This window comes from Halichoerus grypus, chromosome 12 (assembly GCF_964656455.1).
Source record: "Halichoerus grypus chromosome 12, mHalGry1.hap1.1, whole genome shotgun sequence".
Taxonomy (NCBI): Eukaryota; Metazoa; Chordata; class Mammalia; order Carnivora; family Phocidae; genus Halichoerus; species Halichoerus grypus.
In genome coordinates, this window is record NC_135723.1 from 58,651,560 (window position 1) to 58,788,266 (window position 136,707).

Consider the following 136,707-nt stretch of genomic DNA (forward strand, 5'->3'; position numbering starts at 1 on the left):
ACTGATTGGTTCCTAAATAGGCATATGACCTAAATCAGGCCAATCCTGGCTACGGAGGTTAAGGTCTTAGACTTCTCTCTGTGCTTTGGGAAAGTGAACTCTTTTTGCCACTGCTTTTGTAATTGGGTTGATGTGTTCTTGTCGTTGCTTGAAGCCATCTTCTATAGCTTGACAATGAATTGGAATACAGCAGGAAGTAGCCATATATCCACTGAAGGTGAAAGGAAGACAGGTTCAAGGTGCCTGGGTGGCTCAGTCGGTCAAGCGCCTGCCTTTGGCTCAGATCATGGTCCCAGGGTCCTGGGATCGAGTTCCACAACTGGTTCCATGTCCAGCGGGGAGCCTGCTTCTCCCTCTCCCTTTGTCTGTCGCTGCCCCTGCTAGTGCATGTGCTCGCTCTCTCAAATAAATGAAAATCTTTCTAAAAAATTCTTAAAAATTAAAAAAAAAAAAAAAAGAAAGGAAGGAAGACAGGTTCTAATGACATCTTGTGAGCTCTGACCAGATGCCCCTGGCCTTTCATTGTGAGTCAAGAAGTTACCTGAAGAGCTCTAACTAACACATAGTGTAATTGCCCCCTTTTGTAATTAAGCCACACTGTATAACCAGATGGCTTGACAGCATAGCACTTTGTAAAGTCTACACTCCAAAGGAAGATGCGTGAACTTAAGGCATAATTCTTACTTACCAAAATATACAAATGAGTTCTAAAAATGTGGCACTGTGGCCATCAAATTCCATGATTAATTCAACCAGATTAATTCAACCAATATTGCATACCTACTCTGTGACTGTGCTAGGTGCCAATTCCAGCAAGGTCAGGGTAGCTCAGCAATAGGAAATAAATACAGTCCCTAAATGTTTCTATTTACTCAGTGACATATTTGGCTCTGTTTGAGATTTTTATAACAAAAAAATGTAAGAGCATTTCAGTACATAACTGTTACTGGCCTAACTCCCTCCTGGATGATTGGGGGTCCAAATGACACACCCAAGCTGGGGTAAGAGATGGGCATTTGCTTAAGGCTTCCTCTGGCCCCTGAGCCTAGAACAAGGAAGATCCCAACAACAGCTTCCAGAAAGAAAGCTGAGGCCAAAAAACCCCATCCCACCAAAGCAATAATGTGAGGGGAATGGGCACAGAGTGAGACAAAAACAAGCGGGAGCCAAAGGAGAGATCAGGAGCAACTGGTTGGAACACAAGATAGAAGAAGACGTGGAATCTCTGAGACCCAGGTTAGTACATCTTCAATCAAAACCTGGGAAAGGGCTATGAAGTTGCCAAGCTATTTCAGACAAACCATAAAAAAATAATGTGGAATCATCATTATTTTTATTACTTTTGTGGAAATAATTCACTTGTCTAAATGAAAACCAAAGGGCATCCGGAAGAGAAAGAGAACCCAAGGATTTCCTATGCTGTGACACGTTTTTGCTTGTTTAGGCTACGAGATGGAAATGGTAAATCAGCAATCAGCATCCACTGCAACTTCCCGAGTGTGCCTTCCAGTACTGCAGAGACTAGAAAGCTAAAAACAAACAAACAAAAAAAAAACCCCATAGTTCCCTACATTCCCTTGCAGCAAGAATTCTGGAATTAGGACCCACCAAGTAGATGCAGTCACGGGAGATCTGGAAGGTGCAAAGGAGGTGGGAGGAATCGCCCTGTTGTTCTTTCTCTTGCTGCTGGCAAGTAGGGCTGGGAAATGAGAGAGTAGATTTTTCTGCAGTTAGGTTCCAGTGTCCAGTCACCAGTTTTGTGAGGCTACTGAGGTGAGCTTTTGAATTCTGCTGTTCCATGACAGCCTCCTAATTTCCCACGATCAAGTAGCAACTAAAATTTCAGGCTAGTTCAGCAGTACAGTTCTGGGAGTCACTTCTGTAGACCCAGCACTGAGTTCACAACTCCGATTGTATAAGGACAAAATTCTCTATATTTAAATCTCTTCTTAAAAGAGCTAGGATGGTCTCTGCTTCCTGAAACTGAACCATGAAACATTCTACTTCCTAAAGCATTAAAAATTTGTGATGATAAACAAGTCAAGCCAGGGGCGCCTGGGTGGCTCAGTCGGTTAAGCCGCTGCCTTCGGCCTAGGTCATGATCCCAGGATCCTGGAACCAAGCCCCGCATTGGGCTCCTTGCTCAGCAGGGAGCCTGCTTTTCCTTCTCCTCCCTACTCATGTTCTCTTTCACTCTCTCGCTGTCTCTCTCTCTCTCAAATAAATAAAATCTTTAAAAAAAAAAAAAAAACAAGTCAAGCCAAAGATGAATCCCACTTACAGAGAGGTGTCATCTGGGCACAAAAGATAGTCCTTAGAAAATAAACAGCATTGGGGTGTATGCAAATGAGCAGAGCGGCTGAAACATATAAATCTCTGCAGCAGCCAATAGCAAGATGGCGTCTGACTATCTTTGTCCTCAGGTAGAAGGGTTTCCACGGGGCAAACTTCCATAATGCCAAGCCATCCGTTTAACGGTATTAGCCAAGTTAATGAGGTCACCAGTACTCACTTGTTGTCATTTCTCCATTGTAGGCACTTAGGCCCAATGTGAAACATTAATAAATTGCATAGGTCACCAAATACAGTGCTCTGGTCAAGATGGAGCTGTTTGTAAAAGGTTATGAATCAGATTAAAATCCTCATTTGTCACAGAACCAGGGAAGTAATACTCTTCCCTGAGCCACAGATCCCTCCACACTTTTCACAGAACTATTATATAAACCCAGATTACAATATTATTAGAAAGCATTACCAATTAGAGTATGCACATCACTACCTGTTTCTCTCATTAAAAACACAGCAAGGAATAATAACCATGAAATGCCATCCTGGGAAAAGCATGGGCCTGAGAGTAAATGCAGCAGTTGAATTTGGCATCTTGTAATGACCCTGGAGGGGAGGTGGTGATTCGGCTAAAATTTGGTATTTGTGAAGATTTGATTCAAAACTTCTACTATTTTTCAGCACTGCAATTAGGAGGCGGAGGGCTCCCCACTCCCACCCCACTCCCAGGCAATGGAGGTCAGGGTGGGAGCTCCAGCTCTGCTCTTGTGTTTGGCACTGCCTCAGGGTCACAGACCCCACAAAGACCTGTGAGTGCAGTTCCTGTGGTGCTGCCCCGGGAACTTCCAAAGTGATTCTGGCAAATTCCAAATGCAGGATTTACTTGCAAGCTGCAGTGGTCTTTGAAAAACTGAAAATCGGAGAGGGTTCAGAGAAACAGAAGATTATTACGTTTATTTATTGTTTGCAAATAATTTTTTAAATGCATTTTACAGGTGGAGGAAATTGTACAGATATCATCCCAGCTGCATTTTCCCTGATTGATAGGTAAACATTTTAGTCATTCTGCATATGCTAATAACACAAATAATTTAATTTACGTCTTTTTTAAAAGCTGAGTGTATCCACTTTTCATTCATGAGAATCCTAGGAAAAGAAGTGTTACGAAAGAGAAACTCTCCACTGTAGTCACCGAAAGCTGGTGAGGTAGCCTGCATTCCTATTCCTTAGCTCCTCCAAATGTCTATCCCCTTATTAACAACTGGGCTTTATTACAATAACTGTTTCACATAGCATATCTGTAACAAGGGAGCATGGCAATGAGCCTAAGTCCATATTCTGCAGCTCTGTATGTGTGATTCCCCCAAAACTATCATTACCGACCAAGTTATAAAGATTTAAGCAAGAAATTTAAAATGTAAGCAAGACTTAGGGATAAAGAGCTACCAAAAACAAAACAAAGGGTACATTTTATCATAAAACGCCATGGGTTATTTTAAGCACTTTAGAATATATTGTTCCATTGCTATAAAATTAATTCTTGATGAGTGTATGTGCAAAATGTGTATACACATAGTACCAATATGTGTAGACCTGCATGGTCAAATTAGAATATTTTAAATAATATAAAAACTTGATAATGGTTCTTTTATGAATCTTAACAAGTCTACAAAGGAGGGAGCAGCTGTAATGAACATTAAACATGCATAATTCTGTCTATTTTGTTGAAAGAGCATGGAGTTGGCATCACTGCTTGTCACCTATCCGTATATCAGACCTTGCAAGTGATTCTGCAGTTGCCACACAGTGAGGGCCTCTAGGCCTGTTAGATATCTGATTCCTGCGCTCTGCAACATATCGAACTCCTGCAGCCAGCAGAGCTCAGGGTCATTCTTAGGTCATGGTGGTTAAAGATGGCTGTCAATTCACTACTTGGGCTGGGTTTCGAAACTCCTTTATCTCTGTTATATTGATAATTCCTAGTGATAGGTTAGGAAATTAACCACACCATCCATAAGCATCTTAATGGTGTGTTGTGTAGCACCAAACTGACTGTATTAAAAGCTCAGTGTGCTGTATTTGAAACAGTCTGTCACCCTTTGAAAGCTAAGAACTGGAACAAATATACTTTTATCTGAATAAACAGTTATGGCTGTATGCTGCCTTGCAAATTTTGAAAAGGGGGGTTGTAATAAAACAAGTTGAAACTAGCTGATCCTGCCTTTTCTCAGTGCAAAAGTAATTATTATTCAGTCAAAAAATATGCAGTGAAAAAGAGTAATTGCATAAGAAGATATTATAATCCTGAGACTATCCACCTGGTGTTTTTATTCTGATGAATACCCTTTTGGATCCCTATGCCTGTGCAATTTAATGTTTGTCACAATTCTCTATGGCTAAGGAGAAAGACAAGCCTTAATTGTAAATTTGCACATGCTTTATTGCCAATGCAATGGCATGAACACATTTAACAGGACTGCCATTCCATTTAATTACTCTGATTTTGACATGGACCTACCACAGATAAAATTGATGGCATGAATTACAAGCACCATAAAAAATCACTGCTTTCTCTTTAAGGGGTGAGTGTTAAGGTACTCTTCCATATTCTCTATAGCTACCTGCATTAGGTGAAGAAAAAATAAAGCATGGTAATAGGATAGCCATCCTCAAATTGCTTTCTTCTAAGCTGAGTTATGCTGGTGACATGACAATGATGCATGGTCATTTTTTTTTTAGCTTACCTGGGTAAGATCTATGACATCTAAAGAAAAATAAGCAAATATATAAGTAGGCAAGTGGACAAAAATAGAGAAAACCTTCTGCCAAATTAATCCTGTGTTTCATCTCTATTACATTTGCTATTTCTTCACCTTTTCTCAGTGATATTTGATGGTACTCATTACACTTTTGCTTGAGACAAGTGAAAAAAAGCTCAGGAACAGGACACTAAGCTCAAGATCTGTGCAGCTGGACAGGGGGTATGGCAGGGTTATGGTAATACTCATTGCCAGAAATCTAAAACTGTCAGTAAGAGGAAGTCGGCAGCTAGTTCCATTCAAGTGAGAGAGTGGTGGTGTGGCAGCCGGCATCCCGGTGTGTGGAGTGAAATGGAAAGGAGCCAGTTATTGGCTGGACGACCATAAAGTGCTGGCTTTCTCTTCTACAAGTTGAGGGAAGAGCTTTAGCAACACAACATCAATGTTTTATGTAGTCACATTAAACTGTCTGCTACTTGAGTTCATTTTCTACATTCTTGTTTATGACTCACTAAAAAAAGAAGTTAGTATCTCCTTAAAATGTTTCCAGAAGCCTCCTTCTCCTGCCCCTGGAAAAAAAATCTAAATTTCTAAATACATCTATAAATCGATTACCCACATAGATGATGAATCAAAGCATCTCCTTTTTTCATCTTTTAAACTTGAAACTGTCACTGAAAATAAGTTCATATTTATTTGGCTATTGATCAAGTAGAAATCTTAAATAAAAATATTCTGCCATGTGGTTTCATCCAAGCTTCCTTTGTCTTTCAATTAAGAAATGGTTTTATGCTATACAAATAGGGTGAGATATTCAGAGGATTAAATCAATAGACTATAAATTATGAGTAAAAGAAAACATCAGGTCACTGCCCTGACACAACAGATTTATTATTAAAGTAGGTAACTCCAAGGCAATTCACTACATTAGTTTTTATAAAGTAAGAGACAGGGAGAGATCAATGATAACTTTGGCTCACTGTTGCTTTTAATGGTTCATTTATAATAGCTACTTATCTCCTATTATTTTAGCTTGCTATAATAATGTCAAGCCAAGAAAAAAAGATAATCACCATTATGGGAATATATATTTAATTCAAGTCTGACTGACTATTCTTTAATCTGATTCATGTATTTGTAGAGTGGCCAGAAATATTCTAGAATGCATAGTGATTCTTAGATACACATAAAACTCCATTATACAGTCTACATTAGGTATAGAGTACAAAAAAATCTGACAGTTTTAGCTGTATTTTCACAGGCATGTTATCAGATGAACAACCACATTGCAAGGCCCACCCATAGCCCACCAACTCAAACCTGCCCAGTGCTATCAACATAAAGAATAACAGCTGAATCCTAAATGAATGCTTTAGCCTCACTGTGTTTCTTGGAAACTACTATCTTTGCAAATATGAAGCCTATTTTTGCTCTAGACACACACACAGACCCACACCCCATTCATGGATTCTCTGCAACTAACTACCTTGCGGTTCTTGAATATTTATTACCCAGATTTCATTGGAGGTTTGATACTGGCTTCCAAAGTCCATCTCAAACGAAGAGGGATAAACTCACCTATTTCTTTTGATAAGGCCAAAGTAGGGGTTCCTTACCAATCAACCCCTAGATATTTCCTTCCAGGGAAACTGGAATTCAATAAATATTAAAGGGGAGGTGAGGTAACTGAATCAGGGAGGAAAGGCTCCCCACCACCACCACCACTATTTCTTAGTGAGATAGATATGATACATTTTTTTTTTCACTTGGGTCTTTTCGGTAACAAAAGGTGGCTCTACCACTATTTGCCCCTGGTGGTTGTCTTGTCACTAATCACTCCTGATTTTCCACAACTCTGAATTGCACTATTGGTTTTGGTGTTGCACATGCAATTTTACTCTATTTAAAAGTAGTGTTGGCGCCTGGGTGGCTCAGTTGGTTAAGCAACTGCCTTCGGCTCAGGTCATGATCCTGGAGTCCCGGGATTGAGTTCTGCATCGGGCTCCCTGCTCAGCGGGGAGTCTGCTTCTCCCTCTGACCCTCCCCCCCTCATGCTCTCTCTCTCTCTCATTCTCTCTCTCTCTCTCTCAAATAAATAAATAAAAACTGATCTATAATTTAAAAAAATAAAATAAAATAAAATAAAAGTAGTGTTTAGGGGCACCTGGGTGGCTCAGTAGGGTAAGCATCTGCCTTTGGCTCAAGTCATGATCCCAGGGTACTGGGATTGAGCCCCGCATCAGGCTCCCTGCTCAGCAGGAAGCCTACTTCTCCCTCTCCCATTCCCCCTGCTTGTGTTCCCTCTCTCACTGTGTCTCTCTCTGTCAAATAAATAAATAAAATCATTAAAATAAATAAATAAATAAATAAATAAAAGTAGTGTTTATTAATATCCAGAATATAGAGAGAACTCTTAACACTCAACAACAACAACAACAACAACAAAATAGCCCAGTTTAAAAATAGGCAAAGGACTTGAATAGACATTTCTCCAAAAAAGATATACAAATGGCCAATAAGCACATGAAAAGATGCTCAATATCACGAAGCATCAGGGAAATGCAAATCAAAACTACAATGGGATATCACTGCATACCCATTAGGGTGACTACTATCAAAAAAACCCAGAAAATAACAAATGTTGGCAGGATATGGAGAAATTGGAACCTTTGTATGCTATTGGTAGGAATATAAAATGGTACAGCCATTGTGAAAAACAGTATGGTGGTTCCTCAAAAAATTAAAAATAGAATTACCATATGATCCAGCAAATCCACTTCTGAGTATTTACCCAAAAGAAGTGAAAGTAGGGTCTCAAAGAGATAGTTGTACACCCATGTTCGTAGCAACATTATTGATAATAGTTAAAACATGGAAGGAACCCAAGTGTCTGCTATTGAATGAGCGGATAAGCAAGATGTGAATATTTTTTAGCCTTAAAAAGGAAGGAAATTCTGCAACCTTGTTACAACATGGATAAACCTTGAGGGCATTATGCTAAGTGAAATAAGCCAATCACAAAAAGACAACTACTGTATGATTCTACTTATATGAGGTACTTAGGATAGTCAAATTCATAGAGACAGAAAGTAGAATGGTGGTTGCCAGAGGCTGGAAGAAAGAGGGGAAAGGGGACTTATTGTTTAATAGGTATAGAGTTTCAGTTTTACAAAATGAAGAATTCTAGAGATGGATGGTGGTGATGGTTGCACAATGTTATGAATGTATTTAATACCACTGAACTGTACATTTATAAACTGTTATGATAATAAATTTCATGTATGTGTATTTTACCACAATAAAAAAAAGTGGGGAAAAAAAATAGTGGTAACTCTACAACTGTCCAGAGAGGTTAAAACATGACTGGTAATACCAAGTATTGACAAGGCTGTGGGGTAACTAGAACTCTCATACAGTGAGAGGATAAATTGGTACAACAACTTCAAAAAACCATTGAGCGGCATGTATTAAACATATGTCTTGTCTATAATCCAGCAATTCCACTCTTAGGAATATATCCAAGAGATATGAATGCATATTTTCAAAAGAATGTTGTCAAAAGACATCAGTAAGAATGTTCATGACAGCTTCACTCAAAATAGTCAAATATTAGAAACAACCCAAATTCTATCAGTAGAATGGATAAATGAAATGTGTATATTCATACAATGGAATGCCACACAATGATTTTTTTAAAAGAACAAACTATTATTACTAGCTATTACATGAAGGAATCTTACAGATATTACATGAAGAGGAAAAAGCCATATAGTACCTACTGTATGATTCTATTTATCTGAAACACAAAATAGATAAGACTAATAAAATGGTAGAGGTCTGAAGAGTGGCAGGAGTTTATTGACTGGAAAAGGACATGAGAGAACATTTTGGGTGCCAGAAAAGCACTATATCTTGATCTAGGTAGCAATTATATGGGTATGTGATGAATCTTTAAAAGATTATGGGAAAAAAGTCAGACTTAAAAGTCTACATATGGTACAATTTCATTTACATGACACTTTGGAAAAGGCAAAACTATAGGGATAGAAAACAGATCAGTGGTTGCCAGGAGCTTGGGGTAGGAGGGGATTGACTATAAAGGGCCACAACAGAATTTTTTGGGATGATAGAAATCATCTATAGCTCGATTTTGGTGGTGTTACATGATACTGTATATTACAGTTACCAAAACTCGTTGAACTATATATTTAAAAAGGCTGAATCCTGTGATAGCTAAATTACAACTTGATACCTACTTTAAAAATACTCAGCAATCTGTTTACTTAAGATTAGTGCACTTTATGCACTTACCATGTATATGCTATATTTCAATTAAAAAAGTTTAAAAAGTAAAACAAAAGTAGAGGTTAAATGGGTTTTAAGACATGTGTTCCAGTCCAAACTGTGCTACTGGTTTGCTGTGCCAAATGCTCTAATTTTTTGCAATGAAGTACTAACACAGAATGCCTTAGGTCTGGAATGAACCCTAAGGTATATAGAGTCTCATCTCCACCCAGAGAGGAGAAGTGATCTGTGATACGTTACATAGCTACTCAAAGTGGAGCCAGAAACAAACCTAGGGCATCTGACTCACAAACTAATACTCTAGCACTCTAGCTCAATTCCAGTTCAAGGAAGATTTTTTTAAAAAAGTCAAACTGATAATTTGGCATTGCATCAACAGCAAATTTTAAACCAATTGTGTAGCCCTGGACCTCTGTTTGCACATATTTGCTCTCTGCTTCCAAAGGTACTGAGAGAACTAACTGGAAGTTTGAAAAGTGCCTTGAGCTATTTAAGCAGCTCTATCTGTAAAATCTGAGGTATCAGAGATCCTCTGATAACATGAAACATAGATTAGGGCAGTCCGCCCTGTTCCAGGCTCCAACTCAAAATCAAATCTTGGCATAACTTCTAACCTTTCCTCTCCAGGCCCATCTCTGATATCAACTAGTCAGTCATGCAATGTACCCAAACTGTTCTACTACCAGCAGAGATATTTTAGGGTACAGTCTGGGTTATATAACCCTTAATTAACTCTTCTGAAAATGTAGATCCTCTGCAACAAAGTCAACTTTTTTTAAGTGCACACATGCATAAACACCAAATCATAACAAATCCTATACAGCGGTGTTTGTGCGCCATAAAGTTCCCAACACCGTTCTCACAAAACTGCAAACATGAGCACATTGTACCATACCTCTCCCTAAAATGGAGACATCGAGGAAGTGCTAAATCAATGGCCCCTAGTTCCCCTTTCTATTCTGTTTCTACCTACATGACCCTTTGACCTCCCATCCTCTTCCACCCCCACTAAGACCCAAGCGCCAACTTTTTTCTGACCTCCACCCCCCTGTCAAAACAAAAAAGACTCTAAGTATCAGTTATTTACACTTTCTGATTGACTGCTGGGTTACCCTTTAGTTTCATTGAGCTTTAGTCAGTATGATAATTCAAACAACATTTACATTTAAACCATTTTACACCTCATTCCATAATGAAAGATCAATTCTCCATTAAAGAATTTTGAACTTCGATTTAACATCAGTAAGCAAGTAAAACAAAAAACAAAAAACCCACAACATTTTGGAAGTACTTGGAATCACACTTTATGTTCCTAAGCCTTGGGAATCGTGAGCATATTAGAACAGCTGAGAAGCTAAAAGAACCCAAAGCATTGTCCCCTCACTCACTCACTCACTCATGCATTCAACAAACATTTATCAACTGCCTACCACGTGCCAGGTATCATACAAGGCAGAGAGAATCAATGATTAAGATGTGGTGTCTATCCTGGAAAAATTTACAAAGAAGAGGCACCAACAGAAGAATTTCAGCTCCAAAAGTGCTAAGTGCTCTGACAAGTAGAAAATGCTAAGGGAGGACAGCAGAGCAGGAATTCCCTTTCCTTGTAGCAGGTTTCACAGAGGACAGACCCATGAGCTCAGCTCACGGAGTTTGACAGGGCAAAGGGCAGAGAGAGGGGCAAAATGGGTTTCCTCATCTTTTGGCCAAATATAAGGGGAGATGGGAGGGGAATGGTTAGCTTTTTCGTGCTGAGGGAATTTAAGGAAGGAGGGACTAATGCCAAGCCCAGTGTCTCCTGCAACCACAGACATGACGACAACTCGGGCTGTGGCAGCAGCTGGGCCACCAGCTCTCATCTGCCCTGATGTGGTCAGGCCAGCTGATGATAAGCCTTGCCAAGATGCCCTCAGCTCCTTAGAGGGGAGGGCAGGTGCAAAGCATTGTCATACAATTCCATACTCAGCCTACACTCATTAAAATGGTATTTTTGTATCAGGATATACCAGTAGAAAATAAATTTTATCCACATCCTTTAAAATAGTTACTATTTGGTTTCGCTGTTTTTGGCCTAAAATTTTAAAGCCTTTGTTAGTGTCAAATTTAGGATAACAAAGAGAAACGGTAAGTAGTCAAGTAATGTCTTTGCCTCAAAATAGCTTCTTCCCTGCCAGGGGAGGATTGGAGGGAAGCTAGTCTTACTAGCTAAGGGCTTGTTTCTGGAAGCTTGCTGAAGGCAGAGATTTTATATCCAAATTCTAACAAAGCCAGGTATGTACTCACAATACCCAGAGCTGCCCTGCACATGCTTTGCTCAATTTCTTGATCCTTAACCCTTCCTTGCCCCCAAATTTGCAGGTGAACAGGTTGTGTCATTGAGCATATTTGATGCTATCTTAGTCAGTGTCTAATATTTTTTTATCACATCCCTATTTTTTGAAGTTCTAAAACAGAGCCCTCAAACCCCTATATTTTTCCAACCTCTGATAATATAAGAATGAATATTCATTCTTTCAACAAGCATTGACCCAACAATAGGGCAGATGGTTAGTTAATCCCCAATTCTCATTCTCTCCTTCTTCCGTTTTAGACAGCTCATGGCTACCCGCCCAGAGACTGCATTTGCTGGTATTATTTACAAGTAGGTGTGTCCATCTGACTAAGTTTATCACAACAAAATGTGAATGGAAGTGAGGTGTGCTACTTACAAGTCACTTGCTTTATAGGAAATTGCTTGCCCTCCACTTTCATTCTATACTCTTCCTACAAACAGAATGAGAATGTGGAGGTGGCCCAGATTTGACCATGCGGACAAGACCTAAGGAATACTAGAGCAGCGCAGTAGAAGAAACTCAGACTGGGAATGACCTTGTGGTGCTAAGGCACCCCACCAGTCTGGGCTCTCACCTTCCTCTGAAATTTTACATACAAGAGATTTAACCTTCAGCCATATTTAAGTTATTGTATATATTTTATTATTTTTTTTTAGAGAGAGAGAGAGTGAGCAGGGGCAGGTGGGAGAGGGAGAGAGAATCTTAAGCAGGTTCCGTGCCCAGCGTGGAGCCCCAGGTGGATATCACGACCCTGAGATCATGACCTGAACCGAAATCAAGAGTTGGATGCTTAAGTGACTGAGCCAAATAGGTGCCCCTAAGCCACTGTATTTTTAGATTTCTTTGTTATACCAGCCTAGCCAGACCCTCATTAATATAAACATTGATTCAATGTCTATTTAGCAGTTACTAACAGGAACTGTATGGAGGGGCGGAGTATTGAATAGACAGAAAAGCTCTCAGGATATAGGTTGAGAAGGAGAGACAAAAAATATAAAACTACATTTGCAAATTGTGGTACATGTGTAAAGGAAACAAAGAGGGTACGAAGTTAAGGCCTCTCTGAGGAAGCATCATTTAGCTAAGGCCTCAAGGTCTTAGGAAAAAATGGAGAGGGGGGATTCATCCCAGGTCTCAAACTCCCTGGGGAAGAAAGAGTATGGTTCTTTGGAGGGATTTCAAGAAGGCAGGTGAACAAGCTGAGCAGTGTGGCATCAGGAGGAAAGGCTCTTCCTAAAGAGATATATATGCATGTACATGTATAATTGCACAGACATATTAAATTATGGATAAGTTATCTTTGCTTTTACAGTAGTTCCTAACTCTGTTTTCCTTTCTAAAACTAAACCATAGTTGGGGTTTTTTGTTTGTCTGTCTGTTTTGTTTTGTTTTTTTAATTTCTTCACCTCTCACATATTCCAACACTGGATCTAGAAAAACTGATCACCTTGAAACCATAAGAATTCTGTCTGACTTGGTAGCATCCTTAGACTCCATCTGCAGAATTTACCCAAAATTAGATTCCTTTTGTCCTGAGCATACGATCTCCCCAGGGTCATTTCCCTCTATCTTATCCTCCTTTTTCAGCCTTTTTGACTCACAAATATTTGAAAAGCCCTAAGTTCCTATAATTCTTATTCTCTTCTCTTTCCATTCCCTTTCCTTTCACAGTCAAACTGGGGGCACATAGTTTATGTTAAGATTTACCAGACACCTTGTCTTCTCCAGCAAATGTCATCATAAAACCTTAGCATTCGACCCAAATCACACATTCATCACTGCCCCAACCAGAACTAAAGACTTATTCTCAAGTTACACATTTTGGAGGGAAAGAAGTGTCACCTTCAATTGTTCTGTAGGACTTTTTAAAAAAATTATTTATTTATTTTAAGTAATCTCTACACCCAATGTGGGGCTCAAACTCACGACCCTGAGATCCAGAGTCCCATGCTCTTCCAACTGAGCCATCCAGGTGCCCCCATTCTATAGGACTTTCATAATAAAATCCTAAAAGCTTAAATGCCTAACTAAATTATAATAAAAATATTAATACATAATGTAATATAACATAAATTAGGTAATAGGTTATATGCTTCATAATGCTTTATAAACTCCTTGAAAAGGGGTGGTACCTTCTCTCTCTAAAATTTTACATCATCCCTGAATAAATGTCTTAACTAACGAAGGAGCAAAGTCATGAGGCAGAAGTTCCATGTGGAGGGGAGGGGGAAGAGGGATAGTGGAGGTCAGGAAAAGGTGAAACCAGAAGGAATTCGTAGGGCCAGAAGAGTAAACCTATAGTTGCCTCTCAAGGGCATCTGCAGCTGATAGATATGGAATCAGTCCCCTCACCCAGTTACAGAGCTCAATTAAGGACTGGACTGGATGCTTTCAAGTCATCCTCAATTAAGAAAGAAAAAACTAGGGAGAGAGAGAATGAGAAAGAGGGAAGGTAAGAAAAAGAAAAGTTGGATCAGTCAAATGACTTTGGGGGAAAAGTATATACAATGTTTTGAAGAATGAGTGCTCAGAAGCCAGACTGCTAGGTTTAAGAGTGAGCCTTGCCATTTTCTGAGTGACCTCTCCTCTTAGTTTCCTCTTCTAATAGTACCTACCTACACCTCATAGTGTAGAGGATTGAAAGCAGCTAATCCACAAAAGTGCTTAGCATAGTGCCTCGCACTATGTAAGTTATCAACAAGTGTCAGCCCCTGTTGTACATAAAGCGTCAGCTTCAGAAGAATAACTACTCAAGATGATAAGATAGGAAAGCTGTGAAATAAAACAGAAAATAAGCTGTGTTCTACAACTCAATTAGATAATTTGCATTTTCTTATTGAGCACAGGGCCATCTTTGGCTTTTTAAATACATTTGTTCAGGGTTTTTATTTTTTAAAGATTTATTTATTTATTTTAAGGGGGGAGGGGCAGAGACTCTCAAGCAGACTCCCTGTGGAGCACTGAGTCAGGAGCCAGATGTGGGGCCCCATCTCACAACCCTGAGATCATGACCTGAGCCAAAATCAAGAGTTGGGCACTTAATCGACTGATCCACCCAGGCACCCCAATATATTTGTTTGGGTTTAACAAAGCAAAAAGGATGTGCATTAAAAGAGCCCAGGGGTGCCTGGCTGGCTTAGTCAGAGGAGTATGTGACTTCTGATCTTGGGGTCAGGAGTTCGAGCCCCACATTGGGTGTAGAGATTACTTAAATAAGTGAAACTTAAAAAAAAAAAAAAAAAAAAAGAGCCCAGAGTTGGGGAAGAAGAGAAAATAGAATTTGAAGAAGCTGCTATCTGGCTCATCTTATACATATAGATACTTTCCACATTACAGAGTCCAGCTTCCCTCCTACAATTCCCTGCCACAGCCCACTGGCCTTAAAAAATTTCAAAGCACCTTGGGGCACCTGGCTGCCTCAGTCAGTAGAGTATGTGACTCTTGATCTCAGGGCTGTGGGTTCGAGCCCCACACTGGAAGTGGAGACTACTTAAAAATAAAGTCTTTTAAGAAAAGAGATTTCAAAGCACCGTCATTTGGTATACCACATGGTACATGAATCAGGATTCTTAGTTGTAAGCAACAGAAATGGACTATTGGTGATTTAACTGGAAAAGGAACATACAGGTGGCTCAGAAAATTGCTAGGAAGACTGAAAGTCAGGCGAGAGCAATGGAAAGCTTAGTATGTCTGGCGAGACAGCTGCCTCTGCCCCGAACCCTGATGGTGCCAACTACACTGCCAAAGCACTAGACCCGATACTGCCGTCTCTAGCACCTTTACTAGGGCTGTGCTAAAACAGATGGCTCTTCCAAGAAAGCAATGATGTGGCCTTCTCTGACTCACAGTGAGAAATTCCCTAACACCTAAAATACAAACATTTTAAAGCTGAAGTTAAATTTAAGGTTAGTCTGAATTACATCACTCTCCCATTTTATTTTTTAGCTTGAAATGGAAAAAATTTTATCTCACATTCTTAAGATATGAAGTTCCAACATGTGAGGATTAACTGTAAGAGGCTGCAAATTTAACTTTATTAACTACTCATTATGTAATGGTGAGAAACTTACAGAACTTCCCTAAGCCTCAGTTTCTCCATCTGTAAATAGGGATAATAAAACCCACATCATAAGGCTACCGTGAAGAAAAACTGAGATCATTCACTAAGACTCCTAGCTCAACATCTGGTACAAAGAAAGCTATCAATAAATGTTAACATAAAAAATAAGTTGTCACAACTTGGTAAAGTCTGGATCTCTCTAGTAGAGGTATTATTTTTTATATACATAATGAATTGCAAATTAAGTCCTTAGGGTCCATAGGGAACATATCAGTGTAGCCAGGATGCCCTCAAGTTCCAAGGTGCCTGAATCAGGCAGGAACCAGGGAGCTAACATGCTATCTGAGTGGCTTGGTCAGGACAATTAAGAAGCTTGGTTTTCGGGGCGCCTGGGTGGCTCAGTCGGTTAAGCGGCTGCCTTCGGCTCAGGTCATGATCCTGGGGTCCTGGGATTGAGCCCCACGTCTGGCTCCCTGCTCAGCGGAGAGCCTGCTTCTCCCTCTCCCTCTGCCTGCCACTCTGCCTACTTGTGCTCTCTCTCTATCTCTCTGTCAAATAAATAAATAAAATCTTAAAAAAAAAAAAAAAAAAAAGAAGCTTGGTTTTCTTCTTGATTTTGTCTCTGCCTCATCTGTCAAACCATACAAAGAATTTCTGAAATGGAAGAAATAAAATGGATCATCCCGTTTCTCTTTAACCATGGGATAAGAGGGATGTGCACAACCACCCTTTCTGTAGGATTCATGTAGGTAAGTAGGAAGGAAGAAACCCTCTGGCCATATATCTAGTTGTTCAAATCTGCCTATTCTTAGTAACATTTAGATCTTCAGTATTTAATTATTAGTGTAATTAATTACTGTAATTACTATACTTAATATAGTAATTAATTATTGATGTTATTAATATATCTATCCTGAGATTAATTTTGCCTGCCATTTTTAATATCCACTTAAGTGCATATTAAAGATATAAGCAAATATTTTTTCTTACCACTATTGCTGCTAGCACCTCTCTGGGCCTCAGTTTCTTCACCTATAATAGAAAGACCAGATTAGATGATCTGTGATTCTATAACTAAATAATATTAGTAACATTATAATGTTTGTAATAATGGCAAGTCCTTGTTCACTTATGAAAGTTAGTAAAGTAGGAAGGAGAAAAGTATGTTCTTCTCCATACAACTCAATCTCACTTCCTGTAATAGAGTACTAGGAATAATTGGCTTTTAAAAACTGGCTCTCTTTAGGCCTCATAATATATTCCTTCAAGTTGTTGAACCTGATTCCTCTGGTTATTCTCAGTCAAGAAATGCTAAGTTGTTGTTTTTAAGTTTTATTTACTTAAATAATCTCTACACCCAACGTGGGGCTTGAACTCACCACCCCGAGATCAAGAGTCCCATGCTCCTCTAACTGAGCCAGCCGGGTGCCCCAGGAGGTGCTAAGTTGTAAACTCTGAGTGAAGGTAAATTTTTCTCTTTTTCTTTAAATGTGAATTGTGACTGGATTTGCAGTATATAAAATGACCAAATGAAAACTGAGAGATGGAATATTGTGTATTCAAATGTTTCCAATCCTGTGGATGCTAGCTTTCATAGAGACAAAACATCTGTATTTCATATTGAATATTTCCATTTTCGTCCACATGTTAGGCATGTCACAGACATAACTTGTGAATATAAAAGGTATCTTTCTTCTCCCTGCAAATTGTTCTCTTAATCAGTTAGTGTCAGATATGAAAAAAAGTCTCTTACTGTTAAATTAGTCTTCTCATTGACTTTATTGTGAAATTTGATCTCTCTCTTTAGCTTTGTTTTCATTCAAGTATTTGTCATTTGCTTATCTTCCCAAGAATGTGTAGCTACAGTTTGCATACATGTCTGATATTAAAATCAGTTTCTCCAGCTCTCTAATTCTTTACCAATGAGCAATTACCCACTATAGTGCCTGGGTCAAACAAAGATAGCCTGATAACTCTCTGTAAAGGATGTATGTGGTTGGCCCCGTGGAGAAGCACTACAGTTCAGTGGATAAGAGTCTGGGCTCTGGATTCAGTGGACAAGTTACTTAACATCTTGGACCCCTCCATTTCCTTAGCTGTAAAATCAAAATAATAAAAATATCTCTTTCTTGGGGCTGAGTAAGAATTAAATGAGTTAATGTATGTATAGTATTTGACATAGGGTTTGGCTCAGAGTAATCCTAAATAAATACCAGATTTTCAGGATACTGAAAAACCACATAAATTTTAGAGAATTACTTAAAAGCCAATAAAAACAATCACCTTATTTTATAACTTAAGGATATGAAAGTATAGAAAGGTTAAGAGTTCTGCCCAAACCCATACTGTGAATGAGGAAAGACTGAACACAGGTGTCCTGAATTCCTGTCCAGCGCTCTTTCTAAAGGGACCGTCTCTTCAGGTTGCCGGAAGTCGTCGAGGGCCCTGCCCTCAGGAAGCTTAAGATCCATTTGGGGAGCCAAGACCAACACAAATGGATAGTCTAGTTCACAATCCCAGTTAGGTGCTGTGGAACAAAGCTTGCTGTGTAAAAGGTGTTTTGACGAGGGGCTCAGCTCAAAGAGTGGGAAGCAGGGCAGGAAACTTTCTAGAAAGAAGTGAGACTTGAGGCAGCAAGGCGCCCGTTTGCCTCTGCAACTGAAAGGAGGAGAGGACATTTGAGAAGCAAGGAGTTCCCTTGACTAGAGAAGCACTAGTCGCTCTGGGAACATCCAGTGTTTAGAAACTTCTCATCACCCCTGCAATCCCCACCTCGACCCTTCAAAACATCTAACTTGAACTAGAAGGAGAATGAGTATGTTACTCAATTAAATATATTTTGGAAATAGCTGGGAGGAGGAAGCCAGCAGGATGTAAAATCTCCCTCCCCCTTTCACATCTTAAAAGATGAACTAGGGGGACCAGGCTTCCGACCTGGGTTTCTCCTCCTGGGGAAGAGATGTTCTGTCCCTCATCCCGGGCTCTGGGAATGGAAGCCCGGAGCCCCCCACCAGGAGGAGTCAGGCCGCCGCCTGGGGCATCTGAGGCCGCACCTCTCAGCTCCGGCCGCGTCCCGGAGCACCTGGAAGCAAGGCGATGCTGGCGGGGAAAGAACGACGGAACGGGAGGCCTAGTGGCCCCCTGAGACAAAGCGGGGCTCTTCGCAGCCTCCCGGGAGGTGCCCCGACCCACGCTCGGTTCACAGCCAGCCCGCCCCCAGCCGCGGCCGGGAAGCGCGCAGGCCCCAGGCCGGCCGGGCCGCGCCGCCCGCACACCCGCGAAGGGCCCGGATGCTACTTCCGCCCGGCTCTGCGTGGGGCCCGCGCGGGACGGGAAGGGAGCGGCGGCGTTTGCCGAAGAATTCGGAGACAGGAGGCGGGAAGCTAAGGAAGGCAAAAGCCGTCTTCTCCTAGGTGGCGGGGCCCCGCTCCAGCGCTGCGGGGCGCCGAGGAGCCGGCGGCCTCTCCCCGCGGCAGGAGCCCCCGTGGGCGCCCGGGACGACGCAGCGCTGCCCCGCGAGCGATCGCGGGAGCCGAGCGTCCGGCAGCTGCCCCGGCGCGTCCTGAGGAGAGGACGTCATTTGTTCCTCAGAATGGGCAGATTCCCGGAACCGTATCGCCGATATTTGGCGGGGAGGGAGGAGGGTCCCTGCTCGTCTAAATCGTGGCTTTCTGCATTCTCGCTGTGGTTCTGCGGCGATTTTTCTTTCAAAAGGAAGCAGGCTTAAATGTCCAGGGCGGCTAAAAAGTATCCCAGTTTAAAAAGAAAAAAAGAAAAAAAATCAATAAATTTTTGCTTTTTTTTCGGTGGCAAGCCGTCGCGTATTTTTCCCCTGAACGCCCAAGCCTGAAATGAAAACGCAAAAACAATATGATTTCTATGGATTAGGCTTGTGACTGGACGTTTTCCACCACATTTTTTGATAGGAAAAAAAATTTAATGGGCTGTTTAAAAAAATGGAGACACATATTTTTGTTGTGTCTGGAAATGTTGAGAAAAAGAAACGCCGGTCTTTTCATTTGTTTCCAATAAACCCAAAATGCAGTCTTTCCAGACTATTTTACAGGGCGTAATTGGGGTTTGAGATTGGGTGGGGGGAGGTTCATAGGCTAGGCTCTCCCAGAATTGTTTGATTGATATTTGCTTTGCTGTTCTGCAATCGAAGTTTAGCTGCATTTGAAGGCTCTAAAACGCTGGGGATTCCACTGACAGCCATAGGTGTCCCTTTGGGCAGCAGGTTCTGCTGAGATCAGTAGGACCCCACCAAGGAAGGAAAATGTGGAAAGTTGTGTTGCAAGGAAATTTTGTTATATTGTATGTGTATTTGGTACAGGAGTGAGTCGTGAAGAAAACTGAGAAATATGGACCAGAACAGTTCCGGAGGCTATGCTATGTCATAAACCAAACAGAAACAAACACAGAAAAAGATTTAGGATTAAGACACCTCCTGGTATGTTCCTTGCATCTCTAAGCCCTTTTTAGCTGCTCTCTAAGCCCTTTCTAGCTGATACTGACAATTTAATGGAGCTTGAACTTGGGCGCAGGCAACTCCTCTTGCATTTATTCTTCCCTAGTCTAGGTTCAAAAACAACAACAACAAATAAAATATGTGTGTTGAATTTTACCTGTTGTATTTTTATATTTTAAGAACGTTTGTCTTTAACAGCAAGCAGCCCAATATTTTAACCTTCAAGCAAGATGGCAGAAACATTCAACTGGAAGGTTATTTCAAAGATTCAAGTAATCTTGATGGCTTCCAAATCAAGGACTTAGTGGATGGCTAGTAAACCAGAAGTGGAAAACTGTGAACTATATCTAGCCTGAAACAAATCACATAGAATAAATGGGAAGGGGCAAAATCAAATCAGGAATTTTGAATCAAGAAGTACACTGGCCTCAGAATATAAACTACCCTGATTTTTATTTAGGAAGTAAGGGTAATAATAGTCAAATCAGTCTACCTCTGGGCGCCTTATCTTTCTGATTCATAAAATGAGGGGTTGGGTACATGGGTCCCTTTCAGTTTTGATCATCTAGGCACAAGAAGTCCTAAGACAGAACTTTTGTGTGCTATCAGAAATGCAGGCAAAAGTAGGCTTATCTGGAGCAGAAGGTCACCAAAGTTAGCCATCTAATGAGTAGCTTCTCTGATAAGGACGAACTAACTTGTATTCTTATGTGTATTGAAAAAAATCATAGCATTTCTAAGAGTGAGAGAGTTATTTTACAATCCCATCCAAAATTAAGATGTTGTCCATGCATTGATTTCAAAATTTTAAAAACAGAAGGGTATCCTGTCATTCAAAACAGTAAATTAAAGACCCAGACTCCAAGAGCTTCTACTGCTAGAATGATTATTCTTCGGGAAGAAGCACAAACAGCAGTGACCGTTGTTTTTTTTTTTTTTTTTTTCCGCAGACGTGCTCAGCCATCAGAAAAGCTTAATAAATCCCTATTTAGTATGCATTTATGCAGTGATTACATGAACTTTGACCTCTGAAGAGCTGTAGCAATTAGCTTCAGTGGCCAGCATCTTCTCCCATCATTCCCAACTGGCTTCCTTGGGTCTTCCTTTCTCATCTCAATAGTCTATGCACTAGGAGAGTATAAAATTTTAAAGTTGACTTTCTATCTGAGGTACTTGCTTTTGCACGAGCGAATTACCCCTTCCTCCTCTCACCTCCTGTCTAAAAAGTCATCTCAGATGGATATTGGGGCTCTGATTGTCGGTATTACTCAAACGCAAATGGATTTCAATTCAATCTTGCCCTGTACTTTCGCAAGGAAGATAAGCTCTAACAGCCCGAAGAGCCTCATTTCATAGCTCTTGGCATCTGAAATAAATCGGATCTCTTGTCAGGCTAATTTAACATTTTAAAAATATTCAATGTAATTTATTTTAAGTCAAATGAAACCTAGTGGATTGGCAGAAAGCTAGAGAAGGAGAGAGGCTGGGGAAGGGCAGCTGGAAGCTCCTCTCTCCACCTCCAAAAAAAAAAAAAAAAAAAGCCAGGAAGGGAGAGGAAAGTGTTTTAAGTTTCTGGTAAACACTGTTTAGCAAAAGAATAATAGGAAAGTTGCCCCTTTCCCAAAGAGGGATGGAACTATAATTGTTGCCTTTAGCAGAGAGCTCAGATAAACCGCTGGGACTCATTCTAAAGTGACCCATCACTGCATTCATCTCTTCTTGAACTTTCAGTGAACCTGAGATTAAACAGGGGTGAGCAGCTAAGCAGTTTGTTGTTAGCAGCCTTTTCAACAACCCTTTCAGACTGAGTAAATATTGATCGGTTTGAATCTGATTGCCCCAGAGGAAAACACCATGGCATCTGAATAGCCTCCAAAAGTAAACTTTCAAAGGTGAAGCCAAGAGCAGACTTCAGAGCAAGATCTCAACTCATCCTTAGGTTGGGGACACCCTGAATTTCAGGAGTACTTTGAATGAGTGTGAAGGAAGTGAGGAGAAAGCGTTTGAAAACTGGAATTTTGTATTATAATTATCCCAAGTCCCTAATTGAGGCTCTTGTCCTTTTGAAATTTATCAATAAAATGCTATTTTCTGTTTTCCATCTTTTGTTGTTTCAGTCACCATTGCTGTCATTTTCAGGGAGCTAACCATGCTCCTCAGGGACCAAAACGGAAAAAGAGAGACCTAGAAATAGGATGTGGTAAGTGCCTCTGATTTAATCGATTGGGGCAACTAAAAAGATACAAATGTTTTCCTTGTTGAAAGGTATATTAATGTTTCCTAAATGCATTGCTTGTTAACTGATTTATTCCACGACCTAGAGAAGGCTTTGGATGTTTAGCCATAATTAATTGTTCTCCTCTCTCTCAGCTACATTAAAACCAGCACCTTGAAGACTGGAATCTCCAGGATTCCAGCGGGTCCGGCCCTGCTTTTAGATATTGAAATTACGGCAGTGGTATGCAAATGACACTTTAACACATTAAAGAATTTGGAAACCAGCCATCTGTTTTGCTGTGTGGCCTTACACTAATAAACAAAAGATACTGTATAAGGTCAGGGTGGGAAATGAAAGAAAGAGTTGGCCGACTTTGAAGTTCTCCTCCATCCACTTGAGTCTTTTAGAGGCAATCCCGGAGCCCAGGATCCCAGAGCCAAGGGGAGGGCAGCGGGTGCCCTTGATATGGCCGCAGCAACTGTGCCTGCAAAGTCCAGGCTTGCCCCCTTTGACAGGGAAGTACAGGAAATCTCCTGGGTGCTCTAGGAGGCCTGCAAATTCCAAGTTTTTGTAGGATTTCTCCTCCCACTGCCAGCCCATCCTTTGTAAAACACCCTTTGGAGAGGAAGGAAGTCATATGCCTCTATTTGTGATGCTGTATTTCTCCTCTACCCTTGGGGCTAAATTAAAGCCTCTGAAAATGTGCGAAGGTAAAGGAAAAGTGGTAAGAGGTCTGGGGGGAGAGCCATTTTGAACACTTTGATTTGCTGGCTTCCTCTGTTCGAGAGCAGACACTTGCCTCGGTTGGAAGCAACTTGAATATCGAAAGACTTCAGGGCAGCTTTCAAAAGGTCACCTGGAAGAATCTGTTGAGCCCAGAGAAGAAAATAAAAACTTTTTTTCTGGGTTAGGGGATTAGAACTGGGTCATGGATTAGAGCAGACCCATGACAGCCATGCTGGCTATGAAATCAAAGCTGAATCTGATGGGAATGAGATGTGTAACCCAGAGGGGGTGGGCAGGAGAACGTGTAGAGAGTGGCAGGAAGGGACGGACACTGACAGGAGGGATGGGAGGAGAGACACAGCGGGTTTACTGAAAATAGACCATACTCAGTTTAAAGGGTGGACTATACTGGAACACTGCTTGACAAGCCAAAAAAGAAGGGTGAGGTGGAGGTCTTGTCCTCAAACAGCTTTATACTGGAGCTCATTAAATGTGAATCTCTTAGCTCTTGGTTCACTGATGTGAGGAAAGACGGACTGAAGAGTTTGGGCTTTTGAAGGGGGTTCTGTTTATATATACGTCAACATTCAGTTGGAGGTGAAAAGGTTAGCACTTGACCCAGGAAGTATCCATGTTTGTTTCAAAAATAGATCTGCTTCATAAATTTCTTCACCATTCATTTTTTTCCATTATGAACTTGGATTATAATAAAGGAGCTATTGTTATTTTAAAGAAAATCAACCTATTAAATAGGCAGCAGCTAAGTGCTATGACACTCATAGGGGAAGTTTCAGCTACATAATGGAAAGCATTTACTTTTTCCAAGAAAAGGCCCACCTCTGAAAGTACACATCACCCTTCCCCCCTCCCCACGTGAAATAAGCCAACAAATTGTAGCCAAGCCAAATACAGGGATGCTTAAGCTTATGTGAAACTTGAATATATTTATTACAGACATCTTAAGACCCGTAAACTCTGCTCTGGATCACATTACTCCAGGATCTCAGAGCTGTTCATGATTGTACAGGAAAGGGGGAATATCATAGGCTCACAAAGAATAACTGATATAACTCAGTGTGGTACTTCAGGGACATCAAAACATTGTGCGACATGCAAAAGACTATTCACGAATCACACAAAATATACATTCATTGTGCCATCCATCACATTAACAATTGAGCTGAAAATACATCATATCCAGCTAAGATAACTGTGGAAGGAAGAAGCTGGTTTGAATAATACCTTTAGGTTCTGAATAATCCAGCATAAATTTCAAATACAGTGTGGCCAGTGAAACAATAAACGGGTGGGGATGGGGAGAGACTTAGCACAGGAAGCAAGGTTTTGAACCTTGTGTTCTGCAGGCCTTCTTAACTCATTGAAAGAACAAATGCAGGCTACCCTCTGAGGCATCTGACTGAGTTTAAGTGAGCAATTTTATTCTTTAACCCATAATCACATATAAAATTGTACCAGTTTGAGTTACCCACCCTGTTTTAGTCACTTAATCTAAACATTTCTAGAAAATCTGTATAAAGATAAATCTCTCAGGACAAAGTATTTACAACCAGCAAACACACACATGAAATTGAATTAAATTAAGGGATGATTTAATTGTGTAAACACGCTCATAGTGCATCTCTTCTTTATGAGCTCCTGGACTCTCCTTTCTCTCTATCCCACTTTAAGGGCAAAGTAGGGGAGAACTGTAAATACACAGATAGGTAAAGGATAGGCCTCCCTCTGACATGTTTCTGCTGGCAAAGGAGACTATATTCCAAAGGACATCTGAAAGGAACAGATTCTGTGGAAATCTCCTAAAAGTAGGGAGGGGTGTTGGTGGCCATCAAAAAATTGGTTATGGCACCTAATCTGCATCAAGGAGTTAGCACACACACACCAGTCAAGCCTCTAATCTAGAATTCTCTGGAAACACCTCATCCTGGCCAGGAGCTCCCCAGATAGGATCAGAAAGGAAGAGAGAGACTGTAAATGGAAAGGAAGATAAGCTAAGAATGTGCTTTGGGTAGGAAGTCCCCAGCCCTCAGAGTAGCCTGGGCTGCGGAGTCTTGGGGCTGGGTGGGCCTCAGTGGGAGGTAGCCAGAGTGTCTGAGGTAGAAGACCCCGGGGAAGGAATGCAGGGCGAAGAGCTGGACTTCTCTGAAGATTCCTCGGCCTTCTCCTCACTTCCTGGCGGGGTGGCAGGAGAGATGGGCAAGAGGCCCTCCTTCTCTCGTTTCTTCTGCTTCATCCGGCGGTTCTGGAACCAGATCTTCACCTGGGTCTCATTGAGCTGCAGGGATGCGGCAATCTCCACCCTGCGGGCGCGCGTCAAGTACTTATTGAAGTGGAACTCCTTTTCCAGCTCAGTGAGCTGCTTTGTGGTGAAGTTGGTGCGCACTGCATTGGGTTGACCCACGTAGCCATACTCTCCAACTTTCCCTGGGGGCATGGTGGGGAGCGATGAGAGAGAAAGATAAAAAATTTTACAATCCATATGAGAGCCCCTACACGCTTCAGAGCAACATTCAGGTAGAGGGGAGGGGAGATCAAGAATTTCTCAACAGAAACTAGGCTGGGAAAGGTGACTGATGAGGTGTAAAGTGTTAATCTGAAGTCAACCATTAGAATGGTCAGACCGGTGATTAATGGAGCCTGGAGATATTAACAGAACCACCCCACCACACACACACACACACACACACACACACACACACACACACACACACAACCCTACCCACTTCCTATTCCAGAACCTCTAAAACTCAGCCCTTTGGAAAACACAACAGTCCCATATGCTCCTTTGCCCGACACACCTGGACAATCTCTCCACACTCAACAACACCGGTGGGAAGCAAGAACTTTAAAAAAAAAAAAGTATTAATTTTCCTTGGCAACTAAGCAAACAAGCTCCTTCCAGAACCATCAAGGAACATCCAAGGAATGGCAAGACTGACCTGTTTTGGGAGGGTTTCTTTTGACTTTCATCCAGTCAAAGGTCTGCGCTGGAGAAGACGTCTCTGATGTAGGGGAGCGACAGGCTTCTTGGTGGCTGGCGTGGAGAGGGGACAAGGAGTTATTATACGTGGCCAGGGCCAGGCTCTGGTGCTCTTGTCCATATGAGTGGTGAATGTACTGAGGCGAGCCCACCGCGCCCCCAGCATAACCCTGGTGGTGGTGGTGATGCTGGACCATGGGAGATGAGAGATTTCCAGAGTAAACTGCGGGAGCGCACGAGGGGTACCCACCACTTACTTCTGCTTCCTGATTTAACGCGTAAGGGCTGTAAGGCGCGCCGAAGTTCTGCGCGCCATAGCTTGGACCACAACTCGAATGGGAGTAGGACACCCCCAGGTTCCCGGGAGTCTGGTACGTGGCCGGTTGGGGGTGGTGATGGTGGTGGTGGTGGGGTGGGCTGATCTGCACCCCCCTGCCCACTAGGAAGCGGTCGTCGCCGCCACAGCTGTTAGCACTGACCGCGCACGACTGGAAAGTTGTAATTCCATGGTCGGAAGGGTAGGCTCGCGCTGAGCAGGTCCCTGAGTCGCCACCGCTGAGGATGGGGTATTCCAGGAAGGAGTTCATTCTTGCATTGTCCATCTGTCACTGAGGGACCGGGTCCTGCGAAGCCCTGGGTGACCGTGCCAACTTTCTCACTTCCTCCATGGGGCCGGAGAAGAAAAATGATATGAATGTACAGTGCGAAAGAGGGGGGGCGCGAGGGCGGAGGACGCCGGGGGAGGGGCACGTGACTATGTCAGCCAATGGCGGAGCCTCCTGCGAAAGTTTGCTGGCTCCCGCGGTGATGGATCACCGTTTCAGTGGCATTTAAATCCCCGGCGCTCCTCAGTCTAGGTGACGCGCAGTCGCCCCCCCAGGCAGCCCAGGCGGCGGCAGCAGCTGCGGCGGCTGCAAGGGCAGATTCGGAGCGCTGGGCCGAAGGGGAGCAGAAGCCACCTTCTGCGCGCGCCGACTCCGCTCTCCCCCCCTCCGGGAGGTGGGGGCTGGGAGGCATCCCCGTCTCCGCCCCTTCCCCACCGTGCACAGAAAGATGAACTGGCAAGAGGTGAGAATGGAAGAGGGCTCCGTCTCTCTTGGGTCGGGAATCAGTGGGCCAGAGCTCCCCGGCCTGCCACTAGATCAGGGGCCGAGCCCGTAGTGCGCGGAGTAGGAAGGGTAGCTCCCCGGGCGCTTTTACTACACAGTCCCTGCGGTGGGGTCGGGGCAGTGAGGAGCGCAGGGGATAGTGGCGTAGGACGAGGCCAGGCCACCAGCTCTCCAAGCTCCGAAGGGAGAGGGAAGTGCGCAGAGGATTGGCCTGGAGGACTCCGGGTGGGCGTGGAGGGGACAAGAGCAAGGAAAAAAAAAAACTTCCCTTCTCCAAGGAGGGTCTCCGAACCCTACTCCCTCCACCCCAACTGATTATTAGCAAGGCAATGAGGAGCTTCTGTAATTCGACGCCCGGGTGCGGGTGATTGGTAGTAGTTAAGCTTGCCGGAAAAGGCCAGGGGTGGCCGGGCTCTTCGCCCTCCCTCTCTCCTCGCTCTCCGCCCCTTTCTCCTCCCCACTCAGCTTTGCTCCGGGAGCCCTACGGGATCCGGAGCAGCTCGGCTGCTGGATTTTGAAGGGTAGGAGGCGGGGGAGAAAGATGACGCTAGCGGACGTGGCCAGCGTGGGGGCCGGGCGGTGCGCTGCAGGCCATCTGCCGGCTCCCCGGGACCCAGGAGTCTGCGCGCTCCGGCAGGGGCCTCAAAGGGCGAGACCACAGCGCCAGCAAAATACGCTGGACTCCCCCCGCAATGGTGCTCGTTTTCTGGAGGGGGATGTTAGGAGTGGTAGGCTTCCTTTATCTACTAGCCCCCCCCCCCCCGCCATTCTACTGCACGTCTGAAGTGGGTAGGGGCTGGCAGGTGGGAGGGGCGGTGGACAGATGGCTGATGGTGGACGGGATATTTTCTTCTTCCCCAACAACACCTCCTCCCCTTTGTAACTGACTGTGTAGTTCCTTGTGTGAACCTTCAAGTCTTTCCCTAGAGAGACACGTGCAAATCTGAGCGTCATCCCAGGCCAGGGGTCCTGTTCTCCATCACCCTCATCCTACCCTGATGCTGACGGGGTCGTTAATTGCTGTTTACTATTAGGTTTCGTGTCAACCCTTGGCTTGTAGAGAGAAAAATGCCAAACTGAGACCGAGAATTGATGCATTCTTAGGTAAAAGAAATCCAGAGATCATCTAAGAAGCTTTTGCAGCCAGTGCAGTATAGATTTTTCCCTGACCCTGTTTACCACACCGGAATCGGACAGATAAAATTTATCTGAGGATGGGGTTCCCACTCCCCCTAGCTTTCCCTCCCCAGTTAGAAGAAGGAAGTTTTGCTTGAGGCAGGCACATTTCAAATGTGTTAGTCAACCTTTCAGGTTTCTGCATTCTGTTCTCCACATATAGAAGTTTCCCTCCCCCCCCAACCTGCCCCCTCCCCCCCCCATGAGGGGCAACTCTTGCAGACAGTTGACTACGGATTCCCTCAGTAGCAAAGAAACATTTTCCCCCAAACATTTTCTTTTGAAATGGTATTTTTCTGTGACCTTTGACCCATCCCCAACCGCGGTTAAGAGAGAGCACAGACAGGAAAAGTCACTCCTGCCCCAATTTCAGCACCTGGGGACGTTCATCTTCGAGAAGGGAAAAGGAAAGGCGGCCCTCCTGGAGGCGGCTTCCTTAGGAGCTCCAGGCTTCCAACGATGGGGAGAGAAGGGGCTCCTGTCGGGGAGGAGGCAGGACGTGAGAAGGTCCGGGCTGGCATTGCGGACGGTCTGCTTTCCCCTGGTCTCATTCCTGTCCCTTTGTTGGCTTCTTCAGCCCGGGTTTGCGCAAGCCCCTTGGCCGCAGGGCTTGAGCCACAAAGCCGCCGCGGGCCGCAACCGCTCTCCTTCCTCCGCTAGTTCTCGGCCTCCGCGCTCCACTCCTTCCACTTGTCTTCCTCCCTCCGGGCCTCATTCCAGAGCCAGCACGGGTGGGGGTGTTTTTCTTGGGACCACATGGATGCACTTGCACTTAAGCCCGCAAGCACTCGGGCCGGCGACCGACCCACCTCCGCGCACCGCTCCCGGCTCCCGGCAGGCCGGACGCTCGCAGCCGAGCCTGCTCCGCCCCGGCTGGCCGCCCAGAGCGCTGCTCTCCCGGTGTTGCTTGCAAAGGCAGTCTCCTCTGGCCTCGAGCCCGTAAGGCTTCCGTAGCTCCGTTCTTTCCCCACCCCCACGAAATCCTGGGGCTCGTTCCGTTGTGTAGAAGACCCTGGTTTTCTGAGCGTGTAGGCCAGCGCCCCAGGGCTCGAGCTAAAGTCTCTTTAAATGCCCTGGGAGAGTGGGCGAAAGGAGAGCTTGGTCACTAGTTAAATGATGGCCTGCAAGCGACTTGCTGGGCTCAAAACGCCTCTTTCAGGGCTCTTCTACTAGAAAGGGAAGGAGCAAGGAGGAGACAAAACGCCGCGGAGGCCCGGAGCTGTTCATGGCATCCGCGGCTCAGCCAAGCTGTTGTTTTAAAAGAGCAATAAAAATGAATTATGACTAAACGCCTTCTAACTTAATGCTTTCGGACGGGGATCCCCGGCAAATACGTAAGAGGATTTTTATTTGTGCATGTGTTCCTGCAATTGATCTCTTTGATGACATTCTCATTCATAGAAAGCGTTTGATTTATGAGCGTAGGACAAATCGCAAACAGCAGCGGCTCAGCCCTGGCTGCGGCCGGGCGGCCCTGCTCAGCTCTGCGCCTGGGGCTGGAGACCCGCCGGGGTCCTCACACGCCTCCGCCGCTGCCAGGATTTCGGGGGCAAAAGGGTGGAGGAAGGTAGGGTGCAAACCCATGGAGAAAGATCGCGATTTCATTGTAACTTCCAAGCCTTAGCTTTTAAGAGCCGGGTTCCTAAATCAACCCGCCCCCCACACATGTTGCTTACACGCTGCGTTTTCTCACGGTAAGTAAGTAGCAGAGCTCAGTAAGGGAAATATCAGCATGGGGAGATGGAAGAAGGGGGGAAAAAAACCAGAACAACCCAGTAACGTGCCCTGGATCACATTTTATTGGTATTGCATTTAAAGTGCTTTTTCTCTTTCTCTCTCTAGAAACTGGGTTAATTTATAACCTAGGGCGCACAAACTCTCCAATTTAAGTCTCAACTTGGTAACCTGACTTCACAGCTTTAATGATCCATTATTTGCCATGTAAACAGATTTAAGAATGAAATATTGATTTTTCTGACCCTGAAAAAAGAATCCTAGAATGACTGAACCAGAGGATTGGAAAGAACCCTTTCTGAAGTGCATTTTCCAGCTAGTAACCATTGTTTTGTTTTGTTTTTGTTTTTCTCTACCTTTTAGGTCTGTTTGCCTCGACCCATCAACAGCTGGGAGACTAATCGACCACACTGAAAATGTTTCCGGGATTGTGGGGGAGGGGTTGGAATGTAGATGTTTGAAACAAATGTGTATAAATAAATGAATTGTTGATAACTTAGTTATTGACCCGAAGACTGGTAGCTTGTTAAAGAAACTCCATGTTCCTCCTTCCTGGAGTTGGGGGTTTCTGTAGGCACTTTATTTCTCCACTTTCAAAAGCTTGGGCTTGGCCCAACTCTGAGGCTGCCCAATCCTGTTTCTATTACCAATTTAAATCTATGGCTTGAACCTCTACACTGAAAAACCAAATCCATTCCCTTTAAAAGGAAAGAAAGAAAGAAAAAAAAAAAAAGAACACTTCTCAGAAGTCCTAACCATTTTCTGGCTTTCTTTTTTGTTGTTGTCTATTTGAAGACTTTGAACATGCCCCCTTAATAAATATATTAAAATTGAAAAAGAAGATGAATTGTGACCAGAATTTTATTTACCAAATTAGACTAAAAGAGGGAAAAGAAACCGTTATGAGCCTTGAGAAAGAGGGGGGAGAAAAAAAATAAGAAAGCTACTTATAGCAAAGGAGAATTTATTCTACCAAAAATACTCATGACAATGCATCCTAATGTAATACAAAAATAAAAAGAAAGTGAAGATACAATTATATGATCACTTTCTTGCAGGCCTCCTATATTGCTCAGGAAATCACATAGAGGGTCGTTGGATTCGATTCAGAACAACTAAAACTCCAAAATAATCTGGAAAAGATGGCTCTGAAACTGGATCAGGAGAACCACTAAACAGAAAATCTTCCACATTTAGAGGAGAGACAGGGTAGGTCAAGAAGAAAAGAAAAGAAAAATCAACTCTCGGAATAAAAGAAGGCCAAACCACCTGGTCAAAGGGGTTTTTGTTTTGTGATGCTTTGTTTTGCTTTAATGTTTTTAGTAATTCAGATGCTGCAAGTCGATTGTGGTGAGTGTGTCTGTAAAAAAGTCAAAGCTGTCAGCTGAAATATCTACGGGGCTGTCGAGGGACCCTGGCAAACTGGGCGAGACTGCGTCTGAAAGCTGCAGGCAGGAATCTGTGCAAAAGACGTTAAAGTCCTGCAAAGAGGGGACCTCGAGGGCCTCGGGACTGTCATTGTTTAGGCCAGAGCCACAGTTCTGGCCCATTGTTGGCAAGCAGTTAGAAACAGTGGGTGACTGGTGCTGAAAATGTTTCAGATTTTTCTCATTGCTGGTTAAAGGCGAAACTGGGAAACTTTGGGAGTCGCCATTGTGTCCATTGGGAGCCTGCTGCTGAGAGAGGGCATTTTGCTGAAAAGTGTAACCTTCCCTCTCCAGAAGGGCCCCGGAGACGCTGAGGGCTTGCTCAAAGAGCGACTTCTCTTCCTCGTCCTCCTCCACTTTCTCAGAGTCTTCGAGGCTTTTAAATTTCCCTTCGCTGTTTTGGTTCTCCTTGCACTGGGTCTGCCTCTTGTGCTTCATCCTCCGGTTCTGAAACCACACTTTCACTTGTCTCTCAGTCAAATCCAGCAGCGCTGCAATTTCCACCCTTCGGGGTCTGCAAAGGTACTTGTTGAAATGAAATTCTTTTTCCAGCTCTAAAAGCTGCGTGTTGGTGTAAGCAGTTCTCAGGCGCCGCGAGCCCCCGCCGCTGCCATCGGCGATTTCCAGGGATTCTGCGGAAAGGGAAACCAACAAGAGACACACGCACAGTTGGAGGTGGAGGGGTCCGAGCGGGGTTATTCCACTGGAGAATAAATATAGCAGAAAAGATCAACTGCAACAAAATGGCCGCCCCTGGATGCAGTAGAGCTATTGTGCCTTTCCTGGGAGCCCAGCCCGGGGAGACCCCATCTCTTCCACCTCCATCAAATTGCTGCCTGTGGCTCCCCCCAACCTCTTCATCCGGGAGCAAACTTTATATTAGCCACACCACAATTTATAATTAATGCATCAGCTGCTTAGCTGAGCAAGAGCGATCTATCACTCTTCATTACTGTCAAAAAGCCAAACTCTAGGACAACTAGACAAGAGGAGGTCAGTTCCAACTCAAATAAATCATCCCACATTACACAAGTTAGGGAAAGTTTCCCCCCCCTTCTTAAAAATATATATGTGTCTCATTGTGCAGCGCAGGATCCCTTTTCTCTCCAGCAGACCCACTCCTGAGCCCACAGGGGAAGGGAAAGCAGCCAAGCATCTCTCCCTCTCTCCCCCTTCTCTCCCAGCCCACGCTCCCCTCCCCCCATAGCCGCTCCCCGGGCAGCCCAGAAGGGGGAAAAGGGTCCCGGGACCTGGGGCCAAGTCTTTGGACTGACCTTTGTGGCCGAGGCAGGCAGGGCCGGTGGCGGCGGCGGCGGCGGCGGCGGCAGAGGCAGGCGGCAGCGCGGTTTTCTTGGCCGCCTTCTTCTCCTTCATCCAGGGGTACTCGGGCGGCTGCAGGGCGCCGGCGGGCACTGGGCTGCCGCGGCTGCCCGCGGGGCTCGGCTTGGGGCGGCCGCCAGCGCCGTGGCGAGGGTGACTGCCCGGGTTCAGGCTGGGAATGGTCTGCTCAAAAGGAGGAGGAATCAGTGTCGAGTGTGAAAGCGTCGAGGTCTTGATTGATGAACTTTGAAATGTATCAGCGACAGGGGGAAAAGATGTCAGGCACTCAGCGAGCGACGGCTGGCTATTGATAAAACCAATCTCTCGCTCAAATTCGTAATTCATGGCCTTCTCCTTGGAGCCCCCTCGGAGAAAAAGTTCCCTCTTCTGGAGGGGCTTTGGGGGGGCAAGGCCCAGGAAAAAGGCGAGAGCAGAGGAAAAAAAAATCTATCATAGAAGATCGCTGCTGGGGTGTTTTTTTTCTAATTCACTGATTACAGCCGTATGGGGACCGCGCTACTATTAAACTATTGAATTCATGGAGACAAGGTTGAAATTGGACCGAATTGGCTGTCACATGATTGCTTCTGCCCAATGACAATTTGGGCTTTAATCAAAAGAAGCCACTGTCTGTTTGATTGATCCAAAAAAGTCGGGAAGGAACGCCTCATTGGGGGCCAGCGAGGCTTTATTTACACTTTTTTCATGGCAAAAATACATATATGTGGGTGTGGGTGGGGATGCCCGGGAGTGCGTGGGGGCGAGGGTGCCTGCCTGCCTCCTGATCAGCATAGATCTGCTGTGTGTGCGCCCGGGAGTGTGTGGAGTGCGAGTGTGTGCGAGTGTGAGCCCTGCTGCCGGGCCCGCCGGCGGCTGCCCTCTGCCTCCCCCGCACACTCCGCGCATTGTTTGGGACTGTCGGGAAGACGCCTCGCACCTCACAAATCATTTAAGCACCTCAGTCTGACGCCTGCAGTCATTAACAAAGTAATCCATTAATCTTCAAAGTTTTGACACCCGAGAGCCCCGCATCCCAGCCACATAAGTTCTGCTAAGGCTGGAGGAAGGAGCAGAGGGAGAGGGGAGGTGAGACAGGGAGAAGAAAGAGAGAGGGAAGGAGGGAGGGAGGGAGAGGGGGAGAGAGAGAGAGAAAGAGAGAGAGAGGGAGAAAGAGAGAGAAGGAGAAGGAGAGAGAGGAGACACAGAAAAGAAAGGATTCATTTTGGGGTCTCCCCTCTTGTATTTCCCCTTTCCTCCTCCGCCTTTTCTAAAACCAGTTCCTGGATCTCAGAAGTGATCCCTGTTTTCCTTCCTCTCTGTCTTTCCCTCTTTTCCTCTTTTTCCCTCTTCTCCCCTCTCCCCTTCCCTTTCACTTCTATCCTCCTCTCCTTCGCCAAACCCCTCCTGCATGCCCTCGCCCCCCTCCCAAAGCCCAGCTCGGAGTGCGCGCCCCTCGGACCCGGACCCCGGCCCATTGTTAGCCGGCTTTTCCAAGGCAGCTATGCATCTGGCTCCAGAGGGAAGCGGAAGACGGGAGGCGGCTCTCGAAGCTTCCCAACCTTCCTGTGCCATCAACTTTTCAAGAGTGGCTGGAGAAAGATAGATGCATGTGCCAAGCAAGACAACAACCCCAGGTCCATGTGTCCAAATCCCTGTAGCCAGGGCGGCGGCCAGCCAAAGCAATGCCACCCCGAGCAGGCTCCTGCGGCTCCTGGCATTCTGGGTTTCATACCCTTAGGGCTCGGGTGCGGTGAGTATTTCTGATTTCCAGGAAGTCTGTTGGAAGTTAGCAGCAGGGAGGGAGAAGGTGCTTGTTCCTTTCTTTTTTTTTTTTTTTTCTGTCTCTTTTCCTCTCCTTTTTCTCCTGGTCCTTGTCGCTCCGACTGGGGGCTTGTGGGTTCAGAGGCAACGCGTGCTCCCTGGCAGCCCCAATTGTCTCCCGCACCTTTCTGCTCCTTGGCCACCAGGGATGTTTGCACTCAGGTTCTGCTGTGGGAAACAAGCACCGCAGGTGAGAGAGGGCAACCTCAGGAGGAATTGTAAAGGTTCTCTTTTCTCGCTCTCTTTTTTTTTCCAATTCGGAGACTTGAGACTGAGGGCATCTTGGACTGTGCTGGAGGGTTCAAAAGATAACACCTTTAGGTACCAAACAATAACTTTTAAAAAATCCACCAAGCCAGAAAGAGGGGAGGAGGCTGAGAGAGAAATCTGAAGGTATCTCTTTTCCCTCAAACCCTGAGGATGATGATTCGCTTTTGCTTCCTTTGAAATGGACCAAGTGATCAGACTCCCCCAGGCCGGCAGGCATCCGTGGCAGGAAAATAAATCATTCTGATGGCCAGGGAGAGAGAGGTTGGTGGGGGAGAAAAATCTACGTAGAAAACAAGAAAGGCTGACCACGGCACAAGGCTAGGACTCCATTTCTGAGGCCGGTATCAAAGGGGGCTTGGGTGGAAATTAGATATAAAGTGGCCTCCATCATTGACTAGCCCAGAGCATCGCCTTACAGATAGAGATGCTATTTTGGAAAATGTGAGGTTTTTCAGTTTTCTTGCTTTTATTCCAAACAAAGCTCTGAAGGAAGTCTGGGTGCGATCAATCTTGCTCACCAAAAGCCTTGACAGCTTCTGGCCCTTAAGAACACATTTCAGCTTCGAGCTCTTTCCAAGATCAAATGTGGCCGAGCAAAGAGGAGAGCAGGAAACGCAAGTAAACAAGGAAAACTAGTCTTTTTAAAGATATCGTTTTGGCAGCAGGAAGAGTTATAAGGCTGCTTTTAGGAAAGGTGCTTTTGCACATTCTGGGATAGTGACTTTTGGCATTTGCTTTTACCAGAAATAATACTGAGGGGTTAAGGGGAGGGGGAGTTATGGTGAGGGAGAAGCGCTGCCCCCATATCGCTGAGGCTTTGTCAGGGGCTGCGTGGGTGAGAGCTTTCTGCTCGCCTCAGCGGCCTTAATTCAAATACCATCTGGAAGCAAACCCTTTTCTTTGGCCATTCAACATTGAAATCTTCCCCAAATCTATTACTTTAACTCAGGAATATTTTAATAAGGACTAATTTTTAATATCTTTGAAGCTGGAGGTGAGACCAATATTTTCTCTTTGAAACCTAAAATGAATGTTTGACTGCCAAGATATGGGGAATCGTATTGGAATCTCATTTAAAAATCTGTGCCCTGAGGGAAGGAGGATGCCTCCAAACCAGTCCCCTCTCAGCTAAACAGCAGATTTTAGAAATGGGTTCAAATAGTGGTATCTCTGAAAGATTTTCATCTGTGAATGGATAGCGCTCACTCGCTCGCTCTCGCTCTCTCTCTTGCACTCTCTCTCCAGTCTCCCTTATTTTACAAGGTAATTTTATATACTTCTGTAAAATTATTACTCATAAGAACACTTCTGTGGTTGTTTAGCCTGTTCAGTTCAGATCTGAACAACCAAAGAGCGGAAGCTCCAGTCCTCACAAAGACTGGTTTTCCAGACTCCGCATTTCTGAAGTGCGCCATATTTCGGCAGGGAGGTTGGAGTGGGGTGGGGAGCAAATCTACTCCTTCCATAGCCCAAACTCTTTTAAAATAAAAATATATATATGTGTGTATCAAGAGCCCCAGAACAGATGTGGGAGAAGCATCTCTGGCTGTGAGATAAACACCCAGATCTCTATAGCTGCCTGGCTTTGCATCTTCCAAGCCTTTTTCTTTTTCTTAAAATGTGAGAAGGTTCCCTAAAAGCAGCTCCTGTGAACCCAGGAGATACCCCAAAATGGCTCCAGTGCCTATTTCTAAAGATCATCTGAGGGAGCTTCTCAGGGGAAAGATAGAGGCCATGATGATGGATATTTGGGATCGCAAACAAAATGGCGACATTTTTCACCTCCGTCTCTGAAAGATACAACCCAGGGAGAAGAAGGATTTATTTCTCACATCAGATGCTTCTGATCCCGAGACGCAGGTGGTTTCTCACTTCCAATTTAGAAAGGGGATGTTGATGGGGATACAGTTCTGAGGTTTTCACTTTCTGAATTTGGTTCCTTCTCCAAGCAATTCTTTAATTTGAAAATAAAAATATTTCCCTTTCCTGTGCCTGCTTTTGCATCTGCCAGCCAGTCAGTAGGCAGCCCTATCTTAAATCCAGGAGTAGAAATGTAATGTTTAGCTCCTGCAGCATCAAATGAAAGAAGTACTTATAAAATTGCATTTTTATTAGAAAGATACCAATCTCCTTTCTCTCTCCTCCTCCCCCTGGGGCCATAAAAGGAGAGTGAGGAGGGATGAAGGAGAGGAAATAAATCCAGGGGATGCCAAATCCTAAATTCCGGGATGAAGACGAAGCTGGGACTCCAGCAGTCCAGGGAAGGGCGCGGGGAGGCTCCTGGGAGTTCAGCCTTTCTTTTGCTGGAGACCTGGGTGAAGCTGTGTCTCCTTCGAGCTGCCTAGCTCCCAGGGGCGATTTTAGGAGTCCTTCTCTCCTCCTGGAGAGATCAGGGACCGAAGAGCATCCACAGAGAGTCCGGAAATGCTCGGCATCCTCCGCGCGGCTGATGATTCCCAAGGTTAAAGCACTGGCTGGTCCGCTTTGACCTGGAGGAAGATCTTGGAGAAGACAGCCCTGCCTTACTCCCCAGCGGGGCCTCTCGGGCACCTGTGAGTCCCCGCCGCGCTTCGGGCTGGCTGCCTTTTGTTTCTCCCGCACTCAGCAGTCCGCAGCCCCTGCGCCCGCGCAGGCCCCTCCTTGGCAGCTGGGAATCAGGCAGCCCAGCGGGCTGGCGCTCGGCGTTTCCAGAGCTGCTCGCCTCCAAGAGCTCCTGCAGCCTTCCCAAGAATCCGCCGTGCTCCCAGGCGAGCCGCCTGGCCAGGCCCCACTCCGGAGCTGGAAGGCTTGCCGTGGCCTGCTCAGCCAGTTCGCCTCTGCCTGAATTCCACGCAGACCCCCATCTTCGGCCAAAGAACCCCTTCTGAACACGGATATTATTCAGAATAAAAACTTTATTTATTTATTTTTTTGTTTAGTTTCTCAGAATGTGAGCAGCAAGGAATGTAGAACTCTCAAAACAAATCTAGCATTTTTCACGTTTACAGATTTTTTTTTTTCAGTTTCGCCGGATGTTACAAACCTAAATCACTGTTTTCAAAAGCTGGATCCTCTCTGGTATTATTGCATCATTACCGTTTTTATAAAGGAATTATATTTCCCTTTCAAATAAAAATTTTTCTATGTACGCCAATACACTATTGAACAAAAGGCCCAAGAAACCTTCTGAACAATCAGGGTACAGAATTTCTTTAATATAAATACGAACGGATGGGGATAAATAATATTTAAAACTTAGATTATTCAATGCTTGCAAAAAAAATATAAATAAATCTGACTGTTCACCAGCATACACACACGGAAAGACGTACACTTAGTCATCCTTGCACAGGGAGCCCCTGTTTCAAAGCGCCTTTGATTTTTTTCTCGCTCTTTACAAGAAGTGCAATTAAAAAAAAAAAAAAACCTAAAAATAAAAAAAAAGTAATTGCTTCCCCTCGGGAGCCATAATGTACGAACAAATTCACATTGAAGAACTCGGCTAGAAAATTTGTTCATATACCCTGTTTCTGATCAAAGAGTAGAGAAGGTAAAGGATGCAGGGCCAGCGGCCGAGCGAGGGGTGGGAGGAGATAAACATCGCTACCGATACTGACGGCCATTCCAGCAACCAAGATTGCTACGTCACATAAACTATAAAAACGCGTTACCAAAGAAAACAAAACGGGGTGGGGGGAAGGTAGAGGGGGCGGGGGAGAAAAAAGGGAGGGCAGGAAGAACCTTAAAACAAAACAAAACAAAAAGTAAACGGTAGAAGAAAGGTGGGGGCGGGGGGACTCTCCTGGCGCGCAGCCCCGAGCCCACCATCACAGGTGGGTGAGCTTGGGGGCTTCCTGAATTCTTCCCTGAGAAGGATGGTGGGCGGTAAGGTCCGTGTAGGTGGGGTGCGGCTCCCCTGGCCCGGGCCCGTGATGGTGGCCGCTGCCCAGCGGCCCAGCACCCCCGTAGTCCATGGCTGCCGAGGCGGCGTGGGGGAGGTGAGTTAGGCCAAAGAGGGCAGGCCCAGAGTTGCTCATGGGCTCCACATAGCTGCCCCCCACGAAGACGGGGCTTCCCTGTAAGTGTGGGGTCCCATAGCTGCCGTTGCCCTGCAGGCCATGCGCGTGCGGGTCATAGTCGGGTGTACCCCCCGCCCCCGCCGCGGTGTAGCGCTTCGGTGGGGGCGGTGGGGGCGCGCAGCTTGGCAGGGGTGCGGGGTAGGAGGCGGGGGGCAGCCCATAGGCGCCCTGTGGAGGCTTGGAGAAAGGCGGGGGCGACTGGGGCTCATATGGGACGCTGTTGACCAGCGAATGCATAGAGTTCAGATAGCCGCCCGCGCCGGGGGGCACGGGGCTGCGACTTGGGGACTGGCCCCCTGATGACGTCAGCATGCCCTTGCCCTTCTGATCCTTCTTGTACTTCATGCGGCGATTCTGGAACCAGATCTTGATCTGGCGCTCGGTGAGGTTCAGCAGGTTGGCCATCTCCACCCGGCGCGGCCGGCACAGGTAGCGGTTGAAGTGGAACTCCTTCTCCAGCTCCACCAGCTGCGCGCTCGTGTAGGCGGTGCGCGCCCGTTTGGACGACGCCTGCCCAGGCGGGCTCTTGTCGCCAGCGCAGCTCTCCCCTGCGAGGACAGAGGAGAGAGCAAAGGAGAGAGGAAGGGAGCCATCAGGGGCTGCCCCAAGCCCCGCCTAACCCCTGACCCCGCCAGGCCCCTCCTTGCTCCAGGCCCCAAGATCCCTCTGTCAGGGCCCAGAAAAGAGGATGAGGAACTAGGTGCTGCCCTCTCTCCTGGTGGGGAAATAGTGCCAGTAGCTGGGTAGCTAGCCCCTCCATTCAGTCAAGTTGCAAGTCATAAGCTTCCCCAAGGGGGGAGAGGTAAGGACAGAAAAGCAGAACCCCCAGTTTGCCTTCCTGGTCTGTATTTCTGTCCTGGAACTATTCACTTTCTGAATCATTTACTGATCCTTCAGGCCTATCAGACTATAAGCTCCCTGTGGGCAGGTCGCCCATCTTCATTCCCTTCGCAGTAACTGGAATGTGGGGCACCTAATATACACTCAATAAACCTTTCCCTCTTTCACTGACTGAACGTTTGGACAGTTGCCTCAACTGGCCACTTATTTAGTCTACCCAGTGGAGAAGGGTAGAGTGGAAACCCCAATCTGGAAGGCCTTCTGTGCCCAAAGGAAGAGATCCCATTGAAAGTACCAATTTCTGGTGGGGTGACCCAGGCCCCTGATGCTGGGTCCTATTAATTAGGGTTCTTCATTTAATCAAGCAGCCTCCCCATTTTCATCCACTAATCTTGCGCCCTCCTATCCTCCCCCCCTCCCAAATCTTGACTCTGGAGGATCCCAGATGCTTAGGCTCAGAGCAGAGTACTGGCAACTGGAGAAGGCAGGAGAAAAGGTAACCAAGATGCTGGGAAGCCCAAGACCCAGGGCCTGTGCTCCAGTCTAGTTCCTGGAGACCCATGTGGTTCCTATTAGCATGACAAGTCCAAATCCCCTCCCCCAGGAGATCTCTGGCTGCCTTCACTGTTCTAAGTCTGAGTAGGGCCTTCCCAGAGGTAAAGCAGCCACTCCATCTACTGGAGCAAAAATTAAAAATAGGCTCTGCTTATAAGCAAAGCGTTGATTCTCACTTGGATGGTGACTAGGCCTGCTTTTATTCTGCCACATTTCAGTGTGGAGTGGATGTCATGGTTTCATTATAAATGAGTTGTGCTAAAAAGAAAGAGTTGAGTTCAGGTTTGTTGTCCCCAAAGGTCCTAACTCCAAGAGTGGAATAAGAAGGGATTCCAAACTCACTAGGCCCCACTTGCTCCTGGAGAAGTCAAGAGAGACTCCCATCAGGTCTCTCTCTGGGGTTTCCTGGTCACACAGAGTCCTGTCACCCCCCTAGTTGAAGGGGGGGCTCAGTGAATTCTTGAAAATGTTCCAGTGTGCCAGACCGTGCTGGCTGTGGCTGGAGATGGCTTGGGGGTGGGGGTGGGGGGGAGCCAGGCCAGAGGACCCTCCTCCAGAAGGCACTGCTTTACCTGAGCTGGAGCCGCTGGTTTTCTGCTTTGTGTTTTGCCGAGACTCTTTCATCCAGGGGAAGATTTGTTTGGCCACGGTGGGTGAGTTGAGTAGGGGGCTCTTGGCTGCGCTGGCGGGGGTGGGGTTGCTGCTGGCATTCTGAGGTGGGGAAACTGAAGAGGGGGGAGGCGGTGCGGCAGGAGCGGGTGCTGGGGGCTGCGGCGGGGGTTGAGGCTGCTGTGGAGCTGGAGGCGCGGCCTGGGGCGGCGGGGCCAGGGGTGGCTCGCCCAGGCCTGGAGGTTGGCTGGGCGGGCCGCTTAGGGTGCGCAGACACGCTTCGCTCAGCTCGTGCGCCTTGGGGTGGCCCCCGGCGCTGGCAGGCGACTGGAGTGAACAGGCGGGTCGGTGGTACTCGCCATCAGCGCCCAGTGCGGCGGAGGCCGGGTACGGCTGCTGACTGGCATTATAAGCGAACCCGTTGGCTGCCTGGTAGGGGTAGCCACCGTAGATCGCGGAGCTGTCGTAGTAGGTCGCTTTTTGCATCGCGTTGTTTCACAATCTTGATCGCACACTCTGACAGGGGCTTGACACCCGTGAGGGCGCACATTGGCACGCCCCCGCGGTCACGTGACGCTCCGCCGCCAATGGCCGCCCCGCGCAGACCTGGGGGGCGAGAATCGCAGCGCGGTGAGGGCTCCGCGCAAATCCATCTTACTCTCAATAGCTAAGTGACATGAAAGCCATAAAAGAAAAAGTGGTCAGCAATATTTAGCAGCACGACTTGGCCCCGGGCGCAGAGAGCCGCGCTATAAAAAGCCGCTGGAATTTACTGGCAGCTACAAATATTTGCTTAACTTGCGTCTGGAGTTGGGGGTTTTTCCGGGGAGAGAGGAGAAGAGTAAGCGAGGGCTGGAAGCCGGGTCTCCAAAGCTGGAGTCCAAAAGAAGAAAGGCTGATGGGCTAGAAAGAAATAGGGCTGGGATCCTTCGTTTCCAGGGAAGGAGAAACTGGGGGTGTCCCTTCATCTCCGTTCTTTGGCCTCGTCCAGCGAGACCCGCGACTCCCTGCCTCTGAGAATCTTGGGGAAGGGGCAAGGGGGCAAAGGGGAGCGTAGGTTGCCAATTTGTTCTCCAATCCTCCCTTTAGGACTGATATTTGGCAAAAGAGCCCTGACGCGGGGTGACTTCCCATCCAGCCCCGTCTTGGATCTTCCAGCACCCAACAGAGGTATGCACAAAAAATTTTCAGGCAATTGCCCTACTCTACCCCGGATGGATTTGAGAAGCTGAGCTTGTTAGGCAGTTAATCTACCCTTGTGCTGGGATGTGACCTACCTCTTCCAAATGAGCCCCTTGTGGCCAAGAAGGGGAGAGAAAAAACTTAAGAAGAAACATCCTGTGTGGGAAGGGACCAACAACACTTCGCTCCAGCAAGTCAAACTCAAATCCTGGACAGTTCTTTACTCCTTTCCTCTCCTTATTTCTCAGGCATGACCCAGCAAGCCACTCCCACCTCTTTTCCCTTGTTACAAAAGGTCCCCAGACCCTCCTGCCTTGGACTTTCCGAGGTGCTGTTATTCAGGGCAACTATCAAATTCTACCTGTTAAAACATGATGGATTAGAGAAAAAAAACAACCCACCAGGAACCTGAAAAACCAGCGTTCATCTCCATGACCACGGCTTGAACTCTCCTTCCAACTTAACGATAATAGGTTCTGTCTTAGAAACTGCTATGTAATTTGATGTATGGGGGTCATTTGGCTCCGGACGAGGGATGGAAGCACAAGCCATAAAATCCTGCCAGAGTTCAGAGTTCCCTGATCTTTGTGTGCTGTTGTTGTTGATATTTGTTACTTGGCCTATTTACCTGCTTCAGAAACACCAAGTAAAGGTCAACCCTGGAAATCTTAAAAGCAATGAAAGCCTTCTCAACCCCTTTTTAAAATTTATTACTTAGAAAGCAGTTTGCAGAAGTCAAATCTATGTTTTAGTTTTGTTTTCAACCTTTGCATGGTCAATCTCTTGTTCTCAGCTGAGAAAAGTTCCATGTGAGTTCATACACACACACACACACACACACACACACACAGGATGACAGTCTATTTAAGAAAAAAATACAATGACAAATTCATGAAGAAAATGGTTTAGTTCATGCCCCAACTATGTATATTTGAGTCCTGGAGTCATTCAAGTTCTCTAGGAATAGCAGACACTTTGTTAACTAGAAAACACCATCCACCAATGATGATTATAATTTTTTTAATAATGGGCTTCTTTGGATTTCATTATTAAACCAACAATCTCACCAACATCTGGAAAACAAGCACAATTAATTTTCCAGAACCTCAATTAAAAATTACAGCTTCCCTTACCCGAAGTTACTATGTGTGATCTTGAGCCCTGGAGTATTGTTTCTATTTTGGAAATAGATAGGAAGCTACAGATACCATGATCGAAAATAAACGAAGAATAAAATAAAATTTAAAACTGAATAGCAATTGAATGTCTCAGTTTCCTGTTCTTTCACTGAAAATAGGTCCTATTACATTTGGCAGTGTTAATGTCTGCCATTATAAATTTTTAAGATACTAGGCTTGTGTAAAATGTCAGGTTAAGAAAATTACTCCAGACACTTGAACAGCAAGGTATTAGATACAACAAAATTAAGGTGATTTTGAACGTGCAACATTTCAAGCGACTTGCTAATCCATTATCACAAGCTATATTGGCCTGCTACTTAAGTCTTTTCATCAAGTTGTGCATTGTCTTGCAAATAACAAAAATACCATGAAAAACCAAAGAGCATACAACAGCCCCCATAAACTTAAAATATGAATTCACCTCGGAGATCCCACCAAAGTCCTTCCTATTGTTTGAGGTCAGCAGACAACCACAGTGAGGCCCACACATTTCCCCCCTCCCGCCCCCACCCCAGCCCCCAAAGTTTGCAACCTAGTAAAGAAGTTGGAGATCTGCCAGTCTGGAAACTTGCTTTGCACCACCCCCCCCTCGCCCCGCCAAGCCAACCAAGGGCTTGGGGTTGGGAGGAGATTCCTCCGAAAAGATGTTTCTGGACAATAACCCCCAGGTGCAAGAGCTGAGAGTTGAGGAGGCTAAATTGAGTGCAGAAAACAAGCCCTATTGTCTTTCTGGAAGATCTGCCCAAATTCAACCTCCTTCCTTCAGACACCGCTCCCTCTTCCCACTCCCGCCCCTTCCTCAGCCTGCCCTCACCCCGAGTTTAAGCGGGAATATCGGGTAAGAGCCCCCGTGTCCCCTTGCCCACCCCTCCTACCCTCCCCAACCCAGAAAAGTTGGGGCTGGGCTAGGGGTAGAGGGAAGAGGTGGGGGCGGGGATGGGAAAGCGGCCTGAACTCGAAGTGTAAGGGTATCAGTCACTGCCGGGAAGGAAGCTCCGGCTTGTGAACTCTTCTTGAACCGAGATTTAAGTCTGCAGCCATAAATCACCGAGACGTAAACTCCGCCATTCAGCGCTGAGAGCGGCCGGTTGTGGCCCTGCTTACCTTAACTTCTGACGAGCGCCGCGAGCGCAGGCTCGCGCTCGGGCTCGGGCTCCGGCCCCCGGCCCGGCTCGGCCGCCCGGCCGGCTCCCCTAGGCGCGGGATGGGCACCGACCCTCAGCATCAGCCGAGACGGCGGGCGGGAGGGAGACCCCAAGGCCCGGACGCCGCGGCGCAGAGCGTGGTGGCTTCGCTGCTCCGGCACGGCTCGCCCAGGGCGGACTGGGGCGGCTTGGACCCCCCCCTCCCACCCACCCCACCCACCCACCCCTCCCCCACACCCCCGCCCCCTGCCCTTCCCGAGGGCAGCAGCCGCGGCCCGGAGATAAGCGCTAGCGCGGCGCAGGGCTCTGCCTGGGCTAGTGGCACCGACTTGGGTATGTTTCTTATGAATATTACACGCGGAGCAGCGTCTGGTCGGGGGGTGCGGTGGGGGGTGCTGGGGGCGGGCGGGAGGGGAGGCCGAGGCGGCTGGGGAAGCGCGGGGCGGCGTGGGGGATGGGGCTGAGGCGAGGGGAGGGACAGGAGCGAGAGGGGGAACTCGGCGGCGGCGGCGGCGGGAGGAGGGCAGCCTCCCCCCAACCCCCACCGCCCTCCCTCTCCTCGCTTCTCGGCGTCACTAAAGTCCAGGAAAATTATGTTAATGAGGACAAACGGCTCTCACAAAGGGGCTCTCTAGCCGGGCTCTATTTCTTAGGAATCCATTTGAGAAACCATGTAACCCCTGCCCTGGACACTTCCAGTTGGGATGCAAGGGGAAAGAGAACCAGGAGGAGAGTTGCCCAGACTTTGGGCACTTTACCACATCTGTCACCCCCAATCTGAGAACCTCAAAGCCAATCTTTGGGGGGCAGAGGTAGGGCTTCCTTTCTCAAGAGACCTCCCCAAGATCCAACTGGGCTGTCTTTGGTTATATTTTTAGGCAGAAACCCTTAAAATCCTGGCAGCCAGGAGGGAAGGAGCCTGGGCGAAATGGACAAAGTCCAGGCAGTGAAATGGGATGCTCTGGGCTCAGGTACACACTAGAGTGCCTAGAAACCTGGGTCTCCAGCTTTCCGGTGCCCACTTCCCAGTACAGACAGGCAGCTCACTCACAGAGAACGACAGATAAAACTCTGACCCCAACGCCAACGATGTCTATGTTTTCCCCGCTAATTAGTGGTATGCAGGGACGCTAAGCAGAGGAAAGGCCCGAGTGTGCCCGGTAGTATTGCCACAACTTGAAGGAGGGTGGTCTTCCTCCCTTCTAATGCCTCCCTCAACTCTCCAGATTCAGAAGTGAATTCTGCAAGGGTATGTGTGTGGCAAAGAGAGAAACGGAGCTTTCGTGCAATTCCAAGGTGTCAACGGCCAGTCCTTCTCAAAGGAAGGTGTTAAAAATATAAGTAGTATGTTTAAACTGTCAGGGAGCCAAAGTGTCACCTTAAAGCAAAAACAAAGCCAAGGGAAAAGGGAGAAATCAAAAAGCACTCCTGGCCAGGATGGCCTCATGCATACCAATGGTTTTTGTCATTTATGGCTGGGCAAGATTTATGACTCGGCGCCCCAAAGCTGTAAACAGAGCACAAAACAGCAAACACTTGCTCCTTATGGCATATCGTGGCAGCGCAACTTGAAAGGGGGAGCCGGGCGGCGTAGGAGGTGAGAGCCGCCGCAAAAATCCGCTCGGCTGCATTTTCTCTTCAGACCGGCCGGGTCGGATGTGGCATTTGAAGAAAGAAGGCGTGGGTCAATAATCAACCCGCACTTTCTCCTCCAAACTGCTGACACGACTCTCACCGCCTTCTCAGCTAAGCCAGCTGCAGGGAAGGCCAGCTTTCCGTGAGAACCTGCCAGGGGAGGGGACCTCCTGGGCCAAGAGGGCCGAGGGCGCCGAGGTGAGGGCTGGGGCATCCGGGGCGCATACCTTTTCAACGGCGCCAAGACCGTGCCGGGCAAAATGCTGGGACTGGACCCGAGGAGCCCCGGGAGCCGAGGGAAAGCTGGGGCCGGAGGTCCGGACAGGGTCCCTGCCGGTCCCAGATTAGGTGGCTTCTGGGTGGCTGGCTGCAGCAAGCAGAAACGGGGCTCTGACCTCAAGTCTAGGGTCTGCCGCCCTGGCATGTAGACCTCCGGGGTTTGGGCCTCTCTGCTGAAATCCACAGGACTGACTTTTGGAGCATGGCAGGCGAGGTGATTAAAAATAGTAATTTATGATTGCTGAAGGTTTTTTATTTGTTCTTGTTTTCTAAGAGAAAAATACCGCCTGTCGATTTCCACTGCCAGAAATTACCCACCGCTGCCTCTGTGGTGCCCTTTCTAGGCAGATCCCACAGCCATTCACCCTGCTCGGCCAAAACCACTGAGGTTTTCTTTGTGGAGAGGACCCCTTGGCTCCTCCAAACCAGCCCCCTCCAGTCCCTGTGCTGCCTGATGTCTTACGCATGGGGACTAGAAGGAAACATTTTTTCGGCACTACGAAAATATCTGGAAGAGCGAAGGTGTGTTTGTTCCTCTCTACCCTCCACAGGGGCTTCCTTGAGAACATGCCTGGGAGGGCCTGGGGTCGATCTGAGGCTGTCTGTGCAGCCAGGGAGAAAGGTGAGGCAAAAAGAGGCATCGGAATCCGGGAATGGGGAAGAAAATTAATGAGGACATACACTTGCCTGTGAGGGTGAGGCTGGCATTTTGAGGGTAAAAGCCTTTTTTAAATAGCTATAGCTATAGTTCAGCTATAACGGAACGCCTTCAGCTCTTTCCATGAAGGAAAAACCAACTGGCGCTCTATAAACTGGACTATTGGTTTCTTCTCACTGTGCACACTTTTATACAGAACCAGTTTGAGAGTCCATCCCTAGATATTTATTCTGCTTGCTGGCACTGAAGTGACAATAAAAAGATGCTTTTAACAAACCTCTATTCCCTCTCTCATTCTTTCTAACGAAACTATATTATTTATGAGTCTTTAACTGGGTCAAAAATGCGCCAGAACTGGGTCATAAATCATATGAAATGCTGACAAGTAATTGAACAGCAATTAAAGCTTACATTTTATTTCCAAGGGGTGTTTTAGAGCACTTGAAACGGCCTCAGTTAAACACGGTTAGCGTGGAGGCCGGCAGCGGGGGAGGGTAGAAGCAGCCCTTCCGTTCTGGGGATGTAAATCCCACTCAAGTAGGAGAAGCTTGATTTGATTTTTTTTTTCCAAGTACGGAAAGAAATAAGATTTTTTTTTTTTTTAAAGTCACGGGCAAATCTGATTCCTGACTCCTTGTAGGCACCCCTTTCCTCCACTCCAAGATCTCCAAGAGCAGAGGAAAGCGAAGTTTCCTTCACCTTTTCAGGGAGTTTTCATCCTTCCCAGGAGCGCTGGGTCTCCAAAGGGCAATTACCGCGGGCTTTCCCAGTGATCTGGAAGCACAGTTTAACTCTCATCTGCCTCTATCCTGGCTACAGCACTGTTTCTGAGGTCTGAAGCCCGAGATATGTCTGCCTCTGCTTTCTGCGGACTCTGCCTCTGGAATTCTCTCTAGCCGAGGGCGCACTAGCCAGTCCTTAAAACTCTGCAAGCCCGCTGGGTGTGTTACAATGGGGTGTCCAGGCCATGCACAATATGAAGCCCAAACCCAGGTCTGGCTCCCTCCTTCTCTCTGAAATTTAGACTAACAGAGCTTCTGGGCGTCCGGCACGCTTACCCCCACCCTAAGCGTCTCCTAAGTCTGAGCTGTCCTTCATCACCCCTACCCGGGTAGAGAGGGTGCTGAGGAAACAATGGCGTGTCCTCCGGGTCTGGCACCTTTGGTCCCGAGTGTGGGAAAGCGCGTCCTACAACCCAGCACTGAACAAAGTGGCCCGAAGCATCATCAATAAAATGGCAGCGCATCTGCACATTCATTGATTTCCCTCTCCCAGCTGCTCCGGCTGCCCAGGTCAGCCCTACCTCTCCATCCCCGGCCGCCCGCAAACGCGACCAACCCGGAGCGATTCCCTTCCCACCCAGCCAGCCCCCACCCCCTCCAGGCAGTCTTGCCCGAGCGAGCGCCGCGCGGGCCACCTCGGCCTGAGCCAGCACTTCGGGACCCTCCCTCCGCCTGGGGCTCAGCTCCTGGGACTCAAACCCGCTGCAGTGGACAAAGCCGCCTGAGCGCTGGAGGCCACCGGGCTTACCTAGTAGCCCCCAAGTGCCCTTCCCTTTATACCCCCCAACACTTTCCAGGGAATTCAACTCCATCTGAGGCGCTACTGGGGATCTTTCAAACGGTTTCGGTTCTACGAGAGAAACAAAGGAAGAGGGGCTGAGGGTCCTGTCGGTGAACCAGGGTCTCCTCGCCTGACCTTTGTCTCTCACAGCCATAACTCACTCTAGATATGAACAATCAGCGGAAATACCTTAAAATAAATTCCATCCTCCTGGTGTGGCCTCGAGTCCCATCGGCTAGCTCGCCCAGAACCGCTCCATGAGCGCTGAAAACTGCAACCCGGTAGGAAAGCGCTCTCCGGAGAAGGGGAAGGAGAAGGAGGAGGTGGGTGCGTGGGGGTGGGGGAAAAAAGCTCTCGCTCTGTAGAGAATCTAGAAAACGTAATCACAGGCGAAGCCCGCCCGGGTCTCCGCTCCAAATGCCACAATAATGCGCTGTATTATGTGCTCACGTGGTCATACGTCAACTTAAATCCTTTTATTTGAAATAGGGAATCACTGAAGGGACTAGGTTTCCAAGCAGAACATTCAGCTTTGGGGGAGGGGAAGTGGGGAACCTTGGTCAGCAGTGGGGAAGAGTTTCCATCTAGGGCAGTAGGACAATGGGGGCATCCCCCCTCAACATGTGCCACACTAGGCCACTTATCTCCACTTACATTTCTTTACAAATGATCCAAACAGAAGGGAACGGCAATGCTATCCCCATTCTTAGAGTTCATGTAACTTTCTATAGTCTTCCACTCACAGACAAGCTGAAGCCTGCACACCCAAGTACTCTAGTCTCCTCTGGCCCACTAGCCAGTGCATCAAAAGGCAAAGCCCAGGCCTTGTTTCCAGAAGAAAACCCAGTAATGACTGGCTTAGTTGGTGGACTCCCTCATGGCCTGCCATTGTATGGAGTTTGCTAACACCCACACCATACACCACACCAATGGAGAAACCTAAAAGGCCCCAAATTACCTGACAAAAGGCTAAAGCACCTCCCCAAGTCCAGTTGATTTTGTTCAATGGGAGCCCTCTAGGAAAGAGATGCTTAGCTCTAGAGTGGTGGGTCAGGGTTTTGCAAAATATGGAGGGACCCAGTGCCCTGGCTAAACCTACACTGGTGCATTTCCTCAGTGCATAGCGGGAGTGATACATGAAATTGCAGGCTTCTAACAATGGAAAATATAAGGTGAAATGATCTACTTGACTCTGCAAGAGAAAAAAGAAATACATATATATATACAACCAACCTTTACTGGCATCACTTGAATTAACCTACAAGATAACCTGGGACCTTCCTTGCACATGGGTCTGTCCACCCACCCCTAAGACAAGTCTGTCCGCCAGCAGAAAATGAACTGGACCAACTCTGCTCTGGATGAACCTGGCTGAAACAAATAAGCCCCATGTTCTACTCCTGAGATCTGCTTGGTGACATTGTCCACTGATTTTAACACTTCACCCTCTCACGGGCTGGCTGCCTAAAAAGTTCCTCTTTTCAGGTCTTAGTTTCCAAACTTTGGGAGTGCTCTTGCAAGTGGTGAGATCCTCATGCCTTATTCTTTCCTTTCTTTAGAGTGGATCTTCAGCTAGCTGGCTAGGCCTCTCTAAGTGTGAGGACTCACTTATAGCAGCTGCAGGAGGCTGAGCATGATTCCGCCCCTCCCCTCCTCCCCTGCAGGGACCTGGTGAGAATGTAAGGCCCTCAGTAAGGGGGCCTGGTCAAGGGGGTGTCCAAATCAGAAGGGCAATAAAAGAGGAGGAGACCTAATCCCTTGGAAGTGAGCCCTGGCCTATCCTGGTGGCAGTATTCCAACAAAGTTCTGTCTGTGGTAGAGCTGGGAGAGAACCTCTCTGTGAACTGTCCCAACTCTGACCTAAGCCACAAGCTGGAAAGTGAGAACCCAAAGTGAAAACCTGCTTCTCTTAGGTATGGGGGTGGGAGATAGGACCAAAAGCTGGTACCCAAAAAGCACTCTCCAGTCCCCCAAGGATTCAGACCACTAATACATTGTCCTCTGCTCCCCTTACACACAGCCTCCCACCCCACCAGTGCCAACTATTTCACACTGAACTCTCCTGATAGCCCAGAAAAGGACCTGGAAGTATTGCCAAATTGCTGGCAAACTACCCTCTCCTCCAACCAAAGTTTCTGCAGAGACTTCAACTCAAAGATGAGAAGGGGCCCCCTTCAGAACTCTCAGAATAGTCTGGAGCAAATCGAAACTCTGAGGCCATAAATCAATGGGAGAAGTATTTGGTACTGCTTCAGAGAAATGCCTTAACGCCAGCAAGGCCCAATGGCAGCATCTCAGCTCTAGCCAGGAGCCTCCATGCCGCTATTAACAGCTCAGTTAATGCTCCAACCGCTGTTTAACAATTAACATTAACGACTTGGGTTGGAGTGGGGTGATTTGGTGGGATGTGAAGGGAAAAAATCCGAGGAAGTCAAAGGAAATTTAACTTTTGAGGTGAAAACGGCTTCCCTAAGAGAGACCTTGGTCTGGGCAGGCCACCAGGGAACCAGAAGCTGAGAGTCCTCCCTCACCACTCTGAAATCCACTTTCCTTGAGTAAGGCTATGGGCCTTTTAAAGTTCCCTTCCAGAGAACAAGAATTTAGATGCTCAAGTATGTAGGCCCAGGCTGGGGAACCAATCCCTTTCCACTTACTCCTCCAGGCCCCAACCTGACCAGTGCTGGGTACACATGCCCTGGATCCACTTCACCAGAGCCAAAATAGGTGGAAAGTTGTCTTGGAAGAAGCAGGTGAGCAAGGATACAGAGCTTTAGTCAATATTTGCAAGGCTGTTGGCAGATTAGATATATCTGTATTCAAACACTGCAATCTGATTTCTCTGTCAAAAATACACTTAACATTTTTCTCCCTTTAGTTAACTGTAGTGGTTTTGCTACTTAGCATCAGGTAAGACCCACTTAGCCCACCTTTTTTTTTTTTTTTTTTTTTTGGTGGAGATTATAGATCATTATTTAACATGAGATATTTCGGGTGGGTGCAGCTGCAGTACAAATGGGCTCCAAATTCTCTGGATATATATGGATGTGTGTATCATTTTATACACATGGTCTAAAACTCCTGCAACTATGTATACATGCAATGGTTCTGTTGTGCACAGAGATGCAAATCCTACCTACACCCTGAGTTGCAAATTCCTGAAATACTCCACCTATACTTGATATAAATGGTCATACAGTCGCTGAGAAAGTAACCTAGCTTTACTATTACCCTGTTTACTTTCCATCTGATAAAATAATAATTGTGTCCAGAACACCATATAAGCCTTAGAGTGTTGATGAATAGCATGCTGCAATTAATTAACAACCTGATATCTATTTGGGGAGCAAATTTGGGGGAAGACAGAGGCCTAGGGAATACAAAACAAAACCTCAGAAAACTTTTTTAAAATAAATAACTCCTGAAAGAACAAAGCAAACCCATTCCTTCCTACCAAGCTTCCGAAAGCTATTCCAGCAGCCCTTCCCCCAAATAGGCACGAAATTTATGGATCTTTTACAAGGTAATAAACCACAGTAATTACCTCCCTGCATCCCCAAACTAAGAGAACAAATTAAGCCAGAACTTGAAAAGAATTTTAAAGAGTTTTCTCTTGTTTCCCGTAGGAAAAGAAAACGCAGAGACCTGGAAGACCCGTGCTTTTCCTGTTGGAAGAACGGAGGATCAGCCCGGCTCAAGGAACGGGGAAGACCCGTTGCCTGCGACGGTCTACACATTTGAAAGGCAGTAACTTCCCTCTTGCCAAGGAAAGGCAGAAGCATAGGAGAAACTGCAAGGCGGCGAGACAAGTTTCCTCCACGCAGATCCGTGCCTGACGACCATTCCCGAACTCACAAGTCTCCGCAGGCGCTGCAAACAGTCGACAAGGCGAGCGGCCCACGCAGCGGCCGCCGCGCCCATGGCCTCTACTTGCTTCCGCCCCGCTGCTCGGTGTAGTGGTCTGTTTGGAGCTTACCCGAAGAAAGAAACACACCCCGTTGACATCCCCCACCCCCACGCACACACATCTTTGGTTGGGCAACCGCCCCTCCTGCACAACGCCAGGCGGCTTTCCGGGCAGCTTTCGGGGCCGACTCTTTGTCTGCCTGAAGCCCCGCATTCGCGGGGAGTGCAGCTGACGGGAACCCAGCTCCAAAATGCCTTCGAAGTTAAATATTGACCAGAACCTCTTTCAGAGGGCTGCAGCTCCCTGGAGGAGTAAACTCCCTCCAAAGGCCCGTGCAAAGCCCGGCGGAGTGAGGAGTCAGCGCCGCGCTTACCTCGAAAGATCTTGAAGACTGATCCGGTGATTGTCTCCGACCCCTGGCACTCAGGGAATCGCCTTTTCCGGTGTCCTGGCGCTCTGCGGACAAATAAACAGCAGAGGGTAAACGGTGGCTGCGAAGGAAGGGAGTTGGAGAGCCGGAGTTGGAAGTGCGGCCGGCGCGGGCGCCGGGGTGGCCCCCGGGGTGACGCGGCCGCGGAGGAGTCGCCAGGGCACTCGTCCATGAGGCGCACTCGTTGCTTGTAAGGGTCCAGTCTAAGAATGGCCCGACCATGGTGATTTATTTTTGTAAAGTAAATACATACTCCATCTCCGCACCCACATTCTCCTCTTTCTTTTTACGGGGGGGTGCGGTGAGGGAAGGGGGTCGGGGGGAGAAAACGGACAGGCGGAGGAAGATGGGAAGGTGGGAGACGCTTTGCCATTGGGGCCAGCTCTGCTCCGAGAGCTCCTCACGCACCTCAACTTGGGGAATGTGAATGCACGCTTTATTTTCTTTCGCTAACAAAGGGAAGCCCTGTCTGGGAGCATTCAATCACCGACTCTCTTGAAACCTCACTAATAGTGTTCATTTCTGTGTGGCGCGAAATTAGACCCCGGCTCAGTCCTTGGGCCGGGGGGGGGGGGGGGGGGCAGTCTTGAGAGGTTTTGTCTTCTGGTTCATTCAAGCCCTGGATGCGCCACTTCTCGGTCGCAGTGGTTCGGCGGGACTACCGCTCAGAACAGGCCAACCATGGCTGTTGGAAATAGGGGGGAAATGGCAAGGATGCAGACATCGGACAATACCCGGTCTGGGGGCCCTATCCAGCCTGGCCTTACGCAGCAGCGACAAGCCAACCGATGCCCTATTTCCGCTGCCAACTCATCCCTCAAGATATTTGCAACCCCCTCTTGCTCTCTAGCAAATGGTCAGTCAACTTTCCGGGGATGGAGAGAAGACGTTGGGAAAGGGAGGAAAGTATCATCCTCCGTGCTGAACTCGGGCTTGGAGAAGTTCTCCGCTGGCTGGGACTCTGTTGGGCGGGTTGCTCCCACAACCCTATCCCCCACTACCCTTTCACCCACGCCTGGGTAGCCTCCCCACACGCCAGCCTGCCCCAAACCAGCCCTCCAAGTCTGTCTCCAGCCCATGCAATCCCGCTGAGAGCCTGAGAGGCTACCAAATAGCTGACAAGCCCCCTGACCCTCAGGCTTCAGGGCCCCCCAGCACATTGAACAAGTGGCCACAAACCAGCAACTAGTTGCCCTCTGCCACCACCTCGACCTGCAGCCCCCACCCCTCCATCAGGCACTTGGGACTCAGAGTCCATGTTCAGAGTCCCCTTTCTCTTGTTCAAACTCGCCCTCTTTATCCCCAAAGGGAGTGCCCCCGGCCTTGGAGCTCCTGGAGTGACTCTGAGCAAGGTGGGGCTTAGCTACCCTTCTCGGTGCTATTCAACTTCGCTCCAGAAAGATCCGCTATGCCACCATCCGCCACCCCCTCCTCCGCCCCCAACGACGCTTAGGAGTATTGTAATTATTATGGTTATTATTGTTGTTGCTATTTCCTTATCCCCAAGTCAAATATTCATGGCTGCTGTTCCCCATAAATCGTTCAGACTAATGAGTCACAAAGAGATGCTGCCCAGGTCTCTCCCTCTGCAATGGCCACCGCCGCCGCCGCGTGGCCTCTCTCTCGGCGTTTTTGGCGCTCGCTTGCTCCCTCGCTCGCCCGGCGCGGGTGATTTATGAACACCGGGAAAATTGAACAAAGCCGCGCGCCGGTCCTGTGGTATCTCTGCAGCCTTCCCCAGTGTGAATCAGAACATTACCAACTGTCTGCGCATCCGTCCCACTTCATCACTAAAGCCAGGATGTGACCGTAGAAAACCCAGCCCAAACTCACGTTTCCCCGGACACGGCGCGCTCCCCGGACTTGCAGAAACCCTGAAGAAGAAGCCCCAAGACCCAGCGTGGGCCCGCCAGCTCCGGTCCTCCCCGCCGAAGGGCTCTCTTCAGCCCCCTTGAAGGAGTTAAAAGCCTTTGGAGATAAATCTGAGGGGGTGTGTTTTTTAAAAATCAAATAGGAAGTTGGGGGTCTCACTTCTGAGAGATTCATTCCTAGTGAGGCCCTGACGACTCCGATCCATTCCTGACGATCCGCATTAATTATTTAATGAGTCACGTGACCTCAAAAGATTACAATTTCAATATCTCCCTCGAACTGGCGCTAACACCTTTATCCGCAGCAACCACCGTCCTTGTTTGGCTCTTTTAGTTCCCAGGCCTCCGGAAGCAGACCCCTTGCTCCTTGCTCAACTCCGAGGCCAGCGACTGCCATGAAAATCCCAGGGCCAGCAGAGTAGAAGTAGTCATTCTGGAACTGTAAGCATTGTGGACAGTGGGGTGCCCACCCCTCTCCCAGGCACCATGGCGTCTATTCCCTCCTGAGCCCAGAGGAGAGCCCACTTGTCTCAGCGTCTTGGCTAAGGCGCTTTGGTTACATAATCTCCTGGGGCGCTTTGCCGGTGCATCAGGCAAGAACCCAGCCTTCTTCCCTGTCCGCGGCACACCTGTGGCCATCCATGTCAAGCGTAAGCCCAGATGCCCACGTCCATTCCAGGCAGAATAGGCTTCCGCAGAGGAAAGATGGCTGTGCACTTACCCCTCTCCAAGGTGAGACCAAAGGCTCTATCCAACCTACACATTCATCAACATGAACATGGGGGGGGGGGGACTTTGAGCTGCCTTAGTTAGTTTCCTCATGGGTAAACTGAGAAGACTGAACCAAAATGGCCTCCAAATCTTTCAGACATTCTTTCAAACAGGGAACTCTTTTAGCCCCAGAAATCAAGTCCAGAGAGAGGGGAGCTGGCCTGAGTGGGTGGGGGGAGTTACTCCATCAGTTTGGGGCCTTGAGAAGAAGAGAGCCAGAATTCCAAGACAGAAGGTTCAGGCTAGAATGTTTCATAACAGTCCCAGCAGCCTCCCTGATGCTATCAAGAAGTTAGAACCCACATCCTTTCTTCCTCCTATTTTTCCCAGCCCATAGCCTTTTGAGAGAGGAAGCAGAGTTATTCTTGGGCCCATGGTGTACAATATAGAGAAGGAGCAATAGGAACAGCCCTTGGGAAGGGTGAGCCTATGTTCTTCAATATACGACCCAGGCTAGGGATGCAGACCAACAGCCCCACGGCTTGCACAGAAGTCCCATCCATTCAGATGGGAAGCCTCAGGTTTCTGTTTGCTTCGTTGATTCTTTGGGGTCTTTCTTTCCTTTCATTCTAAAGAGTCCTTGATCAGTTTCTATGTTGAAACTGCTGGAGAGAAGGCAGTGGTGAGAAGAGCAGCACAGTTTGGATGCTTAGGAGAGCAAGGAGACAGAGTGGAGATGGTGATCCCCACCCCATGGGGAGGAAGCTGAGAGATGGGGGGAATGTGGGCACCCGGGTATAGCTGAGTATAGAGTTAGAGATGCTGTGCAGAGGGCCCACTCCCTATATATCTAGGTAATCTTCCCATGAGCTCCATCCTGGGTATTAAGTACTCTACTATGCCTGTCACAGTTGAATTCCCGCTGTAATAAAACACCGGGTATATCGTAGATTTCAGCAAAACTAGGAAAGAGAGCCTGCAAAGTGCCATTTTTCTTCAGGGGGGAGAGTGTTAAGTACTTAATTCAAACTGTGACCATTAAAGTGTCTCCCATCCGATTTAGGTTGATTTCAGATGTTGAAAAACTTTTATCTCCAGAGTCATGCACAGCTTGGCTCTGTGACTAAAGCAAGGGAGTATGTGTTAGAGGGAAGGAGGGAGAAAGAGAAAAAGAAGAGGAGAGCATGTGTAAGGGTCATTTTGGTAGGAGAATTATAGAGCTTACACAAAATACTGTCTTTAAAGGTCAAGGGTTTGAGGGGCCACTAGGGTTCGCTTTAAAAAAAAAAAAAACAATTAATGAGATAGAAAATTTGTCCTCTGGGTGAACTCTTATGGTTGCCCTAGCAAAGGGAAGACAATGCATGATTTTAAAGCCCAAAGTGGGATTTTCTAAGCTGTTATAACAAGCTCCCTTAAAGAGCAAATCTAAAACAGGCAAAACACTGTAAAGAAATGATACAATTGTTTGGGTCATTTTGGATAATTTTGGCTTTGCAAAACTTACCGATACCTTCATAATCAAGACAGTTTGGACAAAAATGCCATTTTCTCCTGGTAAATTAGAAAAACAATCTTTCGATCCTTTCTCTTCCTTTCCTGGATAGACTATAAGAGTAAGTGAAAGAAAGTTATCCCTTTCATCCCCATATAACTGCCTCCAGTAGGAAGCTAATGAATGCCCCTATACCCTCCTTCCCTACAGAGGAGAAATACAAGAATTTACCTTACATGATGATAATCTGCCATTTGAGGTTTTGCAGCTCGACACTCAATTTCCACCAAGAGTCTAGGCATTTTTTGAGCAGACAGCCAAGATGCTGCATCTTTGCCCGAGACCATATTATTTGCAAGAAGATCCCTCGCTTCTCCACAGACTTTTCCCAGAGAATGCCTTTCAGAATTGCTGTTGAATTACAAAGAAGTATTTATTGTATGAGGTGATTAATGATTCCTGGGAAAATTGCTATTTTCAGCGTGATTTAATTTCGTTTTACAAGTGCGTGTTGTAGGGGGAGGGTTAATAAGTTTCAGCACAGTTGCAGTGCTTCCAGAAATCCCTGGCACCCGTTCACACCGGATAAAATGCACTTTATGCCAGTTTTGGCCTGACTTGGGAAGGCGTGTATTCGTTTGCCCCTGAATTTTCTTGGAGAGAGGTGGAAACCCCTCAGAGACTGGTGTCCACCACTCTCCTCCTAGATGTGGCTTGTTCATAGGTAGGGAACTGATCACCCTTGCCAGTATCACACATAGGGCAACAGCGGCAAAAGGAGGAACAGCACTGGCCGCTGGCTAAGGGTTTGCCCCTGATGGGAAAATGTGTTTAAATTTCCTCTGGTATAGCAAAGGTAGGTGAGCGCCCCCTCCCATCTCTGCTAAAATTATAACATGAATTAAATACTGCACCCATTCATGGCCAGGTGACAGTTATATTCTGGGGCTGCTGTGTGTTGGTTTTCTGCATCGTGTTGCAGAATCCTCCCTTCAGTGACAACCAAGTCTAAATCCTCTTTACTGTTTTGTAAATTAGTAAATAAATACTAGAGTTACAGAGATTGAGATGTGGGCTTTGATTTTCAACCTTTGAATCTAGCTCTTTAGGTTGGGCAGAAAGATCCAGGAGCATTTGAGGAAAGTGACCCTAGCTCAGAATTTGGCTTTTTTCCAGCACTGAATACTCCCAGGTCTACCTTGCTTGGGGTACATTTTGGGAGTGTCATTATGCTTTTTCTTTCCTCAGAGAAACTTTGGAGGGTCTACCGGGAAAATTCAGTTTATTTTGAAAGCTCTTGCTTCTGAAAGAAAGAAAGAGAGAAAGAAAGAAAGAAAGAGAAACAAAAATCCCCAAGCTGTAGTTAGTGAAGAGAACCTTAAAAATAGCCAAGAAACAAAAAGCAATCTCAACTCTCTGCACAAACTATTTTTTTTATCTCCAGGGAAACAGGCAGATTAAGTGTGAAGGTGCAATAAATACCAAAGGGACCACTTCTTTCCAAGTGTGCTCAGAGTTCAGCGTGTAGAACAGCTGCAGAAACCCCTGGGCCCTCAGCATTGCGTGGTTTCACCTTTCATTGCAGGGAAGGACACGTTTCTATGCCTTACAGAGACTTGAAGCCTGAAAGCCTGGCCAAGTTTGGGAAGAAGAGGAGCCCTCTCAGAGCTCAAGAGCCTCCCTGCTCTTTGGAACTTTTCCCACAGTGGGTCAAACTTGACAAAAGTTCAGCTCAAGTTGAACACACTCACACAAATTACGTGAGCAGTGAGAATCCAAGTGAACATAACTCAAGCCATCTATAGGATTTTTACATGCAAGGTTAAACATCTCAATCCAGAGAATTTTGGGGTTTTTTTTAATTAAAAGTAGGAAACACACAAATGTGTCTTAGAACTTTAATGGTTTTTTAAACAGAATTTATTCTTAGCACATGGCTTTTTTATATAGCCACACCACAATTTGTACAGTTGCACATGGGTCTAAATGCACTCCCCTCTCCCCCGAGATTTTGCCTCAGAATAAGACAACAACTCTACAACAATATTTTAAATAAATGCAAGGAAAGGAAACTAACATGTGTCACATCTACCATCAAGGTCTATACATTTTGAGAATTAAATAATCTTGTGAGGTCCACAATGTCTACTCATTTATTCAGTTCAATACAAGCTTGTATGAGCTGCCTTAATGTGGAAGGGGGAGGTAGGGAAGGTGGGAAAAGGGTCTGTTTTCTTCTGCTTGCAACAAATATACATGTATATGTCCCCAGTCAGCATGGGCTGTCCAGCTGACTTTAGCCATCTCAAAAGTATTTGTTGCCAAGTGGTCCTTCTCAGGTACCCAAACCTGGCAGCCTTATTCAGGCCAGCGGGTTGTTCCATCAGCCAGCATCCTGGCTATTGTCCTCTCTTTGGTGGCAACCAGCACACACTCTTACCGGGATAATGTCTTCTTTTTTATTATCCTTTTCACCAAGTTGGGTTTTGTTTTGGGGTCTGTTATGGTCCAGACAGGTAGGAGTATGGGGAAAAGGGCAGAAGAAGGGGGGAAAGCAGGTGGGGGAATGAAACTGGTCTAGATCTCTAGAAGATTATATGGAGGAGGGAATGGGTGTGGAGGCACCCTGGTGGGGGTGGGGATGCAGGTGCGGGCTCTGAGTTTGTGCTTTCCCTGGCGGGCCTGCTGAGGCCGAGGCCGAGTTGGAGGATCGCATCTTAGTGTTGGGCAATTTGTGATCTTTCTTCCACTTCATCCTCCGGTTCTGAAACCAGATCTTGACCTGGCGCTCGGACAAGCAGAGCGTGTGGGCGATCTCGATGCGGCGCCGCCGGGTCAGGTAGCGGTTAAAGTGGAACTCCTTCTCCAGCTCCAAGACCTGCTGTCGGGTGTATGCGGTTCGAGAGCGCTTGGGCTCCCCTCCGTTATAACTGGGGTTGACTGAACGCCCATAACCCCGAAGGAGAAGGCCAAGGAGGAGGGAGTGGAAGAGAGGGAAAGGAGGAGGAGAGAGAAGGTGGGGTGGGGAAGAGCAATTGGACATCATCATTATATAATAACCTGACACCAAGTTCACGCAAGATACATAAAACGGCAAAGAAAATGTTTCACAGGCTATTGACAACGGGAAACACCCGAGAGCCATAAAGAATGGTGCTGGGCATTGGGGCTGAAGAAAAGCTTCAAAGACACATGGCCTGAAGCCTCTGCCAGGGCAATTAAATTTATGGGGGCTATAATTACTGCCCTAACAGTTTGGCGTCTCGTAAATCTCTCGATAAAGGGACCCCGGGTACAAAAGGGTTCTCACGTTAGGATCAGGCGGCTGGCTGGCGCGCACACACCCACATCCCACTGTAGCTCGGGCCAGATGGGGGCTCCCCTCCAGAGGCCCCCTTCCCCTCAGCCTCTTCTTCTGACCCTCGCCCCGACCCCCGAACCCCGGCCCGGCCCCAGCCCACCCTCCCGCGCCTCCCCAGCGGCGCCACGTACCGGCGCTGACATGGATCTTCTTCATCCAGGGGTACACCACAGGCTCTTTGCCCTTCAGGCCCGGCGGGCTCTTGTCGGCCAGGAGCAGCGGGCACGCGGGGGCGCTGCCCCCTGCCGGGACGCCCGGGGTGGCTGGAGCCGCCTCGCAACGCCGCGGGGGTGCCGGGGGCGCCGCGCGATGCTGCGGGGGAGGCGGCGGCGGGGGCTGCCGCCCGGGCGGCAGGACGTGGCTCGCGTGCAGGCCGTGCACGGGACCCTTGGCTCGCGCCGGGGGCTGCTCGGGCTGTGGCTGCCGCCCCGGGCTGGCGCCACCGCGGTAGCCATAGGGGTAGGCGGCGTCGGCGGCACCGTGCGCGGGGTAGAGCGCGGCCGCAGGGTAGGAGGGCTCGCGGGCAGCCCGTGGCGCGTAGTAGGAGGCGGGGGGCTCGCGGCTGTTGCCCGCGTGGGGGAGCTGGGGCTGCTGCGCCGGCAGGTGCTGGGCCGCGGGCGCTGGAGGCTGCTGGTAGCTGGGGCCCCCGCCTGGGCCGCCGTCTCCGCCGCCCGGGCCGCTGTGCTGCGCGTACTCCTCAAAGGGAGGGAACTTGGGCTCGATGTAGTTGGAGTTTATCAAAAACGAGCTCATGGTCATTAATTTGTGAAGTGCAAAAATACTAATTTTTCTCGCGTTGTCGTTTTTCTGGGCTCGCCGAGGCCCCTCCCCCTCCTGCCTCGCTTCCCATCCCCCCTTTCCTCTGCTCCCTTCCCCTCCCCCGCTGTCAAGCGCCCACCCCTCCCCCTCCCGCCGCCGCCAACGCCACCAAAGTTCGCGCCGCTCCTCCCCCCCCGCCCGCTCGCGCGCGCGCTCGTCTCGGTCTCGCGCGCGCCCCCGCCCAGTACCCACCACGTGACCAGCCCCTGCCAATGGGCGCGCCGCGCGCGCGGACCCGGATCAGGAAGCGCGCGGGTGGGTGATGAATGCCGCTGTCTGGCCTCCGGTGGAGGGAGGGAGCTGGAGCTTTGGTCCCCCCAACCCCCCAACTTTGAGTCCTGCTGGGAATCGGGGCCCGCCAGTGCTTCTGGTCCTCTTGGACGCCCAGGCCGGGCCCTTTTCGTGCCATACTCCTGGCGTAGGCCTCGGGGCAGCCGCGTGACAGCGGCCCAGCGCTGACCTCGGGCCCAGCCTAGCCTGGCCTGGCGTTTTCCAGGGTTCGAGGCCGGCGGGGGAAGGGAATGGCGTCGAGACCTTGGAGGTATCCTAGTTTTAATCCTGGCCCCGGAATAAAACGAATAAGGCCAACAGACCCATTTTTTTCACCAGCTGACCCTCTTCCCCACATCGTGCGCCAGATATACCCTGCTTTGAGAAGCCCGGCAGGAGCCGCAAAGGGTGGGTGGGTGAATAGCTGAGAGAAATCGGCCCGAGGATGTAAAGCAAGGCCATTCCAATATAACCGGATGGGCACTTTTCATTTTTTCTTCCTTTTAGAGACAGAATCTATTCGATTATTTCCTAAGAAAAATCAAAACCTTTCTAATAGCATCTCGTTTGATGGAGGTGTCGATGTGAGAGTTAAACACGCTTGCATTTACTAGGTGCGACTGTGAGAGAAAAGGTAGCCCAAGGGTGGGAATAGGTAGCAGCGACGCCTCCACAAAATCGAGCTTTGAAACCAACAACTTCCTATTTCAAAACAATCCCCAAACAAAAACAAGCTAAGGACGGAATAGGCACTGTGCCCAGTCTGATCTCTGACGGGTCTTTTCGCGCTAACAATTCTATATTTTGTCCTTTGGATGCTGCTTTCTCAGGCTGTATTTGAGGCTAAAGTTATATTTACAGGATAGTCTATAATTTCTGAATTGCTGAAAATTAGCATATTAACGATATCAGCAGCTCTGGAAAGTGGGGAGAGAGGACTGTTGCCTGCCATTTGGTAATTGAAATTTGATGGGTAAACTAATTACGCCATTATTAACAAATAAATTACATATTAATTCCACCTAATGTTGATCTTTGAAGTAAATACTGATGCTTTACTCATAGTAGTGTGTACTTTCCCTTTCATTTTCTGAGTAACAGACACACCTGGATCCTCTATACTTTTCAGCCTAGATGAAAGCAGAGCAAACTAGCATAGTCGCCATGCTAAAAATACTTTCATATTGGCATGCAAAGCAAGGATTTTTCAGCTGGTGCACCTTAGTTGAATTTTCAAAGAGCAGTATAAACAGCCTTCTCACAACTGAGTCTGGACTGCAGACAAGCAAAGTTATAGCCTAAGCCTGGAGACACTTCAAAAGGAATGTCAATTCTATCTTCATTTATATCGCTTACTCATATGAGTTACTAAATGCTGGAATATATCCATTTGATGGATAGTCATTTAATGCTTAGCCACATAAAGCCTATTATATGGGACTAATCTTTAAACTAATTTAGGAAAAGAGGTTAAAAAAGGGATCATGTTAGCTTTCCAACTGGAATCACCCTGAAGTAGTACAAAGAGGCTTTCCACATTGGAAGTGTGTCTCTGAAGAGTGCCGTCCATCGACACGGGGCACCCTGAATTTTTTTTTAATGAAATCTGATCCACAGACAGAAATCAACGCTGAGTGTAATCTTTAGACATCCTCTCTAGAGTTGGGGGGAAATCTAGCCTGTGATACAGCTACCTAAACCAGTATTTCTCTACAGCAAGAAAAAATAATATATACATATTTTATATACTATTTTATATGAACAATATATACATACATAATGTAATTTACAAAACGTGGCTTTCTAAGCTTCAGGGGGAGAAAAAAACATGACAAGGAAATTTTGCCCTCACGTCAGCCTTAAGTACTAGGGTCTTAACTACATCTGTTTAATATTATTTACAGACACTAAAACACAAAATTCATGTTGTTTAGCCTCAGAACCTTCTACCGAGTTTCTATTTTAAAGTATTAACGAGGCACAGGCACTGTTTTGTATATGGTTAACCTAAACGAGTTAACTGTGCCTGTGTTTCATGTGGTTCTATTACTTTAGGAAGATGGGCTTACACAGAATCCCCCAAGGCCTGTAACTTGTCTTTGTGGTTCCTATCATAAACACAAACGGAGCCAGGACCACCAAGTGTTATCTCACACACCGACATTTTGACATTTTACTGCAAGATTTATGGCTGTAATAAACAATCTCAGTACCTTTTCTGATCCTTCCACAATCTCTCTTTGCAAGCCATAGCATCATTCCATTGAATCAAATAATCTTTTGAAAAATGCTTAAAAAAAAAACAACCCCAAAACCTCTTGCCTTTACATAAGATCCAACACACCAAAGTAAAGCCAGGAAGAGACTAACTCAATTAATAAATAAGCTGAAGTTTACCAGCAGCATCTCGCCCGAGAAAAGATGGGATGCCCTGAAATCGAGCAGAGAGGGAGCGTGCTAATCTTCGCACACCAACTGGCTCCAGTCCCTAGCAGGGTGAAAGCGTTATCCTTTTCTTGGGAAACTGGTGAGCGCATTTGCTCATTTCCACGTGCAGAGATAACATATATTCCCAACAAAAGCTTTCTTAAAATCCCATTAAGTGAAATAACTTTTCATCATGTCCTCGAATCCCAGATGGAAAAGGAGAGCGAAGGGAGTCTAAGGGAGAGGGAGGGCGAGAGAGAGGCAGTGTTTGCAGCCTCGTTTGAATCTGATTTGAATCATTTTGAATATATTTGGAACAGCCTCCCCTCTTGAATGCAACCCTGTCCCAAGTTTCAAAGTGACCGAACAGTGACACCGTGCGCATTTTGTTTCTTATTAATCTTACACATTGACAGTCTTTGTTAAATCACAAGGCGCGCCCTTCACTAGCCGACATTTTCATATTTGTTAGACGCGCTGACCTGAAGTTCACCTCGGCCTTGGACTTTGCGCTTCTAAAAGGTCTATACAGTGTCTTTTAGAGAGCAGGGTGCTTTGCCCAGGTCACTCCTTCTCAGGGAAAACCAAGGGGCAAAGCCAAGGAAATGTAAACGTTATGGAATGTATTGACTGTATTTGTCCTTTGTTCTTTAGAGCGAGAGAGTTCTCCAGACTGTTCTCTGTCTGAAGCAAGTCTCTGGAGCGCACACGGGAATAGCTGAATTTCAAAATGCCTGATGGTGGCATTTGAGGACTTCCCCAATACCTACACGAGGCATATGATTTTAGAGAAGCAATACTGTTTCAGCCATTCGGCCAAGGAGCAGTTTCCTTGTAGTAGTTTATAATAGTGCACACAACCCACACATAAGGATTGAAACGTGTATCTGGATTAAACATGAATTTTAACCTGAATTGTGTGAGAGGCCTAAAGATAAAAATCCTCCAAATAAAAAAGTAGGTACTCTAAAAGCAATAACTTCTGCAGGTACTTTTTTTTCCTTTTAACTTTAAAACTGGCTCAGGGGTGTCTATGCTTATTGAAGTTGATATGCTTCTAAGGTGTGGCACGCTTTTAACCAATAATACGATAACAAGGTTTTCTTGAAGAGACACATAATTGTCTTGGTGAGTAATAGAGGGGGTTTCAGTTTTCTTCATTTCACTAGCCCAGATGTGGTGAAGTGTTCATTGCCATAACAGCAATCACCACGGTTGTTTCCTTTCGTCTGTTTTCATCTGGCACACCCCCATTTGGCTTCAAGCTCTTGGCCAGAGTGAAAACTTTACACATTGCACAGTAGAAGCAATCTGATTACTTCCATGAAGGCGGTGCTTAGGAAATATTTACTTTACCACTAAATGTACCTGGCACCAGCAAATCCAATCAACCAGAATATATTGGGATGATCTTAAATATCCCTGCAAGAGTCCACTTTCTGAGTAGTTGAATTAACTCATCTCTAAAGTTAAAAGGGAAAACGTAGGAAAAAAATTCATTTTTCTCTTCTGTTTTCCTCCTCTGATTACTTGAAGATCAATACATAGAAGAGGACAATAGAAAACAGAAAACAGATTCTAATGGCACCAACATTTACAGCTAACATAGGTGCATGAAAAATAAAATATTGTTTAGTTCTCCAGTTGCAACTCACACATGAGGCATGGTTCCAGTTGACTTCCTCAACACACTATTCCCTTTCTTTTCTACTCTCCCACCCTTCCTCCTGAACTTGCTTCCCCTCTCCTTAGCTTTTATTCCAAATGTATTTTTAAAGAGTATTTTCTGGAGAAGAGAAGTTCCTCACGGTGGTCTTAACGAAATGGTCTGGCATATGTGGATTCCATTTTCCTGTTCAAATGGCATATTCTTTTCAGTTTAGTTATCCACTTACAGATTGTAGCATTTCTCTTACATTCGGTTTTGGGTTAACAACAAACATAATGAAAATTTTCCAACAACAGGAACATTTTCATGGTACCAATAAGCATTTTGTCCCTGGTGGAGTGTGGAAGAATCCTGCCCTTGAGGGAGCATTTCCACTTCCTTCCTTCCCTTCCCAGCTCTGAGAACTCTTTGGATTTAGTGGGTGGAGGTTGCAGAAAAACCATTCTGTGTTTGAAAATTGCAAAGAATATATTTTGTGAGAAGTGCCTGTGCCTGCCCTTGTTCTCACAAACTCGAGGGATCATTATATGTGTGAAAAAGAAAAAGAAACTGTCCAATCAAAATAACAATTTTCAACTAAAGGAAGTGTCCTGCCCGGTTCTCTTGCCTCTGAAGATATGATGAAACCTTGAAAACTTGCTACATTATTTCTTAAAGGTCCACTGATGAGTTTTGAGCTTCTTAATTTTGTGACAAACCCACAGACTCCTGGTTCTCCAACATCTAAGGTGTTGGTGTTTCAGTAATCTATGCCTATTTACCTGCTGCTATTCCCCCAGAATGGGAGCGATAATTCAAGATGAAATACAGCATGTATTACTCTTGAAAAGAGGAATTTTCTATCCTTTCCTCCGTAATTGAGGTCATTCAACCACTAGGGTTCACCTGGAGTCCATACCATGATACACGCGTCACTCCGAGCCATTTTATCTTTTGTGCTGATAGTCAAGATCGCAGCTCTAACATTGACATCAAACTCTGTCTGGGCAGATGACTAAGAGTGCTGTACAACATAAACTTTTGACCCTCAACTTTCTGACCCGCAGTTGCAACGCACTAGCCACAAAGATACACAAAGCTGTGCCTCTTCTTTCAGGGGGAAGGGGCCCCCCAGGATCTCAGGGACACCCTGCTTCTGCCACTGCCTTTTGGATTAAGAGGGTGAATTGGATATTCTTGGGTGTTTGTGACGGTATTTCCTGTCAAACCAGCCTCCTACCTCTTTTTGTCAGCACTTAAATAGGAGGGAGATTATTTTTAAAATCACTCATCATCACATTTACAGGGAAAATCTGGAATAGGAAGGGTGGAATCTCAAAAAAAAAAAAAAGTGACAGAAAAAAGAAGACAGGGAGAAAGCAGGCAGTGGGAGTTGGAGACATTTTTTTTTTTTCTTTATTTAAAAATAAAGATGCAGCCCTAATCGTTGGGAGAGCTGGCCCAGGCAGGCGAGTTGACTGTGAACTTGTACTAAAGCGTGCTCTGCTGGCGATTCCTAGGGTGTGCAGATTTATCTTCTCTGCATTTACTTAACCCGGCAGTGAACTGCACGGGCGTCATTTGTTAGGCGATGACAGACTTCACCTCCAGCAAGGGCTGCTTCACAAAATCGCAATAATTACCCAATAACCTTCATAACAAATATTATTATTGAAAAGACCGGTTTGTGGGGAGGGGACCTGGTGGAAGAAGGACAGCTTTCTTTGTGAAAACCACCAAACAAAACAGACCTAGGCAGACCTTCCAGTTCTGGGGTTTACAATGGCCAGGACTGTGCTTCCCCTCTCCTATGTGGGTGGGAACCTCGGCTGACCCCCTCAGCCTTGTCTGGAAGCCCCGTTTATAGTTTTGTCATTGACTAGAAAGAAATTCTGCCTTAGAAGCCAAAGGGATGGAGCCCACAACATTCTGCACTCTCCATGGTGGGCAAACCTCAGACAGACTCCCGAGCTAAGGCAGGGGAAAGGCTTTGAAGGGCATCTTTTAAGCTAAAAGGATTGTTTTCCTCTTTAATAGCCCATCTTTCAGGATGTAATTTGCTCTCCCCTCACTAATTGCTTGGATATAATACTCTTCACATCTCAACAAACGAACATGACTCTATTTCTGGTAGAGAATTCTGTCCTGCTCTCCCAGAGCCGCCAACAATGAAGCAGGGGAAAGAGCAGGAGAAAAGGAATCTCAGCATAATGTTGTGAAATTAGACCATGGAAACCCTAACAAACCCCTAAGTAATTGTGACTAGAAGCTTCCTATTATATTTATAGTTCAGGAAATATTGTCTCTTCAGCTTGTAGAAACAAACGAGGCCCTGCACATACTGGACACCTTCTCCTTTTACAACATGAGGAGCACAGACAGACACTCCTGCCACCGGCTGAGGCTGGATGTCTTCATAAAGCCCTTAATGACAGAGATTTTTTTCTAAGTAAGTTCCTTTGCAAAAACACCACCAAAGAATGCACAAGAAGAAATAACTTACCTACAAAATGAGCAGATAACCAGCCATCCTCTTTACTATGCTTCCTATGAAAATAGGAAGAAAAAAATGTCTCCAATAACGCTCACATAGGTCTGACTGGATGCTGTATTTTTAAAAAGTCATTTAACTCCTTGTGAGTTAACCTGCTCTCTTAGGAACTCTGAACTTTCATGAAGATTACAACAGACAGAAATAAGCAAGCTGATAATATATATAGCCTGTATTATTATTATTATTTTTTTTTAGTTCATGGAAAAGATTCTCTACATTGGGTAATGCTGGATATCGGTCCAACAGCCTTTCTGCCCATTCCCACACCCAGGGTGAGATGTGGCCATGGACGTGGTGTGGACGCTTCCTCCGGGCAAGTTACTCAAGTGAACCTGCCAGAAGCCCTATCGCTCTTTTTTTCCCTGCTACTAATTTTAGTCACCAAGAAATCACTAAAGCAAGATCACCAAACGAGTAACTAAAATAAAACCTTAACCCAATATTTTCCAGTAAAGAACTCAAAAGTCAGAGCAGCAAAACAGACTCCAGAATTCTCACAGACACACAAAATGACAAAAGAGAACCCAAATAGAGTTTATATTCTGGTTCCCACTAAGATGCGGACACATCTTCCTGAGTGCTGAAATATCAGTACTTTAATAGGTCACGCAGGATGACTTCAGGGATTTGCCTTGCCACTATTTCAGAGAAGTGGGACTTGTGGGAGGGTTTTGATTTTTCAAAAAACTTCCCAGGTTTGTTTTTTGGACCTCTGACTTTGGGGACAACTGTTGGACCTATGCTGAGTTTAAGTGGCCTCTGCACAATAAAGTTTGTTGAAATTCCAAAACTATACCTTAATTTTTTTTTTTTTTCACTTTAAGCACTCAGTAAATATCTTTACCAATGAGCACTTGCAGAATACTATCTAGCTCCTAAGGAGAAAAGCATTTGGAGACAGAAGGTCCTATTTTTTTTTATTTCATTTCTGAGCTGGAGAATTTGGTCTAATTCTTCAGAGGGAGTGGTGGGAAATCTGCTAGGTCCCTTGTGGGTACCCATCCAGAAAAAGACCCCTGGACAGGCCACAGCATCCCCAGTCACTTTGCCACTGAAGAATGTGAGGGTTTGGGGCCAGAGGGGGTGGTGGCTGAGGCCAAGTTGGAATTGTACCCAGGAAAAATTTATTTCACCTTACTTCACTGTAGGTGCAATATTGGGAACTGTTTTGGAAATCATAGATTATGTAAATTTCCTGGGATCAAACAGAAAGAGCAGCTAACAAAAGAAAGGCGGAAATCTCCTACTGACAAACGACCAATTTCTTCCCTAAACTATCCTTTATGACGTGTCAGGAAAAACAACCTAATGGCTCTGGGGACTTTTAAGTTGGGCATTGAAGACACCTCGACTTCCCCCCAAACTTTAGGGCACAGTTTGGAAGACAGAATTTGCCTGTATGTTGAGGGGGAGTAAATGTCTCTAATCTTTAGTGTTACCTAAGGGGATCCCTAAGTTACCTTTTGAGCGTCCTGTGCCTGCAGGTCTTAATTCTACAAAGGAGGAGAGGAAAAGGAAAGAAGAGAGGGAGAAGAAAGGGAAGGCGGAAGAAAAGAAAGCGCTTTAACTCCTTTCATTTAGCCTGGGGATTCAAAGACTAAAGTTAAATCCGGCCATAAAGTTTATTGCTTCAGACTCACAGGCGGGTGAGAACAGTCCCACCGAAATAAAAAGAACGTGCAGGCAAACAAGGTTCAGGGCCTGGTCCCGGGTGCGGGGGGAGGGGATGGTGAGCCCTCCCCCCAGGTGGGGACCCGCAGTCCCCACAGTCCTGGGCTCGGCCTGGCAACCCAGGGGCCCAGCCTGGAGGTGCGGCCCGCGCCTCGCCGGCCTCTGCCACCCTCCGGCTCTCTCACCAGCCAGCCTGAAACTCGGCCCCGAAGGCAGCCGTCTCAATTCAGTGCTGCCAAATGACCCCGGCCCGCGAAGACATATTGCCACAGCCCCGTAAGGAATCCCGCCAGAGTCCGCCTCGGCCCTGCCTGGGCCTTTCTTTCAAACTCCAAGCACTCCTCAGCGCAGCGCGGCCCTCGGCGCCCGTGGCCGGCGCCCCACAGTCTCCCAGCCCCCACCCTAGGGCTCCGCTACCCCTCGACGAGCCAGCCGAGCCAGCCCCGCCAGCCCCGGAATGGGGGGCGGCCTTGCCAAGTCTCCGCACACAGGCCCATTCGAACACAAAAATCATCTTTTGCACGCCGGCGAGAGCAGCGGAAGTCATTAACATTCGCGGTTGTGCAGCAATTAAAGTTAGGCCTGGGGACGCGGCGGCCACAGGCGCTTTTCACCGGGGTGCCTCCGCAGAGCTGGCTCCTGGCGCTGCTAATGTGGGCAGAGGAAAAGTTGGCTCTGCCCTTTTGAATTCAGAGGCAACCTCAGAGTTATTGAACGAGAGAGAGAGAGAGAGAGAGAGAGAGATCGAGGAAGAAAGTTTTCAGAGTACAAATAAACTTGAAAGCGCTCAGGAGGCGAGCTTACCTTAACTCGGAGGGAGCCATTTTTCAGAGAGTTTTGAGAACTTGTGGTTTGGACACTTCTGGACCTAAAATTGACAATTTGAATGACCAGGCGGCACACGTAGCCTGCAAAAGAGTCAAATGGAGTCCAGCGTCAGTGAGATTATATGTTATGTGGTATATAATGTTGGATGTCAACTCCCCAAAACCATAAAACTTACTTTAATGGCCCCACGTGACGTTTTATAGCCAGTGAGCCGATCTGTCTGTGCTATGGATGATTTTACGATCTAATTCATAGACAAAACCCTATTCATTTGGCACCCAAATGTCATATAGCCGGAACTGGGGCTTATAAAGTTTACTGTTTTATAACTTTTAAAAGGAAAGACGGCATCAGTGTAAGCAGTCGGTAAATGTGCAAATCTCTAGTTGCGCTTTAGCTGCTCTGAGGAGTTTCCCAATCGAGCTAGGATGGGGTAAGTACCTTCCATTTGTAGCAAATTAATTGTAGCAAAAGAAGCCAACTGGGCTCAGGGTGAGGAATGGGAAGGGGTGCCTGGGTGGGTTAGGGGAAGAGGGTTTGGGAGCCACAACCTGGCGCAGCAGCCTCTTCAGCAAGTGGAGGCCTAGGATGACCTTAGGAAAGAGGCAGCATCTGTGTGGGCCCTGAGGGCTGCTAACAAAGCCCTGTGCTTTTGCTCCTTTCTCTCTCTTCCTCTTTTTTTTTTTTTTGTACCCAGCAAGTTATCTTGGTTTCCTCAGAGATGGGCAGGTTGGACTCAGGCTTTGGAACCACCTACAGCTTTTCCACCTTCTGCCCTGAACTCTGATGGGTCAGAGTTAGGGAGGTCGCGGGTCAGGGTGTTGGTCTGAGGTCTCCTTGCACAGGCAGGCTGCTCAGGTAGCCTCAGACTCACTGCCTTCCAGCACTGGACAGACAGAAGAGCAGAAAGAGCCGCTTGCTATTTTGGCACAAACCAGACCAAGAGAACTTACAATAGAAAGTTTATTTTTTTGTTTCCAGTCAGTATTTTTTCCTTAAAAACAAATACAAAAAAAAAAAAAAAAAAAAAAGCTGATCACAGTTTGCTTAAACAGCCAGACTCGGACAATATTTGTAACTTTGTTCACAAAAACATACATCACTGAAGCTGCGCTTATGAGAGCCACTTCCAGAGTTCGTGCAAAGGGTCCTACAAAGGCACGCAGGGACACACCGCTCGGAGTCACAGTTTTCGTCACAGAGCCACTAGTCACTACACGTCAAACAAGTTAAGTTGTGTCTCATCAAGTCACCTCTACAACAGCATTAATTACACAAGGAATATAGGTAGTTTGAATAAAAATATCTTTAACAGCTTGGAGCTATTGAGACAGGAACACTTCCACTCACATGCACAGTTAAACAACTGGAGTGCAACACACAACATTGGCACTAAACGAGGTTGAAGGGGGAGATTTTTGTGTGTTTTTTTCTCTTTTTTGTTATAGTTACTTCAAGTAACACAGCTTGCTTCATATAAATAAGTTAAAACATCTATTTTTTTTTTTCAAGACAAAGCCATTCAGGACAAAGAGATGAACAGAAAGCAGATCTACTTATACAGGCGCTATAATGGCAATAAACAGGCTCATGATTAAAAGATGAATTAGGGCAACGAGAACAGGGCTTCTTCACAGAAGGAACACAAGGGAGTTTCAGAAAGTCACCTTAGTACTGACACTACGCGGGATCCGCTAATACTGCTCAGTACTTTAAACGCTCAAATACTCAGGGGCGGAAGGCCCCTCCCGCCGCCGCCATGCTCATGCTTTTCAGCTTATTATCTTTTTTCCACTTCATTCTCCGGTTTTGGAACCAGATTTTAATTTGTCTCTCGGAGAGGCAAAGAGCATGTGCTATTTCAATCCTTCTTCGGCGGGTCAGGTAGCGGTTGAAGTGGAACTCCTTCTCCAGCTCCAGGGTCTGGTAGCGCGTGTAGGCCGTCCGGGCCCTTTTGCCTTCCGGGCCGCCTATGTTGTCTGCAACAGAAAAGTCGGCGATTTAGCCACCAACTCCTCAGTCCCTGGTTACCCAAGTCGAGCTAGGGTCCTGAGCAGGGAACAGGGGAGAAAAGCTCAACAAGTCCTCTCTCCTCGCCCGCCCACCCCTCCAGAATTTCCTTCCCTCTTCCTTTCTAGAGAGAAAACAATACAATTTGGACTCTGGGAACAATCGGCCCATCTGAGGCTGGAGCCGCGCGTCCCGGAGGATCGCCCCGCTTTCCTTCACCCCTCTCCTGCCCTCTGGCCCTGCCCCTGGCGTCCTGAGGCGGGGCACAGCCCTCCCAGGCAGCCCACCTCTCAGAAACCCACGGAAGCAAGGCCCTTTCCTGAGCGCCCAAGTGGCCTCCAGGTCACCCTCCCTTAAAGTTCCAGCCCCGCGAGCCGCCTTCTGTTCCAGCCTGCACGCTTGGGGCGCCTGCTTTCTTTTTCTTCCCTTTCCTGCTGTCCCTTCTGCTCCCAAACTTCAGAATCCCGCCGGCTCTCGCCTCGATTATTCCCCCCCAAGCCCCTTTTCGGGGACTCTAATTAGTAACGCTGTTTCCCCAGCGTAGCCCTCCTCATAAATTATCCGCCCTGACAAGCCCGATTCACGGCCCCTACTGCCATCCTCTACCTCTCTGCGCCCTGCTCGGCTGGCCTGACCCGGGAGCGCGTTCCGAGGCGCTGGGGTTCGATATGGGATTTTTCCTTTTCCCCCGGTTTCAACATCTAAACTTGCCTGGCCAGCGGCCCTTCTCCTCCCCCCTTCTCCCATTTGCGAGCGTTGGGCACTGCAGACACGAGAAGGTGAAAGGAGGAAGGCAGGGGAAGGAGAACGGCGGGGAGAGACTCCACAGGGCTGGGAGAGGCGAGACCAGGAGAGAGATGGGGAGAGAGGGCGGTAAAGAAGAGAAGGGGGACCGAGAGCCGCGCCCCCCGCAGCCGCGTGGATTTAGAGAAAGGCTGGCTTTACCATGACTTATGTGCAGCTTGCGCATCCAGGGGTAGATCTGGGGTTGGGCGGGCGGCGCCGGGCTCGGCTCGCTCTGCGCGCTCGCCTGCTCGCTGCTGGCGGGGGCGTCCTCCTCGGCTCCGGACGCCGTGCCAACCCCCTCTCTGCTGCTGATGTGGGTGCTGCCGGCGTTGGCCGAGGCGCCGCTGGAGTTGCCCAGGGAGTTTTTCCCGCCGTGGTGGCTGTCGCTGCCGGGCGAGGGGGCCACGGCGGAGCAGGGCAGCGGGTCGGGCGGAGGCGAGTGCGTGGACGTGGCCGGCTGGCTGTACCTGGGCTCGGCAGGCGCCGCGCTGGCGCCGGCCGCGTAGCTGCGGGCGCGCTCCCCGGAGCCAAAGTGGCCGGAGCCTGAGCGGCCGACGCTGAGATCCATGCCATTGTAGCCGTAGCCGTACCTGCCGGAGTGCATGCTCGCCGAGTCCCTGAATTGCTCGCTCACGGAACTATGATCTCCATAATTATGCAACTGGTAGTCCGGGCCATTTGGATAGCGACCGCAAAATGAGTTTACAAAATAAGAGCTCATTTGTTTTTTGATATGTGTGCTTGATTTGTGGCTCGCGGTCGTTTGTGCGTCTATAGCACCCTTGCACAATTTATGATGAATTATGGAAATGACTGGGACATGTACTTGGTTCCCTCCTACGTAGGCACCCAAATATGGGGTACGACTTCGAATCACGTGCTTTTGTTGTCCAGTCGTAAATCCTGCCTGATGACCTCTAGAGGTAAACTCGTGCACTAATGGGGGAGTTGGGTGGAGGCGAGAGGGGTGGCGCGCGCGCCCTAGGCGCGTGCCCGCCACCCGCCGCCGCCGTTCAGTCGGACTCGAGCGCCACCCGCTGGAGGCAGGGCGCATCGCTCCGCTTCCGACCCAGGGCTGCAAGGGCCGGGGTCGAATTGAGGTTACAGCCCATTATGGCAAAATTATTGCATTTCCCTCGCAGTTCCATTAGGATGTACCAATTGTGAGGCCGTCAGCTGCCGATCGCGCGCCCGGCGAGGATGCAGAGGATTGGGGGGAGATGGTGACTTGGATTTTATTTACAACAACTTTATTTCCCCGCTGTGCAGCCCCTCTTATTTTTGTGTCGAGGTTGGGGTCGGTTCTGCCCGTCGTGCCGGCAGCTCTGAAATTTGAAAATACAGATATCACCTTCGGGGAAGGGGGGAGGCCGTTTAGCCAATTGGAGAAATAAATCCTGCCCGCAGCAGCAGCTACAATTACGGCTCTGTTTTTCTGTGAGTGCATGAGGGACAGTGTCCCTGCCGCTCTTAAATGACAGGCGTCTATTAAAGATAGCTTTTGTGTAGTGTTTCTCCGAGGCGAGGTCAAATTCCATACACTTTTATAACCGGAGTCGATTTTTCTTTCGTGTAAATATGGTTTTCGTGTCATTAGTTCGCTATTTGATTTGCTTTAAGTATCCAGTCTGGAGAATCTTCACCACCAGGTCCCTTTCCTCGAGGCAGCCGGGCCCCAAGTCGAAGGGTTCTCCGTGAACCCAGCGAGTGGGCCCAGACTCCCCGCAGCCACAGAAGCTGCTTGGAGCCTGAGGATCCTTGGGCCGAATTATTAGGGTCTTGCTTAGACCTCCAGGAGCAAAATGAGGGTGCTAATGGAAGCATTTCGTGGCAGTGCCTAGTATCTTCGTAGTTATTTTCCTGGGTCCTGAAAGACGAAAGTAAATCACAAATAAAGCCGAAAGGCATGAGGGGTACTTCCCGCTGGAGGCTGAGCGTTCCAGGCACCCCTGGCACATTTGGAAACCAGGACTCTTGCCGTTCCCATGGCCCTGAGCCCCCTCCTTAGGTCCTGAAAGCTACTCTGGTAGCAGCGCAGGCATTATCGGAGGCGGGGATCCGGGATCCGGGATCCGGAGCTGGAGTCTTCGGGAGCCCAGTCTCTCCGGGGGCTGTGAAGTTCCACCCGCGCCCAGGTTGGGTCGGCTCGGCTCAGGCTGCTTCTCTTCCACGGACGGTTGCGTGCGGGGCCGAGAGACTGGGCTGTCTCAGGGCCCCCTTTGTTCCTCACGCTTCTTCCTGTCTAGGAGCGGCCTGGGATGCCACCGCAGTGCTGGGGCCCCAGCCTTTAGGCCCCCTCTTTCCAGTGGCCTGAGTCGATTTGGTGGTGACGTCCGGGACTTGGTGGCGAGGGAAAGGGGCGAAAACGCCCAGACACCAAAAGGGGCTCGACCCAGGTTCTTTCCTCTCCAGCACCCCCGCGTCCCGAGCTCAGGCGCACGCAAAGGCGCTAGCACAAGAGCCGGGGACGAATTCGGGGCGCGCCCTGGGATCCGGAGCCGGCTAGGGCAGCCTTGGAGAGCGGGACTGTATGTGCAGTGCGCCCCGCTCCACCGCTGGGATTGGCTGTGTGTAGGATTTTTTTTTTTTTTTTTTTTTGGTAAGAAATAAATGCTCAGGCGTTTGCAAAGCTCCCGGCTCCCCTGAAGCTGCAGAGGCCCCCCGGATGGGAGCAGGCGGGGGAGAAAAGTTGGGGAGCAGGCGAAGGCAAGGGGGCAAAGCCGAGGGAGGTTGCGGCGCTGGCCTGGTCCCTGCCCAGGCGTCTACTCGCCCGCCTTTGCCTCAGCCTCCTCCCCGCTGGGCTGTGTGGAATTGATGAGTTTATTTTCCTTTTTCCACTTCATGCGGCGGTTCTGGAACCAGATCTTGATCTGGCGCTCGGTGAGGCAGAGCGCGTTGGCGATCTCGATGCGGCGGCGCCGCGTCAGGTAGCGGTTGAAGTGGAACTCCTTCTCCAGCTCCAGCGTCTGGTAGCGCGTGTAGGTCTGGCGGCCTCGGCGCCCGTGACTCCCATACACAGCACCTGCGGGTAGAAATGGCCGGGCGCCGGTGAGCCAGGATCCCGGCAGCCGAACCAGTCAGACCCGCGCCCGGCTCCCCTGGCCTCTAAACTGGAAAACCACCCGCCTCCACTCCAGCCTCTTTCGCTATGTCTAAGGCCAAAAGCCGGCAGGATGGGAGAAGATTGTTTCATACCAAGCGAGATGTTTTCCACCTAAAACAACTTGGAGTGAGAAGTTACTGTTTTTGAAAAATCTGCTCTGTAAGAAAACCATTACAAGCAAAAGAATAGAATGAGCATTCTTAATTCGGGGTACCTGAGTCGTGTTTTTGTGGGAGTGTAGGGTGTGTGTCTGGAAGTGATGGGTGTGGAAGCCTGTGAGTAGGGTGGACACTCGGAATTCACACACGGATCTCTGTGAAGGTGTTACTGTGGCCAGACATGACAGGACTCAACATGGTTTTCTTTTTTCTTTTAAAGATGAAAAATGGTCAGCCCTCTCAAATCTTTGCAAACTCCCCTCCCCCAAAATTGTATGGTCCTTCTGAGAAAAGCAGAGCTCCCTTGAAAAAACAAGTGGATCTTAAAGCAAAACACTATCAGTTTAAAAATCTGCATTAGGTTCTGCCCTGCTCCAAGGATTCTCTGTCGAATTTTTGGAAACCAGAGGCAAAGGGATGGAGCTATGGGCCATCTGGGGTCTCTGGAAATGTAGGACTGTGATGGGCTATCTGTTCTGGTGCCAAAGGAGCCCATGAGTGGGGGGCTCCCCCCAAGCTGGGTGTGTGAGACTCAGGCAGGGCCTCAAAAGGAGGCAGAAGTTGGCTAAGAGTGAGCAGTTGAGTGGAAGGGGGAGGAGGGAAGGGAGGAGAAAGAAAAAATCCTGAGGCTGGGGATGTGGCCCTCCAAGGCTTTAGGGAGACACTAGGAGAGGCCAAATGAGAGCCTCTATCTATATAGGTTTCTGAAAGGCAGAAAGGAGAGGGGTTGGGGAGTAAAGGGGAGTTACCAGTGATGGTTGCAGAAGGCCATCTCTGCTTGGGGATCTGAGCAGAGTGTTACCAGGGGGAAGTGTGGGGAGGCACTCCCTCCCATCCAGCCTAGCTGTGTGTTCAGGTTGCCCCTGTCACAGAGGCTCACATAGAGTGGTAGTGACCCCTCTCGATCCCCTAAGGTGTCACCTTACATGGATACTAGTGCCTTCACTCTGCCACAGCTTGATTGCCTCACTGGGAATGGGCTGGTTTTTGTTTTTGTTTTTTAATCTCTTAAAAAAGCCAAAGAAACTTTGTTCATTCTCTCCTCCTTGCTTTCTATTTCCTCTTTCTACTTTCTCTGTCTCCTCCTTCCTTCCTCCTTTCCCTGCCCCTTTCCCCCTCTCCCCCTACTCTCTTGGGGGGGCTGCAGGGAAATGCCTTACCCGCGCAGGAGTTCATCCGCTGCATCCAGGGGTAAACAGGGCTCGTGTACTTCCGGTCGGTGCCTTCGTCATGGAGGGCTTTGCCCGGCACGCTGCTGCTGTCGGGTTTGTACTGCTGCTCGGGAGAAAAGTGCAGGTAGTCCCCGGGGCCCCTCTGCTTGCCACTGCCCGAGGGCGAGGCGCCACTGAGGTCCTTATCAGAATAGAAACACGAGGCCCCGTACTCGTAGGACGCCCGGTTGCAGGCCAGGACCGAGTTGGACTGTTGGTAGAAACAAGGTGAGGTGTACGTCTTGTCCGGGAGGCTCGACGCCCCGTACGAGGCCGGGAAGGGCCTCAGCGCGTCATAGCCGGCCGGGTAGAGGGGCAGCTGGCCCAAGAAGGAGTCCTGGCCGCTGGGCAGGCTCCCGGGGAAAGTGGGATTCACAAAATAGGAACTCATTTGCGCGCCCCTCTGCAGGACTGTGATTTGTTGTGTATTAGTACATCTGGCTATAACTATTAGTAGTCATCGAACTGGTTTGTTTCTGGATGGCCGAACGCCAAAAGCGACAGCCGCAAATCGCACCAGCTGACGCGGCGGCGGCCAATGGGAGCGAGCGCCGGAGCCCGCTCCCCGGGGACCGCGGCGACCGAGGCAGCAAAGTTACAAACAGCCCCCAGCCCGCCCGCCCGCCGCCCGCCCGGCAGATTAATGGGCGCGCACAGCCAGCCGGCCCGGCTCTCCTCCCGAACGCCAGCGGCGGGCACGACCCGGGTAGGGGCGTGCGAATCAGGCCGGGGTAGGGGCACTAGAGTCCCGGCCGCCGCAAAGGGCCCGCCAGGCCCGCTCCTTCCTCCTCCCCTTTTTGCCTGGTCGGATTTTGCTGGGTTTTCTTTCCAAACAGGAAACCTGACAGCCCCGCGCCCGGAGGGGCGGTGACAACGAAGGCTTTTCTCCCCGTCGGCCTGCCCTGAGCTTGCCCCTCCCTCTGCACTCCCCTACCGGTGGGTGCGGGTTCCAGAGCTGGAGAAGGGGGTCCGAGAACCCAGGCCTTCATGCCCTGCTCCTCACTCCTGCACCTTAGGAATCGGTGCATCCCTTCCTGCTCTCCTTCCCCACCTCCAGCCAGGGCCTGGGCCTCGCTGCCGCGGAAGGCTCACCTCGAGCTGACCAGGATGCGGCCAAACGTCTTCCCCCGCCGGCCCCATCCTCCCACATACAACACGTCTCCTTTGAGTCCCGACGGACTCCCCCCTCCAATGGCCAGCGACTTCGTGGCCTCTAAGCACCCCACAAGCTGTGCGTCCCCGTCCCACCTTTGAACCCAGGAACGGAGAGGCCAGAAACCACTGGTTTCAACAAGAAAGGGACCTACAGAGGAGTGGCCTTGAGACCGAGCTCCGAAGCCGGCCGTGGGACCTGCTCCCCTCGCCCAGCACTTGGGACTCGCCCTCCCGACACCCGGACTGCTCAGAGCTGAGACAGATCCAGATGTGGAATCTCTGTCCTCATTCCGGAGGCCCAGCGACCCAAGGTCCCTGCCAAGCCAGGGAGAGAGGGCAGCTGGGATGTCCCAAGGCTGTGAGATCATTGGTGTGCTTGGTTTGCGGGGCACCCCACAGCCCGCACTTTCCTGGGGTGTACCCTCTTCCATGCCTTTCCTGGGACTTTGGGGGCCTGCCACCTGCAGTTGCTCTAAAACCGGGAATAGCTGCTTCACCGGCTCTAGGAACCGTCTGCATTGCTTTTCGCCCTGGTCCCAGGCCTGGCCTTCCCCAGATAGGACGTGAAAAGCATGTCCTGGGTTGCTTTCCCTTGCTTGATAGGTGTGCCTTCGAGATAGCTGACTTTTACAGCACATGGATCAATCTCATTTTGTAAAATGTGATATCTTCCCAATGGCATTTTTACAACTGTATTTGTTGGGCTTGTAAAACCCTTGAATTAGCTTTAAAATCCTCAGTTCTTCAGAGGCTGAAGAAAGACTATTTATACAATTTGGTTGAGTTTCCAGAGGATGTTTGCAAGATCTGTAAAACTCTGGTGAATGCAGGCTCATGGGGTTCAGGACTTGGGGGGGGGTGGCTATGCCCTCCTAGGAATCTGCCAACGACTTCCTTAACCTCTTCCTTGCTTTTTGATTTTTTTTCCCCCTGCCCTCACTTCCCTCAAAGGGGGAAAACTGGGAAAGGACTGGGCTACGGGTAGCCTCCACAGAACCTAGCGAGCACCCTTGAAAGTGGCTTCTCCCCACGCGATGGGGGCTGCACCCAGAAGCTTTCTGCCTGTGCCCCAACCAATCCAAGCTGGGAAAGTTTCTCCCTTGCATATATAAAGAAGGACCTGGCAGGAGAGGATAGAATGTAACATTTCCCTCGAATTTCCTCAGAGAATGGACATGATAGCTGAAAATGAAAACTCAAGTTAAAAATTCTAAAGGGAACTATTTTTTAAAAGCTATGTCCAAAGAAAATCATGTTTGAGTTATTGTTTCTTAAACAAGACCATCAGAAGACAGTGATTTCAAACAAATTATTATTGTGTAAGACAAAAATAACTGTTGGGAGATGTTGATAAATGTTTACATTTATAATTTCTGTGTCATACCTCCAGGTCTCACACAGTATTGGGACTGATGGCAGTTTATACTACTATTGTTTTTATTTGTTATGTTTTGACTTGGATTCTTGATCTAATAATTACCCCCAGACAATGACAGAATTTGATTTCTCAGCTAAGAGCCAAAAAACATTGTATTTCTAGCTTCTACAGGCACTGAGATAGAAAAACATAAATTGAAATCTCTACGTGTTAGCCAAGTCTGGTACATCTTATGTTGGCAATGGCCCAATTTATTTCTCCAACCAGCATTAGGTGCCTATATATATATGGAGAGAGAGAGAGAAACAGAGTGAGAGAGAGACACACACACACTCAGGCAAGAATAGGAGCCCCAGACGCTGGAGGGAGCCTCTCCTGGGATAGTGAGAATGGCTACCAGGACTCTCTCTTCTAGGTCAAAGCCACAGAGAAAGTCCACTTACCTTTCAGCCGCTCTTCAAAGGGGACTGGATGGCGTGCAGGGCCCCACAGTCTGCCCTTTCCCTGGGCTGCCACCTCGACCTCCGCCAGCCTGAAGGGCGGCCTGCCGTGAGGGGGGGGGGGACCTTGAGGGCCACCCGGGCCGCCTCGATCTGTAGCCCAGGCCATAGCATACAGGTGCGGCCTCTGCCTGTCACAGGCCCTCGCCTGACGCCAAAGCCCGCCTTTCTTGCCATAGTCAATCCTCCTCAAGGCCAGCCAGGCCTGCAGGCCTCGGGACCAGGAGTGGTCTCTCCGATTTCGAAATCCCGAAGCGGGCGCCTTCCCCGCACCAGCGTGCGCCCCGGGGGCGCCTTGGGTCGCGCAGTTTGGACAGAAGCAGCCATGACGTGCCAGGCCGCCTGTGCAACCAGTCTCCATGGCGCTGGGGGTGGGGGGAGGACCCGAGTCTAGTCGGGCGTCCAGCTCTTGTCAGGGGTGGCCAAGGCAGGGGAGACTCCCGACAGGCCCTGGGAGGCCGCCCCTCGGGTCCTCCCTTGCCCGGCTCTCCTCGGCCTGCTTGGGAATCTCTGAGGGGCCCGCGCAGCGGTCGCGCCAGGCTGCACGACGCGGGGCTGCGGCTGGCGTCGGTCCCGGCGACGGCCACAGCGTGGCAGCAGCGAGCGCCCGGCGCGGTCGCAATAAATAATCTGCCCGCGGCAGCCGCAGTCAGGCAGCCCGCGGCCCTACAACGCAAATGCGCCGCTTTATCCGCCCTGAGCGCACCCACAGCGCGCGTGGCCGTCCCAAACATCCACAGCCCCTTCTTAATTTTCGAATGCATTCCAAAGTATTATCTTAAGGTGGGAAAACAACAACCAAAGCCACAAAACAAACAAAAAGAACTCGAGCCCAGAACCTCAGGATCGTTTCTGGTCGCAGTCCCAGGAAGCTCCTGGGGCAAATCTGGCCGAGGCGCACCCAGTCTGTGCCACCGCGCCACATAAAGCCGACGCCCCCGGCACCCTCCGTGCCTCCTCCCCGGCGGCTCCACAGTCCTCTCCCCGCTCGCGGAAAGTGGGGCGTGCGGTCGCCAGCCGGCTGCGCCGAGGTGGGTGGGGGGGTCCCCCTATCGCCCAGACTCGGTTTGCGTCCTTCCTTCAACCTTAGCTGCGGCCCCTGACACACTCAATAACACCACTACATTCTCTGCACCGAAACTTCCCGCCAAGCAACACCCAGTCAATTAACCCCATCCTCTCCTCCAACACAGAGTACCACCCACGCACCTAGTCCTTCTCCCCGCGCTTCAGACCACCTCTGTCATCGGAAAACCGCGTGAAGGGAAGCAGGCAATCAGCAGAGGAACCTGGCTGAATTAGTAAGTTTTTGTTTGTTTTTTCCTCATTCTACCTTTCTCTCCAGAAACCGATGCCCTCGGAACAGAAGGTGCTGTGTTGATACTAATAAAACGCATGTCAATTAATTCACTCTGCCCTCACCTCTTCCCACCTCCCCAGGTCGGGAACTGTCTCCAGGTGTTGGGGAATTCAGTCGAGCCAATTGGGTCATGAATGGAAAAAAAAAAAAAAAAAAATCCAAACCGGAGAGGCTGGTTGGGAACGCTGAGTGCAGGGCCACTTCTTTTGGGGCTCGGCAAGGTCGCTGGGGAAGAGGAGAGAGAAGACCACAATGCTCCTGCCCCATGCCAGGACGCTGTGCCACGGAAGGAAGGCTGGCATTTACTGCCATGGTGAGCCAGGGAGAGGAGAGAGAAAGGGAGTGTGTGTGTGTGTGTGTGTGCGCGCGCGCGTGTGCACGCGCGTGTGATGGGGGCAAGTGTGAACGGTGAGTGTGGGCGAGGGTGAGTATGCCCCTCTTCAAAGCCGCCCTGGGTGCCCTCTCCCACCGCCGCTGGCGCCGGCTGCCATCTCACCACCTTTGCTCCTGTCTCCCCACATGTCTCACCTTCAGATGGCGGCTCCCAGAAGCTCCTGCCCCTCTGACAGCTGTCGCTTGGGCAGCCGGGGAGACGAATCGCCCTCCTTCCTGGTGCCAGAGGACGCAGGAAATTAGCCAGGTTGCGAGTTGCAAAGCGGCCGCCGCGGCGCCGGGAACTGGACGCGCCCCACCTCCAGCGGGAGCGGCCGGGTCGGGCCGGGCCAGGGCCTCGTCTCGCTCGCCATCGCCGGACAAAGCGCAGCCAAGCCCGGCTGGAAGGCAGAGCTCCGAAGCAGGCAGGACGGAGCGGAGCAAAAGAATGCGGCTCTATTCTCGCAAGGGAAATTATAAAAAAGTTCATGTTCACGGTTCCCATCCACATGACCGACAGCGGCCAATGGAAGGGCCGAACAACTCATAAAGTTGTATTGCAAAGTTGTAAATTTTCATAAACAACAACGGATTTATGACCCTTTCCCCATCACTAAGAGGAGGCAGCTCTTACACCGGCGCCATCTTACCACCGAGGCCGCCCCGACTTGGGGCCGCAGGTTTAACAAACCCAGTTGGGCTGGGTTTTATTAAAAGAGCAATGAGAAGCGGGCCCAGCCTAGGCAGGAGACTGGAGTCGAGGTCTTCGCCTGCCGAGCTCAGGCTATTCTGCGCTGTCCCCATCGCCCCTCACCCCTACCCAGACCCTCCACCTTCCCCGCACCCGGACGCCCCCGCTAAGGCTCGGCAGCCCGGGTCTGCGGGTCCCCTGCCCCTTCCCATATCCCTCATTTGCAGTGCTGTGCCTGGGCCCCCTTGCTTTGCCTGAATGCAGGGTGGGAGGGGGGCTGCGTCAGAGGTCCTGAATCCCACCTCCTAGCATGGGGCCGTGTTCAGGACTCATGGAAAATTCGGGATCATTGGCAGGGTAATACCCCTTTCCAAGCCCACCCCACAGCCGTACAGGAAAGGGTGGATTTTGGATTCGCTCATGGAATTTGTGGAGGGTTGTTTTTTTTTAAGGGAGATTCATAGAATATAATGTATCCATTGAAGATTCCATTTTCAAGAGATCTGGAAGATGTTTGTGCACACACACAAAACCAAGATGAAAATCTCCAGAGAAATGCACATATATAATTATGGACACACAGAAATGCACACACTCAATTATGGACACAGAAATACATGCAACTATTTACACCAGAAACACATGCACTCAACTTTGGACACAGAATTACATAAAATCACTGACTTGGGTAGTAATACACACAGACATATATAAAATACACATACAAAAGAGGTACACACATACCTATACAAATCCATACCTTAGAATCCACACAAAAAGGGACTTGACACACACATACACCAATACATGGACACTCAACACTTGGACCTTATTTGTCCTTCCACTTTTGCTTCCCCAAAGCCCCTGTGGGCATCCAGACATAGCAAACCCTGGCTAGGCTAACCCCAGCCAGGTTTCCCTCTCTTTCCCAGGCCCCCCTGTATAAAGCAGTCCACATTTTTTTGTCACCAAGCATCTTTATTTTTCTGTTACATAAAACACGGTTAGCTGGGCAAGACAGGAAGTGTGCCTTCCCATTCCTGGAACCCCAAGCTAGAGCCTACAGGGACAAGGGGGACGCAGGACAACACAAGAGATGAAGGGCATTGGGAAGGGCATCAGCCCTCCCCACCAGCTATAAAGTTAGCTCAAGACAACACACCATGCTACAAAGTCACCCCATTAACACATCCTTCCCAAATCAAGACATTGCCTTACAAATGAGCTCCAAGACTATATAAATGACAAAAAAAAAAAAAGTCTTGTTCAAATATACAATATTTGCTATTGTAGGAAAAGTCAGGGTGTACATATTCAACATGGCTGGACAGTAGGACATAGGGGCCAGGGGAGGTGCAGGGAGGCTGGGAGCATCTCTGCAGCCCTACTAAGCAGAAGCTAACCCAGAGATCTGCAGCTAGCTTGGGAATGCTCCCCTCCAGAAGCAGGGGTAATGGGCCTGAACTTGGGGTGCCCAGGCCAGAGAAGGAGGGATTCTAGGTTGCAGCACTTAGAATGCTTTGGAATAAATATATTATTTTTCAATTTAAATAGAAGCCAATACCCTGGTCCCCGGACCCCAGCACCTTCTCCATGCAGCCTCAGGGACCCCAAAGGCTGCCAGGCAGAAGCAGGAGGGGCCTGACGGGGGAAGGGGCCGGCACTAGGTAGCAGGCGAGCCAGTGAGCACAAAATAGGTAGTTTGGGACGAGTAGGTAGTACTGAGAAAATCAGGTCCTTGCCGGTATGGAGGAGATGCTGGGTGTCTGCCAGTGTTGGGACACGTCTGGGCTTCCTGGGAATGGAGGCCTACCGGGGCTGGGCCCATAGGTAGTTTGGGGTGCCTCTGGCCGAGGCCTGTGCTAGGTAGTATTTTAGCCGTGCCAGCGCAGAGCTGGTCGGACTGGGGTTAGGGAGGGTGTCTGCTGGGGATCCTTGGGGGCAGAGAGATCCCCAAGGGGACCCAGTCTAGGCGGCTGCTCGGTCCAGAAAAGATGGGAGCTGGAGTGCGTAATGGGGCAGGTGGGTGCAGGTTGGGGACTGGGTTGTTTTTTTTTTTTTTTTTAACGTTTTCTTTTTATTTTTTCCACTTTTGTAAATAAAATCAATGAGTCTCTAAAGACGCTTTTCCCGACTGTCTGGTGCAGCCAGGGCCCCGACTTGACCCCTCATTCCTCCTCCTCTTCGTCGTCATCTTCTTCGTCTTCGTCCTCATCATCGACCTTGTCGGCCTTGTCGGCGGCAGCGGCGGCGGCGGCGGCGGCGGGCACGGCGCCCTCGGGGGCTGCGGCCGGACCCTCGTCCTTATGCTCTTTCTTCCACTTCATGCGGCGGTTCTGGAACCAGATCTTGATCTGGCGCTCGGTGAGGCAGAGCGCGTGGGCGATCTCGATGCGGCGGCGCCGCGTCAGGTAGCGGTTGAAGTGGAACTCCTTCTCCAGCTCCAGCGTCTGGTAGCGCGTGTAGGTCTGGCGGCCCCGCTTCCTGTCGGGCCCTGGGAGCAGACACGCGGACACATGGACACATGGACACATGGACAGACAAACCAACAGAGACACAGACGGGACAGTGCATTAGCCAGGCCGCCGTCCCAGAGCCTGCACCTTTCTCCCAGCGCTGACCCGGGCGCCCGTCCCCCCTAGGCCCGCGCCCCCCGAACAGAGCTGGGGGAGGAGCGGGAGTGTTAGCGGAAGACCCCAACTGCGGTGCCAGACGGGCAGGCAGCTCTGTGAGGAGGAAAGGCGCAGAATCCCAACTTTACAACCGCCCTTTCCAGCCGGCTAGGCTTCCACAATGTCCTGCTTCCCCCTGACAAAGGGAAATTGTAAATATAGAGTGTGGGCAAGTGGGAGACGCTGCGCTTTTGCCATTCAAAGGCGAGCTGGGCCGCTTCCCCCGCCCCTTGCTAGGCAAGTGGGTGACCCTCGGGCGGTCCGCACTCCAGGGGCGCCTTTCCTCCCTAGAAGACCGCGCCCCCATCCCCGGACCTTCCGTGGGCACTCCGACCCCCTGTCCCCGCTCTCGTTTCCCACCCCTCCTTTAACTGGCCCCTGGCACAGGGGCGTAAGAGGGGCCCTGATGAAGGGTTTGGCTCTTCCTGCTTTTGAAAAAGAAAAGCCGGGCCGAAAGGAAAAGGAGGAGGGAGGGAGAAAAGAAAGGAAGAGAGAAAGAGAGAATAGCGAACAAAATATTAAAATTCCCAGGCAAATGGAGTTAAATAAATTTACGAGGATCGAACCCATTAATTGGGTCATAAAAAGTTTTATGAGCCTCATTTACATACAATGCTACGGGCTCTCCACGCTATGGCGCCTTGACTCTAATTAAAACCAGAAAGGCAGCGCCGCCAGGAGTCACCGGGCCGCCGGCTCACAGTCGCCTCTCTCCGCGCTCCGCGCTCCCCAGCCCCGCGCTCCCCGCTGACTGTCCGCCCGCCCGTCCACCCGGCCAGCCTAGCTGCTTCGCCTACCTGAAGACCGCATCCAGGGGTAGATGCGGAAATTGGCCTCGGCCGGGCCGTGCAGCGCGCCTTCGTCCGCCTTGTCGCAAGCGCCTTTGGAGAGGTCACTGCAGAGCCCGGGGATATTTTGGTCGTAGGAGGCGCAGGGCAGGTTGCCGTAGGCGTCGGCGCCCAGGCCGTACCCGGACGCGAAGGGGCTCTGATAGAGGGGGCTGTTGACATTGTACAAGCCCGGTACGGTGGAAGCGAAGGCGCCGGCGCCCGCCCCGTAGCCGCTTCTCTGCGAGTTGGGCGCAAAGGAGCAAGAAGTCGGCTCGGCATTTTGGAACAGAGAAGCCCCCGCCGTATATTTGCTAAAAAGCGCATTCACATAATACGAAGAACTCATAATTTTGACCTGTGATTTGTTGTCCGGCAGCTTTCAGTGTCGGTTTTACGAGGTAGCGTGATATATGATAACATTACACCCCCAGATTTACACCAAACCCCATTTTCTTTTGGACGGAGCTCGCCGCAGCACGTGACCGCCCACATGACCGCCTCCGCCAATCTCAGCAGCCCTCACAGGTGGTCTTGCTCCGCGGGGCCCGCGGCAGCCTAGAATGGAAGGGGAAGAGGCTCAAATATGTGGCCAACGAATCTGCCTGCGCCCGGCCGGCCTGGCGCGTCCCGCGGGAAAAGGACCCCGAGGCTCCGCGCGAAGGCTCAGCCCACCGCAGCGTGGACCCCTGGCCTGCAGAGGCTGCGCGGGGTCGGCCGGGCACAGCCTCCTTTAGCCTATTACCGAACTCTGGACCAAGCCTGCAGGCCCTCCCGACCCCTGTTCTGTCTACTGACCCAGCCTAGGGAGGGTCTCTACACTCTGCGCACCCGCCCGCCCCGCGGCAGCCCATGGGCAAGTCTCAGCTCCCGGCAAATCGGTTCTTTGCCCGCTTCTCCCCCCGCCCCCCACCCAGGTCCACTGGGCGATAGGCCCACTTAGACTATGATCCAGATGGGGCCGGCGCAGCGTCGCTTCCAGCTGCAGCGAGAACGCCACCGCAAACTGGAACCATGTGGTTCGAATAAAGTCAACGTCTCCCAGCTTCCTTTCCTTAATCGGCGGCACACTGTTTATCCGCCTTAAAGGAAGCAGTGAAATATTTATCTATTAATGAGCCTCATTTGCTAACAGATTTATTAATGTGGGGTTCCCCTCCCTCCTCCTGGACACCGCTGTCCTGGCAGGCTCTGTGCATTCACTCCTGGGCACCTGGCTGGCCTCTGGCAGCCTACGAAATAGCTGGACACTCTTTTGTCCTCCTTGCAGCCTCTGGTTCCTCCTCGCTCAAGGGGAACCAAGTCTCTTTCCCCCAAGGTTGGAGGAACCTCAGACCCCACACCTTTCCAGGTACCCCTAGCGCTGGGACTTTTCTGGAAGCCTTCACCGGGGCCACCCACGGGCCTCTGCCAGCTCCTCATGGACTTGAGTGCCCGGGAGCAAGCAACACATACTTTAGAGCCAGTTTGAGAGGAGAGAAAGGGGCCCAGGTGCCTGGGGGCTTCAGCCCGCTATGGATCCCCATTTCTTTTGGAGACCCCCCCAAACAAATAGGGGGACCCCTCTAGAAAGACCACCCAGTTCTGGCGGCTTCACATTTCCAAGACTGGCTCACAGAGAGCAGAACACATTATAGTCTCCCTCCTTCCCATCCAGGCCCCCAACGCGTGGAGCTTACCTTTCCAAGCCTCCAACCCCTGCGCAGGGTTGGACCAGCCCAAGCCCCTGCCGCCCACCGCTTGGTGGAGTGTGGTGGGGCGAACCCTTCCCCTAAACGCCTCATAAACTGCTCAGGCCGAGCTGGAAGCCCAGGCGCCAGGTCAGTATGCCTTTTACTGCTTAGCTCGATTGCACACCATAAACCCGACCTCACAATGGAATTGCCCCGGAAATTCTCCTCTAAATTATAGAGTTTGGTTCCTTGTGTACAAAGCACTTCCCATCACTTTCAGAGAGTCCAGGCCGCCCCCGTTCACTGCACCCTCTCAGGGGGTCCCAGGAGCACAAAAGGCAGCAAGAGGGTTCAGACCCGGATGCAACGGAGCCCCAGTTCCTGCCTAGTGGACTGCCCAGGGGCGTGGGTGGAGAGGCGGGGAGCTGTCCGGGCAGGTGGGCGCCTGCTGGTTTCCCCTGGGGACACAGGGGCTGTGGGGGGGGGGGGCAATATCCGGGGATGCTCTTTATGGAGGATCAGGATGATAGTATGTCTTAGTTGGGGAATGGAGGCTGTAACATGGGAAGGGAAGAAAAACTAAATACTCCAAATAGCATCGCTTTCTTGCCCGAAATAAAAACCTAAAAATGTTAAAGGAAGACGAAGCAAGCAAGAAAGCTAGGAGATCAAAGAGGCGGAATTAGACAGCTTTAGACCAATAAATTGTTCCCCGGGTGACACAGAGCAAGATGCAAAGAGAAAGACCCGGCCCCGCCGCCGCCGCCGCCGCCGCCGTCTGTCTAGACTCGGGCGGCTGGAGCGGCCAACAGCGATGGCGTTTAAAGTAAAACCTGCCCCGAAGTGAGACGACCCAGACCATGTAGGGATAGAGTTCAGGGAGCAGGGGAGCGCGGGAAGGAACGCAATCCCAGCCATGAGGGCTGGGAGCCCACGCCACAGGCTCATCCCTGCTTGGGTTTTGTCCAGCGCAGGTCCACATGGTCCTGGCAGGGCGCCCTGCCCCTCCGCTTGGGCCAAGGAGAATCCAGATACTGCCGGCAAGGCCTCAGCCTTTCTGGGCCCACGTCAGCCAACTGGGCCGAGTCCCGCGGGTGCCGAATCCTTTCTTTCGTTTCTGGGCTTCTCTATTTCCTCCTGCCTTCGGTGGCGGGGTTTTAAAACGAAAAGGCCAGACAGAGCCAGGCTTTCAGTAAGGCCTTCTTAATCGCGTGTTCTTGAGCCATTGGTTTCCTACTTATCTGGCTGAAAAGACACAAATGCACTGGGTTATATGTGATAATATTCACAGAAATACTCGTTGACGATCAGCCTGGAGCAGGCACGTGCAGGCGGGTTTCTAATCAGCCGAGCTGTCTTTACATAAAGACATTTTTCTCACCGCTCTCCTGGAGCTGGGTTCCTACCTACCAACCAGAATGTGTTTCCCTTGCTTCTTGTTACCAAATAGGGCTCAATATTTAAACCCAGCTAAGAATATAAGCCCAGCTCTGGGCAAGCGAAGGGAGCCTGCCTCGAGTCTGGCGGCTGGCGATTTGCTTCTTTAAACGTTTCCACCCGCGCCCCTCACACGGGCTGCGCAGGGTTCTTCAGTCACTGAGCAGTCCGCAGTCCCCGGTCGCGGCGCGGGGACACATCCGTGCCCGACGAGTGTAAAGGAGCTGGGGCTGACGCGGGGTAGGGGGGTTGTCTGCGCAGCTAACAGGGAAGCGCTTCCCAGGCAGCCGAGCCAGGAGAGCCGTCTCCCAGCCATCGCCGGCCAAGGGCAAGGGAGGCCCGGCGTGGCAGTCAGTCCAGGAGGCCTCTGAGATCCCAACCGGCCGGCACCTACTTGGAGCCTCCGTAATCGGTGGAGAGAAGCGGTCGCCACCGATCTGCTCCCACGCCATTTATTTGTAGTTACATAAATTGAGCTTTCTATCTGCAGCTTGGATACATGACCACGGGCGATTCTCGGGGAAGCTATAAAACCTTCTTACAATCAGATGTTGTGAAATATTGTGTTATTTCGTGTGTCTGCAATACCAACGTGTGTATATAAACGGAGAAAGAGGGAGGAGAGGGAAGGAAAGGGAGGGAGAAGGAAGAGAGAGAGAGAGGAAGAGAGAGAAACACTCAGGAGATCTGTCAGCCAAAAATCCAGTTCCCAGTTTTACAGCGTGTACAGCGCGGAGACGCAGGTTGTAAACATTTTGTGGGCTTGGCAGACACTATTACAACCCAAATAAATACACCGCGTGGCGTGTTCACAGGGCTCCGGGGTGCTTCGAAGGGTTCTGTTTGCTTTGCGTTTTCCCTCTGAAACCATTCTGCACCAGGGGTTGATCCTCGCACCCGCACTCGTGGCCGCCTCCTGGAAGGTTCCGGGGCGTGTTCCCCGTCCAGGGTCCAGGATAGGCTGGGCCTAAATTGGGGTCCCCTCCCTCCTCCTCGCCTGAACACGGGAAACCAAAGCAGCCTGAGCAGCTCCACTGCCAAGGAAATTCGGTGGCGAGAGAAAGCAAGGGCAGCTTTCACGACGTGAACTCCTATCCTGGAGCTAGGATGTTATTATAATTATTTTAAACATCGCATTTATTTTAGAACAATCAAAGCAGTCCCTGGTGAGCTCCCAGGGATTCCCCATCCCGGGCAATTCAGCCGCCAAACCCACACTAGAAAGTCACCAAGAATGCCTTTTCCCCCGATCTTCAGCCGCCTAATTTTATTGCCACTTATTCGAGGCGGCCGGGTCCTGGGGTCCCGGCTCTCCTGCGGGTGCTGGCTCACCGGGCCTCCTACCGGGGCGCAGCGTTAGGGAGCCTCCCCGGCTGCCGCAGGAGCCTTGGCCAAGGTATGCGCCCTCTGCATACCCTCTGGGGGGGTCACCAAGTCCCGGGGCTGTAGGCCTTAGTCCTGGTTTGTCCGCTGGGTCAAACCGAGTTCTCCGAGCGTCGCGCTGCCCCAAGGTTTGTCCCGGCCTGGGGACGGTGACCCTAGAGCCACCCCCGCGCCTGGAGCTGCCTCCCCGCAGCCGCCGGACGGCTGCAGCCACGCAGCGCTAGGCCTCCGGAATCGGGGAGAGGAAAGAGGGCGGGAGCGGTGCAGGTCGGGCGGGTCCCACAGCTTGCTTGTTTCCCAGCGAGGTTTCCGGGCGGGCGTAAGCAGCAAAGAAAATATACGACCGCAGTTCATTCAAATCTGGGGCTCCCATTCGAGAAAGGCTAGCGTCAAGTCGACATCTTAGGAACTTCCCAGGGTTGCGGCGGCGGGAGATGGCGGCGCGGACGCCTCTTGCGTGGAGCCATACTGCCATCTGCTGGCAGAATCCCTGCACTGCAGCCCCGGCAGCGCGGCCTGAACTTCGTCTGCCGCGCCCGGCCGAGCCGGGCGCCGCGCTCCCAAAGCTGGGCGAGGGCCCAGTCCCTGGCGGGGGGGGTGTGTGTGCGTGGAGCCCGGAATCTACGCTCCCGAGAGCGCAGTGCCCATAAAAGAGTTGTTTCCGCAGCCGCTTTATCGGTGCAGACAGAACAAATGAAAAGGCTTTGGTGGAAAATCTTAATTGGGGCTGGACAGTTGTAAACTCATTAAGGGCCGAATTCCAGACAGTTCGCAGACCCGGCCTTTATGGCACACCCTTACTGCCCATTCTTTGAAGTTCCTTCTGTCTGCAACAACAGAGGGCGTCCCAACCTGGCGGCGGGGTGGGGGTGGGGGTGTGAGGGGAAGACCCATCCCCCCGGCGTCCAGGTTCCCCCTTTAGGCGTCGGAACTCAGATAACTTTCCAGCAGTTTCGGGGTAGTGGGGGGAGGGCGGGGAGAGCGAGAAAAGAAAAGGGGGGAGATTATGCTGAACCCTCTGGCCACATCTCTAAGGCGCTTGGGCCTCCGATGTTGTGGCTGTTCCCCCGCAGCCCTTTACACCCCATAAACGGCAACAGCCCTCATTTGCTTTTATGGCGCGTCCAGCTCGCTGGCTGCCTAGGCCCTGCCTCTGCCAGGACTTGCGCTCGGGAGGGGAGCGCCGTACAGAACCCCGAATCCCCCGGGCCAGCCGGACAGGACGCTGAGGTGCGGGGGCGGGGGCGGGGGGCGCAAGACTTCCGTCCCCTGAGAGTCCGCAAATGTCTGTCCTGGAGGCCGCGTCGGGGCAGCCGGGCTCCTGTTTCCCTCCCTGAAGACTCCTCAGGAGGCAGGCCCTTCAGCCCGCGGTGCTGCCCTCACACTCCCCGCCCCGTGCCAGGGGAAGGCCTCGGGAGTCTCAGTGCACCCGTGTCAGGGAAATTTCTTGGGGCGCCAAGATGAAAGGATGGCCTTTCACTGCTACTGGCCAACGAGACCCGAGACCCCAGCCCTGCTCCTCAGAGGCCTCTGGGCCTCCCCGCAAGTGGGGCAGGTCAGAGGCGGCAGCTAGGCCTCGCCGGCCCTCGTTGTGCAGCCTTCCTCCGGTGCTTGCGCCGCCGGCGGGAGCGCAGCTGGGTGCGGCAGGTTCCCGCTCCAAAAGCCCGCGGCCAGAGGTGAAACTGAGATTCTGTCCTCCTGCACCCCGGCCCGGCCCCCACCCAGAGACTCTACCCCCGCTCCCTTAGCCCAGAGAAAAAGGTGCAAAGAGCTGACCCGCAATAAATAGAAAAGAATCAATATATTTTATTTGGCAAAAAGTTAAATATCATCTCAACACAACAATTTGGTCAGTAGGTCTTGAGGTAACTATTGCAAAATATACAGTGTATGTTCAGCCCGATGGAAACCCCAGATTCATCAAGGATACAAATCTACAGTAGCCCAATGGCGGTTTCATAGTGTATAATTTATTATCAATAAAATTAACTCCATTACAATAAGCATTCATTCCCCCCCCATTAAAATTAAATGTAAACCATAGGTAGTAACCTTCTGCACATATGTATAGCTCCGAATTTCCTCAATGTTCATCCGGTGCAAAAACAATATTCAAGCTCGTCTGATTACTTTTTCTTTAATATGTGGATTATATACACAATGAACAAGACAGGTCTATAGAGCATGTAGAGACTAAAATGCCCGCATTTCAAAAGAGGAAAAAACCATGAATCTATGCATCCAGGAGAACACTTTCTTTTAAAATTTTATTTCACTGGGAAATCCTTACAGCTAGTTTACAATCAAAGGCGAACAGCCTAGTCATACAGAAGACAGATTCTACTACAGAGCTATACTCTATGCAACCGTTTTTCTCCCTCATCAACAACCTGAGTTGAAATTGAATTCTAAGCTCTCACAATCACAACGGGTGCGTCACCCAGCACAGAAGTTTGAGTCACAAAACATAATTACCACAATAAAACACAGTGTTCAAGTATCTGGGCAGATCGCTCTGCCGCACAAAGAGCAAATTAAATTAACTACACAGACTAAAAACTATACAGCCCGCCATCAACAGTTGTGCATTATAAAAAGGTAGTTTTTTTTGTTTGTTTGTTTAAGTCAGGAACAGGTAGATTTTTTTTTAAAAATATATACAAGCTAGCACACACAGCCATCAGCGAAAATGTCCCCCACTTTTTTTTTTTTTTCATCTTATAGAAAATGGAAAGCTTACAATACCTCCTCCATCAAAGCGGCAGGCCGGGGGGGAGCCAGCCTGAGCAGGGCTTGCGGGGAGGGGGGGGCGGGAGATGAGGCCCGGAGTTTAGAGCCGCTTTGTGCGGGGTGGTGGAGGCTGGGGTGGGAATAGGGGTGGGAGAGGGATCAGGCAGTCCTTTCTCTTTCTCTCTAGCTCGCTCTCTCTTTTCTAAATGAACTCCAGCTGAATCACTCGTCTTTTGCTCGGTCCTTGTTGATTTTCTTCATTTTCATCCTGCGGTTCTGGAACCAGATCTTGACCTGCCTCTCGGTGAGGTTGAGCAGCCGGGCCACCTCGTACCTGCGGTCCCTGGTGAGGTACATGTTGAACAGAAACTCCTTCTCCAGTTCCAGCGTTTGGTGTTTTGTGTAGGGGCAGCGCTTCTTCCTCGTGGAGCGTGCGTGGAGCCAGTTGGCAGCTGGGTTGCCTGCGAGGGAGACAGACGGGGGATTTAGCAAGAGGAGAAGCACCTACCTCCCCCCTCCACTGGGGCCAGGGAATCTCCTGGGGTCTTCCGCCAAAGCGCAGGGCGCTGCTGAACTGGTTGGGGAAGCGCTGCGAACCGTACACAAAGGCATCCCGGCAGACAGACAGAGGAACAGTCACTTACAATTGCACGCAGGAAAACCTCGGCTTCCCCCTCCCTTCCCAGACCCTCCTTTCTCCCCCTCTGTCCTCCTGTCCTTTTCCTCTCCTTCGTCCTGCCCTTTGCACACTGTGCAAGGAGTGAAATTTGGAAATAGATCCTCTTCTTGCCAGGCAGGGGGAAAGCACGCTGCCCTGTGTTCCTGCAACGTTAATATTCTCTCCCTCTCACTAACACACACACCCTCTCCCTCTCTCTCTCTCTATCCACCCTTCCCCACCTTTCCTTCTACTTTCCCCATTCCGTCTTTGACCTCCCTGGAAGGCCATGGGAGCCAGGCAGCCGGCAAGGCGCCCCTGAGCAACCGCGGGGCGTCGATCACGTCTCCAGTTTATTTGAATAATCTGGCATGGGGACCACCGTGGCCCGGTTGCCTACAGCCTCATCCTGGGCAGGATTTACGCCGCCACTGGCTGAAGGCAAGAAGTGGAGGGGATCGGCTGTCTTCTCCAGGGTCTAGGCTACAGTTGCTGCCGCCGCTCCAGGACAATCTAGCCGCACAAAAGATTCTCTCTGCCGAGCCGCTTTCGAAGAACGGCCCAAAGTGCTGTCCTGGAACCGGGCAGCCAGGGAGAGGGGCTGCTGGTCTTGGCTTGGCCGGCAGCGCCCGCCCCGCCCCCTCTCTCTCGGCAGCAGCCGCCTCCCCTCCCCCCGAACGCGGCAGCCAGCTTGTCACTGTTCTCTGGAATTGGGGCCCCATCTGAGGCATCCTAAACGGCAACTTCTGGTTCCCGGCCCCTGCTCAAGAGGCTCCCAGCGCAGGCGAAGGCAGGCTCGAGAGAAAGCTGAAGGGCTGGCAGATCCTGGTGGCCGGCGTGGAGGCGGCGGCCGGTCTGAAGGGAGGAGACACTTACTGGGATCGATGGGGGGCTTGTCTCCGCCGCTCTCATTCTCAGCATTGTTTTCGGAGAAGGCGCCTTCACTGGGCTGTTTTTCTCTATCAACTGGAGGAGAACCACAAGCATAGTCAGTCAGGGACAAAGTGTGAGTGTCAAGCGTGGGACAGTCACCCCTTCTGGCGGACAGTGGTTCAGGTTTAATGCCGTAAGGCCGGCTGGAGGGCAAGCCCGCGAAGGAGAGCGCGCCGGGCGTGGGCTCCAGCCAGGAGCGCATGTACCTGCCGTCTGGGGCCGCCGCCGCCACGGGCGCCTGGGGGTGCACGTAAGGGTGGTGGTGATGGTGGTGATACACTGCGGCGGGCACCGCATTGGCGCCCGCCGCGTGCACCGGGTTCCACGAGGCGCCGAACACCGCCGCCTTGGACTGAAAGCTGCACGGGCTGAAGTCGGGGTGTTCCGCCAGCGCGGTGGCCTGCCGGGGAGGCTGACCCAGGGCCCCGGGCGCGTAGCGGCCCGCGCCCAGCTCGTCCGCAGCGTCGGCGCCCAGCAGGAACGAGTCCACGTAGTAGTTGCCCAGGGCCCCGGTGGTGGCCATCGCTGTGCCCCGTGCCTGGCCGGTCGGCCCGACCCGCGGAAATTATGAAACTGCAGATTTCATGTAACAACTTGGTGGCACCAGGGGGGGAAGTACAGTCACCTAATAAGTTGCCAGCGGCCGCGCCCCCATTGGCCGCGCGCGTCACGTGCCCGCCCGGCAGAACAATAACGCGTAAATCACTCCGCACGCTATTAATGGCTCGGTGTTTTGCAGTCATAATTTTTATAGCAAAAGCCATATGTTTTTATGCAAAGGGATCGCGGCGCTCCACGATCGGGTTTGTTTTAATTGTGGCCAACGAAGATTAAAAGATCAAATCTGGCCTTGCCTCTGTACTCCCTCCCCTCCCACCGCCACCACCAGACGCACACTTCTTAAGCGGACTATTTTATATCACAATTAATCACGCCATCAGCAAGGCGCGGGTCCCGCGTGCAAGTGCGGCCAGTGGAGCCCCTCACATAAAATTAGACAATAATTGAAGCCATAAAAAAGCAGCCAAATCGCATTCTCGCTCTACTGTATTTAAATCTATATTTATGATATTTCATAAGGAGTTATTGTTTCAGAAGCCACACAGGCTGGTGGGAAGTTGGGAACGACCAGCAGATTCGGTTGCTTCGCCATGGCTCCCAGCTGTAAAAATTTACGAGGACTTGGAAAGGTTAAATTAGACTGTTGTGTTTGGTTGGCGAGCTCCCTGTAAATAATTCCTGCAGTCCCCGGAGATGTGAGTTTACCCCGGGCCGGCCGCGAAAAGTCAAATTCAACGCAGTATCCATCCCAAACTGAGCCACCACCGCCCCTGCCCGAGCGCGCTGGGCAGGGACAGGCCTCCGAGAGGGCACCGCCTATTGTGGGGCCCGGAAATCTGCCCCATTGGATCCCAGGGCACCCGGGCAGCTAGCTCCCAGCTTCGCCGCTTTGCCAACAGCGAGCGTCCGACCGAGGAGCGGCTGGCTGTCCCTGAGTCAAAGGGTTTGAGGGCCAGGTTGTGCCGCGGGTTCGGTCCCGGCCCCGCGCACACGCGGCCCCCGCGCCCTACGGGTCCTCAGCCGGGAATCACGACACCCAGGCGAACGCAGCAGGCGACCCAACACTGTGCCCCGACCTCAAAGGCCCTCACGCTGAGCTCTGCAAGCTTTGTCGCACTCCCCAAACCCGAGCTGCGAAAAAAAAACACGAGGCAGCCTCAGTGGAAGGCGAGATCGGCTTTCGAGACGCAGTTCGGCCAAAGAGACCGCGCGGCTCCGGTAGCTGGGAGGCCCGCACCGGAGCGGCTGGCCTCGGGGCCCTGTATGAGTTCTTCAGGGCTCCTTCCTTCCTTTCTTTCTGGCCCCCGCCCCGGGCCCCGCCTCGGTTTTCACCAGGCCGGACGGCTCAACAGGGTTACAAGGCCCAAAGCTAGGCGACCGCAGCTCAAGTCCAGGGCTAGAAATTAAAACGGGGAGGGGCACGGGGCATTGACTTTAATCCCATTCCTTGGCTTGGCCACATTGAGGAGGGTATTTCTCACCCCTTAAGAGTCTTTCAGGGTTAAATTAAGAGGCCTCGCGGCCTCTGTCAGTTGGAAGAAAAAAACCCACCCCAAATCCGAACGGAAAGCAGCGACTCCTAAAAACGGGGTAATTAAATTCACGTGTGAACACTGTGCCTGCAAGAGTGTGTTTCTCATTAGCCCACTTCCCTGGCGGCGAGGGCAGGCGGCGAGGGCGCTTCCATCTCCTTTTCTGCCTCCATCCTCCCCAACAGTTCCAGTAATCCTCCCCCAAACCCTGATACATCCCTATCCGGGACGGGGACCCTCAAATGCCGGGCTCTCCCCCAGAGCGAGGCTGCGAAGCGTGGCGGAGACCAACCGGGTGCCCCGTTATCCGCTCTCGCCGGAAGAGGGAAGTGGCCGACACAGCGAACTCCGATGTGGCTGGTCCCGGTTGCCTTAGCCTCCTCCCCCGTAATATTGTCCTTTTCCTGTAAATTCCTCTACCTTATCCCCACCCCCACCTCATCCCGGTGTGTCCCAAATATTGGGCAGTTCGTGGTGCCTCTGAGATTTTCATTAAGAAATATTAACCCTGGAGGAAACCTCGCTCCTAATTGTAATTGTCTGCCAACAGGCTGGTCTCGCCTAGTTGCTTTTCGACTTTTTTGCCCAGAGAAGCCTTGAATTATTATTAGTATTTTTTTTAAAATAAAAAGGCTGTTTAAATAGCCTTAGCTCCCAAAATAGGACAGTTACCACATAATTAGCAGGCATGGAGTGTTAAGCAGGCCTTACTGATGCCTAAAAGGGGAGAAAAATCAGAAAAACCTAATATGACCCCTCTTCTGCCCAGAGATTTGGGGAGAAAATATTCAGGCTCTTGAGTCAGCTTTTATTTTGGAAATGAAAGGGACTGCGTGTGTATATTAAAAAATAAATAAATAAATGGATGTAATTACAAACCGCCTCTTTTCGCCTGAGAGTTCTAAAACCTTGGCCTCCAAAACAAATCCAATACTCTGGTCCGGAAAATGGTACAGAGGAGTTGAGAGGAGAGCGGTGTGCTGGCCTTTCAGATAACAGGACCGCAGACAGAGCAATGGAAACAGTTCCAGGGCCCACAGCCAGAGCTGGGAAGGGAAACACAGCTGGGTGTGCATGAGTCTGAAGGCCCCTGCATGTGTGTGTGTGTGTGTGTGTGTGTGTGTGTGTATGTGTGTGTGTGTGTGTTTGGGGGCAGGGAGGGGATGAAAGTTGTTTTCAGTTCGGTAGCAAGAATCGTTCGACTGGCTTCCAATGGTGGACTACAACTTGCAACAAGGGCTCAAGTTTGTAATACAATGGTTGTGGAATTTAAGATTCCTTTCCCCTATTATTTGAAACAGACTGGAGCTGGAAGGGTCCCTTTCTCCAGCACCCTCCCGTACAAGGATGCCATTTCTAAGAGACTCTGAACCTGATAGAAGCTACGGGCAACCAAGCAACCAATCTTTGCCCTAGCCGGGCTCCCTTACGGTGGTTAAAGCCAGAGTTGGGACCGGCAGGCCCCGGAAAGCAGAGGAAGCTTCCAGGCACGGTTCCCTGCGTGGCCAGGCTCCACAGAGCCTGGCTGGGCCTCAGCCCAGGTCCCAGCCTCAGGTGCCCAGTGAGGCCAGCGAAGGCCTCCTTGCCCTCGGTGTGGGCACACAGAAACGCCGCGAATGCCGCCTAATCGGATCTCTTAGGCTGTGGTTGCCGACCCGCGGAGTAAGAACGCAAGGCCGCCGCCATCCGGTCGTGATCATAACCGAGGCCTTGTCTGTGCAGCGGCACACCAGGCCCAGATCCACAGCCCTCGACAGCTGTCCCACGCGAGCCCTTCCTTGGCAGATTCCGACCACAACTTGAACACGCATCAAAAAATAAGACCCCCGCCCCAGGCTCTCCCCAAGCTAGCCCTGGGTCCCTCCCAGAGGAAGAGATGGGAGGACAGGAAGTGGAGATAGAAAACTGGGCACAGAGAGACCGAAGATGAAAGAAATGAAGGGAAGGAAAGAAAGAAGGAAGAAGTAAAGGGAAAGATAAAGAAGAAGAAAAAAGAGGAAGAAAGGAGGGAAGAAAAGAGTCAAAGGCGACTCCTGGGAGCAGAGGGCGGCTTACAGAGAGAAGGGTAAGTGACAAGGCCAGGATCCCAGCCCCTTTCTGCCCTGTCCCTCCTAGTTTGGCCTGAGTCTCTCTCAGAGAGATCTTTCCTGGTCTCCTACCCTGGATTGGGGCTGGTAGCGTCCCAGCCTTGCGGGAGAATGGCCTGGAGTTGGGGGAGGCCCAGGATGGAAGCGTGCGCCCCTGACCTTGAATGGCTCAGGGCCCAGAATTCCTACCACGCCCCCGGCGTCCGCCAAGGAGCGGCTAACCTGACCATACCTGCTCGGGGCCAGGTGGGGATAGGGATTGAGGCCAACAGCCTGGCAAAGCGCTGGGAAGGAGGCAGGGACGAGGCTCCTGCGTGGGAAAAGCCGAGGTTGCCACCGCAGGCCTGGCACGACCAGGGCCCGGATGCCCCGCCTGGCCCGGCCCCCGCGCGCACAGGTACCTGGAGACGATTTCAACTGAAGTAATGAAGGCAGTGTCGTGCTGTCGAGAGAAAGGTGGATCCCAACAACAGGAAACTACCTAAATCACCGACCAGTTCTGGTGCTGCCCGCGCGGGGCTGCCTCGCCCGCCGCCGCCGCCGCCGCCGCCGCCGCCGCCGCCGCAGCCAAGCGAGAACCCTGCGATCGCGCCCGGCCCGGCCCGGCCCCTTGCCAACCTGCGCCCGCGCTGCCACTGTGTGTCCCGCGCTGCCGCTAAGGCCTCACCGAGGGAGAAGCCACCGGCCCCGGTAAGCTAAACCTGGGAGAGAGGGGGGAGGAAGGTAAAGGAGAGAGAGGAAAATGGAAGGAGAAGGAAAAGCGAGAAGAAAGGAGAGCGAGCAGTGTGCGTGCTGGTTTCCCAAATCTTGCTTCTCAGCGAGCCGGCGCCAAGCGGCGGCAGCCCTGGGCGACTCGAAAGCGCCGGGGACGGCACCGAGCCCAGCTCCCTGTCTTGTCTCGGCCTCCGGCGCTCGCTCCCCACTCTCTCCCTCCCAGCCAGCCAGCCAGCCAGCCGGGGCGCGCGCTCCCGCGCCCCCTCCCCCTGCGGTCGCCCCCCCCCACCTCCCGCGAGCAGGAAACGCGTGGCCCCGCGGAGGGCGACCAGGTGGGGGAGGCCGTGCTGGGGGAGGGGGGCTTGCAGCCCGCAGCAGGCTACCTAGCTGCTGCCGCGGATGCTAGGGACGCGCTCTGGGCCCAGCCTGCTCCCCGGATTCCTAGGCTGGGGGTCATCTAAGACCAGGGGACCCACAAAACAACCGGCGTCTGCGAGCCTCCCTGGGGCTCCCGAAAGAAATCCTGTTTAGCTTCCTCTGTCTATGCAGCTCCCCTCTCAACTGAAACCACTGGTCCAGGACAGCTACAATCCAGATATACTAGCAAGTCATAAAACTGAACAAAAGCCGACAAACCTTACGGCACCAGGGCTATAGGGCCCAGACAAATTACGACCGTCTAGGTAATATTTAAATAGATGCCTAAAGTAATTGCAGGGGGCGCGGGCTAGTCCTCCTGTTGTAAAAGTGGTGAACGGGATAAAGTGGAAGGTGAAGATAAGAAGTCAAAAAAAGAGGTAAAATTAAAAAGCTTCATTCCACAGCTTTTATTCTTCTATAAGAACATAAACATCGTCTTTTTTCCACGCACAGCAGCATTACAATATTAATTTATTCTGATTTAAGATTAGAAGTAAATAGAGCTAGAACTAACATTTATAATAATGATAGAATGCATTTGCATAAAACAAGATTGGCAATTTTTCATAATAATAAACATTTATACAGATTTGTATTTATAATTTTTCTTTTTCTGCACCTACAGGTTTGACCCTTTTATGCATGTAACTTCACAGTATAAAGGAAACCCAAACAATGTCTCCCTTCTCTAGTCTATTCTGCTTGCCCAGCCCTCCTCGGATTCTGTGAATTTTAGAAAAGAAAAAATAAAAGAGGAAGAAGAAAAAAGAAAATGAGAAAGAAAACTCTCCACAAGATAGGGAGAATTGTGGTGTGCTTGTCGCGTTACCAGTGGTAACAATTATTTGATGACCAAAAAAACCCCACTAAATCCGCACGCATAAACAAAACTATATTAGATTATTTATCTACAGCCAGAAGGATATGGAAATTCAGAGGTAAGTGAAATAATTTAGTCCCACAATGCAAGACCTCACACAAACTGGAAGAGAAGTTTCCTTCTCCTTGTCGTTCTTTTTTTTTTTTTTTCCTTTTAGAGCTGGGATATCTTACAGAGGAAGGAAAGATTAATCTTTCTGACTCTGAATTTTCTAATCAGCCAAAGCCAAGCCCTTTTGCCAGCCTGCATGTCCATGCTTGCAAGCCCTTCTCTTTGCCAAGGAAGAAAGAAAGAAAGAAAAAAGAAACCCAGGGGCCTGTGTCCCCTGATTAAACACAGCCCAGCACTCCAGGCAGGCGAGCCCGGTGGCGGCTCCTTGCACCATTGACCTCAGGCCAGACACCTCAGCGCCTACAATGGGACCTCGGCCTTCCGGCTAGGTTTGCCCGCCCCCGCAGGAAACCAGCTCCACCGGGAGGACAGGAGCCATTTCCAGCAGAGGAACCCCGAGACAGCAAACCAGCCCAGTCACCACTCAACACTTGAGGATAATATTTATCTCTATAGAAATTTAGCACGATATGGCTTTTTCCCCCAGAAAACAAGTAAACCAGCACCAAGCAAACAGACAAAGAAACAAAAAGTCAGAACAAACCAGCCCTGCACAGATGTAACGGCCAGCGAGATGGCGAGTGTGGGAGGGAGGAATGGGGCTCCGGCACAGGTGCGAGTTCCTGGGCAGAGGCCAAAGACAGAGGGAGGAGAACGGCTCTCTGGCAGCGAAAAAACGGCATTGCCTGGAGCTTCATCAGGAAAAATTAAAATTGGCTGTGAGCTCCCGGATTCGGTTTTCTCGGTTCATTTTCTTCAGTTTCATCCTGCGATTCTGAAACCAGATTTTAACTTGTCTGTCCGTGAGGTGGACGCTGCGGCTGATCTCTAGGCGCCGCTCTCGAGTAAGGTACATGTTGAACAGAAACTCCTTCTCCAGCTCCAGCGTCTGGTGCTTGGTGTAGGGGCAGCGCTTCTTCCTGCCGCTCTTTGCCGTGAGCCAGTTGGCTGCGTTTTCGCCTTTGGAATTGCCTAGCATTTAAGAGAATAAAGAAGGGAAGGTTAAATAGGGGCCACGCTAGGCTGTGCGCAGGGGTGAATTTGGGACTTCTCTGCGATCAGAGGGATGCCCTAAGTCACACAGAGAGAGTTTTACACACACACACCCCCTTTAGCTTGCTCAGGAAGAGCAGTTTCTCCAAAGGGCATGAGCAAAATGGAGAGGGCCTCCAATCTACACCTGCCTTCCCGATTTACATTTTCCTCCACTTTTCCCCAAACACCTGTTTTAGCACAAAGCTGTCCGGCGCTCACAGACAGAACGGCCTGGAAGGGCAGGCTGTGTATCTTGAACTTAACGCCTTTCTTTGCTTCTTGCCCCAAGGCAGACAAACATTTCCTGCAGCCCCCAGGCTGGAGGCATGGGTGCTCACTTGGAAGGGAGGCCAGCAGCGTGGCTTTGTCCCATTCCCGTCCCCTGATTGCCTAAGGCCCAATGAGGAGAGGAACAAGGACATCGTTGGGCCATGGGGAAGGCACGAAAAACTGAATCGGGGTCAAGGGCCGTCCCGCACGTCTTTCCAGGAGCCAGGGACCGGCAGTCTGGGCGATTCCGAGTTCCAGGAGAAGCGAAATGGCCCCTTTCTGACTCTAAGCTCAGGGCCCCGCCGACCCGGCCGGATTTGCCTTTTCTTCTCCCCGCAAGGAGGATTCCCGCCCCTCCAGCAACTTTGAAAAAAAGCATGGGGGATCGTAAACTCGAACTTCGCCGGTTAATGGGCTTATTTATTGGTGCTGGCGGCTGCTTATTTTGGATGCCTTACAAACATCCGCGCTATCTGCGGGCGAGCCACTTTCCTCCCTCCCCCTCCCCCCGCGTGGGCCGCGCCTCGCAGGCTGGGCCCAGACCACGGCTTAGGGTGCTCCGGGCCACGGAGAAGGGCATGCACAAGAGGGGGGCTGCTCGTCCATGCCCTCGCCCCCAATGGGGGGTGAGCTGAGGCCAGCGCGGCGGACGTCTTGGTGTGGGGCGCTAAGCCGGACATGAATTTTTACTGCGTCCCCACGCCCAAATATTAAAAAGCAAGTTCACAAGGTCAGCCTGCCTGCAGCTTGGGCCAAGGCCGGCCGGCTGCTGCGCGCACTCCTGGCTCTCTGCTCTTTCCCTTCTCTGGGTCGGCCTGTCTGCTCGCCTGACTGCGGCCCTTCGGCGCGCCCGGCTTACCCAGGGAGTCCTTCTCGGGCGAGGCTTTGCTGCTCTCGGAAGGGGCTGGGGAGAGCTCCTCTGCGGCCGAGGACGACGCGTGCGCCTCCTCGTCGCCCTGTGAGCCCCCGCCGCCGCCACCGCAAGTCAGCGTAGGGGGCGGCGGTGAATCGAGGGCTCGCTCTTTCCGGGCTGCATCCGCTGAGCCGGAGGCGAGCGCGGGTGGCGGATCGAAGCCGCGCCCGGGGGGCTGAGCGGGGAACGGGCCGGCGCCGAGCTGTTGCGCGCCGCCGCTGCTGCCGTAACCCTTGGCCGTGCCATAGGCCTGGGAGAGGCGGAAGTAGCCGGGCACTGGCACCCCGCTGGAGGTGCTCAGGGCGCAGCCGTCGGGCGGCGGGCCCCGCGGGAAGGGGGCCAGCTCGGCTGTGGCGGTGGAGCCTTTGGGGCATTTGTCCGCCGAGTCGTACAGGCAGTAGGAGCTCTCCTCTTTGATGTTCTGCGCGAAAGAGCACGAGGTGGCCTGCGGCGGGGGTTGGGGTGGTTGCTGCGGGGGCGGTGGCTGCTGCTGGGGCGGCGGCGGCGGCGGCCCCTCGGGCTGCTCCATCCGACACGACCGGGGCGCGTCCAGCCACAGGTCTATAGGCGCGGGCGCGTAGCCGTGCGCCCCGGGACCCAGGCCCCCGCTGCTGCCGCCGCCGCCCGGCGACGCCGCCTCATTGCGCTTGCCTCCCAGAGCCGGGAAGAGCCCGCAGCTCTGCAGCCCGTAGGGCAGGTCGGCGGCCGGCGGCAGGTAGACCCCGCCGTGGGCGTAGTAGCCGCCGCCGCCGCCACCGCCCCCCGCGCCGCTGCCACCACCGCCAGCCTCGCCTCTGCCCGAGCTGATGAGCGAGTCGACCAAAAAAGAGTTCGCGGCGGGGCTCTCCGAGCATGACATTGTTGTGGGATAATTTGGCGAAGGGAGCAGATAGCCCTTTCTGGCTGACATTTCTTGTGCAAAACATGCTGAATACGATTAGCAATCCCCCCGCATCGCGGCGGGTGCCCGCAGCCAATCCTGAGCCAGAGTTTCCGCGCGACCACTCCCAGTTTGGTTTCGTAGGCGCGGGGCCGCTCTCCGAGGGCGCCCTCTGAGCCCATGATTGATATAAATATGTAATCTGTATTGATGGGCCGGGAGACGCACACCCGATACCTCAGCCCAAAGGCCAGGAGCTGTGGGGGCTGCCCCAACGTGGCTAGTGGGGGGCCTGGCCCCTGTGCTAGCCCCGCCCACGCTCGGACGTGAGCCCTCCTGTCGGGTCTGTTTGAAGGGCCCTTGGGCCCCCCGCGCAGTTAACAAGTGGGGTGTTTATGGTGCGCACCCCGGCCCCCCTTGGGTGCTCCCCATTCTTGTTTCGGAATCAGCCACTAGCCCTCCAGGCACTCTAACCACTAAGGGGACCTGTCGGGGCCTCAGGCTCTTCCTTTTCAGCTCGGGACCTGGAGCTGTCTCCCCAAAGTGGCAGACCTGGCCCTAAAGCCACCAAGAAGACCCTTAGAGTGTCCGAGATCCAGCGCTCACTGGCAGCTGGCTATTGCCACTTCTTTCTTGCACCCCACACAGGATTTTCCCCAAAATGGCTTCTCATCTCTCTACACTCCCCTCGGCCAGTCGTTGATCCAGTTAGGATCTTTGCTTCTGGCGTGCTCACCTGGCTTGCTTTCTCTGCAGCTCCTGTCGGTGGACCCTGCTGAGCTGAAACAAGCTGGGGGGAGGAGGGGTGGTAAAAGCAACTGGTAACCTTGGCTGAAAGACTGCCCTACCCCTATTTGGAGGTCCCAGCCAGATCCAGGCACCCCACAGCCCCATCACCCGGGTAGCTTCCAAGCTCATATGCCGCTTCTGGGAAGTGAAAGAAACATTGCTCTTCAGGGTCTTCGGTTTGACCGGAGACCAGACCTGGAGGGGGAAACTTGGAGGAGGGGGCGGCCGATGGACGCCTCCGCCTCAAGCTCTCCCTTTAGCCTTGGCATTCGCACGCTCTCGGAGGTTATGACAGGAACCAGTGTCACCACACTCCTGCCTCTCCGTCCCCTCCCCTCTTCCCCCCTCCCCTCTAAACCCGCGGCTGGGGCAGCCCTCACTCCTGCGGTGTGCGCATTTTAACGAGACCCGCGGTGAGGAAATCCGTTCCCGGCAAGGCCGGGCTGGGCTCGTGGCCCATTTATAGCAGCGTTCGGAGGCCAGGCCCTTTGCTCAGTAGACTCCAGGGCCTCCTTCGTCCCTGGCCGTAGGGACGCGCTTCTTAGTCAACTGGAAACTGCTGGCCCAGGGCGCTAGCCCCGGTGTGGGCCTCATACGTATCTCAGGAAATGATACCTTTTCCGGCCGGATCCAGTGGAGCCCGGGAGCTCGCTGCCTTGCCCCAGGTCTGTGGGCCACAGCTCTCCAGGATGCCCCAGGCCTGCCCGCCGCACCAGCTCCAGCCCCTGCAGAGGCCTTGACTGGCGCTGCCGAACGCCGGGATCCCAGGAAGCAGAGCGCTCAGGCCTCTGCGTACAGCGGGGAAAGACCCTTGCATCCCGGGTGATGTGCCAGGTACTTGGCCTTGTTCCTCCCATCGTGCACCTAGTCGGAGAAGGAAGCCGAGCCCGAGAAGACCCAGAGAGAGTACCCGGGAGGGCTGGCGGAAGAGCCCTGACGCGGGCTTCTGAGATGCAAGCGGTCGCGGTCTGCGCCTGTTGTGGCTGCTCCGCGGGCCGCCGCACCCCCGCTTCCCACTCTGCAGAGCTTGCGTACCACGGCTTGCGCTGCGCTCCAGCCACTTCCACCCGGCCGGCCTGTGCCTCACGGTGACTGGCTCCGCGGACCGAGCGTCTGGGGTACAGAGGAGGGAGATGGAGCGAGACAAGAAGGAGAGAAGGGCTGAGGGAGAGAAAGGAAAGGGGCGGGGGGGAGAAGGGGAGAGAGTCTGAGAACCAATTCTCTCCAATCCAACGAGATCCTGAGGCCTAAGTAGCAGCAGCGGCCGAATCAAGTCTGTGTGGAGAGATCAGGAACTGTCCTTCACTCCCCACCTCCTTCCCGCGAACAAGGCCAAGACAAATTCTAACCTGGCTAGGCCCAGAGGCCAACAAACTTGAATAGGGAAAAGCTTCAGACCAGGACAACCTAGGACCCCTGTCTGGATGGGCTTGGTCCTTATCCAGCTCTCCAGGAGGGTGGAACGCTTTGGGACTGTTGCACTCAGCGTGCTACTGGGAAACGCCACAGAACTGAGGACTGCCTGAGAAGGGGGCTTTGCCCCAAAGCACTGTGCATGCCAATCAAGAAAGCTCTGTAGAGTGTGAAGTAAGGCCCAAGAACAGGAGAGGAGTCCTTGAGGAGAATGAGTCCCTGCAGGCCGTTTGGGCCAGGATTTGGTTCCTCTCCACACTAAAAGCAGAAAGCAGCTTTCCCAAGGCTGTAGGCTGGGAAAGGAAGAGCCAGTGGCTATAGGAGAGAATGCTTGAGATGGCAGAAGCTAAGAAAATAAAATGAAAGTCAATGATCTAAGCCTATCTTTCTTTTTGAAAGTTAAGGCCCCCTTGGAAAAGCTAAGGCCAAGCTCTGATTCTTATCCTGTGAAAAATGCACATCTGGGCATTCCCACAATTTGACCCATCATTTTCAAGGAGTTCACAGACCCCTTACAGCCTTCTCCTTGGGCCCTCCAGAATGTTCCAGAACTCAGGAATTCAGCAACCCTGCCAGTTTGACTGGTAAGACAAGCCGGGTGCCTGGCTGTAGGCATCTCAGGCTCAGCCTGGTCAGCGCCCTGTAGGGTGACCAAATGGGCTTCTAGGCGGGATGGGATCCAAGAACACACAGGTGCCAACCAAGGTGACAAAAGCCAGCTTGGTACTGCATCTGCTTTAAGAAGGCCCCCTTGGCGGCGGACTTAGAGGAGGCGGAAAGCCCGCTGCAGCCTTGCAGACCATGGCATTGGCACTTGGGTCTTCACTGACCTTTGGGAAAGCTGAATGTTTTTCTCCAACCTCTTTTCTCCCCCTTGCAATAAACCAAATGGGATGTTGAGTTTGTGCTGTTTCTTGCTTTAAAAAAAAAAAAAGATGACTATGATGAAGAGTGTGTAAGCCCGGGTAAGAGTCCCTCTCTGGTCCCAGACTGCCACCCCACCCCCACCGGGGCTGGCTGAGCTGCGAGCGAACCGACAGCCTGCCCCAGGGCCTGGGACGCAGACCGGCCTGCTGCCGCTGGTTCGCACAAGAAGATATCCACGCAGCAGAAGCTCAAGTTAGATGCTGCTGCCCTTTCAACTGGTCTTGGAGCTCCCAGCAACCCGGACCGCGCCCCCCCCCCCAAGGCTCCGCACTCCCCAGACTATAACACCGAGGTGTTAACTTCCTCAATAGAATATTCGGTTTATCGATCGCCAGGGCCTTCTCAAGGTCCCCCATCCCCAGAGATTAAGAAAAGCGATTCAGTTGCAGCATGGGTCGGCTCCTGGATATTGTCTTCCCTCTAGCCCCTTTGCGGTCTTTCCCTCTCTCCCTTTCGCCCTCCCTCCCAGCAGCTGAATTTCTCTGTCCCCCTCAGGATGCCTTTGACCTAAAGCTCTGGGTGCATGCTTCCTTCAACCAGGCCTGTGTAGAGGTTATGTGCAGCCCCCAAGGCCCACGTTTTATTTCGGAGTAAATATCATCCATTTCTACCTGGGTAATAATGCTCACCCTCCCCGTGGCTGTGGAGCCCAAGTAAAGGCCAGGCAAGTGGAATAAGCCCTTTGGCGAGGATCACGGTGCATTTCACCCGATAGCGGATTCCTCCTTCTGAGTAGGCCCTTGCAAACGATGAGAAATAACAAACTGTTACTACCCAAAACCCCCACTTCCTTTTAAAAATACTAGGTACAGAGATGGGGTAGCCAGTAAACAGTTTGTATCTGGAAGTCGTTCTCAGTGTTTTCCAGGCTCAGAATTATCCGACCGGTTGTGGAGTTGGGCTGCGACCCCACAGAAGGAAAATAAACGCTCCTTTCACATATCCACTTTAACAAAAATTCTGGACTTCTCTGATTCTCACATTTACTGTATGGTTAGAAAATTTTTTTGTAAGCCATGACGTTCTTTCTCGTTCATCTTTAAGAATGTCAACATTTCCAGGGAAATTTGTTGTGTCTGTTTTGAATTAATCAGGTGCAATCTATCCCTAAACAACCCGCTTTAAATTTTTCTCTAAATCCAACCACTAAACTGGCCCTTCTCTCCTCATGGGGGAGTGTTAGGGCCTTTTCACACACTCCCCAAATTACAATATGCTTAATTTTGTCCATAATAAACTGCCTCTGACTTTGAAACCAGAGGTGGCTCTGGGATTTTAGGGAAGGCTCAGGCTGCAGAAAGCGTGGTGCGGGTGCCCACTCGGTGTGGTTCCTGGGGTTGCCTTATTTTGGCAGAGTTTGGGAGCCCACACTCAACAAAGACTAGTGACTTTTGATAGGCAAGATTTACACACACACACACACACACACACACACACGGAACTCATATTTTCTCTGAGATTCCCTCCCCCCATTCACCCATGCACTATATATTTGTGAAAATAGTGATTTCAAGAAACTAATGAAAACATATTGGAATAAAAACTTAAACATAAGAAAAGAGGAAATTTGAATCTAGCCTCTGAAACGTTAAGTGAAATGAGTATTTAAAACTTGTTTTGTGACAACCCTGATGGAGAGACTGTGATCAGAGTTTATCCTCCATGCTAGCTTTTGAAAATGTATAGGTATATACCAATACAGTTTTCACATATTTGCAAAATATCTCATATTTACATCTAAGAAATCACTGCAAAACCCCAGCTAGGTTTATAGCAGTGCATCCCAAATAAGCAAATACAGCTTCTCTGGAAGCCTCAAAAATCATATGCAACTTTTTGGAATTGGCCTTTTTCAGAACAAAGGTTTTCCCCAGGCTGCTGGACAGACCTAGACACTGCACCTAGTAGAAAACCAGAGACCTCCCGGATGTCTGCCCCAGGGAATAAGACAGCCTCAGCGGCCACGGTTGCTAACCACCTCATTGTTTAGAGTAGAAACTTTGTTTTCCCCAGTACCTCCATCTCTCTCACTCTCTCTCCCCTTCTCTCTCTCTCTCTTTCTCTTTTTGTTGCCACCACAACCCCCACCCCGGCACTGCCAGAACCCCTTCACTTGGATGCCCCCCATCCCTGACTCATCCCATTCTGAATATTTCTACAAAATTGAAAGATCGCCTTGGGTGCATTGCTGGCGCAAGGAGCTAAAATCGTCAACTTTTCCACTTAGGCCTCCCTCTGCTTTCCAACCTTAGGGAGCGATGGGAGAAAGGAGGGGGTGGGCTGAGCGCCTATAGCGTCACCCGGAGCGCACAAACCCAGCCACTTATCCCAGTCCTGCTCTGACATGGGCCACCTCCCCACTCCCGACTCAGCCAGACTGGAATTGCTAAACTTGTGGCCTCTTACCTTGACACATTTCCGAAATCACTGCCAAGGGACAGCAAGCAGGCTTCTCCGCGGCGCGACGCCTGCGAGGCCTAGAGAAGGCGCGTTGCTTTAAATTACAACACCAATTACTTCTTGAAGGTGAGCCCCCCCCTTATTTTGATACTAAGGGGATCGGGACAAGTGAAATAATGTAACGTGCTGCTCTTAGTATCAGAAGCGAACAAAGGCCAAGAATCGCGCTGGGGTTCCCGGCTCCCCGGCGGCTTTGACATTGATCGGACGTGCGCCATCTCGTGGCGGCTGCGTGACTAGGCCCGGCACGAACTTCAGCCGGGAGCCGGGAGAGGGAAGCAGGCGCTAGGCATAGACAGAGGGGAAGAATGTGCCCAGCTCGCTGCTAAACAGATCTCATTTTTACATCTAAGAAATTGCTGCAAAACCCCAGCCGGGTTTATAGCGGCGCATTCCAAATATGCAAATTGGCCGGCCCCGGACGGGTTTACGACCACATTGTCACAGCCATCGGAGGATGGGCTTTTATAGGGCTCAGAAATCAAACCCGCGCCCGCTCGCCGCCCGCCAGCGAACAGTCCTCCTGGCTAGACACTCTCTAGCAACTTGCAAGACTTTGGTTAATCTTTAACCGTCCCAAAGGAAGTCTTTCCTTAAACCCTGGGCTTCCCTGCCCACCCCTCCCTGCCCCCAGGAGAGTCGTTGTTCACCTCCTTGTGTATGTTCATCAACCTAGACATTCATCTAGGGGGGTCTGTCCCATTCCCCTTTGAGCTCGATTTCCCCAGTCGCGCCAGTTAGACAAACACACAAACAAATAAACAAAGCAGGGTCTGGGGTCTGGGGCCTCTCTCCAAATTCGATCTTCTCTGCAACTCTGGCCCTGCCTGGGTGGCTGGGGAGAGGGTGGGGGTAGAGGTGGGGGGTGGGCAACAAAAGGCTCTGGCCTTTCCGCCCTGCCCCTCAAGGTTATGGGTGATGTCCAAATTTAAGGCAGAAGTTCAAAGGCAGGAAACAAAGAGTAAACAGGCATCTTTCTTTCCCCAAAGGGAAAAGGCAACCTCAGCTGGGAGCTTGGGACAAAGTGTCCATAGAGGCTCCTGAGAGTCTGCTCTTTGTACCCAGACTGGTCTCTGTCTTCCTAAGGGGACCCCCAGGGCACCCTAGAGTGGTTCCACTTCAGGCCTCCTAATCCTGAGGTGAGCAAGCCCAGCCTGGGATCAAACTCATTGACCACCTCAAGCTCCAGGGCTTTCTCCCAGGCCTCTCTCCAGTCTGAAAGGATGAAACCCCCAATTCCAGGTCCTGAAATACCCCATTCATGGGACCCCCACTTCTGCAAAGGACCTGGCCAGTCACCTTGGCTTCCCAAGCTTGCTTTCTAGTGGAGTTAAAATCCTGACTAAGACACCTCCCCACCCCCTCAGGGGCCTGGTAACTTGCCCCTTGGGGGGAGTGATGGGGGGCAGACATTTGGCAGTAAAAGGCAAACAGGAAGAGGAAAGTCACACCAGAACCCAGTACTCAAGTTTCCAGTCTTTATTTTCCTTGTGCCCTGTCGCCTGTGTACATGCTGCGACATACGTGGTGGGTGAGAACGGAGGACAGGCCAACACTCCCGTTACAAACAGAATCACCAGACACTTCTTAAAACAGGGAGGCAGAGGAGATTCAGTGGGAGTGCCTGACTTTCTCAGCTGAGGTCTCCAGACCCTGGAGGGCCAAACTACTTCAGAGCATCCCCCTAATGTTTTCCAGACATTGCAAGAAATTAAAAAGATAATTCCTAACACCCTTCCCACCCCTCCAACACCCCAAGGAAATCAACTAATGGCAAAATTTAGAAAGTATTCAAACAAAATAGGTTATGGTTCTTTTATTTACAAGTCTTTTGAACACCATCCCTGTATGAAGCGTACATTCAAATATTCTTTAGCAGTGAGTGAGTTTAACCGTGGAACACTGTAAACAGATAGAGCCTTTAAATATTCTCTTCATCATCTTTTTCCCTCTTTACGTTGCATCTTTTAAAATTCGCTTTGGTTCCTGCAGGGAAATATATATAATATAATATAATATTTATTTTTTTAAAATAATTCCAAACGCTCTTGAGTTCTTGGAAGGTTGCTGGAAGCTTCCAAGCTCAGTTCTGGGGCGCAAAGGGCAGAGTGCGGTGCCAGACTGGGTGTTTTGGGGACTCAAGCCCCTCATAGCTGGGGACAGCTGGCCAGGCCCACTGTTCCGCTGAACAAACCCAAGCTTCACTTAAGTGTGGTGGAGACTTAGCTAGGCTGCCGCACTCCACAGGCATTTCCTGCAGAGATCTTGGGGCTAGCGGGAAAGGTCTGCTCTGCGACCAGGCTTTAGGCCTGAGTGGCAGTCCAGGAAGAAGGCCCTCATCGGTAGGAAAAACTAGGTGGGCTGCAGGAGGCTACTGCTAGAAGCTCCGGCCTTGGACAGTGCGGTGAGTGGCTAGGAGGGGTGGAGAGCCCCTAATGCCACCTGGAATTGATTTTTCCCCCCTCAAGGATCAGCAGCCCTCTCCCACCTCATAGCCACCTCTTAGTCCAGCCGTCTTTCACATTGGCTTTGGAAAGCAGCCCCACTCCAGACATCTAGGAATCCTCACCCCTTCCTCCTGCTCCTGTCCCCAAGCTGAACTGGGTTTAAAGATTGAATAGCTTCTTGGCACAGGGGTCCTGGGGATGGGCAGGCTCCATGTGGAGGGTCCTGGGCCCAGGTCGGTCTCCAGGGCGCTTGGCAGGAGGCCCAGTCCTGATGGAGACCACACCCAGCCCAAAGCTCCATAGTCTCCAAGAATGAACCACCAGGGGTCCCAAACCATTCATTCTAGTTGATGCACAACTCTCCAAATCCAATTTTTGTTAGGAATCTTAACCACAGATGCCCAAGAGAGTCCCGGGCTGCCTTCTTAGAGGCTATCTCCGTGTAGCCTCCCCTCTTTTGCACATCTCTTTTCTTCAAAAGTCACCACGTGCCTTGACCTTGTCAAGGGCAAAATCTGCATATAATCTCACGTGTATCAAGCCCCCCACCCAATTCCAGCTGGCTGGAGCCTTAGAGGAGCGGGTTAGCGGAGTAGTACTGTAAACGGTCTCTGTTAATTTTTTTTTCCTTCATTCTCCTGTTCTGAAACCAGATTTTGACTTGACGGTCGGTGAGGTTGAGCATGCGAGACAACTGCAGGCGCTTTTCTTTGTTGATGTACACACTGAAGAAGAACTCCCGCTCCAGCTCCCGGATCTGGTACTTGGTGTAGGGGCAACGCTTTTTTCTGGTGCGTTGGCCACCTGTGGAGGGAGAAAGAAGCAGGGAGTGAGCCAGGTGTGGGGGCTGCAATCCATCCCAGAACCCCGAGTGGAGGAAAAGGGCTGGCCCATGGGACTGGAGGCCCTGTCCTAGCCCCATCAAGGTCCCCTCCGTCCCCTGCCTTCAGGCTCCTACTGCCCGCTGGGGACAGGCTGCAGGCGGAGACTCAGCCCCAGATAAAAGCCAGCTCCCTAGATAGGCCCCCAGGGAAGCTGCTCACACTGCCCCCAGAGCAGAAAGGAGGGCTCCTTTAGCAACAGGCGGGCAGGCTGGGGCCTCAGAAGCGGCTTTCAAAGCCGCCGAGAGGGGGTCGCCGGCTGCCTCCAGCCCGGCCAGACTAAACAAACAGCCGCCCGCGGACATTTCACCTTCCAGCACCTGGGCGGCGGGTTCCCGATTCCCGAGGCAGTAAAGTCGACCCCAGGCCCAGCCTTTCCCGGCTGCGGCCGTGACTCGGCCCTCGTTAGCATCTGAGGCCGCTGCCGGGTCTTTGTCAGCCTGAGTCCTGGCCACCAGCTCCTGCCTCCCTGACCAGCCTCCTGGCTTCCGCGAGCTGAGGAGGTGGCAGCGGAAGCCCCCTACCACGGGCCTTCCCTGAGCACCAAGGCCACACAGCCATCCTGCCCCCCCCCCCGGCTGGCCAGGGGTGCTGTTTTAGATAGCGTGGAGGGAAGAGGGGTTTCCTAAAGCTGCGGGCAGGCTCGACCTGCCCCCCTTTTCAATAAAACTTCACAGGACCGAGAGGAAAAAAAAAAACCCGCTTTTGACAGAATGAATAACAATTGTGAGTAACATGCAGTGGGACAGAAGGCGGCACGTAATTGCCACCGCGCCAGAGGAAAATGGCTTCCTTTGGATAAAAAGGGCAGCTTTGGCTTAATTTGTTTCTTTTAATATATTGCTCGAGCTAAGCGGGCTATTTTATCCGTTAAACACGCTCCTAGCGCCATCGTTAAACAGCGACGCCTTTGAATCCCGGCCGGGACTGGAGTCCCGGCGCAACACATGGCTTTTATAAAAATCTCCGGATTACCTCGCTATCAAAGGCTCCCGGAGCCCTTGCAGGGGGAATTTACAGGCGCCCACCTCCGGCTCCCCAGCCCGAGCTGGCCCCGAGCAGGGTCGAGCTGCTGGGCTTGGGACTGAGAAGGGAAAAAAGGGAAAAAGGGAGTTGTGTGTGTGGTTTTTTTTTTTTTTTTGATTTTTTTTTTTTTTTTTTTTTTTTTTTTTTTTGCAGGCATGCCTTGGCCGGTGGGTATTTCACGGCCAATTTCAGCACTCGCCACGTGATCCCGCCTTTTATAACAAAGTTTTGTTGGGGGAAACCTAAAGGCCCTTCATAAACCTTATATGCTTATAAAACAGCATATAAAAATTTAACAGCGGTGCTGCGCTAGATTTCCAACTCCCCTTTCATAAAGCGCAGGGCGCTGCCTTTATACGTACTGGAGCCGCCGGCCTTGTCCTCAGTGTGGCCGGAAGACGACTCAGGGCTGCTGCTGCTCTCAGGGCGCCGTCGCCGCTCCTTCTCCTCCTCCGCCGCCGCCGCCGCCGCCGCCTCCCGGCAGCCGCCGCCGCCACCGTCCGAACTTGAAGTTGCGGGCGTGCCCGTGCCCGTGGCCGCTGCCGCCGCCGCCGCCGCCGCGGAGGTCGCTGCGGCCGCTGGGGGCCCCTTCTCGGCGCTCTTGTCCCCGGGGTAGTCGGAGGAGGCGAGGTTTTCTGGGGTGCCGTAGGCCGTCTCGAAAAACTGGTCGAAAGCCTGTGGCAGGACGCCGTTCCTGCCCACGGTGCTATAGAAATTGGACGAGACGGCGGGGGTGGGGTGGTGGTAGACGTTGGCCGAGCTCTTGGCCAGCACGTCGCCAGGCACGCCGGCCGCGCTGGGCGCCTGCAGGCAGTCTCTGTGCACGAGCTCCTCCGCGGAGTAGCAGTGAGCCAGATTGCCGCGGGGGTGCCATTTAGTGGCGGGCTCAATGGCGTACTCTCTGAAGGTCACTTCGCGTACGGGTTGGACCTGGGGCAGGTTGGAAGAGTAGGAGTATGTCATTGGGCGCGAAGACGGGGTCTGGGGCAGAAAAGAAGGGAGGCTGGAGAAATCTGGACCCGAGACGTAGTAAGTACAACTTGGCAAATACATGTTAGAGGAGCAGGGACCACGCTCATCAAAATCCATCATTGGGCTACCTTGGGCTCTCCGCAGTAGCCGAGCTTAACATGATTCTCCACTGCAGCTGCCTCTTTGAAGCGGATCCGTGAAGTAGAAATTTGGAGACGTAAGCTGACGTGGAAATCTATCCCCATCCTTAGCAGGGAGGTGCTGGTCATGTGACCCGATGTTGAAATTGACAAGCTGCAAGCTGGTCCGGGCCTTTTTTTTTTTTTTCCCCTTTCCTTCCCCCCCCCCCCCCTTCCCCGGCTTCCTTTCTTTGTAGCCACCTCAGGGGAAGCAACAGATCGTCACTCGGTGTTCTCACCGAAAGCACGTAATCGCCGGTGTAACTCATGTTGGCTGGGGGGCCTCCCGGCGCGCGGCGAGGCTGAGGTGCGCCCCATGCCACTCGCTTGTGCTCAGCGGCACGGTCCTGGCCCTCAAGTGCGCCGAGGGCGGTGAGAGAGCTCAACTCCTGCCACCCATCACTCCCCGGGTGAGGGATGCCCCAGGCTGGGGGTGGCCGGGTGGGAGCTCGTCGCTGCGTGGCCGGTGCGCGGTCCTGGAATCTATTCTCCTGGAGGCTCGCGTTCGCACCTCCTTCGCTATCCCCCTCCCACAAGCTTGCTCTGGGAACCACCTCTGTCTCCGACTCTGGCCGGACCCCTTCGGGGCCAGGGTTCGCAGCCGTGGATGTGCCTGCCTCGTGGCTTGCCCGATTTGCACGGTGACTTGATTACACGCTCGCATTCATGGTCACTTCCGAAGCGCTTTAGTGCCTTCCGTCCCTAAACCGCCAACAACCAGGGCGGCTTCCCCCGCGGTTTGTCAGGCATCTGCAGGTCCCGGAAGGGCCTTCGTCTTACCCGGGATCCACCTCCACTTCACCCTCCCCGCCGGCCTCCTCACTCCATCCCTTGCCCTTGAAGAAACCCCTTCCTCCTCGCTGCCTGCCGGGGGTCGGAGTCACTCAGCGGAGCCAGACGCGTGGGGGCTGCGCCACTGTGCACGCCCGCCTGGTCTTCTGGAGCTGAGGACTCGGGAAACCACGCAGTTGAGGCGAGCCTTGGGCTGCTTAGAAGCGCTGACATCCGAGGAGCCTTTCCTGGGTATGCTGCACCTTCCGGGGGCCCACCAGGCTGCCAGCAGAGCTGCAGAGTTGAAGGAGAGTGAGGGCAGTGAGGAGGAAGGAGGCTAGGGCCAGCGAGCTGTGGCTGAGAAAGGGGTAACCCGCCTCCTCTCCTTCCTTGCAAAGCGTGAGAGCCAGTGATGTGCAAGCAGAAAGAAACTCAGAAGGCTGGGAGCCTTTTCTGCTACTCATCCCACAGAAGGAACACAATGCTAAAGAAAAGAGCCATGCTTCTCCAACTCCTGGCACTGTGGGTGACGAGAACGCCCTGAAAAGGCTAGGTTTGAGCCAAAGATAGAGACAGGGGTCATAGCTGCTAGTAGGAGACTAGCTTTCTTGGGAAAAGGAAAGGAAAAAATTAAGATGATGAAAAGTGCTTGCCATCCTGCAGGATTGAATGATCAACGTTTGGGAGAAGTGAAAGAAGAGGGCATAGAGCAGCTAAGCAGGACCGGCGACTGGGAGGGGCCCAGAGGCCTCCCCACACCTATCTTCTTGGAAGGAGCTGGATGTCGCTGAAGGAAAGTCGAAAAATGAAAAAGGATAACCTTTTCCCTTTCCCCATCCAGGAAATAGCTGAAGGTATTTATATATCTTGGGGAGATTTAGAGTATAAACTCTAAGATCTTTGGTATTTAAGTGTCAACATCGATTTATTTATTTATTGCTGAGCTGACTGCAACTGACTCAATAACAAATCTAATCATGTATTGCACTGGAAAAGAACTATTCTCATTATGTATTTTCTCCAAATGATGGCCCACCATTGCGTTTGAATACCCGCTGTAAATATCAATAATATCAAGTAATTACTCTGCAGTGGAGTAAACTAATTTATTAGCATTAATGTTTATGTGGCTCCTACCCCCTTCCTTTACAAGGGTTTCTTATCACAAATCAAACTACTCGGGCACATTGGTTTAATGAACTCTTTATTCAGGATTTGCTTCAAGAACTTTCATATCCCTTGAATCCCTGAGAGTTGAACTTAAAATTATTTGTGCATCTTCAGCTTGACCTATTTGTCCACTGTGGCTTGTGCAGAGGGCATCAGCGGTGTGGGTGAGAAGGTCTGGTGGGAAAGAAGGTTGCTGGGGAAGGGCAGCCTGAGACCTCCTAAAGCTGGGAATCACAGTTACGGGATTGCCCTGCAGCGAAAAAACTTCGATTTCCAGCAGTGACCAACAAGGCAAAATATTTATTTCTCCACAGCATCTCTTTCTTGGAGACAGAATATAAAAGGGAGAGGGAGAGGTTTGCGAACAGTAGTATCTGAGCTGTTCCCTGGCTTGATTTTGGCTCTCCCAAACTATCTCCCGGCAGCCCACCCAGTCCCCGCCACCCCGACCCTCGAACAAAAGGAATGCTTGAGGGGTTTCAGTGACTTTGCCATAACAAAGGCGCCACCATTTCGGGGCTTGCCCCGCCCCTGGGTGAAGGCAAACAAATTCTTGCACTTGTATTAGGGCTTTTAAGACTATAATTGAACCCGGGGGCGTCTAGGAGAACCGAAAACAGTTCTAGACAGACCTGGGGTTTTATAGCAGTTTTGGCAGTCAACTTCAGCTTGTGCCTAAGCAGACCGGCTGCGGTGGCCCGCCCGCGGGGGGACGCCAGGCTGCCTCCCCCAGCTGCACGCAGTCCCTCTCCAAACTAGATCGGTTTTCGCCTAGGTACCAGGGAGAGGGGGTCCCGGCAGAAAGGTCAGTATGGGGGTATATGCTGTTCTGCATGATCAATGCCTCCCATGTCCTTGAGAGCCAAGCCGAGAGGGTGCCAGCAAGTCTGGATCCCATGGGTGTCTGCAGGAGACAAAGACAAATTTCTGAGGAAAGGCTAGGCCGGAGGAAGGCTGTCCCAAAGCGGTCGGCAGGGCAGTTCAGAAGGCTGTACCAATGCGGGGTGCCAGGAGGGGCACGCAGCCTGGAAGAGGGTGTGTGGGGGTGCTGCGGTGAAGATGGATGAAGGGAAAGGCTTTTGATGGCAGGAGAAGAGAAAACGCCTGGAGTGGCGAATGCTTTTATTTCCCCAGCAGAGACAGGAGGGGGTGCTCCGATCCCCAAGGCTTCGCACTGTTCCCAGCTTTGTCCGCTCCTGGCCCTCTTGCCCGGAATACACTGGCAGAGTGAAGGTTTGCATGGGGGGTGTGTAGTTGGGGGTGGTCGCAGATCTGAGGATCAGATCAAATCTGGGGAAGCCGGGGAGGCAGAACTGCAGCTCCTCGGTTTTGACTTTGCTCTGAGCCTAACTGACTCTTCCGCTTTGCAGGAGGCCCAACAGCTGAAGGGAGCCCACCCGACTCAGGGAAGACCTGACGGGTGCTAAGGCCACCCTGGAAAGCCACGTCCGAGTTGTATTTCTTGAAGAGATTGAGTGGGCAAGGCTAGGACATTGGCCCTGGCAGCTGGTTGCCCATGAAGTGTCCTTTCTCAGGAGCTCCACAGCGCGGGGCCATCTCCAGAAAACAGTCTCCAGCATGTATTTCCTTTTATCCTCAACCCAGAACCCCACGGCAGCTAATGCAAAAGGCCAAAAATGTTCTGGAGGAAGAAAAACAAAGGCAGGAAGTGGCGGCGGCCTGACGGTTCGTGTGTGTCTGTGGAGAAGGGAGGGAGCCTTTTCAATCTCTTCTTGTTGTTTTTCCAAACTTCAAGGTCTAGGCAGCCCTCGCAGGGCCGGGCCCTTTCGCTCCCCAAGCAGCGTTTGGAGACGGCCACCCGGAGAGGAGAAGGATGGCTCCCGAGCCCGCCCTGTCAAGTGGAAACGGCTAACGAGGCGATTTGCTCAGCAAAGCAGACCAAGCCTTTGCAAGGCTCCGTTTGATTTGACCCTAAATGGGGGAGGGGAGAGTTTGAGGGGTTCGGCAGTACCTCCCGGATCCTCCTTGCTGCGGCTGAGTGGGCCCTGCTGGGGAGGATTCCTGCGTCCTGCGCCCCACCCACCTTCCCAGGCAAGATACTAGAATAAATTGCGTCCAGGTGCCTCTGCCCAGCGCTGCCGCCTCTACTTCTTCTTGTAGCCGAAGGGTGCCTGCTGGCGGTGCCCAGGCCGGGTGGCCTTGGAGCGGTCGGTGCGCACCAGGGCGACGTGAAGCTTTTGCACCGGGGGTTGTCATCCTGGGGGCGTTTCCAGCGCAGTCATCTGAGGGCCATGAGCTGAAAGGACTGTCACTTGATAGGCAGCTTAACACCTGCTCACTCCAAGGGAGAAACAGAGCAGTGGGCAGGGAGTAACTCCAGACTCTGGGTTCCCAACCCCATGTGGCACCGCTCCTGGGCTGCCCTCTTTTCTCCTTGGTGCCAGCTTGGGCACTGGGACCGGCTCATTGACCCCCAAATCTGAGAATCTGAAGTCCCCAATGCCTGCACGTGCAGCCTCTTGACTGCTCTGCATGTAGTCAGTAGTGTGAATGCCAATACCAGGCTGCGCGCTCACCACATTCCCTCCTTAGCTGATCCTGTCTCCCGGCAGCCCCTGCTCACCTGTCTCCCTGTCCTCCTCTTTCCAGCAGAGTCTCCCCTTCTGCAGCCTCCTGCCTTTTCTGATACCCCTCCTAGGCTGAGCAAGAACTGAGGGCACCCAATCCTCAAGCACAGAGAAGGAGGACTGTTAGGTTCCTGGACCCCCCCCACCACCACCACCAGTTTAGGCCTCCACCAGGGGTCTAAACTTGATCTCTTACCTCATTCTTCTGAACACTCCATCCCAAGGCTCTACCATGTCCTTTTTCTCTCTCCCCTCTCTCCCCAATACTCCCTTCTTCTCTTCTTGGGACCTAGCTCCTGGATGGCAGCCAGGAGGGGTCAGGCTCACTGGACAAACCAAAACTCACTTGCAAAGATCTATAGTCATTTATCTATGGATCACTTAGGGCACCAATTTTTTTTTTTTCTACTCTTGTTGGACTGAGCCCCTAGCAACCTCGGTCCCTAAATGTCACACCTATTTCTAGAAAGCTCCATTGAAGACTATTTCAACCCCAGTGACCATACTGCACACAGGTGCAAAAGGCAACTGGTGGCCCAAGGTAAAAACAGCCACTGAGTCTTTCCTAGGGTTGGAGGCCAGGCTTTTATTTGGGGGCTGTCTCCTTCCAGGTGGGAGGTGTCTGGAGGTGCATCTGTCCTCCATGGTGATTCTGGGTAACGGGTTGTTTGTGAGAGGCCAAGACATCTCCAGTATTTGTTCTCAGGGAACAGTCTATCGGCAGATCATGGCCAGTCTATCACATTTCCAGGCGCTGTCCAGAGGTGGCCCTGAGGCTACAATGAAATATTAGGAGACTCTCTCTTCACTACTAGGTGGAGGCAGGGGTTAGCTCATTATCCCCTTGGCTTGGCAAGGCACCCTCCTGTCCAGAAGCTCCTCTACACTTCCCTATAGCACAGGAACAGGTAATGCCTTGAACTTGGCCTTACGGTTGGTTCTCATCTGACTCACAGATTCAATCCTCCAAGGCCCCTAAACATCTGAAGAAGTCCACATCCTCCCCCTGGCCACTGAAGAGTGGGGCATAGGGCTCAGTTGAGGGTTTTAGATACCCAAGCGATCTGGTTATATTTAGTTTAGTGGGTCCCAAACTGATGGGAGAGAGTTACTTCCTTTGAGAAGAACTATTTTTATTTTTATTATTGTAGATTCATTATAAAAAAAAATCCCCCCCTTATCAAATGGGAACAAATGGAGTATGGGAAACTTTAAAGGACAAAGCCCTGGCTCTCGGCGTCTGCTGTCCATTCTCCCTGAAACTTCGGCTCAAACGGGTTTCTCCACCCGAGGGTATCTGCAATAAAGAGGACAAAAGAGGGCGGCCCAACCAGAAGGGCAGCCCTGGCCCTCAGCTGTGGCTCGCAGGAAGCCTCCATGCCCCAAGCTCCAGCTGCCTCTTAGGGCAGTTCCCCAGGCTCCTCTGTTTCTACTCGGGCGGCGATCCATGGTTCACATTCCATACTTGAAAAGAGCTAGCCCATGCCCATCCCAACCCTGCCCTACGAGTCTCCCCTACATGCCCTTCCAGGCAGTTCTGTGATGGCACCTATCCATGCACAATTCCTCCAGCTAGTGTCCCCTCAAGGCCCTGCTCCACCCGTGCAGCTCTAGGGATAAAGCCCAGCTTTTCTGTCTTTTGTGGAAAAAAAAAAGATGAAATCGTTTGCAGGGCCTCTTTGATTCACCTGGGGCAATAAGCTCAGGGCAGACCTCATGAAAGTTATTTGTTTATCACTGGGCCTGATGTGTGACCTGCTGCAGGCAAGCTATGGGCAGAGGGCAGGGGCTCCCACGCCGCCAGAACACAGTGAATGGGTTTGGGGGGCCCCCGGAGTCAGGGATTTTTACCTTTGGCAGAGTGCACCTCACTTCTTGGCCCAGATTTTAGGCAGGAGAAGAAGAGCATCAAAGTGCACAAAGCATCAGCTTGCACTTGAAAGAGCGTACCTGGACTCAAGGACCTTAAGAGAGGTTCGCAGCAGGGTCCTTGCTCCCCTATCCTATTCCTGGCCCTGCTGGCCCACAGGCCCTGCGGGCCCCTTGTTTCTGCCGGAGCCCAGAGCTCGGATCCAGCCACATCCGCTCTCCTGAGCTTGCAGGCTCTGCCTCTCTTCAGGGCTAGGCCTCCTCGGGCTCCGAAGTCTCCTAGACCCGCTCTTCCAGGACTCGACGGGGACATAGCCTGGGCCAACCCTGGCTGCGGGAACTCCTTTTCAGTCGGGCTGGGAGCGACAAAGTTGGAAGCCAGGGAAGGACCGCCGCCTCCAGTCCGAGAGCCCGGGCTATCAGAACCTGCATGCAGCCGGCCAAGTGTGGGTCCTGCGCCTTGCTGCGTCCGCCGCGGCCCTGACCGCGGAGGCAGCCACGGTGCGGAGGACTTGACCTTTGCGGCGCGAGGGGAGGGCGCTCTCTGAGCTGCCGGGAGGGGGATTCTGCTGTCTCCAGCTTCTCCCACCCAATAGCAGCCCGGACAACCCACGCAAGCTTCGCCGCTCACCCCCTCGCCCCCCTCCATTTTGTGCAATAGCTGCAGACCCGCAGCCGAAACAAAGCCCCCAGCAGTGCTCTCACCACCTCCTTTGCGAGCTCTGGTCCCCAACTCCCCTTGGCTAAAAGGCTCAGGGCTAAAGCCAAGCGGTCCAAGACCCTCCCCAGCGCCTCCTTCTCTCATTTGACCCCAGCCGCCCGTAGCCAATGCCAGGGTATTACTTTGGGTGCCAGCTTCCCGGGAGCGGGGTCCTGGCGTCGGGTTGCGGGCGGCGCCGGGCCTATGGCCGGGCCGAGCCGAGCCGAGCTGCAGAGGCGCTGGGCGCAGCGAGGCCCGAGGCTGCTTCCCGGCCCAGGCCCAGGCCGAGACCCGGGGCTGCCCGGAGCGCCCCGATTCGGGTGCACCGCGTTGTCCTGCGTGCCCAGCTCGCTCTCTGCTCCCTCGGATGTCACCCCACCCCTCGGCCCGGGGCTCAGAAAGCGGAAGTATTTGGTAGAGAAAAACACGGTTTCTTTTCAGCCCGTCTCAGAACCCCTTTTGGAGAAAATGCTCCTGTCAAGTTTTATTTCCCGTGCAAACCACCTTCCACGCTGCCAAGAATTAAGACCGGGAGAGATTAAATACCCGATTATTCTCTTGGGGAGGGCGGGGCGGGGCGGAGAAGCGGGCACCCGCACAAAACATTCGTTTGAATCGGCTTGTCCTCATCAACGCCTAGAGAGGCCCGCGAAGGCCCGCTCTCGGGCGACCGTGACGTCAGCCTGCAGCTGCGGGGCGACTCCCCGGCGCGGGTGCCCGGCCGGGCCCTCCAGAGTCCGCCTGGCGCGGGCCTGGGGGTCCGGCGCCTTGACCTCGGCCAAGCGCTCTGCGGCACTCCTCCTTCCACACGCAAGCCTTCCGAGCGAGGCCGGCTCTGGAAGGGTTTGAGCCTCCATTTTGAGTAGAGGGTTCCTTTAGAAGCATGGAGGATTTCGAGCCTCGCCTCTGCCCCCCGGGGAGCAGGCGCTCGGAGTCCGCAGCAGCGCTTCTCCTGCTCGTCCACGGCCCCGCACTCGGGGCGAGCCCCGCGCCGCGCACCGCCGCCCGCGAAGGGTCGAGCGTCTCGGAGAGGCCGTTGTAATGCTTTCTGCCCGGGGCATCCAGCCTTCAGCGGCGCGACGGAGCCGGGAAGAAATGAAGTCAGCTGTGACAAGGCCTTAGCTGCTTCGGTGGAGGGATTTTTCCGTGCCGGCGTCTTTTCTCTTCCCTTTAAAATCAAATTAAAAATAGCGAACACCTCGCAGGCATTCGGCGGCGCTAGGTAGATGTGCGAGGGTCGAAGCAGCCGATCAGAAAGTGGGTGTTTTCATAAAGAGTGAGGCCGGCTGTTATTTACCCGGCGGCCTAGCAGTTGAAAACTTAATTATTGTGTGCGGGTCCTAAAACCTAGGCATAAATCTTCCCCGACCGCTTGGATAACGCTACATCACTGCTTATGAAAAATGGGATGTGAGCTACTCGCTGCACATTTCTCTGATTCTCCAGGTCTTGGGCTGCTGACACGCATTCGATCAACTTTAAAGGAATGCGCATAAATCAGGAAGCCCCTAGCGTCTCTCGCGTAGAGGTCCGCAAATCCGGAAGGGCGCCTCTCAGCCCACCAGGTCTGGGGCTTAGCAGTCCCGGACAGCGATCGTCTCCGCTCCGAAACTCCGGAATTCGTAGAGAGGAAGCGAGACGCCGCATCTTCACCGAGCCCTCCAAGCCCACGCAGCGGGGTGTAATCTGCACATATATTATACGGTGAAATCTGTGTCACTGACTACCCGCACACATTCGTATCACCCTCAGCTGAATTTCACTGCCTCGTGAATTTTTAAGAAAACACTTCAATTAGGTTAAGTTTTTTAAAAAAAGAATAATTTTCTTCCCTCCCTTTCTTTAAAAATCATCGTGTTTTTTTTTTTTTTTTTTTTTAACAATTTAAGCGGATGGCTTCAGTTCTGCATCAGGCATAAATAGTAGTTAAATGCAAAGTGACATTTTACAATCATCCACTTCAAATACCTTAATAAATTTGACAGAATTAAGAGCATATGGGAAAAGTGTTTTTTTTTTTTTTTAAAGTCCCACATTTACAATTTTTAAAATGGTAGGCCACTACAGGATTAAAAATCTTTGCAAATTTAATAGATGAAAACGGTGTCTAGCTGTTTCCATATTTACAATGTCTTGTTCAGAAAAGGTTTCCCTTTTAGGAAAAAAAAAATTGAATCAGCTATTCAACAACACTATCCTGGTGTCGGGTGTTATTATTCTTATATGGTGGCTGGAGTCCTCCTGGATATCTTTTTTTCTAAAGGTTTAGGCTAATTGCTATTTGGGCATTAGGGAGCCCTCATAATCCATGCTTGCCTCAGGTTATCTGGTAGATCCATGGGAATTTTAAATAAGAGGGGAGTTTGGTAAGATCGCCATTATCAACTACCATTTTAGAACAGGGGGAAAAAAAACCCACAAAAAACCCCTGACATGTCTTCTGTCATTAGTTTCAAAAATTGAAGAGAGGGGGAAAAAAAAAAGAAAAGAAAAGAAAAGAAAACTACTACTTTACCCAGAGTTCCTGCGATGGGTTGTGGAAGGGGCGGTATTCCGGCTGCAGAGCTGCTGTTGGCCTCCTTCCTAGGCCTGAAGCTCAGAATATTTCTTACATCTAAAGAAAAATATCCCCCGTCAACAGAAGAGTCCCCTTTGGAGCTGTTCCGTAAACACACAGTATGACCCAGCTTTGAGGGGATTTTCCACCACTTTAAACATTTGGGGAGAAAGTTGTTACTTTGGCTTGATGGCAGCTCATTTAGAAAGGGAGTGCTGGGGCACACGATGTGGGGAGCTTGATCTGAAGCATCATTTTCATTTGTTTCCACAAGTGGAGTGAAAATCCACTTTCAGGACAGCAAAATTGGATTGCACTTCACAAGACCATTCCATATGTATGTTTTCAAGACCATGCTGTTTCTGAGACAGCTTTAGAGATTCCATAATTCTCCACCTATAAAGAAGCTCTAAGTCTTCAGGTCGGGGAGGTTTCCGTCAGCCAGGTTTCTAACCAACCAGTATTTCTTTCCATAAACCGATAAATATGGTTTTTTGATTCACAATTACTTTCCTCTAACATAAAGATAAAATTGACCTCATCTCAAAATTCTGCATCCTAAGGCTCCTGGTTCCACCAACATATATATACATGCATAGCATGGATTTGACAAAAACACATTACCCTATGTGTATATTAAATATAAAACATACATATGTATTATTTATGACTCTAAACACAGCAACTGATGTGTTGTTGGGGGTCAGTAAGTAGTAGATATAATATTTATTATAGTTTTGATGGTGACTGTTAATACTCTCTGTATCTATTTCTTCCACAAATCAAACGGCAGCCTCACAAGCTCCAGTATAAGATTGCACGCACCACCCAGGAGCAGCACTCGGCTCTGAGCGATCCAGGATAACTCTCCTTCTGCATCCGTATTATGGTCATTTTGTAGCTATGAGATCTTTAAGCTCTCCATACTGACCTCTTAAGAGGTGAGTTTCTTTGAATTTCTGAAATGTAACTCTAGAACTCTAGAGTTAGCAAGGCATCTGAAACTTTTTATTTGCCGTATAGACTCCCCTATAGCTCTAATTAGGATGGTAGACCACCTTGGAGGGTGAGGGCCAGGAAAGAATGGTTATTTAAGAACACCTTTAGACTGTAACAAAAATGTACAGCTTTAAAGCAGATCTGCAGAAATCTGAGGCAGAACAAGGACGGTGAAGACAAATCAAACTTGGCCATTAAAGAAAAGGAGCAAAACTTCATCATGTAAAGTACATTTTGTACCTCAACTCTAGAAATCACCTTAAATTACAACATCTTGGATCATCAGTAATTAGTGATACTGTATCTGTACAGAGTCTACAAATATATATACAAGCACACACGAGCACCAATATGCCAAGTACACATGTATACACATATATAATATATATTCACATATATACAGGCACATGTATAACTTACATATATTCAAATTTGTTCCATCTGGAGCCAAAGAAATGAGTACTAAATCTCTAAAACAGGGAGTCAAGGAGGTAAGACCTTTTGATTCCCTTGAAGCTGAAGAATTACAAGGAAGCTTGTCAACGCGAGGTGGCGCCCTTGATCTACTAATCCAGCCGAGGCCAATTCATGAGCTGTCAAAAGTCAAGGTCACAAATTGTCTTTTTTCGTCAAGGTCAAGGTTTAAGGCCTTTCCTAGTCCTGTCATTTCAACAAATATCAAAACCTGCCCTTTCAGACACATGCAGATCCAATAGCAGATTTTAAAATACTACAGCCTGGGCATCACTGATACTAAACAACTGGTTTTCATTTTCCACAGTGAGTCTGGGAATTTATACTATCCCTTCCTCCTTTCTTCTTTCTCCTTTTCAGAATGCTTAACACTTTAACTCTCCTGAAGCACTTATCCAAATTTTAAGATTTTAGTTATGAGGGATTTCTCCTTTTATTTAAAAGATTTGTAGTGAAAAAAAAAAAAGGCTGAATAATAATAGAATAGAATGATCCTTGGTTTGTATAGGACAAACCCACTCCTTTTCTTTCTGTGCAGTGCACATTTAGCTTGGAAAATAATGAGTATTTCCTTCAGATTTTAATGGCAGTGACTATTTTATTACCATAATTAATACTTCTATATCACTATCTACAGGTCTAAGGTTCTTTTTAATTATTATTTTTAGTAGAAATGTTTGAAAAGCAGGTGCACAAATACATTTTCACAGTGTGCTGAATGTCTTTATTTACAAGATAGCATTTTATAGTGAATGTGAACAAAATGAATGTGCTGGTTGAAATAACTGCTTGATTAAAAATGTGCTGTAAAGATGAATCCCTAAACTTCCTTATGCAGTCTTATAACACAATAAACAAGGAAAAAATACTAATCCCTAATAGATCAAAATATAGAATGTAAACATCTAAATGTTTCGGGGGGAATGGATTTCCGCTCTGAGTTTTCTAAAAAATAAAAAAGCAAAATTACTCTCTAGCAAAATGTTTAGTAAATATTTGGAAATACCAATTTAAATGAAACATGAATTCTCTTCAAACCAAAGTTCACCATGTCGGGGTGGACCTCTCAGGAGATCTGATAAAGGGAATTCTATGAAACATCTGATGCTTTAAATATTTTTTAAAAATTATTAAATTCTTTGGAAAGTAAATTATATCAAGCAGAAAATATAATCCAAATGCCACAAAATATGCTTGTTATAAGCAATTTAAAATTATTGTCAGAAGGATATTCCCAACCTGGGGTTTCCTTGTAGCCTCAAAGGCTCAGCTGGTTGTATTTACTACCAAGACAAATGATCCTTGGAAAAGCTTTCTCTCTCTTTCTTCATTGTAAATTGCCCAAGATCATTATTTCAGTACCTTCTTCTCTCTCCCTTTCTAAATCTATACATAAGATGTTTTGCAGAATATACAACAATGGTAGGAATTTCACTAAGATTTACCTGAGCAGTCACTTAACATGCAAAGGGGATGGCAATGGCGACCCAAGGACAAACAGATGTTTACAACAGCCTCTTGCTTTTGTAACCAACTTTTGGATTATTACCATATAACACAGTATCCTGAAATATTATGATCACATAAATACTTACAAGATTTCAGTAAATGTGTAACTTATCTGAAATTGCATATTTGGGGGTTGACGTTTGACTCTAGAGTTTGTCATTTAACGGTCTGGTGGGGTTGGCGGGAGAACTGGAAGTCTTTACCTTTTCTTAAAGTTTTAAAAGAGTTGTAGATTCCACCAAGGAGAAAGAGATCCCCCTTAGGAAAGCAAAATGCCAGTGTCTTTCTCTTTCTCTTTCCCATTCTTCAATTATTATTATTAAGCATTATGTTCATTATCTGGGCAAAGCAACCAGTTCTGAAGCATTTCTTCAAGTTGCCCTCTCGCTCCATTTTTAATCCATTAACTAGTGGTCTTCAGTTTGTTGATGACTTTTTTCTCTTTGACCCTCCTATTCTGGAACCAGATTGTAACCTGCCGCTCAGAGAGATTTGTCGTGGCTGATATCCGCCTCCGTTTGTCCTTGGTAATGAATTTGTTTGTAGCATATTCCCGTTCGAGTTCTTTTAATTGCACCTTGGTGTAAGGGACGCGCTTCTTTCTCCCCCGCCTGTAGGAGCCGGCGTCTGAGGGATGAGAGACCACGTCTGGAAGATAGGGAAGAAGGCAAGTTACACAGGGATCACACCCAGGCTAAGACACAGGCGACAGCTCTATCTGAGCCACCCCCCTTGCAGCGCCCAGCTGCCCTTTGCCACGCATTGCACAATCCAGCCTTCTGCTACAACCTGGAGGGTCGGTGGGGAGGGTTGTTAGTTCTGCACCGAAATGAAATCGCCTAGGGCCCCAATGACCACCCCAACCGGGCCACGTTGTCCGCACAGCACCCTGGGTTCTCTTGATCGCCTGGCCCAGCGGCCCACACCTTAGCGCCAGGCTCAGGGGACAACTCTTCTATGCCTGACTCTTCTCTGTATACCCCAAGCCCCAACACTTGATGCTTCTACACTGAAGCCATTTTTTTTTTGAGAGAGAGCGAATACGGTCAGTTTGGGAAACCGTTTCCAGGTCAATTTTCCATCCTTAAGTCGATGTCAAGGGCTGGGGAGGGCGGGGCGCAGAGGGAGAAGGGAGCCAGCCAGGGTCCTCACAAGCTTCTTCCCAGCCATCCCTCACCCAGGAAGAGCGAGGAGCCAGCCCAACTCAAGGGCAGTGCGGGCCGCCCCAGCCAGCCAGGGTCGGGCGCCCCGGGGTGCAGCGCCCCCGGGACAGGCCAGCGGGGGAGAGCAGAGGGCCAGGAGGGTGACCCGGGAGCGAGCGGCAGAGAAGCTGGAGCAGAGCCGGAGGACCGGGGTTGAGAAGGGGGCGCCATTTACCGGGCAGAGTGGACTTCCAGAGGTGGGGAGGCTGCGCCTGCTCTTTGGGGCAGTACATTTGGCCGTTCCAGCCGTTGGGCAGCGCCCAGGGCTGGTAGCTTTCCATGGGAAGACCCAGGGGCTCGTGGCGCGACTCGCCGGGGCCCCCGAGGCCGGGCACCACCGGCATATCCAGGTAGCCAGGCACGGGCTGATGGTGGTGGTAAGGCCCGGGCGCGTAGCCCTGGTGGTAGAAGGCGAACTCCTTAGCGCGGGAGCTGAACTCCTCGGCCGCCGGGCCGGCGGTATCCATGTACTTGTCCGCGAAGGCGGCGGCCGCCGCGGCGGCCGAGGCGGGCTGCGCGCACGACTTGATGGCGTTGGGGTGCGGGCCCATGCGGGCGCACGGGTAGTAGCCGCTGCCGAAATAGCCGTAGGGCAGCGCCGCGGGCCCCGACGAGCTCTGCGCCGCCGCCGAGCAGGGACTGCACTGCTTGGCTGCCTCGGCACCCGCCGGGCCCGCGGGGCCGGGCCCTCCTGAGGACGACGCCGCCGCGGCCGCTGCAGCAGCGGCGGCGGCGGCGGCGGCGGCGGCGGCGGCCGACGGGGGCGCCTCCCCGGGCGCGCTGTTGTAGGCGGCCGCGGCGCCGGGCGCCAGGGGCGCCGGATGCGCCATCAGGTTGCGGCACTGGTTGGCTGCGGCCGCTGCCGCCGCTGCGGCCGCCGCCGCCACCGAGAAGTTGCCCCCCGCGGCCGCGGCCGCCGGGTGGGGGAAGCCCCCGCCCCCGGCCCCGGCCGCCGCCGCCGCCGCCGCCGCTGCCGCCGCCGCCGCCGCCCCTTCCATGTTCTTGTTGAGTTCGTCGGCCACCAAGCCACCGCCGTTGTCGTAGAGAAACATGACGGTGGGCTCGATCCAGCGGGGGTGGAGGAGCACGGAGGCTGTCATAGCCCGAGCCGCATGGAGAAGACCCCAGTGGCGCTGTTTTAAAAAGCCCCCAAGAAGTGAAGAGCGCGCGGCGCGGGGCCGGGGCCCGAGCGAGGGGGGCGGATCGCGCCCCGCGGGGTCGCGCCAGGCGGCCGCCCATTGGCCCGCCCCCCCCGCTCCGCCCACGGCGTATGCAAAGCGGGCGGCTCCAACCCAGGCTCTGCGCTGTGCACCCGCGGTCCCCGCCGCCGCCCGCGCCGTCCCCAGCGCCAGCGCCCGCCGCGCGGCCGCGAACCATTCACCCAGGGGAGAGGTGGGGGACGCGGACGAGTGGGGGCGGAGGACTGGGCGGGTAGGGTAGGGAAAGAAGGGCGGCCTCCTCGCAGCTCCCCTTCCCTTCTTCTGTCCCAGTGGGGCCCAGAGCAGAGTTAGGCGGGGAGGGGACGGAGGCGCGCTGTTGCGTTGAGACCTGAAGCAGTGGGAGTGGGTCAGGTAAATCTGCGGGCGGTTGGGGATGGGATAGTACCGAAAACGGGGCGTAGTCCAGGCTGGGTGTTTCTTGGGGCCTTTGAAGCTGTTTTCTTTCCAGGTATCCGCGAGTCTTTCTGCAGTGGGACCCTAGCGTGGACACTAGCGCTTTCGGCTTCAAGAGTGTCAAGATTTGGCTCCTTTCAGGGGAACCGCGACGGGGCATTTACGGATGCGCCTGGCTCATGGGTCCCAGGACATTCCACTGGGAAACTTGGACTGTGTTTAGGAGCTCTCTCCGCTTTCCTGTCTACAGTGTTGGCGGGCAATTTCATACACTTGCACTTAGGCCCACAGGGTGTCAGAACGACTCCCTCACACCCACACTGACACACGCACACACATTCAAGTGTACTTTGATCACACACTCACCCTTAGGTATAGAGACTGTTCCACACTCTGCCCCGATAACAACCCTTCCTCCTCCAGAGACTTTGGAGCAATCTGTGTGCAGTATTCTCTGGTGCTCCTACATCTCCAGCCAGGCTGTCATGTCCTGGAAGTTTAAAAGGAACAGCCCCGGGTGCTGGTTGGGACTTGAGTTCCCTTTCTGGGGCGTAATGAGGTTTCATAGATCTTGGGCAGGAGCTCATTCATCAGGCACCCGGGCACTCCCCATTTCACTCCATTTTGGGACGGGAGAAGGGGGCTCAATGGGACCACTTCATGCCTTCCCCCCAAGCAGGACTGGGGAGAACACTGTCTCCAGCCTGCTGAGGATGCCCAGTCCTCCTCTGTCCAAGAACCAGCCGGAGAAGCCTTTCCTCTGTATCTGGGAAATGCAGACCCTTTCCTGAGAACACGGTGGGATGTTGGTGCTGAAAGAGGCAAGCAGCCACCATGTTTTGGTGAGGGATTCTGGGGGTCCTGTTGCTTTGGGGTTACATACTTCCATTTCGGATTGTGGAGGCTGTGAGCTGGTCAGATACCCAGAAGGGGAACATACGTTCAAAGTGAAAGTGGGTGTATTCTACAGGAACATCAGGTTTGGGGAGAGCGCTGGACTCCCTTTCATCCCAGGTGGATTGATGAGCATCCAAGCGTGGACCTTCCCTCCCGTCCTAGCTTGCAAACTCAGCCAGAAGCTCAGAGCGTTGCAAATACCTCCAGCCCCTATTCCCTGGCCTGATCTGCTCTCTAAGGCTCCTGGTTTTCCTGCAGAGTCCAGACCAATGAGGCTGGGCTCCGGCTTTTATCTGCCTTGATCCCCGGGTTTGCTGGGACCAATGTAAGTGTTGCCCAATAAAACCTTCTATGACACCCCCCTCCCAATATACATATACACAGTGTGCCCTTTCCCTCCTGCCTTTTTAGTAGCTCCGGGTAAATATTGATCTGCCTCCAGTTTACCTCCTCCTTGAATGGCCATTTGCAGACTAAGGAACTAGCCTTCTGTAGGGACTTGATTTTTGTGTTACTTTCCGGCCCCATTCGCCCCCCTTCCTTCCTCCAAGTGGCATTGTAAAACTCACAGTGACAAAGAGACAGGATAGGGTTCGAGGCCCCAGTTCCTGAGGACTTGAGGGCTGTTTTACATACGGGTCAGACGCGGCTAGAGGCCAAGGTCAAGTTGAAAGTTGCAGTCTAGCCAGTGTGAGAACTGCCTTGCAAGCCTGGAGAGTCAGGCAGCTGCCGCAAGGCCCACTGCTCACCTCCCTTCTCTCACTCTTGACTCCTTTTTCTTTTGGAATTACTCTTTCTTGCTCTGTTTGGTTACCCAGCCTTTTTTTTTTTTTTTTTTCCCTGCCTTCCTGGAGATTTTGGGGCGGTGTTTACAGACTCTTCTTCTCTGCCTCCACCCTGCTCTCTTGGCCCGGGCTTCGAGCCTCTTCTGTTTTCCAGCCAGACCCAGAAAAACGAAAACACAGCACAGGGAGCCCCCACCAGCCGGCGCCTGTGCCAGCTCACCTCTGGCCATGGCGCAGCTGCTGGTGCACACAGCGGCCAAGGCGGGCTCCGCATTCCTCCCTCCCTCTCCCCACTTCACCGGAGACCGAGCCCTGCACGCAGAGGAAGGGCCCCAGCTCCACGGACTGCCAAAGTCGACTGGGTCCCTCCTCACCAAAAATGGTGAGACAAGATGAGAAGCCACAAGCAGGTTTGTCTGGGAGGGCCGGCGCTGGGGGAAGACTTTGGGTTGCATCTCGAATTAGGTTTTGCTCCCGAAACTTGGCGGCTCCTGACTTATTTATTGAGCTTTGTGGTGGATCTTTAGTGATCAAGTAATTTGGATATTTTCTTAGTTCCCCATCTCTTTCTATCAACTTATGAACACTCTCAAGACATGGTTACTTAGAGAGAGGCAGCCTGCTTGTTCCCTTTTTTTGTCTTGGATCTCGATATATATATGAAATGATTTTTTTACCAGGCAAGTCAATGGCGTCCTGGTGTGCCTTCACTGTTTTTAAATCTGCAGGTCCTGTTAGATATTGAGGTGTAGCCACCAACCGGTGGGGATAGTTTCTAGAATTTGAATGAGCTCTGTGAATAATTTTGGATCTGTTTCTAGAATTTCTACTCACTTTGAAGCAAGAAAATCTCTACCCCTTCTTGTCCTTTGCCCAGGGACATAAGAGATTCATTATTGGTTCCTAATACTATTTCTTAGCCTCTTAGCCCTCCAGGCAGCCACCAAACTGGTTTTCTGTGGAAAAAGAAATGTTGGAGGGCAGGGAAGAACTGGAGTGTGCCCTGGGAAGCAAGCACAGACTCTCCCAATGCTTTTCCTCTTTTCCTAAAGGCGGGATCAAGATTCACTTGCCCGCGCAGCTAGTTGGGTCTAACCCTCTGAGCCATCTCTCTGCTTTTTTGTCTATCAGGCTCAGGGATTCCTATAGGATTGCAGGGAGGCGCAATCAACCTGAATCCTGGAGATGGCAATTTTATCTTCAGACCCTTTGTGGGCTAGGCTGATGAAGTCAGGATACCCACTGGGATCTGCGGGCGGCGGTGGCCTTTGAGCAAGAGGGTGGCAGGGGTAGAGGTGGGCTCTGAGTGGGCAACATGGGCAAGACCAGAGGGCGACAGCTTGGTGGCTTGGCCTTTGTTCCAGGAGCTGCCAGACCCTTTCTCTTGCCAGATCCTTGGCAGGCATGGCTTCTTACCTCCTAGTGAAGGCCAGGGTGCCCTGCGGGGCTTTGGCTGCCCTGGAACCTCCCGCTGAAGAAAGAGACATTGGTTGTGGGGTTTTTTTTGGGGGGGGGGGCGCTGGTATTTGCTGCCAGCCTGGGTCATGGAGCCCTGGGCTTTCAGGGTTGGAAGAGAAAAGGACAAAAGGAAACCAGGTTTTAATCGAGTTTGATTTTCACTAGCAAATGAAATTTACCTGCTCTCACTTTAACTTGGAGGAGGCTGTCAGCACTACTCCCTGGCACTGTTTCTCTGCATCCATCCAGCATTAGGATAAACATTCCTCCCTTGGTTTTAAAGACACTTTGTATTTCAGGATATTCATGTGTTTCTAATGTATCCAAGCAGCTTTACGAGCTGCATTTGCAGAACATCTTAACCCTCTCTCTCCCACCGCAAGTAGGGTGGGGGGCACGGAGATAATGGCACGGAGGAATGGCGATGGCTGAGGACCTGAGGCTGGCTAATTGAGAAAGAGAAAGAGAGAGAAGGAAAAACACCCAAACCAAATTGCATCTCAGAATCTGTGGTTGACTAGACCGCTTAGGATAGAGACAAGTGGGGCTGCTCTGTTCATGGTGGGGTTTGAGGCTCCCCCACCCTCATCCGCACCAGGGCAGAAGCTTAAGGAGGAAGGGTAGCTTCTGAAGAAACTTAGCTGGCCAGTAGGCAGAGAAATGGCACATCCTGAGTCACTTGCTCAAGCTTTCACTCTAGATTTTTGTGCATTTGAAGCATTAGTGTGCATTTGAAGCATTAGTGAGGCAAAAGACCCAAGGATGTAGGGATACTTTTGGACTGTGGGAAGTCACCTGGCACTGTGATGACCAGATGCTAACACGGTGAAAATTGGAGGACGTCGTAGACTCCCCCTTGCCTTTAAGATCTCCTCACCTCCTGAACTTTGAGGAGGGCAAGTTTTTGGAGGAGCAGCTCTCCTTCCAGGTGGGTTCCTTCCAGCCCCAGGCCTTCAAGGCCACCGGGACACAGTGCCTGCCTGGCAAAAGCGGAAGCCCAGGGAGGACCCCAGTTCTAGCGCTTACCCTGCAGTGTTTCCCCCAGAAAGTCCCTGAGCAGGAAAAGCCTCCCTCCCCCTTTAGAACAACCAGTCCCAGGTCCCAGCCTCCCAGGAGGAGCAATTCCCTCTGCACAGTGCCAGTCATCGGAGCCCGGACTCCCCACGGATGGCGCAAACTTGGAGCGAAGGGAGCGTTGCCGCTTCTGAGACCGGCCTCCCTCGGGCTCAGCGAGGCCTGGGTGATGCCGCCAGTGGTGGTGGTGATGGTGAGGGGAACGCCGCCTGCCCCGACGGTGCCAACGCTCTGCTCTCGACTGGACCTGGAAACTCAGCATTCGCTTAAAAGAGGTAGCACGTTAGAAGCTGAGAGAACTCAGAGAATCTCTCAGCCGGAAGGAGGAAACGCCTTCTCGCAGTCCCCAGCTGGCGGCGGAGGTACGGGGCCCGCTGGACCTTGGGGCCCATGCCACCCAGGGAGTGAGCTCCCCGTCACTGGGCCAGGGCGCTGGGAGAGCGCGGGAGGGCCCGAAGAATTCCCGGCGGCGCTGACGCGAGAAGGGCGAGAGGTCTCTGGCCCCGCCGCTGTCTGCCCCTGCCACTGCCCGAAAGGAGTCCCACCCGGCGGCCTCCACCCCCATCCTAGCTCGATGCTCACGCCCGCAACAAAACAGGAAACCAGCGTCCGGCTGTGGATTCATTATGTCAACAAATGCACTGAAGACATTCGAGCGTTCGAAGGAAATAGGGGTTTGGGACGTAAGCCTGGCCCCGCGGAGCCCCCGCTTTCTCGCGGAGACACCCGGCGCAGGCAGTCAGGCGGCCACGCGGCCTGGGCCCGCGGGAGTCGGTCGCTGCTCCGAACCCTGAAGACTCCCA

General features: G+C 50.7%; 11 protein-coding genes and 4 long non-coding RNA genes across 18 annotated transcripts; 4 read left to right on the forward strand and 11 right to left on the reverse strand.

Moving 5' to 3' along the window:
* Positions 1-24,085: 24,085 nt before the first annotated feature.
* Positions 24,086-26,954, reverse strand: HOXA1 (homeobox A1). Of its 2 annotated transcripts, XM_078059394.1 has the most exons (3): positions 26,411-26,954; positions 26,113-26,207; positions 25,537-25,597 (listed from the first exon to the last, which is right to left on the reverse strand). In XM_078059394.1, the coding sequence occupies exons 1-2, from the start codon at positions 26,753-26,755 to the stop codon at positions 26,148-26,150; spliced, it is 405 nt and encodes a 134-aa protein (XP_077915520.1). In that variant the 5' UTR covers positions 26,756-26,954; the 3' UTR covers positions 25,537-25,597; positions 26,113-26,147. The 2 variants fall into 2 exon arrangements, with proteins under 2 accessions (XP_035944667.1, XP_077915520.1); XM_036088774.2 differs by having other exon boundaries at positions 24,086-25,597; positions 26,113-26,954.
* A 14-nt stretch (positions 26,955-26,968) lies between these two features.
* LOC118533468 (uncharacterized) lies at positions 26,969-30,671 on the forward strand. The gene is made up of 2 exons (XR_004916244.2): positions 26,969-27,221; positions 30,536-30,671. It is a non-coding gene; the product is annotated as an uncharacterized LOC118533468 (long non-coding RNA).
* A 354-nt stretch (positions 30,672-31,025) lies between these two features.
* Positions 31,026-33,903, reverse strand: HOXA2 (homeobox A2). Its single transcript, XM_036088773.2, has 2 exons — positions 32,874-33,903; positions 31,026-32,231 (listed from the first exon to the last, which is right to left on the reverse strand). Exons 1-2 carry the CDS (start codon positions 33,262-33,264, stop codon positions 31,492-31,494), a joined length of 1,131 nt encoding a protein of 376 aa, XP_035944666.1. The 5' UTR covers positions 33,265-33,903; the 3' UTR covers positions 31,026-31,491.
* A 3,983-nt stretch (positions 33,904-37,886) lies between these two features.
* On the reverse strand, positions 37,887-82,986 carry HOXA3 (homeobox A3). 2 transcript variants are annotated; one of them, XM_078059396.1, is made up of 5 exons: positions 82,894-82,986; positions 70,681-70,784; positions 52,993-53,075; positions 41,036-41,678; positions 37,887-39,616 (listed from the first exon to the last, which is right to left on the reverse strand). In XM_078059396.1, the coding sequence occupies exons 4-5, from the start codon at positions 41,556-41,558 to the stop codon at positions 38,817-38,819; spliced, it is 1,323 nt and encodes a 440-aa protein (XP_077915522.1). In that variant the 5' UTR covers positions 41,559-41,678; positions 52,993-53,075; positions 70,681-70,784; positions 82,894-82,986; the 3' UTR covers positions 37,887-38,816. The 2 variants fall into 2 exon arrangements, with proteins under 2 accessions (XP_077915522.1, XP_077915521.1); XM_078059395.1 differs by having other exon boundaries at positions 52,993-57,537.
* On the reverse strand, positions 59,011-61,342 carry HOXA4 (homeobox A4). Its single transcript, XM_036088775.2, has 2 exons — positions 60,619-61,342; positions 59,011-60,066 (listed from the first exon to the last, which is right to left on the reverse strand). The coding sequence occupies exons 1-2, from the start codon at positions 61,244-61,246 to the stop codon at positions 59,720-59,722; spliced, it is 975 nt and encodes a 324-aa protein (XP_035944668.1). The 5' UTR covers positions 61,247-61,342; the 3' UTR covers positions 59,011-59,719.
* HOXA5 (homeobox A5) lies at positions 71,650-74,554 on the reverse strand. The gene is made up of 2 exons (XM_036088772.2): positions 73,660-74,554; positions 71,650-72,683 (listed from the first exon to the last, which is right to left on the reverse strand). Exons 1-2 carry the CDS (start codon positions 74,552-74,554, stop codon positions 72,433-72,435), a joined length of 1,146 nt encoding a protein of 381 aa, XP_035944665.1. The 3' UTR covers positions 71,650-72,432.
* Positions 76,262-82,459, reverse strand: HOXA6 (homeobox A6). Its single transcript, XM_036088776.2, has 2 exons — positions 77,922-82,459; positions 76,262-76,522 (listed from the first exon to the last, which is right to left on the reverse strand). The coding sequence occupies exons 1-2, from the start codon at positions 78,361-78,363 to the stop codon at positions 76,263-76,265; spliced, it is 702 nt and encodes a 233-aa protein (XP_035944669.1). The 5' UTR covers positions 78,364-82,459; the 3' UTR covers position 76,262.
* LOC118533469 (uncharacterized) lies at positions 82,194-83,381 on the forward strand. Its single transcript, XR_004916245.2, has 3 exons — positions 82,194-82,306; positions 82,446-82,678; positions 82,900-83,381. It is a non-coding gene; the product is annotated as an uncharacterized LOC118533469 (long non-coding RNA).
* A 1,004-nt stretch (positions 83,382-84,385) lies between these two features.
* HOXA7 (homeobox A7) lies at positions 84,386-87,482 on the reverse strand. Of its 2 annotated transcripts, none has more exons than XM_036088778.2 (2): positions 86,898-87,482; positions 84,386-85,922 (listed from the first exon to the last, which is right to left on the reverse strand). In XM_036088778.2, exons 1-2 carry the CDS (start codon positions 87,274-87,276, stop codon positions 85,597-85,599), a joined length of 705 nt encoding a protein of 234 aa, XP_035944671.2. In that variant the 5' UTR covers positions 87,277-87,482; the 3' UTR covers positions 84,386-85,596. The 2 variants fall into 2 exon arrangements, 1 of the variants encoding a protein (XP_035944671.2); XR_013442797.1 differs by having other exon boundaries at positions 85,785-86,525; positions 86,898-87,034.
* A 5,720-nt stretch (positions 87,483-93,202) lies between these two features.
* Positions 93,203-96,589, reverse strand: HOXA9 (homeobox A9). The gene is made up of 2 exons (XM_036088766.2): positions 95,685-96,589; positions 93,203-94,611 (listed from the first exon to the last, which is right to left on the reverse strand). The coding sequence occupies exons 1-2, from the start codon at positions 96,262-96,264 to the stop codon at positions 94,373-94,375; spliced, it is 819 nt and encodes a 272-aa protein (XP_035944659.1). The 5' UTR covers positions 96,265-96,589; the 3' UTR covers positions 93,203-94,372.
* Positions 96,590-99,979: 3,390 nt separating this feature from the next.
* LOC118533452 (uncharacterized) lies at positions 99,980-108,246 on the forward strand. The gene is made up of 2 exons (XR_004916238.2): positions 99,980-100,611; positions 101,681-108,246. It is a non-coding gene; the product is annotated as an uncharacterized LOC118533452 (long non-coding RNA).
* On the reverse strand, positions 101,448-105,227 carry HOXA10 (homeobox A10). The gene is made up of 2 exons (XM_036088763.2): positions 104,211-105,227; positions 101,448-103,018 (listed from the first exon to the last, which is right to left on the reverse strand). Exons 1-2 carry the CDS (start codon positions 105,172-105,174, stop codon positions 102,744-102,746), a joined length of 1,239 nt encoding a protein of 412 aa, XP_035944656.1. The 5' UTR covers positions 105,175-105,227; the 3' UTR covers positions 101,448-102,743.
* A 3,951-nt stretch (positions 108,247-112,197) lies between the features above and the next one.
* On the reverse strand, positions 112,198-116,179 carry HOXA11 (homeobox A11). Its single transcript, XM_036088764.2, has 2 exons — positions 115,450-116,179; positions 112,198-113,984 (listed from the first exon to the last, which is right to left on the reverse strand). The coding sequence occupies exons 1-2, from the start codon at positions 116,177-116,179 to the stop codon at positions 113,752-113,754; spliced, it is 963 nt and encodes a 320-aa protein (XP_035944657.1). The 3' UTR covers positions 112,198-113,751.
* Positions 116,180-116,246: 67 nt separating this feature from the next.
* On the forward strand, positions 116,247-120,268 carry LOC118533453 (uncharacterized). The gene is made up of 3 exons (XR_004916239.2): positions 116,247-117,261; positions 117,673-117,863; positions 119,550-120,268. It is a non-coding gene; the product is annotated as an uncharacterized LOC118533453 (long non-coding RNA).
* A 7,785-nt stretch (positions 120,269-128,053) lies between these two features.
* HOXA13 (homeobox A13) lies at positions 128,054-131,177 on the reverse strand. Its single transcript, XM_036088769.2, has 2 exons — positions 130,253-131,177; positions 128,054-129,523 (listed from the first exon to the last, which is right to left on the reverse strand). Exons 1-2 carry the CDS (start codon positions 131,175-131,177, stop codon positions 129,279-129,281), a joined length of 1,170 nt encoding a protein of 389 aa, XP_035944662.2. The 3' UTR covers positions 128,054-129,278.
* Between the last annotated feature and the right edge of the window lie 5,530 nt (positions 131,178-136,707).

Excerpts from the sequence above, each read along its gene's own strand:
- HOXA10 (XM_036088763.2), bottom strand. The coding sequence starts at position 105,174 with ATGTCAGCCAGAAAGGGCTATCTGCTCCCTTCGCCAAATTATCCCACA. Across the intron at positions 103,019-104,210 it reads GCCCGAGAAGGACTCCCTGG|GCAATTCCAAAGGCGAAAAC; the intron begins GTAAGCCGGGCG and ends CTTAAATGCTAG.
- HOXA13 (XM_036088769.2), bottom strand. The coding sequence starts at position 131,177 with ATGACAGCCTCCGTGCTCCTCCACCCCCGCTGGATCGAGCCCACCGTC. Across the intron at positions 129,524-130,252 it reads CTGGAAGTCCACTCTGCCCG|ACGTGGTCTCTCATCCCTCA; the intron begins GTAAATGGCGCC and ends CCTATCTTCCAG.
- HOXA1 (XM_036088774.2), bottom strand. The coding sequence starts at position 26,755 with ATGGACAATGCAAGAATGAACTCCTTCCTGGAATACCCCATCCTCAGC. Across the intron at positions 25,598-26,112 it reads AAGAAACCCTCCCAAAACAG|GGAAAGTTGGAGAGTATGGC; the intron begins GTCAGTCTTGCC and ends CCATGCCCCCAG.
- HOXA2 (XM_036088773.2), bottom strand. The coding sequence starts at position 33,264 with ATGAATTACGAATTTGAGCGAGAGATTGGTTTTATCAATAGCCAGCCG. Across the intron at positions 32,232-32,873 it reads TGCCTGCCTCGGCCACAAAG|AATCCCTGGAAATCGCCGAT; the intron begins GTCAGTCCAAAG and ends CCCTTTCCGCAG.
- HOXA11 (XM_036088764.2), bottom strand. The coding sequence starts at position 116,179 with ATGATGGATTTTGATGAGCGTGGTCCCTGCTCCTCTAACATGTATTTG. Across the intron at positions 113,985-115,449 it reads GGACAAGGCCGGCGGCTCCA|GTGGCCAACGCACCAGAAAA; the intron begins GTACGTATAAAG and ends CTCCCTCCACAG.
- HOXA7 (XM_036088778.2), bottom strand. The coding sequence starts at position 87,276 with ATGAGTTCTTCGTATTATGTGAATGCGCTTTTTAGCAAATATACGGCG. Across the intron at positions 85,923-86,897 it reads CCCCTGGATGCGGTCTTCAG|GGCCCGACAGGAAGCGGGGC; the intron begins GTAGGCGAAGCA and ends GTCTGCTCCCAG.
- HOXA6 (XM_036088776.2), bottom strand. The coding sequence starts at position 78,363 with ATGAGTTCCTATTTTGTGAATCCCACTTTCCCCGGGAGCCTGCCCAGC. Across the intron at positions 76,523-77,921 it reads GCGGATGAACTCCTGCGCGG|GTGCTGTGTATGGGAGTCAC; the intron begins GTAAGGCATTTC and ends TTCTACCCGCAG.
- HOXA5 (XM_036088772.2), bottom strand. The coding sequence starts at position 74,554 with ATGCGCCCTGCCTCCAGCGGGTGGCGCTCGAGTCCGACTGAACGGCGG. Across the intron at positions 72,684-73,659 it reads CAAGCTGCACATAAGTCATG|ACAACATAGGCGGCCCGGAA; the intron begins GTAAAGCCAGCC and ends TTTCTGTTGCAG.
- HOXA3 (XM_078059396.1), bottom strand. The coding sequence starts at position 41,558 with ATGCAAAAAGCGACCTACTACGACAGCTCCGCGATCTACGGTGGCTAC. Across the intron at positions 39,617-41,035 it reads AACCAGCGGCTCCAGCTCAG|GGGAGAGCTGCGCTGGCGAC; the intron begins GTAAAGCAGTGC and ends CTGTCCTCGCAG.
- HOXA4 (XM_036088775.2), bottom strand. The coding sequence starts at position 61,246 with ATGACCATGAGCTCGTTTTTGATAAACTCCAACTACATCGAGCCCAAG. Across the intron at positions 60,067-60,618 it reads GAAGATCCATGTCAGCGCCG|TCAACCCCAGTTATAACGGA; the intron begins GTACGTGGCGCC and ends ATGGGCGTTCAG.
- HOXA9 (XM_036088766.2), bottom strand. The coding sequence starts at position 96,264 with ATGGCCACCACCGGGGCCCTGGGCAACTACTACGTGGACTCGTTCCTG. Across the intron at positions 94,612-95,684 it reads CAAGCCCCCCATCGATCCCA|GCAACCCAGCTGCCAACTGG; the intron begins GTAAGTGTCTCC and ends TCTCCCTCGCAG.